The following is a 134,268-nucleotide window of genomic DNA, read 5'->3' on the forward strand; positions in this document are numbered from 1 at the left end:
AACTCAGCTTGCAACTCCATCATACAAAGGCTTTTCCTCAAGATTGAGACTATATTTCAATATGCAGCAAGACAGGATGCTTAAATTGTAATCCAGCATGCCCTTCTCTGACTAGTCGCATTCTGTTGTTTTTTGGGTAATTGTCTCACTGCCTCTGTAAGCTCTGTGACTGCAGACCCCATGGTCTTTTTCTCCCTTGTAACCTCCATATTATTCAGTAGTCATTACTGAATGAGTATATTCTATCTTTCCGAATAGACCAATGGTAAGCACATTGAAATAGGGATTCTATGCTATTCTTTGAATCACCAACACCTAAGACAGGGTGTTGGGCCCAACAAAGCACAACTGCAGTTCTTTATGACACTAAAGTTTATTAGGTACATTATATTAGGAGAGCCAGTAATAATGCCAGCAGTAATGAATCTTTATTTTCTTTCAATATCTATTGTAGAGGAGCTGAGTATGGTTGCAGATTGGCAGAAGCACGCACACACACGCACACATGCACACACATGCGCGCACCCACACACCCATTAGAGATTCCTACTCAAGAAAGAGAACTTTATAGGAACAACGTGGTCCCACAGAGCAGGGTTGGATGCAGGATGTCAGTATGCATTTCCTCCCACCATGGGGTATGTTGGTGACACTGAACTCTGCACATATCAACTGGAAGAAAGTCATCACCCATTTATTCTCAGCTTTATGTCATCATTCTGGAAAATTATGCTCACACAATCTATTTGCTCTCACTACATGTAATGAATGCTTACAACCACTAGGATCTTCTAGTTCTAGAAACCAATAGTATCAACAAGGCCATCCTCTACCTGGGGCAAAAACAGAATCAGTGTCCAGGGGTCACTGAAAATCTTCATGTCTCAGCTTCCCAAGGTCCCAGAAATACCCCACCCTCACCAAGAAATCAACAGAAAACATTTGCTTTTAGAATTAAGCACGTTGGTGAGAAATGTATAATGTGAGACACAGATATAGTTTAAATTCTGTGAACCCACATGATAGAGAGGGTTAGCTCCTATACACTGTTTGGGACAGCAATTATTTATTTATTTATTTATTTATTTATTTAAAATTTTTTAATGTTTATTTATTTTTGCAAGAGATAGAGACAGAGCACAAACAGGAGAGGGATGGTAAGAAAGGGAGACACAGAATCCAAAGCAGGCTCCAGGCTCCAAGCTGTCAGCACAGAGCCTAACATGGGGCTCGAACTCACGAACCGCGAGATCATGACCTGAGCCAAAGTCCGACGCTTAACCGACTGAGCCACCCAGGAGCCCTGGGACAGCAATTACTTTTAAAGAACCAAGTTTTTGTTAACATTGCTCTTGCTCCTGAGCCCACTGACAAGCTAATGTCATCAGTTTTCCCTCTATTTTGTAAATCACAAATTTAAATATAATCCAATTGCGAGTGTCAAATTTACACTACACTCTAGTCAACTGAGTTATAGATAGAGAGAGAGACAGAGAGAGAGATATGTTATACTCAATAGTGTCTTCAGGATGAGTAGGTAAGCCACATCAAATTATCCTTAAAAAACAGCCATGAGCTACTACACTATTGCCAAGAACACATTCTGACATTAATGCTTTCTTCTTTCTGAAAGACTAGTGTCACCTCTTACATTCTCTTTTTATAGCAGCTTTATTGAAATACATAAACCCCACACCATAAAATCCACCTTTGAAAGTGTACAATTTGGTGGGTTTTAGTATATTTATAGAATCATGCAACCATCGACACTAACTTTAGAACATTTTTAACAACCATAAAGAGACCCTGTACCCATTAGCAGTCACCCTCTATCCCCACCTCTGCCAGCCCCTGGCAACCACTCATCTACTTTCCATGGATTTGCCTGTTTGGGGTATTTCATACAAACAAGTTCATATACTATGTGGCCTTTTTTGTCTGGCTTCTTTCAATTAGCACAACATTTTCAGGTATGTTATAGCATGTATCAATCCTTCAGTTCTTTTTCATAGCCAAAAAATATTCCACTATAGAGATATGCCACATTTTGTTCATCCATTCATTAGCTGATGAGCATTTACGTGTTTCCATTTTTTGACCATTATAAATAATGCCTCTGTGGACATTGCGTACAAGTTTTTATGTGAACACGTTCTCAATTCCTTTGGGATTTATCTATGAGTGGATTAAAAAACACTTTAAGGATTGAGTCAATGCAGGGATGAAAATAAGTCAAAAGGTTTTTTTTCACAGATCTGTCAAGCTCCCGAGACTAAAGGGACATTAGAAGGGAAAAATGAGTTATTAAATAACAAAGGCAAAGTCAGAATAATAGGTAATAATAGCCTAAAGAAACATTTATCTTGTCCTGGTCAGTTTAAATTAATTTTAATATTACATAATTAACTTGGAAAGACATTCAAAAACACTAAGAACAATTATAAATCTGTCTTGCTTTTTTAAGATATAAATTTCTAGGTTCTTTTAGAATAGAAAATATTAGTATTTAACAAGGATACTTTTGGTTTAGTGATTTATGATTTCAATACTAAGCCTACTGCTGTGTTCGGATACCCACCTGCTATTAAAGATTCTAAACTGTATTTCAAAAATTCTAAGTCACCTAAAATGAAGAGTACTACAGGGCTTAAAGTCGTTTGAGAACAGAGATATACTTCATAAAACTGGAGAATAAGGGGGTTATTCTTGAAATAAAAGGCTAGAATCTTGAACACTAGCAGACAACTTGCTGCTTTCATCTGAGGAAAAAGAACTAATGTCATCTGAGAAAATTATGGTTAAAAATCATTTCTATATCTTTTAATGTAATGAAAGAACATTGAGAGTTAAAATAATCAGGCAGGACTTCAGGTTTGAAAAAAAACCCAAAACTGTCAAATCCTTTGGGTTTTTCTACTTTCAAGTTCAGACATACAGTAAATTACAGATATGGGGGACAAAATAACATTCCCTGTATGGTGAACATTTCGATAGTCTAGTTGAATCTATTTTCAGTATCCATTTGGTACTAATTTCCCCAAGTTTCAAAGCATAAAAGTAGTAAATGAAATTGTAAAGCTCATATGCAGGGTACCAGAAAAAATAACAGCCATTATATGATGGCTGTCACTTTTTAAAGCCTGGTTCTGCCTGAAGAATTACTGCAATAGCAATGAAAGAGGCATGCTTTCCCACCCATGATGTAATTTGCCTAGTTATGCTTGCCTAGTATTCTATAAAGATAGAATCTTTGGAAAAAAGAAACAAGGCCAAACTTTGTGCAACCTATGGCTTTTACTTTTTATTACCAACACACAAAGTAAATGAAAAAAATATCAATTGTTTCTCTTTAACTCTCGGCTTCCTATTTCCAGATGCTTTAAATAGGATAGAAAAAGCAAGGCAACAAAACAAATTCCATCCACTACATGAAGGTTGACCTATCAATGTTTCATTTGCAAAGAGTCAATAATAAAGTCATAACTATAAAAAGAAGGAAAACAATTATCGCTTAAGTGCCTCCTTAGTTCCTGAATTTTTTCCAGAAAGAAAAATATGAGCCATATATTAGCACAGCAAAAAAAGTTACTTTTTCCTTTTCATAAATTTTTTTGCTTCTTTCAAAAGCTCTTCCATATCTTCCTTCTCTTGGTCTTCCTGCCCTGGTTCCCAGTCAGAATCTTCATCTGTTGGCTCATATTCTTCTTCCTCATCATCTAGAAAACGGTCATTGAGGTCATACTCATTGGATTGCCCAACATTATCACTATCTTCATCTGATATGCTCCTCACTGGAAAAAAAAAAAATTTTTTTTTCGGTACACAACAGATCAATCACCACTCAAACCTGAGAGTAGAGATATCTAACTATAAAATGTCTTTCTCTGACAAGAAGTATTGTTACTTAAGACATTGCTAACCACCACAAATTTCTAGAAAGAGGGCTAAAATTATTCTTTGTTAGAATTCTAACATTTTAAAAAACATTTGTTTAATTCTAACTCTTCCTACCAAGAGGATCCTGAAACTAAAATGTCCTGTGAGGGCACCTGGGTGACTCAGTCAGTTGAGCGTCCGACTTTGGCTCAGGTCATGATCTCACAGTTCGTGGGTTCAAGCTCCACCTTGGGCTCTGTGATGACAGCTCAGAGCCTGGAGGCTGCTTCAGATTCTATGTCTCCCTCTTTCTCTGCCCCTTCCCCACTTGCACTCTCACTCTCTCAATAAACATTAAAAAATTAAAAAATAAATTAAAAAAATTTTAAATGTCCTGTGAGATTCCTAATAATGGTTCCTTAATAATATAATCAAGCGTGCCTGGGTGACTCAGTCGGTTACGTGTCTGACTCTTGATTTCAGCTCAGGTCATGATCTTATGGTTCGTGAGTTCAAACCTTGCACTGGGCTCCATGCTGACAGCACAAGCCTACCTGGGATTCTCTCTCATTCTCTCTGCCTTTCCCCTACTCTCTCTCTCTCAAAATAAATAAGTAAATAAAATAATAATATGATAATCATATTTATGTTCTCCTACCCTCCGGGGCGGTAGAATGTATTTTTGTCCCAGTTATTTACTATCCGTCCCTGTCATATGATTATATTTAACCACCCCACTGACATCAGACTTGGCCAAAGAAAAGTAGGTGGAAATGGTGTGTGTCACTTCCAAGGAGAAGCTTTAAGAGCCTTTCTGTAGTTTCTGCTGCAGCCATTTTCCCTCTGCCACAGTCTCCCTCATCCTAGATACAGGCTGATCCTTTAGTTCGGCTTCCAGGATGAGAACACACATGGGACACACGAAGGAGAAATACACCTATTTATTGTTGTGAGGCGCTGAAATTTGGGGACTGTTATCACAGTAAAGCTGGCACAATCTGTGATCAAATAAGAAAATATGAGTCTACACATTTTGTAAAGTTTAGTTTTATAGATCTTCCAGTTCATGTTTCAGTGACTGGGATTATTGAAAATATCAGGATGACTATGGTAACACCATTAGAATTTATAGGTTTCTAAATAATACTAGAATTATAATAGAATTTTTCCATCTCGAAATCCATTTCTTCCCTCATCCCACTTTTTTATTTTCATTACAAGCCAACAGGCTTATTTTAAGATAAGCTCCCTAGGATGATGTGGAGCATTTAAGAAACAAGTAGGAAGATTCTCTCTGGAAATCTATGAATGGCAGAGGACAATCCCTGCGTGAACACCAAATGTAGGAGTTAAAAATATTATTGTTTGTACTTCTGTATATGCTTTACTTCACCTCTTCCTAAAATGTTCACATGCAATAGACAGTTAAAAAACACAAAAAAAACACAAAAAAGTAAGGTAATTTATCTGTCCTCTTAATTGCCATAGTCCGGACATTTACATTTTTCTTAATATCGCTATTCATTTCCAGAGAGGATTTGAGCCAGCTTATATTAATGAGGTCATAAAAAATACAAAGGAAAGTAGAAACTAAGAACATAAAAACCAGAATGTAAACATGTCAACCTTCATTTTTAACATAATTATTATAAATTGAGCATCAGGTTTCTCCCCAAGTTTCTTGGTAGCCAAGGCTAAAAAGGCTACATAATGATTTGCACAGTGCTCATTAGCATAAGAAGCACACTAGTCCCTTAAGGGAAATGTAGCACTGTATTTATTTGTATACATTTCTCATCTCCTGTAAGTATCCTGAGGGCATGTTTTACATCTAGCTAATCTCAACTCCCCATATAACTTTTATGACAGAAAACATTTAAAAAACATTTAGAGGGCAGTTTGCAGATGGCAAAAGGAGGGAGGGAGGAGGGAAGAACATCAATATTCTTCTTGGCCATTCTGCTTTGGAAGTATTTCATATACATAACTAGTGACATCTCAGCAAAGCATTTCCTTTCAGATTCAGAAATTACCCTGAAGATTTATAAGAGAAACATACATAAAGCTGAAACAACTTCAAGTTCTCCTCCTGCTTTATTGGCTGTTCCACTTCTCTAACATACTCCAGTCTTATATCCTAAATTCCCAAATGTATATCCTAAGCCCTGACCAACACCTGAATTCCAGACTCCTTTATCTCACTGCCTATATACTCTCTCTACTTGCATAACTAACAGGCATCCGAAACATATTCCCAGAACACAACTCTTGAGGTGCTTCACCCAAAACCTTTCTCTTATCAGTCTTAGTATATGACTTCTCCAACCTTGACCTTCTCCAAGAAATCTTGGAGTCATCCTTGAATATCCCCCACTGAAAATCCAATATCCAATATCCAATATGTCAAGAGATCCTGTTGACTCTGCCATCAAAATCTATCTGCCACTTCTCACTACATCTACTCCATACTCTGGTCCCCATACCATCATCTTCTTTTTTCAACCAGTTCCAATGTTCACCCAACTGGTTTCTGGCTTCCACTCTTGTCTATTCTCCACAGAGGAGCCAGAAAACCTTCCAATAGCTTTCTATCTCACTCTGAATTAAAACCGAAGTCCTTACTTATAGGTCCTGGCCTCTATTGCTTCTTGGCCTTTTGACTAAGATCAAGTGTATAGGTCCTGGCCTTAAGACCCTACCCAACTGGCCCACAGCTAGCTTTTCTGATCTCATCTGCCACTCTTCACTTACTCGCTTTGTTTGAGTTCTACCCTTTCTCTACTGCTCCTTGAATAGTACAAGCAGGATCATCTCCAGGGCTTTTGGAGTCACTCTTCCCCTTGACTAGCATGCTCTTCCCCGAGATAATCACCTCTCTTACTCTCTCCTCCAAGTCTCTGCTCTAATATCAAATTTTCAGAGTCTGTTTACCATCCTACCCAAAATGGCACCTGCCTCCCACCACACATACCCTTGTCATTCTGTCTGTCCTCTTACATAACTTTTCTTCTTAGCAGTTTTCACTACGTGACATCATATAGTTATTTACATGTACATTGCCCACCTTTGTAAAATTCTACAAGAGCAAGACTTTGCCTCTATTGTATCCTCAGCTCTTGTAACAGTGCCTAACATATAGAAGACACTTAATATGTATATTTGTTGAATATATGAATGAACAAATCAACTGCTGAACACCTTTAGTTTTACAGAAATCCTTCATATTATAACCTACACTTTTATCACTAACCTGTCTATACAGTGAATTACAATAAAGACTTTTATTTAAATCCTGCTAATTGAAGGGGCTTTAAGCTTCAATGAACCCTGGAAATCTTTAGCAACTTATTCGGCAGGCTCATTTCTTGAGCAATAGGCCATATTATTTGTTTCCTCAAAAAATTGTTTACATCTATCAAATTGTCATTTACATAAACATTACACTCATATTCTTTTAATAGGAGGTTCAGAATCTAAAAAAAAAAAAAAAAAAAAAATCTATAACAGAACTCCAAGTAGCTGGTAGTCAAATTTCATCCATTTTACTTCACATGAACAGGTATTTTGTGCTTTAAGTAAAAGCACCTGAAGAGTCAAACTCAGCTCTAGAATCCAGCTCTATGTCCTTTGTTAGTAGTGTCATGTCCATACTTCTTAACAGGGTTTTAAATGCTGACATGTGATTATCTTTCTGGAATCAATTATAATGGACCCTCCTTAGCCAATTAATGCATGACTTTAAATATTCCATAGTGTAGGGGCACCTGGGTGGCTCAGTTGGTTAAGTGTCTGACTCTTGATTTCAGCTCAGGTCATGATCTCATGGTTTGTGACACAGCCCTGCATCAGGCTCCATACTGACAGCTCAGAGCCTGCTTAGGGTTCTCTATCTCTCCCCTCTCTGCCTCACCACCCCCTCCACTTGCACACATGCTCTCTCTCCCTTTCTCTCAAAATAAATAGACATCTAAAAAACAAATAAAAATAAATATTCTACAGTGTAAATGCCATCTAGATGGGCACCTACTTTTTTTTTTTTTTTAATTGCTGAAGGTGTTTTTAGAAAACGTACAGTTTCTGCCTTTTGATGTAACCATGCAGATAGTGAAACTTTACTTATTTGGAAAATGCTCTGAATCAGCACACCTATTGATGTGAATTATTATATGATTTCCTGAATCATGGAAACAATCTCAACAAGCCCGGTTCTTAACTAAACATGGCTACCACCTAACCTAGGAATAAAATGCCTATCTTTACCACACAATTAGTAAGTTTTTATACAAAAGGGATATGAAGAACACTGAAATCAAGGCGGGAAAAAAATCCCATGCATGTACTCTCTAACTGGGCAAGCTGAAACACAGTATAGTATCTGGATATCTGGATTTAAAGTGATGCAAGTAGTCACATTCACATAAACCTTGCTAGTAGCACTGTTTGCTATACAGAAATTTCAAAGAAAGCTTCTCATACAAGGAAGCTTGTTACTAGAGAACCAAGCAACATTCGATGAGGAATCCCATCACAGAAGATCCCAAGCCAAGACTCCAGTATTGTCCAGAGAATGCCGTGGTTGGTGAAAAGCTTATTAACATGCTAAACTAAACTAAACTAACAGGAGATACAGCAGTAGCTGTTTAACTGTTTACTCTACAACAAAACATAATTATTTGTAGTGTTATTTTTTGTAGTTAAATTTCCACAGAATTAAATAGCATAATGCCATTTTTGAAAAAATAAGTGCCTATATGTAGCATTTTCTTGTATTACAACTACCTGATTTGAAATATAATTCTTGAGTGTGTCTGAGAAATCAGAAGTGAGCTTGTTTAGGGGCTCCTGGGTGGCTCAGTCAGTTAAGCGTCCGACTTCAGCTCAGGTTATGATCTCATCTCATGGCTTGCGGGTTCGAGCTCCGCGTCGGGCTCTGTGCTGACAGCTCAGAGCCTGGAGCCTGCTTCGGATTCTGTGTCTCTGGCTCTCTCTGTCCCTCCCTACTCACGCTCTGTCTCTCTGTCTCTCCAAAACAAATAAATATTTAAAAAAAAAAAAAAAAAAAAAAAAAAAAGAAGTGAGGTTGTTTCTTCCAAATCAAGGCGAACTCAGAAGTCATTTTTTCCCCTACCTTCACTTAGAAGCTTCTTGCTGCTAGTTTTCTGTTTTTATGTGATAGGCCATCCCCTTCATTCAACAAAAAGTCTCTTTAAAAAGCAGCATGGTAAGAGAAAGAGGCTAGACAGATGGGAGGGTAGAAGTCCAAAGATCTGGGTCATCAACAAGCCCATAAAAAATGAACAAGTCATTTAACTTAATGGCTTAATGGAATTTATGTTTTTATCTGTGAGTCAATGGATGTTGATTAAATTACTTCAAAAATCCTTTCTGAATTCTGATTTTAAAACTGAAGTTCTAATTTTAAGGCCAAAGTAGAAATCTTCATTTTCTCTATAGATCAGTGAGTAATATGAAATGTAGGAATGGACTGACAGCTTGACTGCACGAAGCAGTACAAGAGAAATAGGCTGCCACTTATTTTTAAAAATTGATGGGTAACATCAGACTTCCATGATGGAAAATAACCACCGTTAGGGAAGAAACAAACTCTTAACACGTTTAAAACAACTTGGTATTAACTGGTTGGAATTAGGCTACAGCAATTTCTGACTTTTCTATTTATGCAGAGGAATGTGTGATATGAAAATGACAATTCCTAAATTTGTATCTAATCTTTCTTTTACAGTTTAAAATTTCATTGTCAACTCTTACCCCAAGAACATAAGTCTGAAGAGCTAGTGAAGAGTACAGTGTCAAATACATGTTGGAAGAAATGCTGGTTTTACAGAAAGAAAAGATTGTTCCAAACTGCTGATTTTTGCACACAGATTTCGGGTGTTAGGATCTAAGATGCCAGATGCCTCATAGCAGATTTACAGCTTAACGTCAATAATTCTTCAGATTTTATTTTCCTTTACCATTCTGATCTACTTTATTATATATGAATTTCTTTTTTTAAATATCATTGCACTAGCCTTTTTCATATCCCCAAATCTCTCAGCTTTCCCCACACTAAGCAGCAGTTTATATAATCTCATTTAAGTTCCATTAATTTTCACAATAGCTTTTAGAGCTTTTGGGTTCTACTTCTGGGGAAAAAAGCATATATAAGCAAATGTGCGCATACAGTGGCAGAACTAGAGAAATATTAAAATAGCTATCAGTAGAAAATTCTAAATTTCCAGGCATGAATGGTACTGACAGCACGGAATAATGCATATCACATAACGATAAAAGCCAGAATGACTTCAATAATCAGATGACAAAATGCTAATGATAATTTCTTTTAAATATCTCAACAGGTAAGTTAACTAAGAAAGTATAAAATAAAATTTTCCTGGCACTGATTACTCTTGCATTCAGTATCTTGTGCCAAAACCCCAGCACTTTAAAAAAGTGTGGGAAGTTAGTGAAATTTTAAGCCAATTAGATATGTAAGAAGTTTAACACATGGTTGCATCAAACCTACAGAAAACAAAATGCACTACATAAATTGTTACGTGTGTGGAAGAACTCTGCAGACAGAAATGTTCTAGGAGTGCTACAAATCAGAAGTTAAATAGTAAGAGTTCAACGCAGTTATTTTAATAGTGGTACTATATTAAATTTTATTGTCTTATTGTGTAGTTATGATACCCCCACCTCAAATTCAACATGCTTAAACTTGAAAAAAAGGAGACGGGGTGCCTGGGTGGCTCAGTGGGTTAAGTGTCCGACTCTTGATTTCAGTTCAGGTCATGACCTCACGATTGTTTGATGTTCTCTTTCTCTCTCACTCTGCCCTTCTTTTTTTCTCTCTCAAAAAAAAAAAAAAAAAAAAAAACACACAAACAAAAAACAAAACAAAACAAAACTACCTGGTTCTTCCTCCTGATCTCTACGATATGTAAATGTCATCCCCAGTCACCTGATAAACTGTATCATAATTCTGAGTCATCATTATTTCCTTTATGTCATCCCAGCCCCCACACCATAACCAATTAGTTGGCAGATCTGATTTTTCCTTCAAACTCTCACTTGTATCCAATTCTATTTTTCCATTCTCATGGTGGCCACTCTAGTTCTGGCCCTTTATTCAATTGCCTAATTAACACCCAGAAGACTTCTCCCACTCTAATTCAGACTGTTCATTCTCAGAAGCTTGATTTGGATAAAATACTGCCTCACCATTATTTGCCAATGCACCCACACCTTTGGTCTAACTTTCAAGAGCTTCTATAATCTGGCTTTGATATATCTTTTCATTATCATACACAGTAACTACAGAGACTCTCCACATTAGTTAAACTGATCCACTTACTAACTCCACACACAACTTACCATTTCTACCTAGATGTCCTTGATTGATCTATTATTAACTTTGACTGGGATGTCCTATACCTACCAACCACAAAGTTAAGAGATAAAGATGATTTAAATACAACCAAGACCAATTTCAAGAACAACTTAGCATAAATTCCCACATCATGGTCTGCCCTGATAAGTCCCACTAGAAAGTGCTCCTGCCCTTTCCTTGGAGATTTTAGACCATCTCATCACAAGCATATAGAGCCAGAACTGGTTCTCATGGATGTCTGTAACTCTGCTCACTTGGAAGACATAATAAATGAATAAGTAAGTGTACAACAAATTAGTATACAAACACGATTAAGAACTTGGGCGATGTTAAACTTTAAAGATTTGGGAGATGAGAAAAACAAGGATGTTAGAATTCAGTGTTAAATATCTCTAAGTTAAGAAATACAATGAGACCCCCCAACATTCAATTTGTATTTGAAATACTCCAGACAACCTAATTTGTAAGTTTTAGAACAGGAAGAATGTTCTGACTACATTGCCATGTAACAACCCTTGAAAGTAGATTAAAAATAAAACTATCTATACTTTTAAAAAAAACTGTCTTTCCAATGAAAAGTTTTTCTTATAGCTGTTGCAAAAATATGCCTTCCTCCAGAAGATTCTCTAATAATAATTCAAAGAGACTTTTCAAAGAAAATTCAGATATTTTTAACTATGCCATCTGATGCATATTGATAACTTTTAGGAAAATGGTTCCTATTTCTATAAAAATACAGATGTGTCAAAAGCCTTTTCATGGGACAGTGTTAAACTTTGTCAGTGAAATATAGCTCTAATTGCTATACATTACATGACTCCTGGAAGGAAAGTTCATTTAACCACCATACATGCTATATCACTAGATATAGCCCCAGTAAAAAAAAAGTGTAACATATAACCTCTATACCCTATTAGCTCAGATAAAATGAGTTATTTGTGTCTGGAGTACTAAAGCATGAAAGTGTGTTTCAATGAGAAATTTCAAGTGGAATTCTCTTATGGCGAAATTCATTATTTTCATCACTTGGTTACAAGGTGGTTATGTTTACACACACACAAGTGCATGGGGTCATAGCCTGTATAGTATGCATTTTATTCTCTCACTCTGTGGGCAGAAATACTGTATGCTGAATTGGCCTCTGCACTATATAAATGATATGAAGAAGCCAGAATCTGTTAAAGGTAAAAAATATTAGGGTTTGGAAGCAGGGGAAAGAGAAGGTAAAATAGAACTGCTGTACCTAGGACTGAAGGACACTTGATCATTGTTTCTCTGGTATCTGTCCTCCCTCCCTCTCCTTCTTCCAAAACTTTAGTTTCTGTTGGGGATCCCTGCAGTGACCCTACCTTGGTTCCAGGGATGGTACAAACTAATCAGTGGTCATAGTGATTGGTCCAAGAGTAAGAATGTGATCTAAACCAGTAAAAAAAGCGAATTTCCTGATTCTTCGTAGGAACAGTGAGAGCTAAAGTTATTCATCCTCTCTCTCTCCTTACATATAAACATGGGTGCTGAATAAGGATGCACATAGTTCCTTCGTTGGGACAGGAGCCAGTCTTAGGATAATAAGGACGCCTCTCAAGACAGAATGATGAAAGGATATTGGGTCACTGGTGACAATATTGACATTACTAATGAGTCAAAGCAGTAAATCTTATCTAAATCCATCTCTACTTCTGGATTTTTCACTTAAAGAAGTCAGTAAGTTCTCATTACCATTTAGGCTAGTTTGAGATCATGTTTTCAGGTACTGGCAAACATAAGAATCAAAACAGATACAAGGATACCTATACATTGTTATGCAGTGATTGTAGAAAACCTCTGCTACATAAAAAATTTATCACTATTTTTCATCTAAGAAAAATCATTAAAATCAGCAAATTCATGGAGGCAGAGATAAAAAAAAATCACATAAGTGGAAACTACATCTAGGTTCAACAAGAGAATCATTTGACAGTTTCATTTTGAGTTTACTCAAGTAAAATTACTTACCTGGATGTGTACTATGTCTATATTCTATCTTGTGCTGGGGATTCTTCCTAAAACAAAACAAAAAAAAAAAAGGCAAATATAAGATTTTTCCAATCACTAAATATTAGTAAAGACTATTTAAATTAAACTAGAACACTCACTAACCTACAAATAAAAATTAGGTCCCAATAAGTGTCTTATTGAAAAGCATTTGCTTTTTTGTTATTGTTGTTAACTATAGTCACTATGTTGTATGAAGCATCTGCTTTTTAATTACAACATTTAATAAGTGCCTACTACATGCTGGGCATATTTCTGGGGAAATATCTTCTGGGCAGATATCCTGGTGAACCAAAATTTTTACCTCAAGACTTACTAGAGAAAAACAGTATAAGACAAATAAAATACAACATATCATATTCCCAAAATACAACACTGTATTTCTAAAATGTCAATGCCATATATCATATATAAAAATACAATGTGGGGGCGCCTGGGTGGCTCGGTCGGTTAAGCGTCCGACTTCGGCTCAGGTCATGATCTCGCGGTCCGTGAGTTCCAGCCCCGCGTCGGGCTCTGGGCTGACAGCTCAGAGCCTGGAGCCTGTTTCAGATTCTGTGTCTCCCTCTCTCTCTGACCCTCCCCCGTTCATGCTCTGTCTCTCCCTGTCTCAAAAATAAATAAACATTAAAAAATAAAAAAATAAAAAAAAATAAAAAAATATATATATATATAATGTAAAGTAGTGTATAAAACATAGAACACAAAGTATCAAATATGTGTGTCTATGTGTGTATGCATGTAATGTCTAAGAGGATACTTTTAAGGCTCTTCTTGAATCCAAAGACCAAAGCACTTAAGTCATATCTCTAAAGATTGCCAGTTGTTATGAGGATACAGAAAAGTTAATTTGCATTGAGAAATTCATATGACATATTCCAAAGTCAAACGGAAACTACTGTTCGGATATCTATTTTTTATTATACATACTCATGATCTCTTCTATTATTTTATTAGCTAAACGTGAATAAAATAGCATTTAGCTAATAAACTGCCCAGGCAGCACAAAATCCAAAGCAGTAACTGGTCCATCATTACCAGCTTGATGAGTACCTCTCTATGGTGGGCTAATGTGGGAGAGCTGGGGGACACTGACAATAGGTATGTGCTGAGGTGCACCGCTCATACGAAGCTGTTGTGAGAATTCATGAAGAATACGGAGCAAGTCCTTAGTCTAAGGACGCAATAAGTTGTAAGTAATTAATGTTAGCCATTGACACATCCATCACTGGTTCCAGAAATAGTCATGGGGCACTAATTGCATGTCAGTCTCTGTGTCAAGTGTCAGTGACATTGCTTATTGCTAATATCTCTTCTTTTTAGGATAGCATTTAATACAGTATAAGATTGCAACCACATGGTTAATTAGGGCCATAACTCAACAGTTTTGAAAAGTGGAAAAAAGATTCTACAAAAGATTGTGTATTTGGGATAATTAACCCAAATGTGACCTTTTAATGGAAAAGAAACTTCAAAGTTGAGAGAAATAAACTGGACAACTTAAATGCGGCGAAGAGAAGTGCAAATGAACAAAGCTGCTGTGATGATTTGTGGGAAGACCTTTCCTTACTGACGTGTTTAATTCAGCCTGAATTAAAATTCAATTAATGCTGGACAAGTCAGGGGAGGAAGAACAGACACATGAGGGACATTAATACCAAAATTATTCTTCATCAATAATCTAGAAAAAGACCGTTGGTCATCTGAGATTATTTTGGGTAACCTTTTAAGAACTCTGTGTGTGTGTGTGTGTGTGTGTGTGTGTGCACGCGCGTGTGTGTGTGTGTTAAAATTAAACACACTGGTAGCTTTTTGTTTTGAAAAAAAATATCAAACATACTAAAAAGTAGCAAGATTAGTACCCTGAAATTCCATATACCTTCATCGAGATTCTTCAAATGTTAACCCTCTACACAGATGCTCCATTGTTGTTGTTGTTGTTGTTGTTGTTGTTGTTACTACTTATGGTCTTTTGAGATTTAAAACTTTTTCTTTTTTTAAAAAATTTTTTAAAAGTTTATTTATTTATTTTGAGAGAGACAGTGCAAGTAGGGGAGGGGCAGAGAGACAGAGGAGACAGTGAATCCCAAGCAGGCTCCATGCCATCAGTGCAGAGATTGACACAGGGCTTGAACCCACAAAACTGCAAGATCATAACCCAAGCCGAAACCAAGAGTCAGACACAACCAACTGAGCCACCCAAGAACTCCTCTCCTTCTTTTTAAAATGTATTTTTTTTTCAGGTCTTAAGCAGTCCTGTCTTTTCCCACTTTGCCTTTAATAATTAAGAAAAGAAATATTAAAAAGTTAAATACAGTCTTAATTGTTTGCCACCAGAGCCTCTTCCAAAACGGTATGGAGGTTCATCAAAAAATTAAAAGTAGAAATACCATATGATCCAATAATTCCACTACTGGGTATTTACCCAAAGAAAGAAAAACACTAATTCCAAAGGATATATGCACCATATGTTTACTGCAGCATTCTTTACAATAGCCAAGATATGGAAGCAACCTAAGAGTCCATCGATAGACAGATGGATAAGGAAGATGTAGTGTGTGTGTGTATATATACATATATGTGTGTGTGTGTGTGTGTGTGTGTGTGCGTATATATACGTATATATGTATATATATATATGTATATATATATGTATATATGTATATATATATACACGTATATATACGCACATACACACACACACACACACGCACACACACACACACACACACACAACCAGAATATTACACAGCCATAAAAATGGATGAAATTGTGCCATTTGCAATAAATAACATGTATGGCCCTAGAGGCTATTATGCTAAGTGAAATAAGACAGAGAAAGACAAATACTATATGATTTCACTCTCACGTGGAATAAAAAAAAACCAAATGAATAAACAAACAAAATCAGAATCAGACCTATAAATACCAGGAACAAACTGACAGTTACCAGAGGGGAGGGAACTGGGGGATGGACAAAAATGGGTGAAGGAGAGCTTCCAGTTATAGAATGAACAAGTCATGTGAATAAATGGCACAAAATAAGGAATATAATCAATGATACTGTAAGAGTGATGGTGACAGATGGTGACTACACTGTGGTCAGCATATATAAACTTGTTAAATCACTAGGTTGTATACCTGAAACTAATGTAACATTGTGTGTCAATTACACTCAAATAAAAAAAGTACAGAAATGAAACCAAGGACTTAACACAGACTCAAGTACAGTTTACGCACCAAATACCAGTGAAAAGACTGCTGATAACAGTTGTCAATGCCAGATAGACTGAAAGTGAAAACAACATTTTTAAAAGGCAGATGTGGGTGGGGAGCAGGTAGTGATTCAACCTCAAGTTTGCAGAAGGTGGTTCCCCTTCTCTATTATCTTTTTTATTTAAGTTTATTTTATTTATTTTGAGAGAGAGAGAGTGAGCGCATAAGCAGGGGAGGGGCAGAGAGAGGGAGAGAGAGAGAACCCCAAGCAGGCTCTGCGCCATCAGCATGGAGCCCAATGCAGGGCTCGATCCCATAAACCATGAGATCACGACCTGAGCCAAAATCAAGAGTTGGACACTCAATCCCCTGAACCACTCAGGCGCCCCCTGTCTTCTCTATTATCCTGAAACACATCCATAATTGCACTCATATACCCAATCTACATAATCTAACCTTACATACTACCTAGGCAAACCATTTCAGAATGAAAGATTTCTGAAAAAAAAAAAAAAAAAAAAAAAAGCTTAATATTTATATATTCCAAAAAGAGCAGAAAAATGTATTATGAAACTTTGTACTCAGAAAACAAAAAAAAGATTTTCAGCTCCATGGACAGATTTTCATCTGCCTTAGAGAGAGAAATGTTTCTTTGAGGCTCTGATAATAGTTTCCACCCTCTCACAGAACTTGCTATTTTAAGACAAGTGTAAGACTGCAATGGAGGCCAGAAGCAACTAGTTGATTTGGTACTCTTCCACATTTAGAGGCCAAACTCTATCTTGAAAACAAAGAAACTATCCTCTGTGATAAGTTCAAAAGTTTCCTGTTTAGGAACTTTAGGATATATTTCCAAATATATTTTCTTCGTTGATGATAAATATAACTCTCAGAATAGACATACTTCAGGAGGAAAATGAGCCGAGAAAGAAAAGATAGTATATCACCTGCAAAAGTACATACTCAAAATAAAAACAAATTTTAGACATGTTTTGTTTATGTAGCAATTTAAATGTTAAAAAAAATAAGTATTCTGAATGTTAAACTCTTAAATTCTCTTCTTCTTCAAGGTGCCCCATAATCCCAGTCCCAACCTTTATCTGCAGCTCAACCCTTCCTTCATTTCTACTCTGGGGAAGTAGTTTTTGATTCTTTGCCATTGATAGATACTTGCTCCCAGCCTTTTTGCCAAGAATATTCTAAGTATACATTACCTAAGTTAAAATCACCTCCCTCAGAAAGGCAATGCCGATAATCACTGGGACACAGCCCTAGAATATGTCGTCTATATCTACTGTTTGGTACTCACTACATAATTTCTTATGTTGTCATCTAAATTTTCAACACAAATGTGTGCGTGCATGTGTATGTTTTATCTCTATCATCCATCAAATCAGTCACTGGAAGCCACAGAGTTTTTCTTATACCTTTTAATACCTTTTATAGCACCTTCTACAAGGTGGCATTCAACGGTAATCTTAACAAATTTATCTACTAGAATATAATCAACTCTTTTCTTTGAAAAAAGTTTTTTAATTAAGCTTTTACATGAGTTCCCAAAATGATGGAATATTTTATATTTTTCTATTTTATAAGAAAAAAAGAAACTTGTTTTTGCTAGCTTTACTATTATTTCTTAAGAAAATAATTGTTGAGGGGTGCCAGGGTGGCTCAGTCAGTTGAGTGTCCGACTGTTGATTTTGGCTGTGATTATGATCTCACGGTTCATGGCTTGGAGCCCCGTTCGGGCTCTTCACTCACTTAAGGTGCAGAGCCTACTTGGGATTCTCTCTCTCTTCCTGTCTCTCTCTGCCCCTCCCCCACTGATGCGCATGTACGCACATGCTCTCTCTCTCAAAATAAATAAACTTAAAAATTATTTTAAGACAATAATTGTTGAAAAGAATGTGAAAGAATCATTTGCAATACAAATCGAAGTTTAAAATTCTAATTGGTTGGAATACAAAAAGCAGTTTCTAGCAATTTCTAAACTGATAAGTTTTTTCAGTTCATGTTCATACTTAATTTTTTTTTAAATAAATCCTAATCGATGGATCCTGATGTTTTCAGACCTCAGTTTTGAAAGGCAGTTTTTCTACTGTAAAGATCCCAGAGAATGCCTATTCTATTAGGTTGGAAACAGTGTCAATGTGCTGAAACTGCTTTACATTCACACAAAGTTAACAATCCAAGTACTCACTGAACCTTTTTGTACAAACCTAAGCCTACAATGTGTTAGAATTTCCTGCCATTAACAATTCATATTACTTCCCCAGGAAACAATGAAAATCTAACAATCATATTAAGCAGACTCCACTATAATCAGTTTCCTGAGATACCGACTGCTCAGCATAAGACACTTAGCTCTGGTCAATCAACTGTGCAAGGAACACAGGAACACAGAGTCACAAATGCTTAAGAAATGAATGCCATGTGTCTTGGACCTGTTCTGACCTGGCTTGTTAAACGCTGGATCACTGGCATTGCTATGAAAGGGGTTCAGGTTTCAGGATCAAAAGAGCTGATTTTGAATTTGAACTATATCTTTTACTGGTTATGTGATTCAGGACAAGTCCTATAAACCAAGCCATCATTTACTCATCTGTAAAGCAGGGATAATACTGCTTACCTCACACGGGTTTGTTCCAAGGGTTAAATATGTATATATATGTATAAACACTTGTAGGCTATTAAGCATATTCCAGGTGTCAGCTATTTTTATAGAAATAGAAATTAATGGGGCGCCTGGGTGATTATTCGACCTTTCTGGCTCAGGTCATGATCTCACAGTTTGTGAGTTCAAGCCCCACACTGAGCCCACTGCTGTGAGTGCAAAGACTGCTTTGGATCCTCTGTCTCCCTCCCTCTGCCCCTCCCCCATTCATTCTCTCTCTCTCTCTCTCTCTCTCTCTCAAAAATAAACATTTTTTAAAAATTAAAAACAAGAAATAGAAATTACTTTTGCTTTTAGATAGCCAACAATGTTTGGAAACTCTATGTGTTAGTAAAAGTAATTGACAATTAATACTAAATACCTGATTTGGCTTTCAATAATACATATTATTATGATTGAATATTTTCCCCATACTTCTCACACTTATATAATATTTTCTAACACTTACCTATGCATATCTCATTTTCAAAAATCAGTCATTTCATAACAAAGCAGAATGTCTTTTTCATACAACCCTGGGTTGAGGCTAAGTGGCAATTCTGTGCAGCTCCATGGGGACATATTGAGCATCTGAAATAACTTTCAAGAATAATGCCAAGCTCCACTAGGACTTTTTCCTAATAATGAATGGAAATACTTAGAGTTCATTCATAAAAGATTTACATGCATCTTATTCACAAATGGCATTTTCTGTAACTTAGCAGGCCTCAAAATCCTGAGGCTCTGAGTTGGTTTTTTTTCATTATTATTAATTATTAATGGTAATCTTTATTTTTTTTTTTCAACGTTTATTTTTTATTTTTGGGACAGAGAGAGACAGAGCATGAACGGGGGAGGGACAGAGAGAGAGGGAGACACAGAATCGGAAACAGGCTCCAGGCTCCGAGCCATCAGCCCAGAGCCTGATGCGGGGCTCGAACTCACAGACCGTGAGATCGTGACCTGGCTGAAGTCGGACGCTTAACCGACTGCGCCACCCAGGCGCCCCTTTTTTCTTTTTTTTTTTTTTTTTCAACGTTTATTTTTTATTTTTGGGACAGAGAGAGACAGAGCATGAACGGGGGAGGGACAGAGAGTTAATGGTAATCTTTAATTTCTACACCTAAAACTATAGACCCATAACCACACTGGGTTTAAGGAGCTGTTATATTTTAAAATACACATTTTCGAAAAAAAATTTTGCTTTTTATGATATTGGTATTTGATACATATCGGAAGGAAGAACACTCTAGGAAGAGGAAATAGAAAATGCCTGTAAATTTGCTAAGGCCCTGAGGTAGGAAACAAGCTAGGATATCTGGAAAAACACACAGATTTGTGTAGCTCAAAGAGAATGGGTGAGAAAGAAAACAGCAGGAAATGAAGTCAGAGAAGGGCTTGTAAGCTATTATAAAGAGTTTTGTGGGAAAGTATTGGGAGATTTTGAGTACGAAAACATGACAGGACTTAATTTTAGAGAATTACTCTGGTTGCTTGGAAAATGAACTATTGGAGGTCAGGAGGAGAAACAGGGGTATCTGTTAAGAAGCTATTGCAGTAGTTCAGGTAAGAGATGATGGTGGTTATGACTCAAATAGTAGAGGTAGGGGAAGTAAGAAATGGTCACGGTCTTAATATGTTTTCAAGGCTGAAATGGCAAAAACCACTGATGGACTGAATGAGTCATGTGAAGGAAAGAGAAGCATCAAGGCTGCTTTTAGGTTTGAGGCCTAAATACTGTGTGAATGGTGAAGTCATTTACACAGGTGAACACTTGGGGAAGAGTTGTTTACTAATGATAAAAATCAACAGTTCTGTTTCAGATGTAGTAAGTTTGAATTACCAAAGTGTGAGTCTGGTGTCATTAAATTGAATTAGATCTTCTCAGGAGTAAGAACAGAATACAGAAGGGCTGCAATCAGAGAACCGAGCCCTGTGGCCCTGTGGCCCTGTGATAATTACAGGTAGGGAAAAGAAGAGACAGCAAAGAAGGTTAAGGAAGAGCAGCCAGGAATATAACTGGTCTGGCTTTATGAATATGAATAAATTGCTCTGTGTTCTGGATAACCCCACTACTGAGTGCCGGACCCCAGAATACAAATGATCCAACCTCTGTGTTTTCCATGTTTTCATGAGGAGTTGAAGCCCAGGAAAATCAAATGACATGCAAAGTTATGCCACAGAGTTAGCATAACCATCTACAACCTAAGTCTGCCGACTTAAAAACCCATTATCTCTCCACTGTATGCAATACCTAAAGATTAACTAGGCAACAGTAACAAAAACAGAATAATACTGTTTATTTTTGTTTACTTCCAAAGATTTGGTAACTTAATACCAAAAATTTTAAATGAACCTGAAGTACTATTTTACATCAGCTTCTACAATAGTGACTAGTACATCGGATGCTCAATATTTGCTCAATAAGTGATCATACTATTATTTTTGTTTTCATTACAAAATAATTTATCTTGCATTTTTGAAAGCCACCATCTATTTTAAAACCTAAAGCAAAAACATGAATCCTATGTTACCAAATATCTAAGTCTCAAAATTTAGGGAAAAAAAAGTTACCAAATACAGTCTTCATTAAACAAAAAAAGAGAGTAACCAGCATGAGATAATAGATAGTAGCCAATTTGTTAATTGAATATCATTACAATTTACTATCTGTGCCAAAAGAACTCTGAAATTCTTATATATGTGCAATTAACACTAAACATAACAAAGGTAATCAAACTTCTTATTATGAAAATAGATGCATATTCAAATAAAGGACCAAGAAAAACAAAGTCACAGAAGACGTTCCAGTACATTTTTTCAAGGCTACATAGATATAATTGATGTGGTTACTGCTACTTCTAAATGAAGTTTAAAAAAAAGTATAGCCATGTCTTATGTAACACTGCACAGCTAAGCAGTGTATTTAGTCTAAGATACTTTCTTCTAAGATTATATTCTTACACATGATTAATGAACTGCAAGCATCACAAACAATAACAGGTTACTCCCTCTGTGTGCAGATCCTATAAAAGTGGATAAGACACTATCAACTTTGATTATTAACTAAAAATGATTGACGGGTCTCACATGATTGATTCTGGAAATCTCAACTACCAGACAACTGAGTTTTTCCTTATTAAAACCTATTCATTTTGCTTCAAATAAAATAATAATGGATTTACACTAAACACACATTCCTAATTTTTATGAAGCAACTCCCCAAAATCAGTATCTCCTAGTTTGAAGCATACGTTTGCATACATGATCAATTAAGATAATATTGCAATAACTTGGGACACTTTTCAAAAACAGGAGATAGAATGAAATTTTAGAGCATACCTATAAATTTGGATTAGCAAATAACAAAAGATAATGAATTTACTATCAAATATACTTTTTTTTTTTTAACGTTTATTTGTTTTTGAGGGACAGAGACAGACTGTGAGTGGGGGAGGGGCAGAGAGAGAGAGAGAGAGACACAGAATCCAAAGCAGGCACCAGGCTCCAACCTGTCAGCACAGGCCCCGACGTGGGGCTTGAACTCATGAACTGTGAGATCATGACATGAGCCGAAGTCGGATGCTCAACCGACTGAACCACCCAGGCACCCCTCAAATATACTTTTTTAACAATGATTTATGCTTGTTGCAAAACACTGTGTTCTTTCAATTATAGAGATCATGTTGTAGATTCATTACAACGAGAACACTTATAGTTGATAACTAATACACTTCCTTACATCATCCCTCTTAGAAGGTATTATAATTTTAAAAATTAGAAGTAGGTCATTGGCTTCCAAAAAACAACAAGGCACCGGCTTTTTCATTTGCATAATACATACCTGCCTTAAGTTTTGTAAATCTAAGTTAATGTATGTGAGTTTGACTTTACATTTTTGTACTAAACTGACTGAAGATGGACTCTATTCATTTGTGTGTGTGTGTGTGTGTGTGTGTGTGTGTGTGTACACACACACTAGGGTTAGTGCTTAATTTAACAAACGAGAACAGGAATAATGCACTGCATTAAATCCTATTACACACCAGAGGAAATGAATGTGTCAGAGGCAGACGCAGCAATCACTAGGTTATATTAGATATTAAGTATCTAATGTTCTAATTCAGACAAGTACCTTAACCTAATCAAAAACATTAAACTGAGCAAGTCTTCTGACAGACTGTAGTAAACAGCTCAAAAGGAATAAATCAGATTAAATGGGCAAGATACTTAAAACAACATCAACTAGTTCTTTTTGTGAGGTTTAAAAAAGTAGAATGTCAAACAAAATTTTAGTAATGCCTGTTGTCTAGAAAAGAGTAAAATTTAATAATTAAGTATCTTTTTAAATTATCTATTTATTAAAGTGTATTTATTTTGAGAGAGAGCGAGCAAGAGAGAGCACACCAGTGGGGAAGGGGCAGAGAGAGAGGGAGAGAAAGAGAATCCCAAGCAGGCTCTGTACTATCTAAAGCCTGATGCAGGGCCTCAACTCACGAACCATGAGCTCATGACCTGAGCCCAAATCAAAAGGCGAACACTTAACTGAGCCACCCAGGGGCCCCTATATCTTTTTTTAAACATCAACCTCTTATATAGGCTTTAGGAATCTTTATTTTTACTGTAGTATGCATTTAATATGTGATTCATACTGGTTTTTCTGTTTTACTCATGGGATAGAAATGGTTGAAAATGACATATACCCATATATGTACATTTTGGTGTTTTCATATTTGCTCTATCATGATAAAAACTTTGGCTGCAGACAACAATACTTAGAAATACAATACAATACCATATAACTTTAGGTAGCTGACATAATATTATAAGACTAATATTATTTAGTCTTATACACTAAGATTATTTAGTGTATTGTATGCAGTTGAATATCAGAAAGAGAAACTGACTTGCACACATTCAAGGAATGAGAAGGAAAAACTAGAAAGCAAAAAGAAAAAAAAAAATCAACCTAGTATTTCACTTGAGAGACTGATTGTTTTTACTTGAGGATAACTCTTATCCTGTTTTGTGAAGGCAAATTTTCAAAGATTGAAAAGCAAACAAAGATGTTTCAGCTTGTAAATTTCATCTCCCAAATGTAGGCTTATCACAGCTCTACTTTCAGAAAACATACATATATAATTTTCTAAATGTAATAATTTCTGGCTGATTTTTGTGGGTTATTTTATGATCTGTGAGACTTCAATATTTTTCTTCTGTGGCTCTAGGAAAAAATCTAGCACGCATTTACATAAAAACTTGCTTTCAAGCAAACTAAATTAGAACATTTTATCATTCTGATACAGTAGGCTTCTATTCCAGCATTGTAAAAGTAAGGAGCCCTGAGACGGTGCCGCTCCTGCCTGAGGTATCACGTCAGCAAAACAACATTTAGATAATGCTCATGTCTCTATAAATGCTCTGCTTGACCACAAACACAATATATCCAGTCTGCCAATCCCCAAATGCCATACCAACTCTGTCTGGGCTCTATACTTATTTCCTTGTTTCTTCTTACCTCAAATAAGGTTGACTAAGTGGCCCCAGCCAATCAGATATTTTCAATTTTTCTCTTCCTTGTTCTTTATTCTTTATCCTCTAAAAGCTTCCCACCTTCCAACCCATTTTGCAGTTCTCTGAATGGAGACCATCTGCTTCATGAAGTGTTAAATAAAATTTGTTTGTATTACCTAATTGTCTTCTTTAATCATTTTTAATAGCACTAAATGGTATACAGCTTAATAATGATACACTCCTGAAAATCAAGACTGTTAAAGAGTAAATTGCAAAACTAAAGTGATGTTATATTATGATAAATGACATATTTACTACATCGTGTTTTTTGCCTAATAGTAATAATGTGACCAGAAAAAGTATATAAATATATATCATGCTTCAGTAACTAGGCGTGATCCAAAAAATTTTCGTTGATCCAACAAACTTACAATTTCTTCAAAGTACCTTATCTGGAGTTTTTTTTTTTTCCAAGTCCAAAATAATACTTTGCCATTTGAATAAAACATAACCACTACTGGGGCTCCTGGGTGGCTCAACTGGTTAAGCGTTCGACTCTTGGTCTCAGCTCAGGTCTTGATCTCAGGGTTGTGAGTTCAAGTCGTGTGCTGGGTGTGGAGTCTACTTAAAACTTTAGAAAGCTATGCATTACAATGGTGGAGTCAGGCCATGCCAAGAGAAATGCTGGAGCAGAGGAGAGAAGAAAGAAACTTGGTTTTGATCTCACTGGCTTTGGAGTCTTAGGTAACTCACTTAACCTTTCTTAGTTCCCATTCCCTTATTTGTAAAATAGTAGTCAGAGTAAGCAATCAGATCTAACATTCTCCAAGAGTCTCTCTGTACTGTAATTAAAATTAACAAGGGAAAAAAAAAATCTTCAGATTTTATCTCTAAGTTAAATCAAGACACCAAGCAGCTCAACAGATGAAAAAAATACACTCTGTGAATATATAAATATATTTAGACATAGATCTGGAAGTTTCTATTAGCATATGTGGATCACTGGCATTGGAGTATTTTCTCTTGACTACTCTCTCCTCTGACCTCTCTTAAAGAGACCGATGACATGAAGGTAGCAATTTTTGACACTATTTTTGACAGTATTTGACATTTGATTATTCTTAAGAAGGTTTTGTATTTTATGTTCATTCTTCTCAAGAATAGGCACATTTGGATTTTGAGAAGGATATAGAACATCATCACAGGCCAATACTCTTAAGAAGTAGGAAAAAACTGACAAACTATAAAAATTATTTTTATGAGGGAACTGTGGGAACAATGAGAATTTTGGACTATTTAAATTCCACAGAGAAAAAACCCTTCCAAGGTTATCTGACAATCACTGGCTGTTTTATTCCCTAGAGGTCTTTACCAATTCTTAGTGTGGGCTGAATAATAAGATTTGAGTCACCTGGAGGCACTCTAGTTGAGAGAAGATAAACGAGTAGAGCTTTTCATGGCCTCACAGGGTTGTCATGACACCTTGAAAACTAAAAGAACCCCAAACACAAGGCTGATTCTTTCTTTAAAAAAAAAAAAAAAAAAAAAAAGAATCATTTATTCTTTAAATAATAAATAAACATTTTTTTTTTTTTTTTTTTTGAGAGACACAGAGAGACAGAGCACAAGCTGGGGAGGGGCAGAGAGAGAAGGAGACACAGAATCTGAAGCAGCCTCTGGGCTGTCAGCACAGAGCCTGACGCAGGGCTCGAACTCACAGAGTGTGAGATCATGATCTGAGCCAAAGTCGGACGCTTAACCGAAGGAGCCACCCAGGCGCCCCAAGGCTGATTCTTCCTAAGAAACATTTTCTAAGTTCCTGGGAAGTATGAGAGGTTTAAGGTCTGTGTCTGAAACTTCAAAAAGGCAGAATGAAATCTCTAATTCATGTTGTGCTTCACAGATAAAGTCCCACTAGGGAGAAGGGATTGGCAACAAACACATAACTAGTCTCCCCTCAAGAAACATGTCAGAATTTAGGATGCATGGGGTGGTGGTAGCCTAATTGGCTAAGCTCAAAATCTCCAAAGGGAAGTTTCAGAGCTGAGAAGACAGAAACCTGCTTTTCCATCAAAAGTCTAGAAAAGTTATGCCAAAGGAACAGGGACAAACCAAAGGCAGACTGAGTTTTATTAAAATATCAACCTAGGTATTACTTATCTAAATCTCTAACTGGACAGAGATGACTAGCTCCTACCCAAACAGAGGGGGGCCCTCACTGATGAAAGATAACATGCACAAAATGCAATATCTGCAATTATGAACTTTTTGGATAGGTTTATTAGCAGACTAGACACAAAAGAAGAGAGAATTACTAAACTCTAAGACAATCAATAGCAAATATCCAATCTGAAGCACAGAAGTGTAAAAAAAAAAAAAGAATGGAAATAATAAAACAATGTATAAGAGACATATGGGGCATGCTTAATTAGAGTAGAAGAATGAGACAGGACAGAGAATGGGGCAGAGTAATATCTGAGAAACTAGGTAACAGCTAAGCAATCTCCTCAAACTAACGAAGACATCAACCTTCAAAAAAGTTCAGTGAACCCCAAATAGGATAAATGTAAAAAAAAATCATATCTAGAAACACATTATTAAACTGTTGAAAGTAAAAGCAATGAAGGGAACCTGGGTGGCTCAGTCAGTAGAACATGTGACTCTTGATCAACTTCTAACAGAATCTATGGATGCAAGAGTCAATGGAACAACATCTTCAAAGTGCTGAAAGAAAACAGAACCGTCAAGTCAAATTCTACACCCAGTGAAGAGTCATCAATCAAACAATCAATCAATCAGGACATTTTCAGACCCATCAAAGCTGAAAGAATCTTCTTCCATAAGATTTTCACTAAAGAAATATGAAAAGAAGTTCCTACAACTAAGAAAATTGTCCCAGATAAAAGGATAAAACTTCAGAAATAAATGAAGACTACCCAAAATGACAAATACGTCAATAAATGGAAGTGAATGCTAATGCTTAAAACTTAAGAAAATAATAGCAATGCCTTACAAGTTGACACATGTAAAGGTGGAAATATATGACAGCAATATTTTTTCAAAAAGGGCAAAAGAGAAAGTAAATGAATTTAAATTGACTCGTAGGATTACTGTTCTCTTTGGGAAGTGGTAAAAGAACCAACTGTATAGTAGACTGTAATAAGTCAATGATGCCTATTAAAATCAAATGTAAGTAATAAAGAAAGAAAAAAAGAATATATAACTAAAAAGTTAATGGAGGAAAAAAATGGAATGAAAAACACTTGATCAATCCAAAAGAGGTCAGGAAAAGAATAAAGGAACAAGGAACATGTGGGACAAGTAGAAAACAAATAGTGAAATGATAAAATTAAACTTAAAAATATCTATAATTAGGGGCACCTGGATGGCTCAGTCAGTTAAGCGTCTGAGTCTTGATTTGGGCTCAGGTCATGATCTCACTGTTGTGTGACTGAGCCATGTGTTGGGCTCTGCCCTGGGTGAGGAGCCTGCTTGAGTCTCTGTCTCCCTCCCCCTCTGCCCCTCCCCTGTTTGCGTGTTCTCTCCCTCTCAAAACACACACACACACACACACACACACACACACACACAGCAACTGTATTCAATGTAATTGGACAAGCAATCCACTGAAAAAGCAGACTGTCAGACTGGATTAAAAATAAAACCAGTGAACCAATTATATGTCATTTGCAAGAGACAGGCTTTAAATATAAGGACAGAGGGGGGCACCTGGGTGGCTCAGTTGGTTAGGTGTCCGACTTTGGCTCAGGTCATGATCTCACAGTTCGTGAGTTCAAGCCCCGTGTTGGGCTCTGTGCTGACAGCTCAGAGCCTGGAGCCTGTTTCTGATTCTGTGTCTCCCTCTCTCTCTGCCCCTTCTCTGCACGTGCTCTGTCTCTCTCTGTCTCTCAAAAATAAATAAACATTAAAAATTTTGTAAAAAATAAAATAAAAAGTAAATAAACATAAGGACACATGTTGAAAGTAGAAGGATGACAAATGACATCACACAAACACTAAGCAATGAAAGCTGGAGTGGCTATATTATATTACACAAAATAGAAGTTCTACTTCTGGTAATGACAGAGGAGATCATATCAGACTAAACCTCCCGCAGGTAACAATTATACTCTGTTAAAAATATAAAAACAATAATCTTGGGGTGCCTGGGTGGTTTGGTTAATTAAGTGTCCGACTCTTAATTCAGTTCAGGTCATGATCTCAGGGTTCATGGGTTCGAGCCCCATGTCGGGCTCTGTGCTGACAGCATGGAGTCTGCTTGGAATTCTCTTTTTCCCCCTCTCTCTTCCTTTCCCTCACTTGCTCGTGCTCTCTCTCTTTCTGTCTCTCTCTCCAAAATTAAATAAATAACCTTAAAAAAAAAACAAAAAAACAAACCATAATCTTAAGCCAATGGAAAGCTACCAAAAGCAGAGGGGAGTCAATACATGGAAAAAGGGAGCAGCTTGAGTGAGTTTCCCATTTTTATGGCTTTTCCACTGAGGACAGACCACAGGTGGTACATTAATTAAAACTGACAGAATTAAGAGAAGAAGTAGACAAACCCACAATTACAGTGGAGATTCTCACATCCTTTTCTCAGTAACTGATAGAACAACTACAGAAAAAAATCAGCAAAGATAATAAATACATGAACAACACTATAACTACCTGTCCAAATTGACACTTACAGAACCTTATTCCCCCAAATCACAGCATATATAAGTGCACATAATATGTTCAACAAAAACAGACCATATGCTGAGCCAAAACCAAATTTCAATACATTATAAATTCTAAAAAATGTATGACCACAACAAAACTAAATTATAAATTAATAATAATAGTATATCAAGAGCAACCCCTAAACATTTGTAAGTATTAGACAAAGGAGACTTTATAGCAAGAAGCATTTTAGAGACTAAGAGGGACATGATATTCATAGGACCAGGCAACTTTTACAATTTTTAGAACTGATATCTGATCAAGTCTCTAGCTCTAAATACCAATTATTAGGAAATACAGGAAAACATAATAAATGACAATTTGGTAATGCAGTCAGCAAAATCCAGACAATCAGACACTCCTAAGAAAAAAATGGTTAGCTTTCTTCAACAAATACATTCAAGGAAAAAAAAGGAAGAGGAACGTATTGATTAAATAACTTAAGAAACACGGCTGCCTTTCGCCATATATGGACCTTAACTAGCTCCTAAATCAAAGAAGAAAAAAAGAGAGAGAGAGAGAGAGTGAGACAGACTATAAGAGAACTGGGATACCTGATAGGATCTAAATGATATTTATTTAATAATGGTGTTGTAGTACATTTTTATAAAGTCTTTATCTTTTAGTGATATACCCTAAGATACCTATGAATAAAATGGGATGAAAAGATACAACATCAAGGATTAACTTCAAAATAATCTAGGGGTAGGGATAGCAGGTAGAGGAGAGGGAAGTATAGAGGCAACAATATTGGCGAATACTTGAAAATAAATTATGGCTTCATTGGAACTTGTTCTACATTTCCCCCACTTATGGATATGAATAAAATTCTATATTACAAAAGTTCCCTAAAATATTCCCTAAAGTTCCCTAAAAAGGAAAAGGAATATCACCATGGCACCATGAGCTGTGAAAGGTATTTTATTCTAAAGATAGACAGATAGATAGTCAGACAGACAGACACACATTTCTTCTACAAGTCATCTCACTCAACATTGTTTCATCAGTACTTGGCATTTAATGATTCTTTGGGAAATATCTGTTGAATGAATAAAAGGGAGCAAGGAATTAGTTACTTCAAGGGTGTGTGTGTGTGTCTGTGTGTGCATGTATGCACATGTATGTACATGCTTGTGTGAAATTTCCCTAATTAATAATGATACTGAGTACTTTTTCATAAGTTTATTCACTATTTGGATTTCCTTTTGGACAAAAAGCCTGTACATGTCACTAAGAGAAAAACAGTAGCAATTGGTTAAGTCCTCTTTCTGTACTCTGGATATACACCAACTATCAATTATGTGGTTGCAATTTTTTTTTTCTCATTTTGTAGCTTATCTTCACTTAATAGTGTCTACTGATGTATAAAAAAAAATCTTAATTTTAATGTAGTCAAATAATTAAATGTCTTCCATTTTAGTTATTGCTTTTTTATCTTGTTCTAGAAAACAATTCCTAGTCTGGGACTATGAAATAATGTTCTTACACATATCTTTAAAGCTTTATTGTTTTTTTCTTTCACGTTTTAGTTCTATGATCCATCTGGAATCCAGTTTTTGACTATGGTGTGAATTAGGATTCCAATTTTCTCTCTCTAAATAGATACCCTTATCGCAATAAAATTAATTTTAAACTGTCATACTTTTATCAATGCCTGCAATGCCCCTCTTCATAAATATGTCACCTGCATATGCAGAGGTCTGCAAGATGTTCTGCTGGAATGAAACAAAGCAATTTTCAAATAATAAGGCATAAGCTTTCTGATTTTTCTTTCTAGCCTCAGAGGATTATCCTGCATTCCAACTGAAAACCACAATCATAGAAACAGTAACAACTTCAAATAGAACTGTAGGTTCTGTAAACTGTTCCAAATTTATCTAAGAAAGATAGCTGTTTGGAATTAAAGCTCTCTAATTCACTACTACTACTCACTACTACTTTCTTTGGTAGTTTGATTTATTTCTAGTTCATTCATTCATTAAACAAAGTTGCAGACACAAGGATAAAATAGTCCTTGCCGTTGAGAAACTTATTGTCTGGAGGAGATGCCATTCCAGTAAAGAAACAAATGCAATCTCATAAGGTAAATTCTACTGTGCATGACACAGACAGGCAAAAGATGCTATGAAAGGAAAGAGAAGAAGGCACTCTTCTATGAGGATCGAGTTTCCTGTGTTGGCAAGAATGGTGGAGTGGCAGGAGTTGAGGAAGGCAGAGATAACATCCTGAATTGATTTATGTCACACTAAGGAGTCTGGATAGAGTGTACAATGGGGTAGCATCGACAGCTTTTCAAATACCTGATTTGCGTTTTGGAAAGTTAGAAATGAGGAACAAATTCAGGCACTTACTAGGTTAATAACTTCAACAATTTATGTTTATCTAAAAGAAACATTATAATCCTACTTTTGAACAAAATGAAAAGCTGCTATCTATGGACGTTTAAAGAGTAAAAGGCTTGAAGTGAGAAGTTGCCTGCAATTGCTTCTGAACATAGAACAGAGATTAAGGAGAAAAGGAATACAGCTAACATTTCAAGTGTACATACCTATAGCAAGATGCTCCATAGGGACATTCAGGCCGCTCATCAGCCTCATCTTGACACGTGACTTGTATGCCTCCATAATCACTATCTCCAGGGTGACTGAAGTGTTGAAAATGGACAGGATTCTTCCTAGGAGGGTGGCAAATATACAGAAAAAATAATTAATAGGGTGTACTAGAGTTCTAGATATACTACAAAAAATAATTTGTAAGATATGGCAGGAAACCAAGCAATACACATCTAATTATTCCAGAAATTGAATCAATGAGCTACATTGTTAAAAACAAAACTCATGGGGCGCCTGGGTGGCGCAGTCGGTTAAGCGTCCGACTTCAGCCAGGTCACGATCTCACGGTCCGTGAGTTCGAGCCCCGCGTCAGGCTCTGGGCTGATGGCTCAGAGCCTGGAGCCTGTTTCCGATTCTGTGTCTCCCTCTCTCTCTGTCCCTCCCCCGTTCATGCTCTGTCTCTCTCTGTCCCAAAAATAAATAAACGTTGAAAAAAAAAAAAAAAAATTAAAAAAAAAAAAAAATGAGGAAGGTTCTCCATTAGACTCCCTTATTAAAAAAAAAAAAAAAAAAAAAAAAAAAAAACAAAACTCATGACATCTACTCGGTACAGAGCTCTCCTGGTCCCAAAACAAAGTATCATGGTGATTCACAAACACAAGTAGAAAAATATAAAGAAAAAAGCACCAGCAGAATGCCTTAAACACAACTTACAATTCTCTTGATAGTTACATTATATACTACAACTGTTTATGAAGTCATCTTTCTAATATCTAAATAAGACATTACATAAGCAAGTGTTTAGGTCTGGGTGATTAAATTCTCAAGTCTGGACAGCCTAGTTCATGTCCTTGCATTAATCAGCATGTCTACATAGGAAACATTTAATTCCCTCACAGTATCTTGAAAGTCTCTAGCAGGATTTGCAGGAATGAATACTGAGACAGTGCAAACCAGTAGAAACATGATAAAGCTCCTAACCTTTAGGCCAATGTATTTTATTGGGCTTTTAACACACATGTACCACATAGCTACATGCTATGGAAACAACAGAATTTCGTGCTACCTGTAATTTCATTTTACCTGTAGCAGTTTGCCCCATACATACAGGATGTCCTCTTGATCTTGTTTTCTTCAGAACCTTGTGGAACTGAATCAGTTGCCTTTGCATGCAAAGTTTCAGGATTGGAGAGATCAGAACTGGACTCAGGAGGAGATCCTTGAGACTCCTCGTGGAAGGACTTGTCCTGGGCAGTCAAGTAACCCTCAGAACTTGCCTTCTTTATCTTGCCTTCTTTATCTCGTGTTCCTTTCATAATAATCTTATGTTCAGGAACCTTACCACGTTCCTCTATTGGGATTTCACTTCTTTGTGTATTAGCCTTCTTATTATTTACTTCTGCATTATTTAATATGATTGCAGAAGATGACTGCGGCATTTCCTACAAGGTAAATCAGAAAGAAGATACTAGAAATAAATGAAACGTACTTTAAAAGAAATATGTAAACTTAATAAAAGGCATGAAATTGCAAGATTCATTCAATATTATATTTTTTAAACTTCAAGATTCACATTTTAAAATTATTTAAAATGCTGTTTTCCATGTCTCTAATTTGGTAGCTTTAAAACAATCTACAGTTATTTGAAAAGGAATATACAGCTGTATCAAACCTTTACAATTATGTCAAACATTCACTGAAAAATAACCAGAAAAATACAAATGAAACATAAGAAAATACAACTTTGCTTCCAATTGAACATAATCTTTCCCCCCAAAACTACTAGTCTTTTAAATTCCCCATTCAGGGCAGAAAACATGAATAGACACTTCTCTAAAGAAGACATCCGGATGGCCAACAGGCACATGAAAAGATGTTCAACGTCGCTCCTTACCAGGGAAATACAAATCAAAACCACACTCAGATACCACCTCACGCCAGTCAGAGTGGCCAAAATGAAGAAATCAGGAGACTATAGATGCTGGAGAGGATGTGGAGAAACAGGAACCCTCTTGCACTGTTGGTGGGAATGCAAATTGGTGCAGCCGCTCTGGAAAGCAGTGTGGAGGTTCCTCAGAAAATTAAAAATAGATCTACCCTATGACCCAGCAATAGCACTGCTAGGAATTTATCCAAGGGATACAGGAGTACTGATGCATAGGGGCACCTGTACCCCAATGTTTATAGCGGCACTCTCAACAATAGCCAAATTATGGAAAGAGCCTAAATGTCCATCAACTGATGAATGGATAAAGAAATTGTGGTTTATATACACAATGGAATACTACGTGGCAATGAGAAAAAATGAAATATGGCCTTTTGTAGCAACATGGATGGAACTGGAGAGTGTGATGCTAAGTGAAATAAGCCATACAGAGAAAGACAGATACCATATGGTTTCACTCTTATGTGGATCCTGAGAAACATAACAGAAACCCATGGGGGAGGGGAAGGAAAAAAAAAAAAGAAAAAAAAAAAAAAAAAAAAAGAGGTTAGAGTGGGAGAGAGCCAAAGCATAAGAGACTGTTAAAAACTGAGAACAAACTGAGGGTTGATGGGGGGTGGGAGGGAGGGCAGGGTGGGAGGGAGGGGAGGGTGGGTGATGGGTATTGAGGAGGGCACCTTTTGGGATGAGCACTGGGTGTTGTATGGAAACCAATTTGACAGTAAATTTCATATATTAAAAAATAAAAAAAATATAAAAAAAATAAAAAAAAAATAATTCTTAATTTCAAAAAAAATAAAAATAAAAAAAAATAAAAAATAAATTCCCCATTCAATAATGTGTCATGCTCTTAACTTGAACTGTCTTTATAATTTCTAAGTTATTGCAATACTTTATTTCTGCCCTCTAAATATAATCATGACTTTTTTCCTTTAGCTAAAATAAAACTGCTCCTCCCTCACAGAAAAATTGGTATGAAGGTGTGTCATGAAAGACTCAGAAAATAAATATGACTCCCTTGAAGTGGTCTGAACAAAAGTTTCAGTTTAACCAAAGGGTGTTTTGAACCAAGTAAATATTCTCATTAGCACTGCAGAACCTTTTTAATCTGTACTTACCACCAGGAACATTAAACCTAGTCATATCCTATTAAAAACAACTTTTTAATTACTTATACATCCTGTGGAGTGGAAACATTGTCAGATAAACTTCGGTCTTGCTGGTAACCACTTCTAGGATGTGATGACAACATAACAGGTATATATGAAGGTTCACACCAATTTATAACCAAGGACTCATGTATGCTGGCCTGCCATCTGGAGAAAGCTGGTTTTAATATTACTTAATAGCCAATGGCTCAAATTTCCTGAGAAGATACTAATTAGCATGACTTTTTTGGGACTAATTACTTAAATGTTTTGATAGTCTTTTCTTTTTTAAGAAACATAGTATGTAACTTTAAAATGCAATCCAAACTGACTAAAGACCTTGCAAAAGGAACCTAGTTCTTATGTTTCTTGTATAATAATAAACAACCCATGGGAAAGGCAATTGTTTGGGTACCTCTTGGAGCTGACCCTCAGCTGGTGGCATTCATGCCACACCTGTCTATAACACACACTCTTTTCTCCCAAGCTGCTCAGTTACAACCCAATCTCCTCTCCCTCCAGTACAGGACCAACTGACAAATGCCAGAGACTAGAACTCTGGGGTGGGAATGGGGCAATCCTGCCCCACCTCCCCACTTGGCAGTTCCCCACTGGGTCAACTCACCAATTTTCTTTCTCCCCGTTTAAGTAGAAGCAGGGCAGGTTAGCAGATGTTCAATAAAATGCCAGTCTCTTATTCCCTGTTGGCATCTCTAAATTCCACAATGAATTCTCCTGCACTTTGGGTTTTCAAAAGAGAGAACATAACGTCTCCCTACAAACACAGCACTCCCTAAATCTTAAAATTTTCTGGCCTCTCAGTTCTGTTTGTATAAAGCCTGGGGGTTGGGTAGTGGACACTTCTCAAATCTTTCAATAAGCTTCACAAGGAAAGGCCTGGCTACCACTGCTGGGGGCTCCTTTCAAACATGAGATACCTACACTTAGTACTTTTGTCCCCAGCTCTGGGCCTCAGCAGCAGTTCTCAGATGATAGAGGGGAAAAAATCCCACTCAACATCCTGTCAGTCATGATAGGGAAAAAAAAGGACACAACTGGGGAAGTAGTTAAATAAATTAGAATCCATTTTTACCATGAAACACCGTGCAGAGGTGGAAAATGAATAGATCTCTCTATATATGTATCTAAGGATTTTTAAATTAAAAATTAAATATATGTACACACACACACACACACACACACATATATATATATATATATATATATATATATATATATATATATGTTATGATTCCATTTAGCTTTAAAAAAAAACCCTATATACCTATGTGTATACTTACTTGTACAAATCCAAATAAAAGGTTTAGAAGGATACAAACCAAAATATTAGTAAGGCCAATGGGACTGAAGGATAAGGCAAATCAAGATTTTCACTTTATACTCCACATGCTCTGACATTCTATTTTTTGACAATAGCATGTATTTTTTGCCATTTAAAAAATAAAAAACAAACCAAAGAAAATGAAATATAAGATATGAAATGTTTAACATTATTTCAACTGTCCCCACTGTTTCTTAAATCTTCACAAAGAATAAGTTTAACATGATAATTTATTCTAAAAGAAAAAGGAGTGATAAAGACACAGATATCAATACTATGGATCAGGTGTTCTCAAATATATTTGAAGAGGCACAAAAGCTGGAATTCATAATGTTCTTTATGGAACTTCATGAAATATTGATAGTAGACTTTTGGCATTCAAGAATTTAACATTCATGATTTCAATTATTTATAAATGATCCCCAAAATCCATTACATGCAGTAATTTGTAAGTTTGCTGAGACACAAATTCAACCTGTGCCAGTTACAGAGCTCAGGAGCCAGAGTCACTGAACTGGCGGGGGAGGGGATAGGAAAGATGGAAGGTACTCTGTACTTGGAAGAAGCAGAAGAAAGGCAGAGAGGTCCATGTGTTATAAGAACCCACACTGCTTATTTCTTAGATTTGATGAAAATATGAAGAATGAAATGTGGGAGGCTGAAGATTCATGATAGAGAACCCAGGTTCCCTTTGCTATAAAAATATACGCTAGAGGCCTCAGGGATCAAGGAGCATGGAGTTAGTGTAAGGTGATCTTGGACTGGGAGGTGGTTGGAATGTACTATTAAGGCTATTAAAATAGTCTTGTTAATCCAGCATGCCCTCCCTTGCCCCTAAACCATCTGAAGTTTTAATGTACCAGAAGAGACAGGATAAAGAACTTCTTACCAATTCAAGTTCATTGAGGTAATTTGCTACCCTTGGAAAGAATGTCTGTATTAAGCTGCCTTAAAAGTCCTGCATTAGTCTTATTAGCACCCACATACTAAGGATTCAAAAATCCCAGCCTCCAGCGGCACCTGGGTGGCTCAATCGGTTAAGCATCTAACTCTTTATTTCAGCTCAGGTTATGATCTCACACTTCATGAGTTTGAGTGCTACAGTGGGCTCTGTGCTGACAGTGCAGAGCCTGCTTGGGATTCTCTCTTTCTCTTTCTCTTTCTCTCTCTCTCTCTCTCCCCCTCCGCCCTCCCCCCCCCACCCCCGCTCCTCCCCTGCTCATTCTGTGTCTCAAAAAAAAAAAAAAAAAAAGTCCCAATCTCCAGTCCCAAATTCATTCTTGAACTTCAAACTTATACTCAACCACTAGCTAGACATTGCTTCCTCAATATCCTTCCTACATACTTTGAACTCAAAATGTCAAAACTGAAATCCTTCCCTGAATTCTGTACCCAAGATTCTGCCAACAAGACTTCTCCATCTATTCTAGCCAGAAACTTGGAAGTCTGTCTTTCACTCCTTTCCCTCACTCTGCCCAGATCCAAGCAACAAGTCCTGCAGTTTTGTTTCTTAAAGATTTCTCTAACCCAACGACTTTGTGTCATCCTTAATGCTACTAACCTCGGTCACATTCTCTTAATTTCTTGACTGAGATGTCCTGATCTCCTCCCTCATCCCCCTGTCTTTTATTTTGTTCTCTTTCCATCTCTCCTCTAAAGAGCTGCCAGGATTATCTTCGTGGCCAAAAACATTTCAAGGTCTTCCCTCTGCAACTGGTCCCCAGTGCCAGCTCCAACCTCATCTCACATTGTTGCCCAGCTTTACACTGAGAATTCTAAGAACAACAGTTCCCAGCATACTATTTGTACCCTCTTTGCTCCTGTACCTGCTACCCATCTACTTGGATGGAGTCCTACCTCTACCTCTTCTGCACCTGGTTCATGCCTACTCCTCTTCTGTTAAGATTCAACTCAGATCACTTATGCGAGGATCCCTTCCCTAGAAGTTGGCTTAGGCAGTCCACAAGGCCCCCAGAAAAATCAATGTGGTGTCACGTTATTTCATGATTTTGAAGTATGTCCCCCACAAGACTATGAACTACTTATCAGCTATCTTACTCACTTTTTATCCTACATTCCTTGCATATAACAGAAAGACTGCTGGTGTAATGATTATTAGAAAGGTCTTTGAAGTAAAAAATCATATTTTGATTATCAGTTTAGCCATTTCTTAACTTTTGAATATGAACAAGTTGATTTAAATTCTCAGAGTCTTGGAGCACGTGAGTGGCTCAGTCAGTTGAGTGTCCAACTTCAGCTCAGGTCATGATCTCGCGGTTCAGGAGTTCGAGCCCCATGTTGGGCTCCGCGCTGACAGCTCAGAACCTGGAGCCTGCTTTGGATTCTGTGTCTCCGTCTCTCTCTGCCCCTCCCCTGCTCACACTCAGTCTCTCTCAAAAATAAATAAAAACATTAAAAAAATACAGTAAAATAAACTCTCAGAGTTTCAGGTCTCTTGATCTGTATACTGGGGATATTATCAATCAACTTTCCAGGATTTTCTAAAAATTAAATGAAATAAGTATATCTTAATGGTGGGTCTAGCCCATAATTAGGGCCCAATAAATGCTTGTGTGTATGTGTGTGTGTAAGTTGTTTTTATCAATGCCATTATCAATGCCATTATATTACCACTATTTGTTTAATGAATGCTTACTGAATAAATGAATGAATAAAAAGATGTTTCTGCGGGGCTCATCAGAGCCATGCCATAAATGGCATTATATGGCTAGTCAGAAGCAAAGGATGTAGGATTCTTTGATGTACTAAACCAGTATCAAGGAGCTCTGGGGCATATAGCCTTACTTAAGAGATGGCTGCACAATAAGAGTTACATTCTTCGTCTCCCCTGCTATTTTCGTAAAGAAATAGGAGTAAGACTCCACAGCAGGCATCTATATACAGAGAAATGAAATACCTAACAGCCAGCATACTCACGTCAGCAATTATTAGCACAGGGGAAGCTGCATATACATACAGAACAGGCAGTGAAACCAGAAATGGCTCTCACTGCCAAAGCCTCCACCTCCATATATTCCTATACTCTAAATGCTCTGTTTCCAAGTCTGCTTCCAAATAACACAGATATAACAGAACTCTCTCCTTAGTGCTGATTTTTACCTCCTCCGTGAGACAGACTTTCATTTCAGTCTATTAGACAGCTTTCAGAGATATGCTACCACTGCCTCACTGCAAGCAGCTACTCCCTTCCCTCCCCCAACTGTCAAACCTACTCCTCTGTTGTGTTGAGAACATTTTCAATACCTTCTCCTCGATATGCCGTTAAGTCACTGGTTCTGTTAGTTCTCTCTCCAAAATGTGTCTCCTATCCCTCACTCCTTTCTAGTCCCAATGCCACCATTCTAGCTCAGGCCTTCATTCCCTATGGCCTCCCATGGCAGATTCTTAGGAGGTTCCCACCTCCATCTTACATACCGTTGCTATAGCCATCTTCCTGACCATCTTACTCTCCTTCTCAAAGTCTCTGAAGCCATACGATACAGTCCTGATTTCTATTCAGTCTGGTGTCAAGCGCCATCCTGATTTGTTCCCCAGTCTACTGCAGTGGCTTCCTCCCCTTATCCCGCCCACCCACATCCACACACACGTCCATGCAAGCATGCAGGTGACACTCCAGTGTACATGTACACTAACGGGCCGCACACGCTTCCCTCCCTCCGTGCCTCTGCTCACACTGTGCCGTTCACTGACACTTCTTGCTGTCATGCCCACTTGCTAGCATGCCAGCCATCTTTCAACACCTAATACAAAATCTCCTTCAAAGAGATTAAATAAGCATCTTTCTCCTCCCCCCAAACATACACCTCCCCCAAACAAACTATAATATAAGCAGCCAAGCCAACGTATCTAATGTGCTCAAGACAAATGAAGATAGTTTCAAAATACCACCCCACCCCCCCAACCAGCTTTCAAGAATAAACAACCTATTTTTGGTAATGCCTTAAAGACTTTATTGAATACTTGGACCTTTCGATATTCTGGATGACTTTTTAAAAAATTCTTTCTGAATAACCCTGACTGCAGTCTTCAAGTTGGCAGGAAAAATGATACATCCAAACTACCAATAGGCCTACATTACACTCTATGATCAGTTGTTCAGATTCACACTTTCTGAGATAAACACTTGTCAAATTGTTGGTTTTGCCAAATAAATCACTAAAGCATCCTGATAGGGCAGAATAGCCTTCATCTTCAGGATGCTCTAAATTGGGTATTTTTGTTCTCTTTATATCTCTTTAATATCTTACCGCCTGAATGGACTTCTGGGATGCTCAGGGTTAACTGGCGAAGACTCCCACTGTGACTTAGGAACTTGTGACCCCTGTAGCTAGACTGAGAGGTCAATATCATTCCACCTGCTGTATCACCTATTACTATCAGTCCCAAGGCTCAAATAAGGGCATATTACTAGAAGTACTCAAAGATTTAAAGGTGAAAGTTAGATTTGGGTCAGACAAATATGGTTGGGGAGGGGGTGGAAATGGAGGTAAGATTACATTATTGTAAATTGTTAGCTTAATATGCCACATTCTACGATGTCTAGTCAAGCCTATCAAACAGAAAAGGAGATGGGATTCAATGTGGGAGCCCTAACTCAGATTAAAAGGAATAGACAGCAGTTGGGTGGAGTGCACTCAGACCTCTTGGTCTTTCTGGAACTCATGTGAAACAGCAGTCAGTAGAGCAAGGTGCAGACTGAGGAGTCTGGCTCTAGGCCAAAACTCTATATGTGATCTTTCAAGTGCAAGTTTAGACAATCACAAGGCTTTGACTGGCAGGCCTCATGGGGGAAGCTGCCCTCCCCACATCAGACATGGTACACAGCCAGTATGCTACAGTTTCCTGGAAGGTGCTGTAAGCAGGGACTCAAGCCGTGCTGGACCAGCCATACTTATGGGACATTCCTTGCCCAGGTGCCTCCATCCAGAGGTCTCTTTGGAGAGGTGTGGGGGGAAAGGGGGTGATTGGCTAAGGCCCTTCTCTGGGATCTCCACTGAGATCTCCCTATGGGGGGCCTTGGCTGAGGCACAGGCACTTTTCTCTACTTTGACTCTGTACCTTTCCACTCCTAGCTCTTCCTCTTCTTCCTGCTGGTCTAGAAAGAAGCAGAAGCCTCTGGTTCAGGGCTCCTCAGCAGTTAGAAGATTCTCCATACCTTCTTCTACCTGACCCTTGCCAAGTGCCATTCCTTGGGACAAAATGGAACACTGGAAAGCTGACAACTCATTTCCCCCTTTGCTTGCATCGTCGCACTAAGTGAAGAAAGGCTTGAGTCACTTTCAGTTCGGCTCTTTGTCCTAATTGACCACCTTGACACCTGACTGCTCAATAGAGGCCAAGTCAAAACAAGAGAATCCCCTCTAGATACACTGAAATTCTGAAAGCCCTTTCTTCCTCACATCTGCTCTTTCACCTTATGGTATAACCCAAGTGTTCCCAACTGTTCCAAATCTCATTTGTTAGGCTGATCTCGACCAACTTAAAAACTACCAGTTTTCCTCCTCTCTGAATTTATCCAGATCTAACTATAGTATCCCCCCCGCAAAAAAAAAATACAATGCCTAGTATTTATTTCTTTCTCAACCCCCTTTCCTCCATCTGTCTGATAATGAGTGCATATATGACTCAGAAAGGGGTAATTAAACTACTTCATCTCCCCAACCACTATGAAGGACCTAAGTGGAGATTTCATGATCCAAGTCCCTAGAACTTAACACAGAAGAAACCACAGAGAAACTCTCATTTTTCCTCTTCAGCTAAACAACTAGACGACACGAGCCTGGAGCTACCAGTGACCATGTCGTACTCCAGGTGAAACAAGCCTGCTGACAACAGTGAAGAACGATTCAAGAGGTAAAGATGGGAAAACCACAGACCAACATGATTGTGATCAAGCCCCTTGTCCCAGCTGGTCTTTATGATCCATAGTTCTTGGTATTTTCCTTTCCATTCTGGAAACTGAGTTATTCCTCATCTTTGTGTGACAGTCATCAAAGATGACTGCCAACATTTCCTTCCATCCTTTTATCCATTAAGCAGAGGAGTCCTTATCCCCTCCCCTTGAATCTAGGCTGGTGGTAACTTGCTCTGACCAAAATAATGCAGCAGAAATGACACTGCACCAGTTCCAAATGTAGGCCTTAAGAGAAGGATGCTTCTACTTTCACTCCCTTGGAAACCAGCCATAAGGTAAAGATGCTCAGCCTAGATTACTTAATCATTAAATGGAGAAAGGGAGGCCCAGCTAGGAGCCAGTCATTCAGTCAACCATTGTGGAAGCACTATTCATGCAAGTAGAGCCATTTTGGATGTTCCAGCCACTGCTAAGTTCCCAGCTGAAAGCAGCCCAGCTCAACACCAAAAAGGTGTCACAAAAGAATTGCCTAGTTGAGCCCAGTCAACCCACAGAATTATCAGAAATAATAAAACACCGTTAAGTCACTAAGTATTAGGGTAGCTTGCTTACCAGGAACAGACAACACGCTTTATAATACTATTTGCTTAAGTTGTTTCAGTTAGGCTTCCTTCTGTTTTTTGTAACACAGCCCTAATTAGATTATGTAAATCATGTAGATTATTTCTTTAACGTTAGTAGATTCAAGCACCCTCATGTTCACTCCCAAATTGGACAATTACATAACCCGTAAGGAGCTGCAGAAAGATGTAAGAGAATTAATGAGAAATATGGACAATTTCAGAGCAATTATCTTCATGACCAGACATTGAGTCACAAAGCCTGTAGACAGTCTAATTTGTGTGGTAGAGAAATCCATTATACCCCAAATGGAAAGACTTACATTTGAGTCCCGAGATCTCTAGCAATATGACCTTGATCCACAGTTTCCTCTAAGGTGTTGAATGATGGTACATCAGTAGCTCTCACCTTTCAGTGCCATTAAAATTGTGGGAGTTTATTTACCATAATACTGTTGCACAGGCCCTGCAGATCAACTGAATCAGAATCTCAGGAATAGGGCCCAAGAGGGTGAAGGTGATTTCTGCCCCTTCTTTCCACTTCCTTTCTCACCAATTCTCCCCAAGAGAATGTGATTCTTTCTAAGTAAATTGACCTACGTCTACTCTATAGTCCTGGTCAAACCGTTCTTAGTCTCTTGTAACTGGTAATCTCCTGCCATTAGACTAACTAGGTGGGCCCAGCCTCTTGTTTTCTCTCACTTTTAACTTTTTCCCTCCCCTGCTCCACGCTATAGAAACCCCTCAGGGTCAGCTGCCAACCAGTGTTAAAACTGAAACTGGACAGGGACAGAGCATAGAGTTTGGAAAGGCTCTGCTTGGCTTTTTAGTCTAAGTCACTTTTTCTGGCCCCACTTTACCAGAGAGCCCTGTGTAAAGTGTTATGAAAAGGTTATGGAAGATTGAGGCTTATTTCTCCTGTACTAGGGGAGATGAAGCTCTCTCAGAAACCCTAAGGAAGGAGAAGTAACGCTCCGGCATTCCTGGGACCTGGCTCCCCAGCAACAGTTAACACACCTTATAATACCACCTGCTTAAGTTGTTTCAGGTAGGCTTCCTTCTGTTTATAACAGAGCCCTAATTAGATTATGTGAATTAGGTAGATTATTTCTTTAAAGTTAGATTCAAGCACCCTCATGTTCACTCCCAAAATGGACAATTATATAACCCGTAAGGAGCTGCAGGAAGATGTAAGAACTAATGAGAAATATGGACAATTTCAGAGCAATTATCTTCATGACCAGACATTATTAGAGTCACAAAACTCGCAGACAGTCTAATTTGTGTGTCTTCAAAATCTCACAAATACCTCAAATATCTCGGATCTGTTTACTGCTCACTACTCTCTGCAATCTATCAATTAAGAAAGTGTTCTTAAGTTTTACTTGTAATTACCAAGCTTGGATAATGGGTTGAGATAAACATAGCAAAATATGTATACTACAAATTTTCTTCTGAAAAAAGTAATTTTTCTTCTTGGAAACAAAAGGCAGTCACATTAATATGTTCAGAGAATAGAGCATATTAGGGCTCAAAGTAAACAAGTTTTATCTTAATAGCTTTTTATGGTCAATACATGTGAGTTAGAAAACATTTTGTTTTCATTTATTAAAACTCACTCCATAAGTAAGCAAAGGAGTTGAGCCCATGGGGATTAGACCTCACTTCCCTAGCTGGAAGAAAGGATCCAGTGAGAAGCCAGATCTTTTCTAACGGGAGAGGAGGCAGGAGTGAGGTGAGTACTATAAAAGGCCTGACCCTCTGGAAGACCTGATTGCATTTCAATCATCCCAGCATACACTATTCTAAAACCAATCCTACTCCTTTGGCTCCTGCTAAGACTAAAAAGATGGACACCCACAGGGCTTAGCCACAGAACTACAGATCACGAGAACTGTTACCTAAAGCCACCCTTTTCTGAAGAGGAAAAATACCTGAACTTTCTGCCTTGCTCGCTCACTCATGCTTTCTCTCTTTCTCTAATTCTCTCATTTTAAATGCATCCAATAATAGGTCCCATTTTCATTAAGTACCCAGTGTTAAAGAATGCTTAAGTCAGCCAAACCATTATAATGAGTTAGCAAAAACTGAAAGAGGAAAGAGAAGGTTTCTAAATATTGTAAATTAGCCCAGAAATAATCCTGCAACAGACTATTAAGAACTAGCCTATCAGTTGTTCTTCACAGGTATCAAGAAAAAAGTGGCTACATATGCAGTCTGAGGATGACCAATGAAATAGAAGAAACTGGGTTTTCAGAACGGAGGTGCCAATTACGACCAGAGTCTAGTGGTCTCCACTTTCTTTCCAGTCTGAAAATTTCTAAATTAAATAGATATGTTTTCTACAAAGCAAGTACGAATTTAGTTTTTGTAAGCCAAAAAAAATCTGGGCTAGTTTTTATCTTCATAAACTCAGTAATAAATAGCAGTTTGGGTTTTTCCTTGCTGCATACAACATATAATTAATTCTTACCTAGAACACTTGATAAAGAAAACAAATGATCAAATAATAAATTCTTTTAAAGATTTTATTTTTAAGTAATTTCTACACCCATATTGGGGCTCAAACCTACAACGCCATGATCAAGAGTCACACACTCTAGGGGCACCTGGGTGGCTCAGTCAGTTAAGCATCCGACTTCGGCTCAGGTCATGATCTCGGTTCATGACTTCAAGCCCTACGTCACGATCTGTGCTGACAGCTCAGAGCCTGGAGCCTGCTTTGGACTATGACTCCCTATCTCTCTGCCCCTCCCCCGTTCACCCTCTGTCTCTGTCTCTCAAAAAATAAACAAATGTTTTAAAAAATTTTTTAAAAAAGAGTCACACATTCTACCAAATGAGACAGCAAGGCGCCCCCAAATAATAAATTTTTTAAAAAATCACCTTGGATGAAATGATAGACTCTTCCTGATGAGCATTTTTGCACTTTTTCCCTGTGTCTTGCTCTGCTGATGTACTTTTTGAACTTCCTGATGAATTTAATCGCTTTCTGCAGATTCCTTCTTTTCCACTTCCCTGGATTATATTACCTTAAACATATACAGAAGGAAAAAGAAAAAATTATCTTTTATCTTCAAATGTCAATCAGAAAGAAAGAAAGAAAGAAAGAAAGAAAGAAAGAAAGAGGATAAAAGGGCAATTAAAAGTAAAAGTCCATTTATATTAATGCCAACTTGAAAACACTTATTTGCAAACCTCAAAAAAGTATTAAGCAGCACTTTGGCCAGGAGCTCCAGCCCTGGAGACAGTCAGGCCAAGATGCTAATATGAACAGGTGCTATCCTTGAACTGCTTCACCTTGCCTCTCTGAACGCTGGTTTTACCACCCCAAAAAAGGGAATTATAATAATAACTCATAGAGTTACTACGAGTAAATGAGGTTTGATATATAAACTATGTATCACAGTACTTGAGATGTGTTATTTATTTTTTATTTTAGCATTGAATTTCCTAACAGATAATTTAACATATAGTCAGCCAATGAATTTTACATATAATTATTGAGCCCCTAACATCCACAGTGAGAAATTAAACTTAATAACAGATTAAGAACCCAAAATTACCCAAAAGGGAGAGTGACCTCTACAAACTTCACCAATATAGAAAATAAGTCTCAATAACAATGGACACTGTATCCCATATAATACTTAGCCAAGGTGCAACATATTTGGCAAACCTAAGTCGGTATCATATTTTGTTAATAAATCCATGAGCCCTCTATTCAGAAAAAATAAAAAATCTGCTCTTTTTAAGAGGACAATCTTCATGCTTAATTATCTGTCTCCCCTACACTCAAATGGCAACTTCATGAGGGCAGGAACTTTATGTGCTTTGTTCACTGTTCCCTCCTTTTGTCTCCAGCACCTAGAAATGTGCCTAGCATAAAACTGGTGCTTGGTAAATGTTTGACTAAATGAATTGTGAACATAAACAGAATTGGCAACAATCACCAAACTAAAAGGCAACCGACAAAATGGGAGAAGGTATTTGCAAACGACATATCAGATAAAGGGTTAGTATCTAAAATCTATAAAGAACTTATCAAACTCAGCGCCCAAAAAAAAATCCAGTGAAGAAATGGGCAAAAGACATGAATAGACACTTCTCCAAAGAAGACATCCAGATGGCCAACCGACACATGAAAACATGCTCAACATCACTCACGATCAGGAAAATACAAATCAAAACCACAATGAGATACCATCTTACACCTGTCAGAATGGCTAACATTAACAACTCAAGCAATAACAGATGTTGGCGAGGATGCAGAGAAAGAGGATCCCTTTTGCACTGCTGGTGGGAATGCAAGCTGGTGCAGCCACTCTGGAAAACAGAATGGAGGTTCCTCAAAAAATTAAAAATAGAACTACCATACAACCCAGAAATTGCACTACTAGGTATTTATCCAAGGGATACAGGGATGCTGTTTTGAAGGGGCACATGCACCCCAATGTTTACAGCAGCACTATCAACAATAGCCAAAGTATGGAAAGACCCCAAATGCCCACTGATGGATGAATGGATAAAGAAGATGTGGTATATATATATATACAACGGAGTATTACTTGGCAATCAAAAAGAATGAAATCTTGCCATTTGCAACTAAGTGGATGGAACTAGAGGGTATTATGCTAAGAGAAATTAGTCAGAGAAAGACCAGTATCATATGACTTCACTCATATGAGGACTTTAAGAGACAAAACAGATGAACATAAGGAAAGGGAAGCAAAAATAATATAAAAACAGGGAGGGGGACAAAACATAAGAGACTCTTAAATATGGAGAACACACAGAGGGTTACTGGGGGGTTGTGGGAGGGGGGGATGGGCTAAATGGGTAAGGGGCATTAAGGAATCTATTCCTGAAATCATTGTTGCACTATAAGCTAACTAAGTTGGATGTAAATTAAAAAAAGAAATATAAAAAAAAAAGAATAATGATATGGGAACATAACTGCAAATGTAGTGAACATAGACTATGAGGTAATGATTTTTCAGTCAGTGTGGCATAACGATTTTATGTTCATGATGACATTAGTTAGGAATCCATTGTTCCCACTGGAAGACATGTGAAGCAAAAATGTCACCTTTCTTCAGCAGTCCCCCTCTAAGTGTATTCGTCAATGTTCCATTCATGCAGTTATTCTCGGCTTCAAATCACTCTTTCTAGAAATAGGCAGGTTTAGGCACACTCTTCAAGGTGATAACACGTTTTTTTTGTTGTTGTTGTTGTTGTTTTAACGCACACATATCTTTAAGCATTCCAGTCTCTGGGATTTAAAAAATAAAGTATTTTGCTCTCCATTTCCACAACTAAAGTATCTTCACTTCAACACCTGTTCAGTTTTCTTTGTAACAAATCTGTGAATGTGTGTCTATGCTACTACAAAATTGTACTCACCATGTGATTGATACATTTTAATAAATTATTTTCTGAGAATTAAAAGAAAAAAAAAAAAAAGACAGAATTGACCCAAAGGTTCCCTTGAGAGCCTGAAGAGAGGTTTTGTAACGCAATCCACAGTGACTATTCTAATGTTCTAAAGCACGGTTTAGCAAATTTTTCTACAAAAAGCCAGACATAAATATTTTAAGTTCCATTGACCATATAGTGTCTGTCACAACTACCAGCCTCTGTCTTTAGAATGCAAATCAGCCACAGACAAAACACACATGGATGAGCATGGCTGTATTCCAGTAAAACTTTATTGACAAAAACAGGCAGCATGCCAGATTTGGCTCGTGGGTTGTAGTTTGCTCAGATCTGAACTAAAGGATATTCAAGTGGTCTGAAATAACACTCCTTCATTAAGTAAGGAAAGAAACACTGTCCATATTATTTAACAGGAAAATCAATTGAACCAATATAAATATAATGTATTTATATAAGAAATTTATGAATAAACTTTTCAATAACTGAACTGCCTAAATTACTTAAATATTTGCTTTGAATCTAAATTAGGAAGATTTCATATCATTTTAGAAACTGTGAGGAATAAGACTAAATAAGACTACACAGCTTCATGCAGCAAATGTCTAAATGCTACAAGAGATAAGAATTAGTCAAATCAAGAGAAATAATCAACTAATGGTACTGCTTACTATGCTAAGAACCAAAAATGTAAATTAAGCAAGACACAACATCTGCCCAAATGGCAGTTTACCACATTCCAAGTGTCACACATGTACATAAAATCCTAAACTTAAAAAATATATATTTAAAATATTCTTCAAAATTCCAAATTTTCTACTACAAATATTCTTCTAAGGACCAGAGCTAATTTCTTTTTGCATAGGAAGAAGCCACTTTGATACTGCTGTAAAAATGCTCTTTACAAAGAGTATATAAAATAAACAGCTTAATTAGCTCATAATAATCATAATATCTGGCATAGCAAATACTTTTCTACATCCCAAATGGGTACAGTTAAATGATCACAATCTAAAAGAAAATAACTTAAAACAAATTATTCTTAATATTACTAGTTTCATTTACTTGTATGAGCTGTTATACTAACAGCTATATGCAGATGTCATTAAAATTACAACCATCCAACTTTATCCTCCAAAAGAACCACTGTAACAGTTACATTAACAATTTGAAGTGTATCCTTCCCAACTTCCTAAGGTTAACCAAATATACAAATACATATGTGCAAACACACACATGACTAAAATAATAAATGCAATCATTTTTGTGGGATAAAGACACAGAATTGGAATTTCCGGATCCAAGAGTGTTGTATACTTAAATATGTAAGAGATACTGCCAAAGTAGTCATATATTTGTTGCCTAACAATTCTTCTGTAGTATGCCCCAAATTTCTGAGTTTTACCTTCTTTTTTGTTACTAAATAATTATTTAAAACCTTCTACCTTTTATAAGTGTGACAGATAATATCTGCCAGTAGGTTTGCCACTTTGCTATTTCCCTTTAAGTTTGTTTATAAGTGTCTTATGCACACGAATTTTTTTTTTTTTTTAATTTAATCTAAATGTACCTGTCAATTTTTCCCTGATGGTTCTGGGCTCCCTACCATCTTAAGAAAGCTCCCCAGAAGTAATAAAAATATTGTCCCCATATATTCTTCAAATGCCTTAATAGTTAATTTTTACATTAAGATTATTAACTCAATAAAAATTTATTTAAGTACATGGTATGAGGTAGTGCTCTAATATTGTTGTCTTCCAAATAGAAAGCTAATTTTCCCAACATTATTTATAATAACAATGCATCATTTCCCGAGCAATTTGATCTAATAATTTTGAATATGTTAACTGTATGTTATTTTGGTCTGTTTCTCAGTGTTCTGTTCATTTTTTACTGGTCTAACTTATCTATTCCTACTCTGGAATTATCAGCTACTTAAAATAGAAACCAGACCCAGATTGTGACGTAAAAAGGTTCTCTAAAGGAATAGGTATTTCTGTTATTCAAACTGTCCTTGAGCATACATGGAAAAATCTCCTAATTCATTTTGTACAACACTGACATAGCTCAACGCTAAAATCTGACATAGATGGCACACAAGGAGAAAAATACTAATCACACTTAGGAATATAGATACAAATGTCCTAAACTAAGCAACTCTAACCTAACACAACTTAAAAATAATAAGCCATCATGATAAATTAAACTTATTCTAGGAAACCAAGCATGGCACATTAGGAAATCTACCAACATCAGTAACTACACTGACACAAGAAAATGCAGGACTATTTCTTTTTGTTTTTTCTTTTTTGTTTATAGCCCTGCCCTGACCCCACTGCTCACCTATGCCCTCCCCTTTCTCTGTCCCCACCCACCCCTTGACAGGACTATTTCTATACCAAAAAAATTGTCAAAGAATTCAACAGTTATTCCTGAAAGAAAAATAAAGAAATAAAACATCCTAAAAATGACAAAGTATCAGAACTGAATTCCAATCATTTTAAAGCTGATACACTAATAGAATTCCTATTAAAATCGGGAATAAGATAGAGATGCCAATTTTATCCACTTTATTCAAAATTTATAGGGTCTAGTTCATTAACTAAAAATGTTTTAAAGGCAGTAGAGCAGAAGAGCCAGAACTGTCATAATTTTGTAGGTATGACTATACAGCTAGATAATCTGAGAGACTTACAAAACTACTAGAGTTAATTAGATAATTTAGCAGGGCTGTTGGAAATAAAGTAAACAATAACTAGCACTTTAAGTAAATTTTAAACTATAGTCGAATTAATAGAATGTCAGTCCAGCATTTACAGTCTGCATTGAGCAGTCATGTGGAAAATATTCAGAGTACAAAATTAAATGCAAACCAGATGATTTGGGGACTACTTCAATCTTTTTCAGCATGTGCCACCTTTCATGACTCCATGTTGGAGGGTTAGAAGACGGGAGAAGAAGGGTACTGCAGAGTAGCAGACACCAGTGAAACTATAAAAGCTCCTTTTTCAATCTAGCAAGAATACCCTAGCCCAGGAATTGTGACTACTCCTAGAGCCTAGAAGGCTGAGGGAACAGAGATGACTGGCAGTCAGGAGAGGGCAGGCTCTGACAGCCATGCCCAAATCTATTCACTTGCCAATTACCAAGGGACACAGAAAAAATTTTAACCCAGGCCTGAGAAACTCATGATAATTTCCAAGGGCTAATATCTGGGAACCCAGAAAATAATCTAGAACTATTCTGGCCAAAAAACAATAGGACAGCCTGAACACAGCAAACATTCAGGTACATTTAAGGATTAAACCAAGAGTTAAACTGAGAAAAGATCTAGGAGAGGATGCAAGAGCACATTAAAAAAGAAAAGAATAAAAACACCAGAACACAGGGAGGGTAAATTTGTGGGGCAGTATAGTGACACTGCTCAGAGCTTGGGCTTTAAAGCTCTCAGCCAGGGGCGCCTGGGTGGCGCAGTCGGTTAAGTGTCCGACTTCAGCCAGGTCACGATCTCGCGGTCCGTGAGTTCAAGCCCCGTGTCAGGCTCTGGGCTGATGGCTCGGAGCCTGGAGCCTGTTTCCGATTCTGTGTCTCCCTCTCTCTCTGCCCCTCCCCCGTTCATGCTCTGTCTCTCTCTGTCCCAAAAATAAATAAAAAATGTAAAAAAAAAAAACAAAAAAAACTCTCAGCCAGAGCTAGGTCTCAATTACGGCTCTGGGATTCATTACGTGATCTTGGAGAAGTCATTTAACATCAGTTTACATCATCTGTTCTGTACCTAATGACACAAAAGGCTCTAAAACATCACGTTAATCAGACCATCTAAAGAGATATGAATGAACAAAGTACAGTACTAAACCTGCAAAAGACTTAGGAAAGTAACCGACATCTAAATGAGTCCAAAATGCATCCTAGAAATTGATTTTTTTAAATCTCTAGCATTGATACATTGACCTGGATGATTTATTACTTAAACAAATAAAACAACAACAATAATGATAATTATAAACTACACAGCAGAGAAAGTCAAATTATTTTGATTTTTAATTAGCTGGATTCAAGTACTAAACTGTCCTACAGGTACTTCTAAATCTTCGTGTCTCTGAAGGAAACAAGTAACCTAACTTTGTTCTTACAACTACCCCCAAAGTCTGTTTACAAGAAAGAATTCATGTCAGAATCCAAACACTTTTCTATCTTATTTTGAAGCTTTAGCATTTTAAGAACACTGTGTATTATATAATACTCCTATCCAAATCAATGTCAAATTGTTTTCCTTTGCATGTTTAAGGTGAAGTACTCAGAAAGGTGCTTCAGATTTTACATGGTACATCTAGCTAGTGAAAGTTAATAGCTATTTTTAATTTGCAGCCAACTATATTTTGGACTATTAAAGGCAATATAATAGTGGCAGCACAAAAGCAGGCACCATGCAAAACAACTCTGAAAGAAAAGGACTTGCTTGCAGGGAGGCAGTTCACATCGGTCCAAATTTTGGTCAAGTAAAGTTATTCTTTCTATATTAGAGAAATTGTTCTACTGAAAGAAAGTACCTGCCCCCTCTCCAGTACCATTCCCCACTCCCCATTTCCTTCCTGCCAACTGAGGAATGACCACGCCTAATGAGAAATGTTACTGATAAAAACATATTACATATGTAATGATGGGTCTTGGAGATTGAAAACCACTATAAAACTCTTACCAGGAAATCTTAGGTTTAGATATGAAAATTCTCCAGATCACTTCTCCCACAATACATAATATATAACCTACTTTTCCCATGAAGTCACTCTAATCCTACTAGATCTAGTTTTAATCATCTTGATTCAATGGAAATGCCCAGCAGGTGACATAAATCATTGTGGTATCTGCCATGACAGTGAACTGTGCCAGGGCAGAGGTGCCCTCTTCTTTGAATTTTCCTGCTCATAATATTGTGTGCTCGGCAGTTTTTTATTTAATTAAATTAATTTAGAAAGCTCTTACTGTACTGGCCTTTTATGTCCTGTCATGGTTGACACAACAACAACAGGTATGTTTGAAAATCTATATTAACATAAGTCTAGCACATAAGATAAATAGCACTTGTTAAATCAAATGGTAATTAGCAGGATGGTATATGATAGATATGATAAATGGCATAAAATAATAATTTATGTTTTAAATTAGACTTCATGTACGCGTCTAAAAACGTTAGGCTAAGTTATATACTAACATAACCACTAGTCTATCTCCATGAGTTCAGAAAAAGTTCCAAATTCTGCTTACTGTTTTCTAAACAAAACCTACCCCCACTGCTGGCTGGTGCTGAAAGGTCTTGGTCACTTCGATTGTCTGTTAACATCCATGCTGGCAGGATTCTTCTCCTCTGGGCAGGGTTTGACTGTTGCTTACTGATGTCTCTACCTTCACCTAGGAAACACTAAAAAGGCATCTATATATTAGTTACTAAAAATAATCATTCAGCCTTAGTGAAACTGTAAGATTATTTACTTTGCAGAAAACTACCATTAAAAAAAACCTATCTGCAACCGTGGACTGAATTAGTCAAATTTCACAAAGAAAGAAATTCATTATCTCTATTAGTTGATGTGTTAGACTAAGCTCTATTCTGAGCTATTCTATTTAGCTTAACCTAAAAATGGCAATGCCAGTAATATTGTCATGACATGGCTAATTTCAGGTGTCTTTTCTCTTCTTGAAGTAAGGAATATGTTACAAATGGATGGGGTCTTAAATTTCTCACCTCACTATTTGCAGTGGCAGTTTGGGTCTTAACTATTTCTGTGCTTCTTTCCAGCTGTGGGTTACCAGTTCTCTCATCAGGCGAATTAACCGAGGATGATTTTGGTGTTTCATTTAGAATATTATCTTCATCAAGCATCTGACTATTTCTATAAAAATAAAATAAAAGTCATTTAAAACACTTCTATTATACCACATCATTATAAATGTGATTCTCCCAAGGACATCTAACTAATGAATTGTGTTCCTTTTCTTGGCCTTAGCAAGACAAAAAAGCAGACCATAGTATACTAGAATAAAATATATAGATGAAAATATGTTCTTCATCTTCTGCCCACTGTATCAGCATAAAATGCATTTATCTTTCTGAATCATGGGCCTAGTAGCACAGCTATTTATGAAGATGGGTAGTGGCCATCTCTCTTGAAGCTTAAGAGCTATTTACTTAGTATTTGTCAGATAGCCCATAAAAGTTAAGATCAGCACCCAGCATCCAAAGACAAAATGCAAACTGCAAAAATATGAGCTAAGCTAGTTTGGCTTTGGAGAAAAAAATAAATAAAATCCTAATGTCATGTTCACACATGGCTACTACTGGAGTTCTGGACAGGACAGCCACTTGTAAAATCTCCCCAAACCTGTAGTCCAACTAGAAGCTAAATGTTCTGACACAGGAGCATCTACAGTCATATGTGGAACATACTTAGCAGAACCAACTACCTCGCGCTTGCTGCAAAGTGCACGAAGATCATCCAAAGCTGATGGGTCATTATTCATTAAATATGCTTAGAGACAATCCAACAAACGTATTTTTTGAAAATTTGAAAGTATAGATGGAAATACTACTCAGAAATAAAAAGGAAACTGATATACAACAACATGGATGAATCTCAAAGGCATTTTGCTAAGTCAAAGAAGCTGACACAAAAGGCTACATATCATGTAACTCCATTCATATGACATTCTGAAGAGGTAAAGCTACAGGGACAGAAGTCAGATCTGGATGCCCAGGCCCAGCATGGGGTGAGGGGAATGACTACAGAGTGGCATGAGGGCGCTTTCGGGGGAAATGGAAATGTTCTCTATCTCACTCACTGTGGTAGAACTTCCATAACCACATACATTTATCAGAGTACACTGAATTATACATTTAAAAGGGATGGATTTCACTGCGTATAAAAACAGAAGATAGAAGATTTCAGAAATGTGTCTAGCTGAGAAGATAACAGTTAATGGCTTGTTTTGTTCGAGTATTTCTTATACGGGAATAATCTCTTTCAAAGGCAGACTTGAATTTCAATGGCAGAAATCAGCCAAAAGAGAAAAACTTAGAGTAAATCACTGTGCAACATGACAGTATTTGTTCATTCAATAAATATTGCTTAAGTTCTTTTGACTATAGTTGACACACAATGTTACATTAGTTTCAGATGTACAACATAGTGATTCAACTTTTCCAAATTGCTATGCTCATCCCAAGCGTAGCTACCATCTGTCTGTCACCATACAATGCTATTATAATATCATTGACTGTATTCCCTATGCTGTGCCTTTTCAATCAATATTTTAAAAACACTTATGGTGTGTCAGGTACTGTGCCAGATGCTGGAGATAAAGACTGAAAATGTATGATTATCCCATCTATGATACCTCACTCCCCTTCTAATATCCAGATCCATTTTACTCAGAGGACACAGGTGTGCTTCCAAACAACGATTTTTCCCCAAATTTTCTTCATATTTAATCTGAAAAATACTAAGAAAAATTCACTAGCGCAATAGCTTTTCACAATTTATAGTTGTGACACTCTGTGTCAGATGATTGAAGTTGTCTGATGCAATTGGAGCTGGCTATAGCAAGAAAGTCTAACCTATTCCAGTGTTCTCCTCCATGAGACCAACTGTTATACAGACTTAAACAGTGAGGGGGGGAGGGGGGAAGAAAGAAAGAAATTAAGCAACAATATCCATTCCATTTCATTTATTTTCTATTGTGGCATAAATTCAAGACTAACATAAACACACCCTATGGATCACAGATAATTTTTTCTTAATATTTACCAAGAATAAATGTGACAACAAAAAAATCCAATCCCAGAACAAAATTGTAATTAACATTTAGTTCCAAATAGGTCAAAGTACAAATTATTTTATTACACTTTTATTTAAATATCAAACACTGTCACTGTGATATAACTGGTGATATAACTGTATTTTTATTTTATCTTCAAAGACTTCTACAAGCAATCAACTATCACAGGATTTATAATGCAGGGTTACCAGAGTTTGCTACATGCAAAAATTAAAACTTGGAAACTTATCTAAATACAGTATAATAAAGGTAACTGAGTTATCTTTTTAAATAGCTTTATTGAGACATAATTCACATAACAATAAAATTCATCCTGTTAAAGCATACATAAAATTTAGTGGTTTTTAGGATATTTACAAAGTTAATCTGTAATGCAGCCATCATTAGTATCTAATTTTGGAACATATTCATCACCTCATAAAGAAATCCTGTGTGTATGAGTAGTCACCTCCCATTCCCTTTCCCTCCAGCCCCTGGCAACCACTAGACTACCTTCTGTCTCTATGAATCTACATTTTCTGCACATTTCATATAAGTGGAACTATACAAGTTTTTGTGTAGACAGATGTTTTCTGTCCCATGTATGGACAGAGTGGAATTGCTGGACCACATGTAATTATATATTTAAAATTTTGAGGAACTGTCAGAATATGTTCCGAAGAGGCTGTATCCATTTTACAAACCCACAAGCAGTGCATAAGCATTTCAATTTCTCTACATCCTTGCCCACACTTGTTATTATCTTTTTAAGTATAGTCATCCTAGTGGACGTGAAGTAATACCTCATTGTGATTTTGATTTGCATTTCCCTAATGACCAATCATGTTGAATATCTTCCCATGAGTTTGGATATTGGCCATTTGGATATTTTCTTTGGAGAAATGTCTACTCAAATCCTTTATGTATTTTTTAATTGGTTTATTTGCCTTTTTACAGTTGAATTGCAAGAGTTCTTTATATATTCTGGATATAAATTCCTTATCCGACATATGATTAGCAAATATTTTCTCTCATTCTGTGAGTTGTCTTTCTACAATCTTAATGGTGTCTTAGAAGATAGGAAGCTTTTAATTGTGATGAAGTGCAGTTGATCTACGTTTGCTTTGCTTGTGCTTTTGGTATTGTATCTAAAAAATCACTGCCTAATCCAAAGTCACAAAGATTTACACCTGTGTTTTTTCCTAAGGATTTCATAATTTTAGCTCTAATATTTAGGTCTCTGATCCATTTTAAGTCCATTTTTATATGGTGTGAGGTAGGAGTCTAACTTCATTCTTTTGCATGTGGATATCCAGTTGTCCCAACACCATTTGTTGAGAAGACTATTCTTTTCCCCATTTAATTGTCTTAACAATCTTGTCAAAAATCAGTTGGCCATAATATAAGGACTTATTTCTGGACCCTCAATTCTATTTCACTGATCTACATGTGTTTTTTCAAGCTACTATCATACTGTCTTCATTACTGTAACTTTGTAGTAGGTTTTGAAATTGGGAAGTGTGAATCCTCCAACTTTTTTTCTTCCAACTTTTAGGAACTGTTTATTTTCCATTAACCTTATTTCCATTTTGTTTGCCTTTGTGGAAGAGTAGCTTAAGACCACTTGGTGGTTGTTCCTACCCATTGAGTCACCTGAGCAGTGGGAGCGGCAGACTAGTCTTCAGGGGAGGGCTGAATGGCCCAGTCTTCAGTACGGAACTGCTGAATAGGCACTTGCATACCTTTAGACCAGTCTGCAACTTCAGATTGAGTGGCAGTGAACTTAGGAGCTGAAGCAGTCCATTCACCCTGAAATTCCTCCTTGGTCATAGCCTTTTCAGCAGTGGCCTGCTCTTCCTTTTCAATCTCTTCAGGATCTCTGTAGAAGCACAGATCAGGCATAACCTCCCAATGCTGTTCATGGGAAATGGTTCCAGGCATGCACAGAACTTCCCATCCCCCACATCTGACCCACTGAGTGAGCGCCCTTGTTGTTTCAAGAGATGGCAATGTCAACACAGTGCAGAGGAGAGTCTGTCTTACACACAGCAACGGTAAGCAGGTTAACTTAAGACCCCTCTGTGAAAGGCTGGTGGTCAGCCTTGGGATCAGTAAACACCAGAAGTCTCAGCTCCCAGAAGGCTGCCTGGGTCTGGTTAGGAAGACAGGAGTGAAACGGCCACAACAGGAGTGGCTCCAGCAACAGCAGCAAACTTCAGCACAGCTCACTGCGCAGTATTCCTGGATGATATGACATATCAGCCAGGTTTTCAATGGCAACAATGGCACAAGCCGCCAGCAGAAGCTTCTCCTAGGTTCTCTTCAGATTTATGATGCAGATACCATTACTTTTCCTTTTGTAAATACACTGTTCCATCTGGAAGTCAAGATTGGTGCCACCAAAGTGGATCCTGCTACAAGGAATTTGAGAATATCCTTCTTCTTCATTTGTAGGACATCAAGGGCTCCAGATATTGTGAAAGCTTCCCTTTAAATAATGACAGGAATCCCCCACTCCAGCAGGAAGCTTGTTCCGGTGGCTTTGGGGGATGCTGGGGACCCCAAAGGGCATTCTTGCAGAACAACGCTGTATGAACCCCTCCTTGGGTAGCACAAAAAGCTCTATTCTTCTTTTTTTTTCTTTATTATTATTTTTTTAATGCTTATTTTTGAGAGCATGAACAGGGGAGGGGCAGAGAGAGAGGGAGTCACAGAATCTGAAGCAAGCTCCAGGCTCTGAGCTGTCAGCACAGAGCCTGATGCGGGGCTTGAACTCATAAGCTGTGAGATCATGACCTGAGCTGAAGTTGGATGCTCAATCAACTGAGTCACCCAGGTGCCCCTATTCTTCTTTTTAAAGCCTGTTTTAGCAATTTATTCTTAAATCTTAAAAATAAACTCCAAATTAGAGTTAAATATAAACCATGTATTTTTCATCTTTAATATAAAATATGCTACTAACATAAATGAGCTGGATTTAGAAATAAGTTTTAAAAACCACAGGGGCACCTGGGTGGCTCAGTTGGTTGAGCATCCAATTCTTGATTCATGATCCCAGCATTGTGTGATGGAGCCCTGTGTCACGCTCTGCACGGAGTGTGGAGCCTGCTTAAGATTCTCTCTCCCCCTCTGTCCCTCTCCCCCATCTCCCACCCTCTCTCCCTAAAATAAAAAAAGAAATCATATACGAATTGTAAACATCATAAAAAACACTAAAAATGACGATTACACATCAGAAATCCAATGAATTATGGAAGTACCTGAAAACTCTAAATCATAAACTGGAAAAAGCTAAAAGTGAAAACACCCTGAAAGGAATTTTGCACTAGTAAGCTAAAAGCAGAACATTTAATTTTCAAATATAAAATAACACAATTAATTTGGTTACCCTAACCTAGGCACACGATTACCAAAGCATACACAAAATACTTATTACCTCTTTCAACACATAGCTTGATACCAACAGTACACCAGATACTACTACTCATAATAAATAGCCTACAAAAAGTACTGTGCTGCTAAAGTGGGTTGTATTCTTAACTTTTATCAATACTACAGACACTCAAAGTTTTTTTTATTTGTTTTTAATGCTTGTCTATTTTTGAGAGAAAGAGAGAGAGAGCGCGAGTGAGCACGAGTGCAGGAAGGGCAGAGAGAGAGGGAGACACAGAATCTGAAGCAGGCTTCGGGCTCCGAGCCGTCAGCACAGAGCCCAGATGTGGGGTTCACACCTACGAACTGTGAGATCATGACCCAAGCCGAAGTCAAACGCTTAACCAACTGAGCCACCCAGGCGCCCCACAACAAACATTCAAAATTCACTCTTCCCACAATCTGATTTATCTGAGTTACAGCACTGGTCTTTCACGTTAAGGGGACAAGCCTGTTTGAATGGATATATATATAAAATTAAAGTTGACATATAATACTTTAAGTATGAGGCAATGACTGTATTTTGTTTTACACAGATGTGCAATATTTTCCAGATTTTTAAAAAAGTATATAGGGGCATTTGAGTGGCTCAGTCGGCTGAGTGTCTGACTCTTGATTTTGGCTCAGGTCATGATCCCAGGGTAGTGAAATGGAACCCCACATCAAGCTCTGTGCTGAGCATGGAGTCTGCTTAAGATTCTCTCCCTCTCTCTCTCTCTCTCTCTCTCTCTCTTTCTCTGCCCCTCTCCCTCCTTGCACTCTCTCTAAAATAAAAATAAATAAAATAAATTATTTTAAAAAGCATATAATTCTACTGTGGAAATTTACTGTAACAAAAAAATTAGTTCTTTATATTTCTCTGGTCAACAGCTGGTTAAAAATAATGTTCTTTCTACATGTGTGATAAGAGAAAAAGAATAGGAAGATATGTAAAGTGGCAAGCAAAGGTTACTGAATTTAACAAATCAAAAAACATTTCCTCACATAATTTCTTTTCATTCACTAGTTTAAGAATTGTAGATGTAATTTATATTTACTGAAATGCACAGATCTGAAGTGCACAATTTGGTCATTTTTGACAAATGCATACATCCATGTAACCTAAACTCTTATTGAGACACAGAATATGTTCATCACCAAAAAGTTTGCCTGTGCCTCTGGAAATAACCACTACCATCATAGTTTAGTTTATTATAGAACGTAATATAAATGTAATCATACAGCAGGTACTGTTTCGCTTCTTAGAGTAGATACCTCAGCATTTTCTAAATCCACAATCATGTCATCTGTAAATAAAGACAATTTTTTTTATACAAAGAAGTTTCCTTCTTTTTCTGTTTTTTTTTTTTTTAAATCATGAACAGGTGTTGAATTCTGTCAAAGCTATTTTTAAGCATCAATTGAAATGACAATTCTTCAATCTGCCGCAGTGAAATGCATTGATTTTTATATGATAAATCCACCTTGTGGTCTTCAAATTCCACTTGGTTATGGTATATTACCATTTCTACAAATTGCTGGATTTGACTTCTCTATATTTTTATGAGGAATATTGGTCTAGTTTTCTTGTAATGTGATTGTCTGATTTTGGTATCAGGATTATGGAAGCTTCCTAAAATGAGTGAGAATGTATACCCTCCTCTATTTGGAGGAGAAGAGTATAGTATTGGTATTACTTTCTTGAAAGTTCATAGAACTCACTAGTGAAGGTCCTTGTGGCAAATTCTTAAATTGTAAATTCAATTTCTTTAATAAATATAAAATTCATTAGATTTTCTATATCTTCCTGTATTAATTTTGGTAAATTATGTTTTCCCAGGAATGCATTCATTCATTTAGGCTGTCAAATTCACTGGCATAAAGTTTTAAATAATATTTCTTCATTATTTTTTTAAGGCCTGTAAAATCACTAGTGATACATTTATTCTATTTCTGATATTGATAATTTGTATTTTTTCATTTTGCTCATTTTTTTTCTTGGGAAGCCTAAGTTTACCAATTTTATTAATCTTTTCAAAGAACCAACTTTTGGTTTTGTTTTCTTTGTTATTTGTCTATTTTTATTTCACTGACTCCTAGTCTTACTCTTATTTCCTTTTTTCTATTTGCTTTGGCATTAATTTGCTCCTGTCTGCCTATCTTCTTAAAGGAGAAGCACACATCATCGGTTTTATAACTTTCTTCTCTTCTAATACAGGCATTTAATATAAATTTCCCTCTACTTCACCTCACAAATTTTTATGCTGTTTTCAGTATTTGTTCAATATCTTTTCTTTTTTTATTTTTTAAGTTTATTTATTTTTGAGAAAGAGTGTGTGTGTGCATATGCAGGGGAGGGGCAGGAAGAGAGGGAGACAGAGAATCCCAAACAGGGTCCATCTGCACTGTCAGCTAGGAGCCCAGCACGGGGCTCAAACTCACGAACCATGAGATCATGAGCTGAGCCAAAACCAAGAGTCGGATGCTTAACTGACTGAGCCACCCAGGTGCCCCAAAATGTTTTCTAATTTTCTTTGTGATTTCTCTTACACATGTAAGTTATTCAGAAGTATGCTCTTTAATTTTAAGTTTGGGGAGATTTTTCTATTTTATTGTTATTGATTTTTTTTAATTTTTAAGTTTATTTACTTATTTTAAGAGAGAGACAGTGGGGGAGGGACAGAGAGAGACAGAGAGAGAGAATCCCAAGCAGGCTCCACACTGTTAGCATGAAGCCTGACTCAGGGCCTGAACTCACAAACAGTGAGATCATGCCTGACCTGAGCTGAAATCAAGAGTCAGACGCTTTAACCAACTGAGCCACGCAGACGCCCCTGTATTGTTATTGACTTTTAATTTAATTCTACTATGATCACAACACACACTCTATACTTCTGTCCATTTACTTCTATAAGTCCAGTTTATGTACTCTATAAAAGCTGAAACAGCAGTAAATAATCTGCTAATGACTGCCTGAACAAAAGTAGTGCATTAATTTTAACTTTACATCAGATGTTTATTGTAATACCTCATTTCCTCAGTTTCTCCATTCTATATTTTCTGGGGTTTTTTTTCTTTTTTTAGAGAGAGAGTGAGAGAAAGAGCTGGGAGAGGGGCAGAGGGACAGAGAGAGAGAATCTTTTCTCTTTTAAAATTTATTTACTTAGAGAGAGAGAAAGAGAGACAGAGAGAGAGCACAAGCGGGGGAGAAGCAGAAAAAAAGGGAGAGAAACAATCCCAAGCAGACCCTGCACTCTCAGCTGTCAGCATGGTGCCCTACTTCGGGCTTGAACTCACAAACCGTGAGATCATGATCTGAACCAAAATCAAGAATCAGATGCTTAACCGACTGAGCCACCCAGACCCCCTGAGAGGGAGAAATAATCTTAAGCAGGCTCCATGCACAGCATGGAGCCCAATGCGGGGCTTGATTCCACAACCCTGGGATCATGACCTGAGACCAAATCAAGAGTCAGATGCTCAAACAACTGAGCACCCAGGCACCCCATTTTTCTGTTATTTTTATAAGAAAGAGGAGTTATATGAGTGTAGTCTAAGCCAGAGGTTAATTCGTTAATAAAATTTAAAAAGCTAAAAGAAAAGATTAAGAAAATGTAGTTGGTTTCAAATTAACTATCCTAGTTACTATTAAATGGAAAATACATTCTGAACACATTGGCAAAAGACACACTGCATGTGAGCAATCACTATTGAGACCTAAGTTTCCAGTGTCAAATGTTTTCTAGAGAAATACACACACACACACACACACAAACACACACACACCATGTAACTCCTATATTGCCAATATAGTTTAACCCTAATATGGTTTCTACTGAAGCATTTGTGGATGGCTGAGGAATTAGATTACAAATACCATTACTTAATTTCATCAGGCATTCTTACCTTAAAGTACATTCCATTTCTGTTTCAGAGTGTGTAGAGAAAACACAAAAAATGTATTTGTCGACCAGCAAAGAAAAACTGTCTCCAGGATTCAACCAGCGCCATAGATTTCTCTTCAATGGTAAGAGCTGGCTCTTCTCAGAAGACTGATAAAAACATGGATTTGTGTGTATCTAACAAATAAAAAAGAATATAGTGAAATAACTCTAAATTATGAGAAAAATACAGCTAAATACAAACTGGTCCAAAATTTCAGTATCAAAACAATTTCGGTACAAACTTAGACTTAAAAGTCTAATAAATTTGGCACTTGTAAGTACCATAATCATTATCTATACATAAAAAAGGGAAGAGAACTAAAATATACCTCCCATTTCCCTAGGAATCAAAGAAAGAAGCAAAGTTATCAATTACCTGGTGAAAAACTACTTCTGCTTTGCTTAAGAGGCGCACTCAGACATTGGAAAGAGAAACATGAAAAATAATTCTCAGTATGGAAACTGAGTCCCCTAACTTTCATATCTGTAATTCACTAATCTCTTGGAAATGGCTAGCTTCTTTTATACTTATTTTCTCCTAGTAATTTCTTACTATGATTAAAAAGTGAGCTACTATGAAAAGAGAGACTTTGATCAAGTCTCTCAAGCAAACAACATAGCTTGTTTTGATTGGTTTTGCTCCTCACTGAGGAGTTTTCTAACATAGATTAATACAGAAAAAGAAGCATTAAGACAAAAGGTCCAAAAACAAATAAATAAATAAATAAGCATTGTTGCCTACATGCCCAAATTAAAACAAACACACAACAACAAAAAAAACTTTGAAAGCTAGAATGAATATAATTTATCTAGTTCTGGCAATTTAATTTCATGAGGATGTGGCCATAAGACCTTCCTATATGTATCTGCAATTGAAAAGATTTCTATTTCTTTTAAATCTGTTAAAAGAATGCCGTGAAATAAAACGTGGAGATAAAAATTAGAGGTAGAAATTAAACACAGAGACTATACAAATTTGGTAGGCAATTATTTTATAGGTCAGAGTTATTTTACAAACTATATACAAGACTTCATAAGAATGGACATGCAATGTAACACCTATTTATGCAACACCATATCGCTAAAAAGAGTTGTGAATGCTTCATTTTTAAAAAATCAAGTTATAATTTAAACTATGTTTAGAAATCTTTCATTACAGTACCAACCACCCCTAACTTATCTCTCAAAGTGGCTCTGGCTCATGGCTAGGGTTTTTGAGCGAGGACAAGCCACCAGATTCTGAGCTTGTACATACTGCTGGGCTTGGAAATTCTTCCCTGTTACTCCTCAGACTTTTAAATGAATCTTCCCCTTCCTTGAGTATACCATGATCACCAGAGTCAGGGATGTTAAGTAGCAAGGACAAGAATCAGGATAGAAATATCAATAGCTTCTGCCTGAACCCCAAATATTCTATAAACGAGGTTTGCTTCTAATAGGCTAAGATAAGACCATGCTCTTATTCATTAGTATCTTAAACATTCAAGTGAATCTCTAAACATTAAATAACATAGTTCTAAATAAATAACATAGTTTAAATAACATAGTTCTAAATTTTCAAAGGCTAAGATGTTAAATACAAAGGCATAATATTCTAAAAGTAGAAAAAGTAAAATACTTTTGGAAAAAGAAACTAATTACATTCCTTTAATAAGACATCACAAGCCCAAAGTCAAAACAAACATTCATTTTTCAGTATTTTTTACTCAGTTGAATGCAGTTAACATTTTTTAAAATTTTATTTAAAGTTTGTTTGTTTTTAATCTAAATATGAGATAGTTAACATGTAGTATAATAATGGTTTCAAGAGTAGAATTTAGTGATTCATCACTTACATATAACACCCAGTGCTCATCCCAGCAAGTGCCCTCCTTATTCCCCCAACCAACACCCCACCAACAACCCTCAGTTTGTTCTCTGTATTTAAGAGTTACTTATGGTTTGCCTCCCTCCCTGTTTTTATCTTATTATTCCTTCCCTTCCCCTATATTCATCTGTTTTGTTTCTTAAATTCTACATGAGTGAAATCCTATATTTATCTTTCTCTGACTTACTTCACTTAGCATAACACATTCTAGTTCTATCCACATTGTTGTAAATAGCAAGACTCCATTCTTTTTGATCTTCAAGTAATATTCCAATGCATATATGTATCATATCTTCTTTATCCATTCATCAGTTGATGGACATTTGAGCTCTTTCCATAATTTGGCTATTGTTGATATGCACTTAACATTTAAATTTCAAGTGGTCAAATATCAGGTATTTAACAAATCCAGTCATAGAGAAAGTGGATCAATGTATGTGGCCTATGATCATCTTTTTCTTTTCCTAAAATTGTTCATACAGGGGATTCCAGAACCAAGAGCAAAAACGACATTCCAAGAAATCTAATATTTGGTCCTACAAATTAAACCTAAATAAATATTACTTATTGAATAAATTTTTAAACAGCTTTGAGAGAGAGAGAAAGGGAGTGTGCCCATGAGCCAGGCAGAGGGAGAGAGAATCTTAAGCAGGCTCTATGCTCAGCATGGAGCCCAATGCAGGGCTTGATCCCACAACCCTGGGATCATGACCTGAGCCAAAATCAAGAGTCAGACCCTCAGCTGCCTCGGTGGCTCAGTTGGTTAAGCAGTCGACTTCGGCTCAGGTCATGATCTCACAGTTCGAAGGCTCATGAGTTCAAGCCCTACATAGGGCTCTGTGCTGACAGCTCAGAGCCTGGAGCCTGCTTTGGATTCTGTGTCTCCCCCTCTTTCTGCTCCTCTCCTGCTTACACTTGCTCTCTCTCTCTCTCTCTCTCTCTCTCTCAAAAATAAGTAAACATTTAAAAAAAATTTTTTTTAAAGAATCAGACACTCAACTGACTAAACCACCCAGGTGACCCAGGTTTTTAAAATCTATGTCAAATTACATATGCTTCAACTAAAAAGCTACACAGACATGAAGTCCAAAACAAACAGTAGTTTTTTAAAAGTTATAAAGTAGACAAAAATCTAGCAGTATTAAGAAACAAAAAGGGAGAAGATACACATATACACACACACCACACACACATACATTTTGGAATGAAAAGAATGACATTAAATACACACAAAACTTAGTAGAATACTGCAAATACTTCATGCCAATATATTCGTAAAGAAGGCCAAAACTGACAGTCATCTTAGAGTATACACCAATTGACTAAAAAAAAAAAAAAAAACAAGCACGCACGTGTGTGTGTTTCTTTTGGATTAGACCTATAATGTTTTAACAATATAATCAGTAATTAAAAATCTTTCTAATCTCTCCCTAAACAAGATCCAAATGGATTTAAATATTTTCTGAATATTCAAAGTCTTCCCGAGACCGGAAAAAGATGGAAAGCTCTCCAATTCCTTTAATAAGATTAAGTTTACTTTGATTCTAAAAGTGGATAAGGGCAGGCGAAATACCGGCAAACCCAAACTCACAGTAAATAAAAGATATGAGCTACCTATATGAGAAGCATATTTTTGGTAAGTGCCTTTTAAAATATCCATGGGAGTATAAGTGCAAACTTAAATATATTATGCTATAATTTTAGAAGTGGTGCAAAGGATGCATTATCCCTGAAGAAATGGAACTAAACAAAATACAAAGCAGTTTTCTACAGCTTTCTCTTGAAATTATCATAAACATTAAAGAAAGATTAATGTGTACACCCAAAAAAAAAGTTCCTCTCATTTTCAATTTTTTTTTTTAATTTGGGAAGCCTTGTTTTTCTTTTCTTTCCTTCTTTTTTTTTTTTTTTTTGTTTACAAAATGAGCTGTGGAAAAGCTATTGTAGTATTTTATAGCTTTTTTCCAACTACACTCATAATTTCATAGGAGGAAAAACAATCACAGCTCAGGAATTTTATTGCACAAAAGAAAAAACACAGTCACCTAAAGATGGATATTTTAAGGATTAATACCAAACGGCAAAAAAATATATTCTTCTGCAATTTATATGTACTTTTAGAACTACTCCCTCAGTCATCCAAGAACCAAAAAGAGTACGATTTTATTAAAATGAAATAAAAGCATTGACAGCTATGAATTTACCCAGAGGACATATCTAACTACTGGTGATATAGTCATTTACAGAGAACATTGTCGTTTTGCCTTTATAATACATTTTCTCCCTGCTGATACCAGACTGGAGATTAAATTTAAATGACTCACAAATAAGCTAACATCATCTCCTATGAGCTAACATTATCTCCTCATGCACTATTTCCAAGAACTGCTGAGAGCTAGAGTCTTTTTTAAAAGGAAATATAAAAGGGGGGAAAAAAAAGACAAATTCATCCAATTTAAAAATACAAATTAGTAATTGCACTAATTGCATTCATTCATCATTGTCAAAGTTATGTTTCTATTTGATTGGATTTCTAATTTGAAGGAAAGTAGAAAAAAATTTAATCACTTAAACATAATTTGGAGTATAGAGCATACAGAAAGGATCATAATAAAACATTTGTTATAATTCATTTACACAATTTTACAAAAAACTTTTAAACCATGGCTTCTCTTTCAAAATTTTATTTCAGTTGTACATATAACCTGCTTTAATAGATCAATTTGTGATTGACTACAGAACAGAAGGTAAATGATATTTAGCACATGTTAAGATTAAATGAATGAATTAGAAGTTACTTGTCTATCTCTTTATTTTCAAGACCTTAACATTTCTATTAACAACTATGGTCAGTTTAGAATTTCTCTAAATTTCCCTAAATCACACCTTGATGGTGCAGCTACATTAAGCAGGTGAATAAACAAATACACCTATTTCAAGGAGATAGGCATTTTGTTGCAACTACATTAACATAAACAAGAAATCAAGCATTATATAAAGCAAAGGACCTACATGTATATCACCAAGTCTAAGAAGCAACTTTCCTTCGAATGGTATGGTGTAAATAATTCTCAGAATAAAATTCAAAACCCAATTAAATACTATTCTAAAAAATCAAATTCAAGTACTAGAGTTGTACATTTCCTTAAAAATAAATACATTTTTTTCATGTCCTTTCATGTTTAGTAGTTTGGCATTACAAAAGTAGCTGCATCACATTGTACTATTATTCACTACACCTTTTTCATGTCATAAGTGTTCCATAATAATTTTTAAAGACATAATACATGTTAGATATTATGTGTGGATCCACCACCCAGTTTCAGAAAAAGAATATTAACTTTTTAAAAAAAATTTTTTTAATGTTTATTTATTTTTGAGAGAGACAGAGACAGAATGCGAGTGGGTAAGGGGCAGAGAGAGAGGGAAACACAGAAGCAGAAGCAGACTCCAGGCTCTGAGCTGTCAGCACAGAGCCCAACGCAGGGCTCGAACTCGTGAGCTGTGAGGTCATGACCTGAGCTGAAGTTGGATGCTCAACCGACTGAGCCACCCAGGCGCTCCAAGAATATTAACTTTTGATGTCCCTTTTGAGTCATCCCCTATCCCATTCTCTTCTTAGTTCACTCAAAGGTAATTATTATACTGACTGTTGTATCTATCACTTACCTAATGTTCTTTATTATTTTGGCACTCAAGTTGATGATCATGAATATACTGTTTATTTTTGTAGAATTTTTAATCTTATATAAATGAAACTATACTGTATATATTCTTTCAATGTTGCTTTTATCAATGTCATGCTCCTGATTCTAATCTATATTTTTCATGCTTTCACTGTAATTTATCTTCACTGTTGTAGTGTATTTCATTAAATGAATATATCACAATATATTTATCAATTCCATTGTTGATAGAAATTTATGTTGTGTCTAGTTTCTTGCTATTATATAAATAACTTTGCTTTTCAGGTTCTTGTACACATCTATGCGTGTATGAGATCTGGCTTGTAGGAAATGCACGCCTTCATCTTTAGGAAATTAACGTCAAGCTATTTTTCAAAGTGGCTACAACATTTAAGCTCCCACCGAAAGTTTATAACTGTTCTACTTGTTTACATCCTCATCAATACTTGAAATTGTTAGACTTTTCATTTTTGTCAATCTGTTGGGTGTGCAATGGTATCTCACTGCAGTTTCCTTATATTTTTCTGCTTAATAAGAAGGCTGAGTACCTTTCTCATGTTTACTAAACAGTCAGGTTTCCAATTCTATAATGTGCCACTCAAGTAAGTCTTTAGCCCATACTTTGATTGGATTGTTTATCTTTTCTCATTGATTGAAGGCATTTGCTATATATTTTGGATATCATTCCTTTGTCAACTATTTGTGTTTTAAATAACTTTTCCCTGCTATGTTTTTCATTTTCATTATAGTGTTTTGATAAGCAAAGTTTCTTAATTTTAATGTAATCAAATTTTTTTAATCTTTCTTTTTATAGCCATTTTAAAACTTCCCTACTCTAATGTCACAAAGGTTTTTTCCTATGTAATCTAACAGTTCTACCGTCTGACTTTCACATTTAAGCCACCAAAAACTGATTTGTGTGTATGGTTTGAGGCAGGGGGTCTAATTTTTTTCCCCTAAACAAATAACAAACTATCCCAGTACCATTTATTGATGAAAACTCCCCCTCTCCACTGATAGCAGTGCCAGCTCTGGCCCAAATCAAATTCCCACATACATAAGACTGGATCTAAGGGGGCTTTCAGTTGTAAACTTCTATTCAACTGAAGGAACCAAATCATCTTGTGAAGAAAACTCACCAGTTAGTCTTACCTTCAAGAAATTTTTTAAAGAAGAGAATATCAAACGGCAAAGGAATCCTGACTTGGGAAATATAATGAAAAAATAATAATAATAATAATGCATAGGGTTCAAAGAACCTGAGTTCTAATTCCCACTTAACAACTTGCCGACTTTGTACAATTAGGTATTCTCCAGAGGGCCCTGATATTCTAAATTGTCAAAAACAATCCTGCCAAGGAAAAGGTAAAAAAATATTTATCTTTCTCCCATGTATATAAGGTCATATTTACTAAAAAGTTCATAAATTATACTAATAATATTTGAAAGATAAATAAGAACAAAAGTATAATTTTAAAAAACCTTATTACACCAAATTTTAGTTTTATACCTATAATCTAATGAGGAATTTTTTTCTCTAGTTTCTAATTTTGTATCTATCACAGTTTGGTACTCAAAAGACACTTGTTGACTTCAAACAATTGTTTTACAGGAGTATAATCTAATTAAAGACAAAGTAAAGATGAAGAATGCTTTCTAAAAGATATCTTCTTTTAATGGAAAATTGCTCAACTCCCATGCAGAAATCTGACCCACTTCACAAAAGATAAAGTTTAACTTGGGGCACCTGGGTTGCTCAATCAGTTAAGCATCTGACTTCAGCTCAGATCTTATCTCTCAGTTCTTGAGTTCAAGCCCTGCATCAGGCTGTCTGCTTTCAACACAGAGCCTGCTTCAGATCCTCTATCCCCCACTCTCTGTCTGCCCCTCCCTTGCTCACACACACACTCTCTCTCTCTCTCTCAAACACAAAACAAATATTAAAAAAAGGGGCGGGAGGCACCTCAATGGTTCAGTCAGTTAAGCATCTGACTTTGGCTCAGGTCATGATCACATGGTTTGTGAGAACAGCTGACAGCTTGTAGCCTGCTCAGGATTCTCTCTCTCCCTCTCTCCCAGCTCCTCCCTCACTCATACTCTCTCTTTCTCAAAATAAATAAACATTAAAAAAAAGAAATTCATGGGCATTTGTCAATCTCAATAGCTCAACATAGGATAATAAAAGTACTTCATGTGTAAAAGAAAGCACTGATGATACAAAAGGCAGTTGTACATATAAGATGAAAATACATATAAATTTTAAATGTTATAAATTTATTTTATATTGTTATATATTTTATTATATAATTTATTATATAATATATATTTATTTTTATATATAATATATGACATATAATTTCATGCCATATTAATTTTACTGCCACAGCATGCAGTCCAAAGTAGATGGACTCTCATACACATTTTTTATTCTCCTACACAACTAATTTTTCAAATGAAACATCAGAAACTGATATCCCTACAATATATCAGTACTTAACTATAAAGCAAGCTGTTAAAATTTTAGCCCTCAATAAGAACTTTCAAATTAAAATACAACCCTAAAGAACAAGGTCTAAATTTTAGAAATATTCCACTCTACACACAGATATATAAAAATCTATTAAAATACAATGCTGTAACACTTATTTAAAGGTTATTTACTTATATTGAGAGAAAGAGAGAGAGAGAACAAGCAGGGGAGGGATAAAGAGAGAGGGAGAGGGCTTCAAGCTGCATTACAAAGCTGTAATCATCAAGACAGTATGGTACTGGCACAAGAACAGACACTCAGATCAATGGAACAGAATAGAGAACCTAGAAATGGACCCACAAACGTATGGCCAACTAATCTTTGACAAAGCAGGAAAGAAGATCCAATGGAATAAAGACAGTCTCTTCAGCAAGTGGTGCTGGGAAAAGTGGACAGCGACATGCAAAAAACTGAACCTAGACCCCTTTCTTGCACCATACACAAAAATAAACTCAAAATGGATGAAAGACCTCAATGTAAGACAGGAAGCCATCAAAGTCCTTGAAGAGAAAGCAAGCAAAACCTCTTTGACCTTGGCCACAGCAACTTCTTACTCAACATGTCTCTGGAGGCAAGGGAAACAAAAGCAAAAATGAACTACTTGGACCTCATCAAAATGAAAAGCTTCTGTACAGTGAAGGAAACAATCAGCAAAACTAAAAGACAACTGACAAAATGGGAGAAGATATTTGCAAATGACATATCAGATAAAGGGTTAGTATCCAAAATCTATACAGAACTTCTCAAACTCAACACCCAAAAAACAAATAATCCAGTGAAGAAATGGGCAAAAGACATGAAGAGACAGTTCTCCAAAGAAGACATCCAGATGACCAACTGACACATGAAAAAATGCTCAACATCCGTCACCATCAGGGAAATACAAATGAAAACCGCAATGAAATACCACCTGACACCTGTCAGAATGGCTAACATTACAACTCAGGCAACAACAGATGTTGGTGAGGATGCGGAGAAAGAGGATCCCTTTTGCACTGCTGGTGGCAATGCAAGCTGGTGCAGCCACTCTGGAAAACAGAATGGAGGTTCCTCAAAAAATTAAAAATAGAACTACCCTACAACCCAGAAATTGCACTACTAGGTATTTATCCAAGGGATACAGGGATGCTCTTCCAAAGGGACACATGCACTCCAATGTTTATAGCAGCACTATCAACAATAGCCAAAGAGACCAAATGTCCATCGATGGATGAATGGATAAAGAAAATGTGGCATATACATATATATATGCCACATATGGCATATGTATATGTATATATACATACATACACATACAATGGAATATTACTTGGCAATCAAAAAGAATGAAATCTTGCCATTTGCAACTACACAGATGGAACTAGAGAGTATTATGCTAAGTGAAATTAGAGAAAGACCAATATCATATGACTTCACTCATATGAGGACTTTAAGATACAAAACAGATGAACATAAGGGAAGGGAAGCAGAAATAATAAAAAAACAGGGAGGGGGGCACAAAAACATAAGAGACTCAAATATGGAGAACAGAGGGTTACTGGAGGGGTTGTGGGAGGGGATGGGCTAAACAGGAAGGGGCATTAAGGAATCTACTCCTGAAACCACTGTTGCACTACAGGCTAACTTGGATGTAAATTTAAAAAAATAAATAAAAATTAAAAAAAAAAAAAAAAAAGAGAGAGAGAGTGAGAGAGAGAGGGGAGAGAGAGAATCCCAAGCAGTACAAACTGTCAGCCAGTCTCACAAACCGTGTGATCATGACCTGAGTCAAAATCAAGAGTCAGATGCTTAACCAACTGAGTCATCCTGGCACCCCCAATCCGGTAACATTTAAGTAACTCTGGTCACTACCCCAATCCCCAAAAATAAACCATTACATAGTTAACAGGCTTCCTTATAGGATCTTATTTGTAATATCCAGTTATGAACAAAATCCTAATTTATACATGAACTGGTGGTCATCTTTCACTAAAATTCTAACTATGTAAATGTAGCACTGTCTTATGGGAAAAAAAATACTTTAAATAGTTTAGATCTTTATCTCCCAATTATCCTCTGGAAATAAGAAGGATATATTCTGAAATTGATTCTCTATTTGCATAATCTTAGAAAATAAGCCCTCTAACCAGGAGCTGGAAAAACGTGAGAGACAAAGAGTTAAAATGAGTCATGAATAGGGGCGCCTGGGTGGCTCAGTAGGTTGAGCATCTAGCTTCGGTTCAGGTCATGATCTCCTGAGGTCCATGGGTTCAAGCCCTGCGCTGGGCTCTGTGTTGACACCTCGGAGCCTGGAGCCTGCTTCAGATTCTGTGTCTCCCTCTCTCTCTGCCCCCACCCTCACTCACACTCTGTCTCTCAAAAATGAATAAATGGTAAAAAAAAATTTTTTTTTTAAATGAGTCATGAATAACATATTTACCGGTTTGATTCGAAGCTGGCCACCGACCACCTCAAGAATTGCATGTCTTCTGGACACTCTCTTGTCTGTTATCTACAGGGGGAAAAAAATAAACATTTCTAATGCAGCTACCTCCATAAAAAAAAAACAAAACAGTAACAACAACAACAAAAACCCACAGCAGTGTTTCTGATATTAGTAGGCTACATATGAAATACTCATTCAGCAACTATATATTAAAATGATTGTCCTCATTGAACAGATAACAAAACAACTCAAGAGATTAAGGGACCTGCCCAAGATAACAGGAAGAATAAATAGCAGAGCAGAGACTCAAGCTTGAGATCTAACACATCCCAAAATTTTCATGATGGCTTCCATTCAAGATAGACATTTAATGGAGATTCTCATCAATAAAACTCATAAAATGAGAAAAAAATGTATACAATGTGTACTTATTAGGAAACTTCTCAAGTACAAGAAATATGTAGCATGTTATAATGACAAAGGTTTTAAAGAGCAGCAGTCTGGTAAATATAAAGGTGTGATGACAAGGTTTGGGGTCAGGCCCACCTGCACTGGAGCTCTGGGGCCATCAGAAGTAGTTAAGAGAACAGGAAGGTGGGAGGGGGAGTGGTGTAAACCAAATATTTACAGTGAATAAGAGATTATCATTTATGTGTATGTGTGTGTGTGTATAATACAATACATACACATGTTAATTTTAAAAGGTAAAATACATATATTTGCTTCCCCTTTTGAGTCAACATGCTTTAGTTACACACAAGCACTTCTGCATACCAAAGTTTAGAAATGGCTTGTACTTTAAATCTTGAAATTGCCAACTGAGTCTTCCCTGCAGAACTATAAACATGATGGTTAAGACTGCCTTTGTTATTTGTGGTTGATACATAATGAAAACGTTTCAAGCACCAACTTTACTTAACATCATAATTATGTGGCCCATCTTTTGATTACCTTAGTATCTGTATCACTTCAACTCTGATATTAATCATATCAGTACCAAAATTATCAGTAAAAACAGGGGCGCCTGGGTGGCGCAGTCGGTTAAGTGTCCGACTTCAGCCAGGTCACGATCTCGCGGTCTGTGAGTTCGAGCCCCGCGTCAGGCTCTGGGCTGATGGCTCGGAGCCTGGAGCCTGTTTCCGATTCTGTGTCTCCCTCTCTCTCTGCCCCTCCCCCGTTCATGCTCTGTCTCTTTCTGTCCCAAAAATAAATAAAAAACGTTGAAAAAAAAAATTAAAAAAAAAAAAAAAATTATCAGTAAAAACAGACTACAGCAATGCCCAGTTCAATTAAACTCTTTAGTTATGCAAAAACTTGCAAAAACGTCAAAGTGCCAGGAATCAGTAGTCATCTTTTTTAACCAGAGAGCAGTTTCACATATAAGACTATGACTATATAAAAGTAGTAACATCAAGCATCACAGTGGAATGAATTCCACATATGTGAATTTTTGATCGCTACAGTTGATTTTTAGAACATTTTCTAAAATGAAGTATCTTAAAGGTAGCCCATTTAAAATATATACACTATTAAACTAATAATCTACCAGAGAGGGGAGAAGAAACTCAGAGGTTCTTGTATTCTTTCCCATAATGTGCCTTGTGGACATTATCAGGTGATAACGCACTTTACCATTTATAAAAATGATTTATCATTTGCATAGAACTTTCCCTTGAATCTTAAGATTCACCACAATACTGTCATAGCTATTGTTCACATGTTATGAACTTGGGAATTGAAAGTCTAGAGAATTTAAGTAACTTGTGTAGGCCACTCCTCGAGTAGGTGGCCTACAAATCCATATTCATTAATAAAAATAAATATGTGAGAAAGAGAGTCATATATGACTCTACATCTGCATATAATCAGTCAGAAATAGTTTCAAGAAATGAAAATTACTCTGCATCAGGGAGTAAGAAATTTCTAATTCTAACTTGGGTAGTAAGATCTCATTGTTAACTGCAATAATACAAATCGATTTTCTAACCGACTGAGTAACAGACTGCCAAATATAAAATCATGGCAAGCAATGATGGTTCCTGTAATAGTCTAGCTTGGGTTTCTTTATTTTTCAAACCATATTTTTGCAGGAAGCAATAATGGACTTTTCCTATCCCAGTCTTTCTTTGAAGGAGGCTTTCCAGACCCCAGCATGAAAAAAATGTATAAAAGCATAACATGACCTCTAGTGGACACATGATTCCACAACAGTGTAATTACATGGCAAGCTGTGCATTTCTATAGTATACAAAAAAAAGTGGGGTTTTTATTGTTTTTAAATGTTTATTTATTTATTTTGAGAGATGGGGGGTGGGAGAAGAAAGGGAGGAAGACAGAATCCCAGGCAGGCTCCGCGGTGTCAGTGCATAGCATGACACGTGGCTTGAACCTATCTATGAACCATGAGATCATGACCTGAGCCAAAATCAAGAGTCGGACCCTTAACCAGCTAAGCCACCCAGGCACTCCATGTATTATCTTAAGTCTTCATAAAACCTGAGGAGAAGACATTATTACCTTCATTTTGTAAGTGAGAAAAGTAAGTGCAGAGAGGCTAAGCAACTACTTATAGTTACACAGCCAATAAGCAGCAGGACCAGGACTTGAACCCAAGGAATCTGATTCTAGGGACAGGACACTCTTGCTTTTAACACTGTATTGCCTCCCTCATTATCATTACATAAAATATAATTTTTTAGATTATTTACCATCAGCTTAACTATCTAAACTAGAACATACCAAACAACTGGAAATAAGGTAGAATGACTATTTAACAAGCAAGTAGACATTCTGAGAAAATCAAGCCCTAAATGAAATTCCAGAAGGTCTTCAGGTTTCCATTTATTCATTTATTCTAATGTCATACCCAAATCTAACAAGATGTGTTATATGAATTTGCAATTCTCTATTCACAGCAAACAATAAAGTGGATAGGGTTTAACAGGCAGTGCATTAACACTGGGGGAAAATGATTGCTATTGGTCTGTAAGTAGAAAGAGAAAGGCTATGGAAAAGCAAAGAAACCCAAAGACTCAAGAATGTACTGGCTAGCAGCTACAGAGAATAGGGACAAATGGCATAGCATACTTCAAAAAGTACTACTTACACTTACCAGGGTCTACTTATTGATTACCCTATTTAAACGAAAATTTCATTTGACAGTCAGACATTTCACATCTTAAGAAAGCCATAAAAATAGTTAAAATAGAGGAATTCATATTTCCTAGCAAAAAACTGCAGTCACCTAAATACTAATCATACCATACAAAAAAATCAGAGATCAACAAATAAACACATAAAACCACCTACATTCCACATGTAAAGCACAACTAGGAGGCAGAGATTACCACAAACTTTACATATAGGAGGGGAAAGAAACACCAAGTGCAGATCAAGCTTCAAGGCAAGTGATAACTGGGAGGAAGAGGAATGAGAACCTAGGGGTGGTGGGGCACAGATAGTATCACTCTCAGAAATAGTCACGCCTTGAGTAGGAAATAAAACACATCTCACATCCAGCAGTTCAGTGGTCCAGCAAAACTGGAAACAATTTGGGCATCAATAGGAATAATGGTAACAATGGAATACAAACACTGAATACAAAAATAATCCATGAGTTCACAATGAACTCAAAAAAAGGGCCTGGGGCTAGGGCTGGGAGAAAAAGCCCTTCTTCATAAAAGAATCCCAGCTAATGAAGAAGAAATGATCGAACCAGAAAAATCACTATTTTGCAACTACAAATATAATAATTGACTCAGTAACGGACCAGTGGATGTTAACTTTCAGGTGAATGCTTGATGAGAAAAAGAATATTCCTGAAGTCTCAAAGCATCATTGCACAGATTACTCACAAAGGGAACTGTGTCTTTTTTGGGGAAGTCTGATAGACACCACCTTTCCCAAGTGACCACCCAACATCGCCAACAACAGCACAAACTCCTAGCTGGGCCTTGTGATAAGCTGCTTCAATTTCACATCGAATATGTAATATTCTTGCCCAAAATGTTTAACCTGAATCCTATTATATAGAAACAATCAGACAATCAAAATTGTGGGCCTTCTTTAAAACAACTGGCCTGGACTCCTAAACACATGAATGCCATGAAAGACAGAATAGTTCTAGATTAAAGAAGATAACGTTTGATTGGATCCTAATTTTTTTAAATGCCAAAAATGGACATTATTGGAAAAGTTGTGTAAAATTAAATATAGGACCATTAAAATTTACTGTCCAATTATAAATTTCTCAAGTGTGGTAAGTTTATATGTATGTACATAACAGTTTATATATACTTATGTATGTATATATACATTTTATATAAAAATGTTCTTGCTCTTAGGTGATACATGTTGACATATTTAAGGATGAAGAGCCAAAATCCATACAATGTACCTTCAGAAGGGTTCAGAAAACAATACATATATGAGAAAAAAACAAATATATATATATATGTATATATATATATGTATATATATATATGAGTGTGTATATATGAGAGATAAAGAACATATGGCAAAATGTTACCATTAATCTGCTAAAGACATATTAAGTGTTCATTGTACTATTCTTTCAACTTTTTCTGCAGGTCTGTAATCTTTCAAAATGAAAAGTTGAGGGAAAAATAGTTAAATTTTCAAATATGTTGGTGCCTAAAAGGTTTATTATCAAATTACCTAGAAAATGTAGTATATGATTGCTAAATGACATAAATACACCATCTCAGTAAAATTTATTTACAGTCATCTCAGTAAAATTAATAAGACTCTTTCTATAGTAAATTTTTCTAACTTCTTCGCTTGAGACTGGGTACCACAAACTGGTAGCCGATTGGCTACAAATCATTCAGGCTGGTTTTTTTCTCTCAAGTTTTGAAAAGTGTACGCACCCTCCATCTCACCACAGCGCTCAGCACCCGTACAATCTCCCACCGAACACCTTTCACTCTTTAGTGTATGCCTGGCCTCTGCAGGCATTTGAATTTGCAACTTATGATTTGAGGCACACCTTTTTTAAGATTTCAATTTTTTTTTTTAGATATTATTTTAAGTCATCTCTATACCCAACATGGGGCTCGAAATCATAACCCTGAGATCCAAGAGACGCACGTTCCCCCAGCTAACCAGCTTGGCAGCCCCAAAACTACACCTATGCTTTCAGATGCCAGTTCTTCACATGTGACATCGTATACCAGATGCTACTAGTCGCTTGATCAATAGCTATTCATTTCTTCGTCCATACTAATATCTACTCTCCTTTTGTTTAGGCCAACAAGGTACCCATTTAAAAATATCCAAATGCCCAGAACTCCTCATAGCTATGGATAGCCAAACGACAAGTTCTAGGAAAGGATATGAGAGGGAGTGTGTATTAACGACGTTTTCTAGTTTCCGTATCTGATGTTTTAATATCTGGCACCTTGAACTAAGGAAGGACTACCCCAAGGGTTATCAGGTTCTTAGAGACAGTAAATGACTCACCTGCAAGTATACCTTTCATATGCAAAATAACCAATCTAAAGTCTGTACCTGCAATTATGGCTTTACCTCGCTCTTATGCTGTGCTAATCACCCCAGGACTAGGCATCAGACAACTAGGGACAGCCCATACAGCTCAGAGCTCATAAAATTATTCAAAACTAGACCACCCGACACCTGTTTATCTTGCCTTGCCCATTCATTCCTAAGAAAGTTGTGAGAAAGGCTTTCCTGCAGTTCCCCTAGCTCTCTCTGCCTTCTGCCTCCCACCAATCTCACGTGGCCCTGCACGGCATGGTGTGCCTTTCTTTCTCTTGGGAACTGTGAGTAATAAATTATCTTTTCAGTGGCAATCATCTCATGATCTGTTGGCTTCACCATTCCTGAATGAAACAACAAAATCTCCATTTTAAAACAGTGGAGCTTCTGGAAAGATTATTGTCTTCAAGATAACAAGGAACAGGCTCGATAGGAGTGGACCTTTTTTTGCCCTGTGCCTTTCTCTTTTCTTCCTGCTTAAATGGGACGCTTCAAAGTACAGCAGCCATCTCGACTGCAGGCATGAATCACGTGCAAAGGATGACCAAGGAGGAACACAGAAGAGCCGGTTCCTTGAGTATCTGCAACAGCCCCGGGCTGACTGCCCCTGAGATTCTCTTACAAACGAAAAATCAATTTGGTTTGTCACATCTCGGTTACCTGCAGCCAAAAGCAATTATGATTAATATCCTTTACTTCAACAATACTGGACATCTAATAACAAATTTATTTGTGTTCAGCCAGTCAGAGAAGGAATAGTAGAAAACAGAGAAGCTAACCAAATCTGTGCATTCAAGCACAAGAATTTTTTTTAGTATTAAAAAAACTGCACAGCATACAGCAGGAGCTGAAGCATACGCAGGCTACAGGGTAATGCTGAAATCACTCCTATCCTTTGTTAACAACAGCTGAAATGACAGAAATTCTCCTTCAGACACTACAGAACAAATGTTTTTTACTTGAATTCTTCATATTGTTTCTTGAATGGGGACAGGACTCTGTCTTTTGTATTGATACAATGTGGATCCTTCTCTTTGATTTTCTGGTTCTGAATTGAATGTTTCCTGATAAGGACAAGTCCTTTCGCCTTGTCTTCATGTCTCATTTTTAAGACATGAGGTTTGTGCTAGAGGAAAAGATAAAGACATGAAAACATAAAAGAATTGCTTGTGAGTTGTTTGACAAATACTTATTTTTGACATCTACTGAAGTCACACAGAATGAAGATTTTCTTACGCTACTAGCAGAAATGCTTGGATGTTTTGACTCAAGGTCTCTGACCTATTTGTTTATTATTTCCAAAATTCTAAAAATAAAAAACAAACCTGAATAAAATAAAAGCAGAAAAGTTACTGGACCCTGGAATAGAATAGACTGGTACCTTTCATTTCATTTTTGCCTATATATATTTACTAAACTACCAACAACAGTCCATTTTTCTTAAAATGTTTTCCTACAGAAATTTCTGAATATCACAGGCAAGTATAATGTATCTCGTAAATACAATATCCCCATGTAGCCTGGCTCCTATAAACACAAGAACAGAGAAGAGGCAAGATTTGCTTTTTCCAATATGAATTACAGAAGACACCAAAGGGTAAGGTAATAAAATTTTTCTTGTACAATACTTAATAACTTACAGTGCTTTCACACAAGATTGTCTAGTTTGCTCTATTAACAACAGACAAATAAAAAATAGGCAAATTCAAACTTCCACGGTAGAGAAAAATTAAAAAAAAAAAAAAACCATCTGGTAGGAGATTTGAATCTGCATCATGAGAAAATGCATAAACCTAAAGAAGCATAGGCTCTACTTTAGGCATAGTTTGCATAAAATATCTTCCTCAAACTTTTGTGTGTATATGTGGCAAGTACATAAAACCTAAAATTAAGACGCAAATTAAACAGACTCATTGTTGACAAACCTGTTGATGAAGCATAAAAGTTTCGTATCTAGAGTGCTTCCCAGTTACCAGATCCAAGATCCACTCCCCAGAGCTCAATCTACCTTGAGACTCTGTCAAAACATTAGATAAGTCAATCTTATTCCTCAAAATTGCAAAAGTTAGTTGACACAAGGTGTTTAATGTTACCATACTTGGAATGTACCAAAGTTCATTTTTCTGATATTAACAAAGGGCAAGTTTGAGGAAACAAACATAGGCTCTCTAGAGAGATTCCAGTAAGCTCTCTTTAAAAGGTTATTAAAACACTGGATGTGAAATGGTCTTTGAACTTGTGAAATACTTTCCCATAAGACCAATGGTATAATAGTAGTTAGGCTATCAGGTTACCTCACAACTATCTATTTAATCCACAATACTGATGAAATATGGATCACTTAGATTTTAAAAAGTAAAATGCAATACCTGCTGAGCTCCTAATTCAAGGTTGCTGAATAGCCAGCCAATATGATAAAACTGGGCTGACTTAATGCCACTGAGGTTTCAACTCACCCAACCTGCTTGGCTTGCAATGCTACTTGTGAAGTGAATGCTATACAAACGTAAGAACATTATCCTCACCATTGATATGATAGATGGCATCATAATAGAGACAATATAATGAGTAAAAACATAAGCAGAGCTTAGGAAGACAAAACTGGGTTGAAATCTCCACTTGGGACTTCGATAAATTAAAATTTCTCAATAAAATTCAGTTCAGCAAAAATGTCTTAAAAGACTTATTCTGTGCCAAGCATTCTTAGTGTGTCCAGAAGTGGTTTTCAACTCTGATTTCACAACAGAATCATCTTCAGAGCTTTTAAAAATACAGATACCCAGGGACGCCTGGGTGGCTCAGTCGGTTAAGCATCTGACTTCGGCTCAGGTCATGATCTCATGGTTCGTGAGTTTGAGCCCCTCCATGGGAGCCTGCTTCAGATTCTGCCTCCCTCTCTCTGCCCCTTCCTAGTTCACACTCTGTCTCTCTCTCTCAAAAATAAAAAACATTAAAAAAATAATAATAAGTAAATAAAAATACAGATACCCAAATGCTACCTACAAGAATCAAAATACCAGTGGGAGGAACATAGAGAGAGGTACAAAAGCATGTGAGAAGATGGTATATTCAGGCTGAGTAGTACGTGGGAGATAATTTGGAGAGATTGATTTAGAAATAAATATATGTAAAATATACAGGAATATACATACATATGAAAAGTAATTCACTATGCACCTATTATAATGTCCAAAACCCAAAGCACTGAGAACACCAAATGCTGGTGAAGTTGCGGAACAACAGGAAATCATTCATGGATGGTGGGGATGCAAAATGGTACAGCCACATTGAAAGACAGTTGGCAGCTTTTTACAAAACTAAACACACTCTTAACATATGGTCCAGCAATTGAGCTCCTTGGTATTTACCCAAATGAACTGAAAACTTATGTCTACACAAAAACTTGCACATGGATGGTTGTAACAGCTTTATTCATAACCGCCACAACTTGGAAGTAACCAAGATATCCTTCAGCAGGTAAATGGATAAACTGTGGAACATTCAGATATTGCAATATTACCCATCATTAAAAAGCCATGAGAAGACATGGAGGAACCTTAAATACCATTACTAAGTGAAAGAAGTCAGCCTAAAAAAGTCTATATTTACATACTGTATAATTCCAACTATATGATATGCTGGAAAAGGTAAATTATGGAGACAGTAAAAAGTTCAGTAGGTTGGGAAAGGAAGAAAGAACAGAAAGAGCATAGAGGATTTTTAAGGCAGTGAAACTATTCTGTGTAATACTACAATACCTGATATGTGTCATTACACATTTGTCAAAACCCACACAATGTGCACCAGGAATGAAGCTTAGTGCTAAACCATGGACTTTGAATGATAATGACAAGTCAATATAGGTTCATTGGATATACCAGTGTGGTGCAAGATATCGACAGCGAAGAAAGGTGGGGTGAGGAACAGAGATGAAAACTCTCTGTATTTTGTACTCAATTCTGCCATGAACCTAAGACTGCTGAAAAAAATAAAGCCTATTTTAAAGAAGAAAAATAAATACTGTAAAAGCAAAGTCCATAAAAGTTAAAAGGGGATCAGTGATGTAATGTGATTATCCCACAAGCCTGGTCAGCACTTACCCAATCACCCAATCGGTCATACACTTTCTGTCTTGGACCCGGGAAATCATACATCCACTGAGCCTGAAGGGCCTTTCCTTCTCTACCACCCACTCTCCACCTACCAAACAGCTAACTGTTCTGACACTCCAAAGACAACTCAATGTCACTGAGTCAGGAAGCCTTCCCTAACCCCTCATCTTAACTGTGGGTTCCTTCCTATACCTCTCTGTATCATGTAACATCCTTTTCTGTTTGGCTCATAGTACTGAAACAAAATTTTTAATTAAATGTGACCTTTCAGAAGTTGGAGGTTATATCTAAAAATCCAGATTTCTTACTACTATTTTTTTTTTTCATGTTTCTTACTAATCTTGAAAATAACCATAGGACTTTGTTACCAGGTGGGCATGGGGGTGAGTGGCAGGGACCACATTACAGGTCATTTTCCTTGTGGCCTTCCCAACACTAAGGCAGCTGTCATCTATGACACTGCTGTGATTTATTTACCATCATCCCTGCGCTGTTTTTCCTACACAGTCCCATTTCATTCACTCAGGTGCCTGCCTGGTTCCAGTTCCCATTTGAGGTGCCAAATGCTATTTAGTTACTTGTTTCTCTGACTCTCATACCTAGGAAACTAAGTTTCTTGAGAGTAATGACTTGTTTCTCTTTCATCCTTCCATTCTGACTACAGTATATATTGAACTATTTTCTGAATTCACTAAATGAAAATGAAATAGGAAATGGAATACAAAAAAATGCTAACATTCAATCCATCATGAATGTTGCTCTGAAAGCTTTAGCAGTTGGTAGCACTGCTTCTTTGTTATGCTTAAATTCACTTCAAAATTCTATATCCTTTTCAAACCTAAGTTACAAGTAGGCTCTTTTTGAGGGTTGGAAGAATGAGAAGCAGAGACACAGAAAAGGAAGAGATCATGTCCTTTGAAGGCCTACTATGTGCCAGACACTGTACTAGACTAAAAAGGTGCAGGAGATGGAGGGGATACCCAGCAGCTAGGAGTGCTTGGCACATCCCTAGGGACCAGATAGGACTAGGTTCCAGAAAGGCCAGTGAGATTCTGCAAAAGGCACAAACAATACAGAGTTGCCAGGCCAGGGAGTGGTTACTGGCTACTTTTGTATAAACTTTGTAGGACACTTAATAGCATTCTTAGAAATGGTGAACTGATACCAGGGAAGGTCTATATTAGAGTCCATGACTATCCCCACCCACAACCAAGGGCCTCTTCTCTTTTCAATTAAAGCAGTAGATTCTATTACACCTGCCGTTAAGACTCACTAGATAGCTGGCATTGTCCTTTTTCCTTGGAGGAAACAGATTAGAAACGAATGTGTCATATAATCCCCATCAAAACAGAAAAAGGGAAATTTGAAATTAGAAACGGTGGTTTTCATTTAAGAGTATAATCAGCTTTTTAAAAAGCGTATATAATCAGCTTTAGAGAAAAACTATAAAGCAAATAATTTGGCCTAAAGGTACTCTCGAGATGCTATACTGTAAAACCTTAACTAAAGTTAAATTTTTTACTTAAGATAAATTATAGTTTCACATATAGTTGGAAGATATAATACACAAAGATCTCTTGTACCATATCTCCAGTTTGCCCAGCAGTAACATCTTGTAACACTATAGTCCAGTATCACAACAGGATACTAATATTGATACAGTCAAGATACAGAATATTTCCACCACCACACAAATCCTCATGTTGCTGTGTTATAGCCATACCAGTCTCCTTCTGCTCCCCTCTCCACTTCTTTTAACTCCTGGCAACCACTAATCTGTTCTCCATGTTTACAATTTTGTAATTGCAATAATGTCATGTAAGTGAATTCATACAATATGTAACCTTTGGGATTGGCTGACTTCAGCCAGTATAATTCCATGGAGATTCATCTTGGTGTAAAACCTTTAACTGGTATGGATCATAAAACACAATTACAACCTGGTAAAGTAACCAAGACCTCAGGTTCCCTGATGACTCCCACTAAAGTAAATGTCACAAGAACATTAAATTTCACCGTACTCTGTTATCTATAAGTGGTCTTTATATGTGCTCTCCTGCCACTGTAAAGACAAAGACATTCTCATCAATTTGTTTCACCACCAAGCCCATTTTACACATTGGAATTAAAAACCTTTATGTTTGTGTGGCCATGAACGCTTGTGAAACTTGTCTCCAAAAAAAATAACCTGTTAAATGAGTTCAAAAATCATTATTAATCATTAAATATTAATGATTAATAATCACATTGAGTAATTTACAATGAACATCCTGAGTTTTCCCACTTGAAGTAAGTCTTTGCTCTCTCACACTACAAAAAAAAGCATCACTGGAATAACTGCTGTTTGAAATAGCACCTTCATGTTGAGTTTTAACCACTGCAAAGAAAGAATATCTTTTTTAAAAAACCACAAGCTGATTTGTTCTTCAAATTTTTCCTTTAACACACTTAGGACACTGTTCATAACCACTTCTAATATCTGCCAAACTTGGCAAGAGAATGTCATCACAGAATGATTATTCGAAAAGGAGAAGCAAAATTCTGACCAGACAGACTAACTTTCTACTCCTTACTATTTGAAGACAGGAACCAAGCAGGCTCATCTCACATCAGCAAGCCTATAATACAAAGATCAAGCTACAAGTAATGAAAGAGTCTGCAACCTGTTGCCATGTTTATAAAACACAGGCCTAAAATTCATCGACCCTTAACCAGAAACACAGTACTCTGTATTGGTGATACAATTTGTTAAGCAAATCAAAATTCACTTGTGAACAGACATAAGGTTTCTAGATGAAGCACATACTCTGTTAAATTTCATATGTATATATATGTATACACACACACATATATTTAAATATATATGGAGAAAGGAGGAAGGGAGGGAAGAAGGAAACAAATCTCTCAGGTAGTTCTCTCAAATTCAAATGTTTGTGTAAACTAACAAACTATGGGGGAAAGTAGCAATGTTATTTAAACATTTAAGTAATTATTTGTCCAGTAAAAAAAAATAAATACCAGGTGAACTTCAACTGTCTCAATAACCTTACTATCCATATATGTACACACACACATACACATTGATTAGGACTGACCTCTGCATCAGAACCCCCAAGTACCACTCCTTTTCCTGTGCCAAGAAGGAGCCTAAGGCTAATAATATCAATGGTTCCAGGTAGACACTGGAGGCTAGCCAGGATAACAGTCCACACTCCTCACTGGCTGGCATTAGCTCACTGACACAGGTTTGTCTCCAGAGGCCAAGAGAAAACTCCTAGAGGGCAGAGACCTAGATCTCATTCATCTTTGTAACCCCACAGTGCTACCCTCTGCAAAGGTGCTGCGCAAAGTGGGCACTAAACAAAATATGCTGAATGTTACAAAAAATAATATATCTGTTTTAGGTAGAGATCTATAAAATTTAAGAATGCAACAGGAAAATTTCCTAACTCCTAAACATCCCAAAGAGGGTGGAGAATATATAGCTTAGTGGCACTACATGTCCAAAAGCTTATTTGCACCCTTTAAATAACCGCTCTATGGCTCAATTTTCTCTTCTGAACAATGAAGATAATAAGAGCACCTAATTCCTAGGATTTTGAAGTGATTAAAAAGTTGGGACACGTAAAGTCCTTAGATCAATGTCCGGAACACTACACTCTACTTTAAGGGTTAGCTGCTAATATTACTGAAAAAGACTATTCCATAAAAGTAAGGCCCATACAGTCCCACAAGAGGCCAAAAGCTTAAAAGAAATCATTCTAGGAAAGAGATCAGGGGTTGGCAAACTTTTCCTGTAAAGGGCCAAATTCTACTGTAAATACTGTGGCTTGTCAGGCCAAGAGGCAATATCCTCAACTCTTGGGCCAACTGTTCTTCCTAAAAGGCTAATAGGTTTTTTGTTTGTTTGTTTACATTTCACATTTTAAAACTTAAGAACCATCCTTAGTACATGGCTCCATACAAAAACAGCCTGGATTTGGACCCAGGGCCATAGTTTGCTGACCCCTGGATAAGATTATAATGATCATACAAATCAGTGCTTATTAAGGGCACCACTATAAAACGTTTGTGAGCTGTTTAAAGTTGACTGAAAACCGTGCTGCTCCCTAGCTTCTAAAATCCAGACAGGCAGGGCCGGGTGGTAGGGAAGCCAGAAACGGGGCTTCAGGAGACAGCCAGGATCTCGCACGGCTCTCCGGGTCCGGCCGAGCCCCCTGCCACACTTACTCGCAGCAGCGGCCCGCGGCCGATCACCGTCTCCCCGGGCGCCAGGGCCACCCGGGGGCCGCCGTCCTGCGGTTGCAGCTCGAAGCCCCCGGACATGGCGGCGAAGACTACACCCCTTGGCAAGGAGACGGTCCCCGCAGCCGTTTCCGCCTTCCATGGACACGCACAGGGCCTAGGCAGGCCCTCGGAAAAATGCAGGGGGAGGGGGAGCACAAGCTCCGCTCGGGGGTGTCCAGGCCTGGCACCGCAGGAGCTCTGGCGCCGCAGCAAGAGCCCCGCCTCTCCTCTCCGGCCAGTGACGCGCTCCGGGATTCCTCCAACACTCCGCCTCAAAATTATTTTTTAAAAGCCCCGGCTAACCACCCCACCACCCCGCTTTCTCACCGCCCACCCGTCACAGGGGACGTCGGGCCTTGTAGTCCGTGGCGCCCTCCTTCTCCTCTCTTGCTGAGTTGAGACGCCCAGATAAAACTACCACTCCCAAAAGGCAACGCGCGCTCCTCTCTACGCCTGTGCGAAATCCGTGTCAGCAAGGCGGGACTACAGTGGGCGGAACTGGAGGGACTATGGCGAAGGATTCGAATTCCGGAGGATTTAATTTGCCGGAGAAGCTACCGCGGCCCTGGAGGTAGGGAGTTCCCGCTGACGTCTGGACTACGCAGCCTCAGCTCAGTCCCCTGGAGCTGCGGTGACAGTCAGTGCTGACGGTTGTTATTGTCGCTTTTTTGTCATTGCTCCGTGTTCTTTGGACTCGGGCAGCTGCAGACTGCGCGAGATCCTCAAGGAGGGCACTCAGATGGGATGTGGAGTTACCTGCGGGGTGTGTCTGCGCCGCCTCTCGATCCCTCCCTTCCTGTGACACCTGAAAGGGGGGGCGAGCTCTTCCCTAACTCGAGAGATAATTCAGCAAAGTTTGGTTCATAAAGAAGGGGCAGAAGAGGGATAGTTTTCCAGGTATCCAGGCAAAACTGGCCTTAGAAGAAGATGCCTAGCGGGAATTTAGGAACCTCACCGAGGTACCCCCCAACTGTTAAACTCAAAAATTCGTTTGCCTCCTGGGAAAGAACTGTAACGAGAGGACGCGTTTTATTCCCCAATGAGATTCTGGGAGAAGTAACAAATGTTTAAATGCAACAGTAACGTTCTCCACATTAATGTGAGATTTTTTTTCCCCCAGAAATACAGTAGTTCGGCTTTGGTTTGTATTGATATTGAGAGAGACGAGCTCCTGATAAAAATTTGCTCTTGATTCATGAACTTGTTTCTATCAGTTTGCTTTCTTACTTCCCCAAAACTTCGAGAGGAAGTCCTAATGTCTGTTGAACACAGACATTAAAATTCTTACTATAGCTAATTTGGATCATAAACAATCAAACGAATGGGAGCAATTGTGGCCTTGAGAAGTGCAGAAACATAGGTAAGTAGCATGTTTAGAAAGGGGAATCATTAGCTGAGTTAAAAAGAAGTATTTAGCAAACCCTTCTTCCTGCACTGTAACCCACCCCCCATTATAAAAGGAAGTGCAACATGGAGTAAACTGATTTTGAGTAATCTGAGCTGTCTTTATATGCAAAAATAGCTCATGCTTTCAACTGATTTTGGAGCCTAGACCATGCACTTTAGGTAAATTAGCCGAAACTGGACTTTCAGTCTGTAATTATATGCTATACCTAACTGAATTATAAACATTGTTTATAATTGCTGGTTACTGTTGCTTTATGGCCTCAATACCTAGTGTTCTTCATTCATAATTATGCATGTAGGATACCTTCAAGAGGCCATTTCTAAAACACTGATCTAATAACTGAATTGAAAATGTGAGGCTTTGTGTTGTTATAACCTGGACTTCAACCTCTTTTCCATTGTATCAACTGTGAGCACCTACCCAGTAGGTACAAGTAGATAACAATTATCATATAAACTACAAAAGTCCATCAGGGTTGTGGTTAAGTCACAAACTGTAGATGAAGAACTTAATGACAAGGCATCAATTCCCACAGACAAGTATTTAGGAGTTCAAGAGATTGAACCATACACATTTTCAAAAGTATTTTCAGCAAATGCGTGGAATCAAACGTGTTCCCACAATAGTTATTTCTACTACTAAACTCAAAGTATAGTTTGTGAGGTATCATTTCACTTTTTTAGATAATGTTCTTTGGGAGCAGAAACATAAATGTTTAGAAACAAACCCATTTACCAAAAACATTTAAAAAGAAGAGAAGTAGGGAGCGCCTGCATGGCTCAGTCGGTTAAGCGTACAACTTCGGCTCAGGTCACGATCTCCTGGTTTGTGGGTTCGAGCCCCGCATCGGGCTATATGCTGGCAGCTCAGAGCCTGGAGCCTGCTTCTGATTCTGTGTCTCTCTCTCTCTCTGCCCCTCCCCTGCTCACACTCTGTTTTCTCTCTCTCAAAAATTTTAAAAAAAAAAATTTTTTTTAAAGGGAAGTAACATGTGTTGAGTGTCTCCTATGTGCAATTTAGATGAAGCTAGATGGTTTACACATTATCCCTGTTAATCCTTGTAAGAACACACAGGAAAGGAGCATCATTGGCCCCATTTTACAGATTGAAAACCTCAAGTCATGAAAGTTAAGGTTCTTGTAATCATACGCAGAAAATATCTGGCTCAGAGTAGGTTCTATAGTCTGATCTGAAGAGACTGAGCATGTTTAAACTTTGCCTTTTAGGTTACATATGTGGATAACTTGCTAAAACATCAAGCTATGCAGAAAAGCCTCAAGGGGAACAATAATTCAAGAGTTTCTGGCATAAAATTGAATTCTGTGGATGCTGAGAAGGAAAAGAAAGAGAGTCAAAAGACCTTTGTTGAACTGTTGCCTCCAGAAGTCACTTTTAAAATTTTCAGTCAGCTGGACATTCGGAGTTTGTGCAGGGCTTCCATAACTTGCAGGAGCTGGAATTACACAGTAAGAAACAGTGACTCCTTATGGAAACCTCATTGCTTGACCTTAAGAGCTGTGTGCCAAAGAGAAGTAGACGATGATCTAGAAAGTGGATATTCCTGGAGAGTAAGTTTAGTGTTTGAAGTCTGTGGTGTTCTTGACAATATGGTGATAGGTTTGAGCCAACTCTGCCTTCTGCACAGAGGAGGTAGGATTTCATATACAGAGTGACATACAGAGTGTGTTGGCTTTTGGCCTTGAAGTTGAATTAGTATTTTCCTGCAAACCACATCATTCCATCCATCCTTTTACATTTTTTAAATACTAAATTCAGGCATATTCCTCTGTTAGCTACTTCATTCCACCTTTTCCACAACTCACAGCAAACTCTGTGGCTCACTCTGTGTGTATACACATATACGTACACCCACACCCACACACATATGCTTACCACAAATGTAATAGTAGATGTGTATATCAAAGTAAATATTTAATCTTCTTTTCAGCCCTGTCATTCAGCTTCTCTAGTTTTACAAACTCACCGACCAACCACCTACTCCATTTTTTAACAATGATGATTTACCTCTTTCAGGTAATACTACTGAGGAATTACCAGAAGAGTAAAGTGAAACACGAATGGCTAAGTGGCAGATACAGCAACATATGTTCTCCTCTTAGCCTACCAGAAAAAATCATGTACCCAATGGATGTAGATACATGGGGGGAAATTCTAGAAGCAGAACTGGAAAGATAAGCTGAAAAATTACAAACACATCTTGTAACTTTGAGAGTTTAAAACTAAAATGACTCTTAGGTTTGTTTTTTTGTTCGCCTTTTTAATGTTTAACATTCAAAAGAAAATATTGTAAAAGTCCAGCTTTGTTTTTATTCTGCACTTTCATAAAAATTCTGGCTTTACTGTAATGCAGAAAAATCATGACATGTTATTTATGTAAGAAATACTATACTGATAGAGTGTTTTAAATGTATTGCTTCATGTATTTATATTAGTATATTGCAGTACTCTAATGACAAAGGAGTTTGATTGGTATTTCCTGCTTAATGGTAATTCAAAAATTCAGGAAACCATATGAAGAAACTGATTAGTGATTCATTAAGTAGTAGACATAACCAGGCTTATAACTAGAAGTAGACATAATTAGGAAGACTACCTAAAATGAAATTAATAGTAACATGTTGAAATGTAGAATATAATAAATTTATATTTTGATAACTTTGAAATGTCCATTTCAGTGGCATCAGATTGAATTGTCAAACACTGAGCCCATTTTAAAATGTGCTAAACTTGTGGTTTAGTTTAAAATTAATCTGACTGGAAGGCTGAAACTTGTGAGATCATGATACCCATTACTTGCCTACAGACCTGGAACTGCTCTCAGGGACAGCCATCAGCACCGCCAGTTTTTCTTGGCAAACGCTTTCCAACAGCCTTACAGCACCATCTAGTGTACTACATGTAGATAACCAAGGCAAGGGACTTCGATCCTTTTTGTTTTCCCACATTTAAAAGAAAAGAAAACGTGGGGAAAAAAAAAAAAAAAAAGGAGGAGGAGAAGAACTGTATTATTTTAGAGTACGCTATATACCTGACTTGTTTAAATTTATAGCTTTCCAGGAATCTTTAACTTTTGTTTTTCTTTTTCTTAAAAGTAGATGGTATAGTACTCACTATACCAGATTGTTCATTCTGAATCTGTGGTCAACACCATAGTAAAAAGTGTCTGTGAAACATTTTAGTCAGTGTGGCATTTTCTTCTTAAATTGTGCTCTGTGGCACAAAAAATAAGAATCCGGGAAACCAGTATTTAACAAATAGGCACAATATTGGAAAGATGCCTTACTCTATGCAGATTCCTTGTGTTGGATCAAGCAGGTGAGGATCTGTTGGAAGGAACCTTAAAGACCAGGCATCATTCTCTAGGACTAGTTGACAATCCCTTTTAGAGGAATACCTTTCAGCCACCATTAACTCTCTTCTTGGCAAACTCTTTTGTAAAACTTATTCTCTGGACCTGGAAACCATCCCTAGATTACACCATTCTGGATTAAGTGGCCCTCGTTAAGTAAGGTTCCCATAGTTCTTTGTACATACCATTCTCAAAGCTGTCTACTGCATTAAATTGTCAGTCTTATTTGTCTGTCCCCCTTGCCCCCACTGCCGCTTTGGACTATGAGATTCTTTTTTTTTTTTTTTTCCTAGTTTATTTATTTTGAGAGAGAGAGGTAGAGACACAATCCCAAGCAGGCTCCATGCCGTCAGCTCAAAGCCAAATGCGGGGCCCTATCTCATGAACCGTGAGATCATGACCTGAGCCAAAATCAAGAGTCAGATCCTCAACTGACTGAGCCACCCAGTCACCCCAGGACTGTGAGCTTCTTAAAGGCAGGGACCATTTATTTATTTATGTGTTCTCAAAACCTGGAATATAGTAGTTTTTCCCTAATGATTTGTTAAATTATTCCTATGTTATTTATTTTAATCCTACCCAGAATGTATAATAAAAATAATTTACATTACCGTTAGTGGACAAAACTGTATTGAAATGCAATATAAACCTGTAAGATAGATGGGATGCTTACTATTAATGCTAATATATGAATGATTGTTTTAGTCTTCTCAAAAGCTATAAGGGAAAAATAAGGAAATAGAAATGTTTTGTTTTATGTTTTTGAATAAACACTTGAAAATAAACTTAACCCAAAAATATCACTTAATTGTAATTATTGGGTCACTCCAATGAGTTTTCAGTAATACTTTGTAAGCTATATGAACAATCTAGTTGTTTTTAGTACTGTAACATTAAAATAATTTTTTATATAATAAGCTATAAGCTATGATCACAGTCTACAGAAAGGAAAGTTTGGAAACTTAATGATAACTTTTATGGTATGGTCTTAGAATGAACTGTACATTTATCAGACCGAGCCATTAGCATCTGAGAACATGAGTGGGTGGAGTAGAATGGAGAGAAGACGTACTCTTACTCATAGATAAAATAACATGTTACATATACACAGTTTGTAAAAAAGGCAAGATTAGTGGAATAGAATATTGAGTTTCTAGTGTTGTTTATTATTTAATCAGTTCAAGATCTAATATATATTTTTTTAATTTAGAAATTTTTCTTTAGTTGCTTCTAGTTTATAACACAATCTTACTTAAGCCAGGACATAATCATCAGTAAAAATCTATATGAATATAAACTTCAGATCTTAGAATACTCAAGTATATAAAAGCCTAATTTGAAAAATATACCCTAACCACTTTAATTTCATCTTTGCTTTGACTTCATATAATCTTTCCAAAACTTCAAATACCCTAATAATATTAACAATGAGCAGTAACATCAGGAAGTGGATTGGGAAGAATAGATGGAAGAGCAGAATTAAAAGACCAAAATCATCAAATAGATTAAATTAGATCAACAATGGACAAAGTTGGTGAATTATAATAGGTAACATTTGTTGAGTGCCTACTCTGAACCAAGCACAGTGCTAATGCGGGGGATACTATTACTCTATATCCATTTTATGGATGAGGAAACTGAAAATTGGAGAATGATCTTACCTATCGGTTCATCACCACTCCCCAGCACCTCTATGAGTATGTAACATGTAGTAAGTGCTCAATACATTTTTAATGAATGAATTAAAAACTTATCTGAGAATGAGTAACTCGAATAAAAAAGCCAAGAATGTTCCTCCAACTTTTATTTTTTATTTTTCACTTAAAAAAAATTTTTTTAAGTTAATTTATTTTGAGAGAGACAGAGGCAAGCGGGGTAGGGGAGACATAGAATCCGAAGCAGGCTCTCGGCTCTGAGCTATCAGCACAGAGCCCGAAGTGGGGCTCAAACTCAATGAGCCATCAGATCATGACCCAAGCCGAAGTCAGATGCTTAACCAACTGAGCCTCCAACTTTTTATTTTGAAAAGATTTAAACACACAGAAAAGTAAAAATACATGACAAAAAACTCTTATGTATATACTTCACTTAGACCAGTTGTTAACATTTCCACATTTGTTTTATTTATTACTTATTTTAACTGAAGCATTTGAAACTAAGTTGCAGACATGATAATACTTTACCCCTCAATATTTCAACATGTATCTCTTAAGTACATTCTCCTATGTGCAATACCATTATCACATATAAAATTTTTATATTGATTCAATAATATAATTTGTAATCCCTATTTAAATTTCCTTAATGGCCTCAAAAATATGTGGATTTTTTTTTCCAATTCAGGATCCAAACAGGGTTTCGAATGCATGTCATTTTTTTATGTCCCCTTAATCTCTCTGAACCAGAAGTATCCCTCTGCCCTTGGTTTTCTTTTTCAGGATATTGACTTGTTGGTTTTTTGTTTTTTTTTTTAAGTTTATTTATTTATTTGAGAGAGACAGAGACAGTGCAAGTGGATGGGGGGGCAGGGAGAGAGGGAGAGAGAGAGAATCCCAAGCAGGCTCCATGCTTCCAGCTGCAGAGCCCGACACAGGGCTCAGTCAGACCCACAAATTGTGAGATCATGACCTGAGCCAAAACCAAGAATCGGGAGCTTAACCAACTGAGCCACCCAGGTAACCTGATTTGTTGGATTTTTTAAGAATTCTGGTTGGTTTTCTTACAGAATGTTCTGTAAATGATTTGTCTGATTATCTCTTCATGATTTGATTCAGGTAAAACATATTTAGCAATTATACTACATAGATAAATGTAATATGCTTTTTAATGCACCACATTAAGAGGCACATGTCTGTGTGACCAGGTAAGTCTGATTATTTGATTGAGGTGGTAATCCTCAAATCTCTCCATTCAAAGAATATTTTCTTATAGAATCAAGATTTCTTTTTTCAAGAACCCATTTCTAGAGTATTTCCTGTTGACTAAACCCTATGCTAAATGCTTTATAACATTTTCATATTCCATCTTCATAATTAGACTTTCAAAGAACACAGGAAATCATCTCCAAGTTATTTTCCATATCAACATAAGGAGATGCAAAATCACTATTTAAACCCAATTCTCTTTGATTTCAGAGACCAAGTTTTTAACCACTAGAGTAGAGCACGTTTTATAATTTTGGCAGTCCTTACATTAAGGCAACATAAAGGACTAAGACTAACAAGGAACACCTCCCAATACAAATATCTAGAAAATCAATATCTAGAGGAAATCAGTATTAGATGTATAGAACTTGACATTTATGCTAATAGCAGATCAGGCAATTCTGACAAGTCTTCCTACTTAGGACAACTTGAAAACTTGGGGCAACAAAAATTAATTCCCTGTAGATAGAGCTAACAAATAGTAAAGAAATATTTCACCTTTTGGGATGAGCACTGGGTGTTGTATGGAAACCAATTTGACAATAAACTTCATATATTGAGAAAAAAAAAAATATTGGACCAGTGTCTGGGGAAAGAAAGAGAACCAGAGAGGTAAGTCCATGATTGAGGTTAATCTTGCCATGGAGCATTTGCCAATTTCTGCAAGACCAACTGAGAGATGAATACATTTTTGCCTTGTTCCTTACCTTCATGGGATACTTTCAGTGTTTCTTTATTTCAACATTCTCCAGTGAAAGCATCCCCATGAAAGTAAGGAACAAGGCACAAATGTCCACAATCTTCATCTTCATTACTATTTCACACCATACTGGATGCATTAGTCGCTGTATTCATTCAAGGGGGAAAAAAATAGAGGCATAAGAATTGGAAAAGAAGTAAAATTCCACTTGCAGGTGGTATGATAATATATCTGCAAAACCCAATAGAATCAATGATAACACTAATATGAACAAAATAATTCAGTAGTCAGCAGGCTACAAAATATATATAACTATGTATATAGTTATAGGACAATATATAATAATTATGCAATTTAGATTAGATTAATCACATCAAAGGAATATCCATTAATTTCAATTTTTTTCTAATACTTTTATTAACAATGGATATTGAACTTTATAAAAGGAGTGTTTGGCACCTGCGACTTAAGTTATACACCTAAGAATTTTTAAGAACTTTACAAATATTTTGTTATTATTCTACATGCTGTGACAATAGCTTCTTAGGTTGCTATAACATGTGCATTTTTTCTCACATCCAGAAAACCAACAATATTGAAAATCATATTTTACAACATTGAAAAATTTGATGAACAGGCTAGCTTTCTCCCTTCAAATTGTCTTATAATAATAATAATAGTAATAATAATATCTTCCGATGATTGAGTACATTTTACATGTACTTGAATCATATAGTCTTGAAAGTTAGTTTTTTATCACTAATTTTTTGAAATGCAAAAATTGAGATTCATGGAAGCAAAGTAAGTTGAGTAAGGTCAAGCAGCTTGTACCTGGAGGAAAGGACCCTGACCTCAGGACTGGTTCAGGAAGCTGTTTCTGCTACACCATCCTTGAGACCTAGTAAATGCTAATAAACTGCCAGCAGAGGGAGCAATACTTCTATTGAAACTGACAAGAGCTTGAGTGTGGGAGTTCCACATTTCAGCCATGTTAGCTGATTGGAAAATCTCAGACTGAGTCAGAATTTGTACAAACCCTTTTGTTGTAAATGACAGAACTGAAACTAGTCCTGCCCATCTTCTGGGCCTTTCCAAGAAGAGAAGACTGGATATAACTTAAAAATCACAATCAGCCTTTCTAGCTAGAATGTTAAGATGTCAGGGAATATAACCCTCCAATGAAGAGAATTCTTATCCCACTCTGTCTTTCACTCTTGTCTCCACCACCCAATAGAGTTCTATCTATGTTTCCAAAGGCACAATAAAGAACATATGAATTCAGTTTTGCAGTTTTTTTCCCCAAAAAATATGTCCACATCATTATTCTGTGCAGATGTTTTTACGTGAGGGTATTATTTCATTGTCCACAGGTTTGCTCTCCAAATTTTCAGCTCAGTGTCCATAGATGCTATAGTTCTATGAGGTTGAGCTGTTAGTGTGAGTATATTCTTCTGAAGTAACGGATGTGAGCTCTGAAGTTGACTTCAACAGCTTAGAATTAGACATTTATGGTTAAACAACCTTTAGGTGTCAAGAAATTTCTCACCCTTTTACCAACCTTGTGGGTAAATTCTATGCCCTTATATGAAGAGACTATAAAAAGAATTCACCCAGAGGTGAAGACTTTTCTAGAATTATGTTTTTATTCTTTCCATTTGAAACTCATTTGGGCAGAAAGAATGGGTCAGGGGCCTTGAGGAGTTGAGCAAGGTAATCAAAATTCATGTGCAAGATCCCATTTCACTTAAAAATAAAACTGTCACATGTACATTTTGAAATACATCTCCTGGATTACACATCTTATTATATATACAATATCTACATCTCAAAATGGAAAGGAAAATGTGCTCAAGTACAATGTATATTTTCATATCACTTGTTTTGGATTCTATTTTACTGACCCTGCCTAAAGTATGGTATATTTATGATATTAGAGTCACCACTCAAGATTAATGCCTATGGATAATAATTGCTACCCTAAGGTAAGTGCTTACCATGTACAAGATACCTTTCCAACAACCATTAGGGACAGTCCATTCCTGCATCTTCCCCTTATTAACTGTGTGGGCAAGTTATCAATGCCTTAGTTTTTATCTGTAATATGTTTACAAAAGGATTCATCTCATAGAACTGTTACAAAGATCAGCAGTCATGTTCCATCTCCTCATAGCCTTTTCTCTGCCTCAGCTACTACTTATCAACTTTGTCTCTATAAATTTGCCTATTCTTTTCACTTAAGTTAATTTTTACAAATTTGTGAGGTAGGGCTTCATTCTTCTGCATGTGGCTCTCTACTTGTCCCAGAACTATTTGTTGAAAAAAACTGTTCCTTCCTCATTGAATGGTTTTGGCACCCTTGTTGAAAGTCACTTGACCATAGATGCATGGATTCATTCTGGACTCTGAATTCTATTCCATTGATCTATCTACTTTTAACTCCAGTACCCCTTTGTCTTGATTACTGTAGCTTTGCATTAAGTGCAATTGGGAAGTCTAAGTCCTCTAACTTTGTTCTTTTTTCAAGATTGTTTTGCCTATTCTGAGTCTCAGGAGAATTTTTTTTTTTTTTAACCTTACCTTAACTGGGGGAGTGTTCCATAAGGAGGAGAGCGAAAACTGTCCCAGAAAAAAAAAATACTTCTGGGTGATTGGGCTGTCTTTTCTGCCAATTTCAGCATGGAGTATATCTCTTTTGTAGCTAAAGTAGCAGAAGGCATTTAATAATACATTAATAGTCAAGATATATTGTTCCTCTGGTATTTTCTGTATTATACAGTACAGTATAATAAATAGTATCTAATAAATAATAAATTTGTACAGTAACAAATAGGAACAGAGATAAGGCAATAGAAATATTAATATTGGTTAGTGGTGATGCTCCAGGCTGATTACTTCCTGTTGATGAACAGGCCTGCTGTTGGCATTAAAGAGACACTTGAGAGACTGCAGACCCTGGAAATTCGGGCCATCTCTGCCCTTAAGAAGTTCTGCTGAGGACCCCAACCCCTAGGAGTTACTTTAGCCCAGAGGTCACTCTGAGTTACTCATGTGACTTGTCAGCTTTGTTTCTTTTTAAGTAATGGGAGCTTATTTTTCCAGAACTTCATTCCACAAATACCCTGGGATTTGGAGTTAAATTTAGTAAGGTTTAACATTTTGATTTTGTGCACTTCCCCCTTTAGTCTTTTGTCACCTCTCTATTTTTATTCTCTGTATTTATCCTTCAGCTTATTTATTTTAGCTTCATTTTTACTTTTCACCCTATCTATTCTTGACTTCACAGTGTATATTTTATCCTTTTTCTATTCTTTTTTTTATTTAGCTCTAATATTTATCTGTAATCCTTGTTTCTTTAATTTTTTAGTTATAGCCCTTTTATCCTTTTCTTTTTCTTTTTTAAACCAAATCTCTTACTTTAATTTTCTGAATTATTCTTGGCTCCATCCTGGTTTAAAAAAAAAAAAAAGTCTTACTTTTTAAGGATCCATATAGTGTTTAACCTTCCCCTAAACCCCAAATGGAATAAGGCAAACTCATTCTTCAAAAACCTACTTCTGTGTATTTTTAATTGGATTTGTGTTCATTTTTCATGGAATTACTAAAAGCTCCTTTCAATGTGTGAGTTTAGTGTGTGAATTTTCTTTTCTCTCCTCCCTTTGTGTTCCTTTTAGGGCCAAGGAGTTCCTAAAGAGTCATTTGATTTCTTTAAATACAAAAATACCTAAACTGCAAATGCCTTCAAGGCCCAAGCTGGCAATAAACAGGAATGTAGCAAGCTGAATATAAGAAAAGTCAAGTGAAGAAAGATAACCAAACATGCCTTATTTTTTAAAAATGTTCACTTATTTACATTGAGAGAGAGAGAGCACGTGCTGGGGAGGGGCAGAGAGGGAGACAGAGGATCTGAAGCAGGCTTCTCACTGTCAGCGCAGAGCCTGAAGCTCGTCTCAAATGCACAAACCGTGAGATCATGACCTGAGCTGAGGTCAGGCAGTTCACCAACTGAGCCACCCAGACGCCCCCTAACTTGCCTTATTTTTACAGAACTGTGGCTTAAGCACACAATCTCAAACACATTCATATAATACTGGAGGTTTTATTTTGAAAATGAAATGGAATACAAATTGAAAAATATAAATACTGAATTATCCTGAATATTGTCATAGCTATTCTGATACAACTTGCATACACATAGAAAAGTGTTTTTCCTTTATTTAACTCGTGTACCTGACCAGGTGTCCCTTACAACCTTCCTCCTGCAGCAGAGGAAAGAAGGTTTACCGTTCAATCCATTTCAAGCCTTAGACCAACCCAGTAACATAAAGAATTATTAAATATCAAACTTTTGAGAAAAATGCTCATTATCTTGTGTTTCCATTGCTCTCTGCCCTGTTCTCCTTCAAAATGGTGAAGACACTGGGGGTGGAGGATTCATGTGGTTTTGCACCAGAAGTCATATGACATTTACTCTTCTACCATCATGTGATCTTGTGGCTGCTGAAGCATAGTTGGCTGGTACTGTCCTAGGCTTTCTACTGGCCTCTACTGCTGACTTACATCTATGCACACATGGGCTTTTCTCCACTGTGTCATGCTAACCAGGCCTGCCTTTGGATATTGCCTGGCTGTAGACCTGACCCCCCCCCCAGGTGTCCCATGCAGTCTCACAGCCAAGTAGCTCCCCCTTCAATATCTGCTGTGGGGCAACCTACTCCTACCAATGGCAGGCCTGATGAGAAGCCCCCTGGCTCTCAGTATGGAACCAAGAGAGGCTTTGTGTCTAAGTGAGAGCTGCTCTCTTCCTGGCCACACCCAACAGCTCTCTAGGCTGTGTTGGTTCACCCATATTGGCACGGAGCCTCTACACAGGAGTCTCCTCCAGAATCTTGACCTGAGCGCGGGGAAAGCCACTCTCCCTTCAGTTTATCTGACTTCCCATTCTCTACACCAAGGGCCAAAGATGGACAACCACCACATACTTCTACTTCTCCTGATTCTCTCTCTCTGCCTTCTCCCACAACCCCAGAAGTAGAATGGGCAGGTTTTGACCACCACCATCCCTTTCTGTGCTCTAGCCTCCCCAGCTGGCTGTCCCAGCAGAGTCTCTCCTTTACATAAACAGTATGATCTCAGTTTTCAAAACTTAGAAAAACCTAAGCCCTCTCAGTCTCCCATTAACTGAATTTTAAGCATATTGTCTTTCTGTAAATCCCAAAGAATGCCGAGAAAGGAGTATTACCTTATTCTTGCTCTCACATTGCTTCCGTAACACATCCAAGTCTCCTCCAAGGCTAACCGGGAAAATGGTCATGTACTTGGAAAGGCACAACAATAACTTTTCTTTAAATATCACCACTGTTAAATTACATTTTCCTTTTTTAATTGGTTACTTCTTTTTTTTAATTTTTTTAATGGTTATATTGATTTTTGAGACAGAAAAAGACAGAGCATGAGCGGGGGAGGGGGAGAGAGCAAGGGAGACACAGAATCCAAAGCAGGATCCAGGCTCCGAGCTATCAGCACGGAGCCAGACGCAAGGCCCAAACTCATCAACCATGAGATCATGACCTGAGCTGAGGTCAGACGTTCAACTGACTGAGCCATCCAGGTGCCCCTTAATTGGTTACTTCTTTAATTTGGAACTAAAATATCATGGATTTTCTTCCTCACTAAGCTGTCCTTGTCAGGTTTGCATTTCTTGTTATAGTTTGCAATGCAGAATTTAGCCTTAAATCATTTAGGTAAGAAAAAGATTTATTTTTATTCATAGTGAAATCAACTGATCACAAATATAGGTACTTGCAAATATGGATACAGTCTTTGCACCATGGTTTTTATACCTAGACTTACCATTCTTAAGATACTTGTAAAATTCTGCTCTTGTGAAATCATTTTATTTCTTTTTTTTTTTAATGCTCTTAATGAACTGAATTTGGTAACTTTCCTTTGTAGCAATTTTCCATAGTATCAGTACTCAGTTAGATGGTAAAAATAATAATCTTAGGGGCGCCTGGGTGGCGCAGTCGGTTAAGCGTCCGACTTCAGCCAGGTCACGATCTCGCGGTCTGTGAGTTCGAGCCCCGCGTCAGGCTCTGGGCTGATGGCTCAGAGCCTGGAGCCTGTTTCCGATTCTGTGTCTCCCTCTCTCTCTGTCCCTCCCCCATTCATGCTCTGTCTCTCTCTGTCCCAAAAATAAATAAATAAACGTTGAAAAAAAAAAATAAAAAAAAAAAATAATAATAATCTTAGCTCGTTTTCATAAATTTGAAACCAGAGAACTTTTTGAAATGTAGTTCTTAGCTTCAAAATTACACCTTATACTATGATTTCTATTTTTGGAAACTGACTTCAATGTAGCAAAGTGGGTCAGATTATTTTCCACCAGTTGAATTTCCTCAAGACACTATTTCATGAAGAATGAGTAGATTACATGATACGTTTATGTCACCACCTATGAATGCCCATTCAAGGTTATATTCAGTGTGATGAGTGGAAATGTCAACCAAATGACCAAGTCTTTGATCTGAGCTTGCTGGTTATCTAAGGCAGGGATTTTTTTTATGGCATAAAACAAGTTGGTTGTTTTGTTTCATTGTCACATTTCAAACAATCTCTTCAACATTTTGCAGAACTAACCCATTCAATTGCTGCTACCACATCATGCGGCCAATTTATTAAGCAGAGCATAGGACTGTCTGGGTGTTAAGCAATGGGGCCATATTTAGTTCACAGCAATACATCCATAGTCTTTTCCATATTTGATTTTAAGGACAGAGTATTCTTGATGACTCTTTAATGAATATCTGCATGCATTGTATCCTTGCAAAGTATTTTGCCTTTTAATTTAAGTTTCATAACAAGTTCAGCATTAACACCAACCATACAGGAGCATAATCATTTTGATCATCTTACATTAAAAAATTCAAGACTTCTCACAGCACAGGGTTAACTAGATAAGGAAGAGATCCACGAATTAAGCCCTGAGACACTCCATCATTCAGAGGCTGAAGAGGATGAAAAGGAGCCAGAATCTGAGAAGTGAAGTAGAGGGAAAACTAGGGAGTAAAGTGAAATGCTTTAAGGAGGTTGGGGGATCGATGACATCAGATGCCACTGATAGGTGAAATAATAGGGTGATTGTGACCATTGGTTGGAACTATGTGGAGGTCATCTAAGTATCCAATAGGCTGACAGATGCAATTCATTGCATATATAAATCTAACTGAAGATACTGTTGCTCAGGCATTTAAAAAATGCCAGAGAACTTACAGAACACATTGCATAGAAATTTTTACTCATATGTGGTATTCTCTTAAATGGTCCTATATGACCTGGACTCCGCTGATGCTTTTATCTTACCTTCAGTACCTTTTTCTACCTCCCACTCATACTCTGCTTTTGCCATTCTGGCATCCTTGATGTTCCTCAAGCATACTGCCACCTCAGGACCTTTGCACTTGCTGTTCTAATTGGAATGCTTTCCCTCCAGATATCAATATGGCTTGCCCTCTTCCTTTAGGTCTCTGCTCCAGTGTCATCTTATTGGAGAAGGCTTCCATAACTACCTTCACTAAAAGAGTACTACTAGCCACTGACCCTCAACTCTTTATTCTTATTAGCTGAACCTTTATGCAATAACTATTACCACATTATAATTTATCTATTTTGCAAGAATATAAACTCAATGAGATCAGCAGCTAAAACAGTGCCTGGAACATAGTGGTTAATTAATAAATATTTCTATTGGATGTTAATTAAATAAGTGAAATGAGGGGCACATGGTAGCTCAGTCAGTTGAAAGTCCAATTCTTGATTTCAATTCAGGTCTCTGAATTCAATTCAGGTCTCACCGTAGTGATATCGACCCTGTGACGCTCTCCATGTGAAACGGGCTTGGGATTCCCTCTCTCCCTCTCTCTCTGCCCCTCCCCTACTCTCTCTCTCTCTCTTTCTCTCAAAATAAATAAACATTTTAAAAAAATAATAAAAACAGGGGCAACTTGTTAACTCAGCTTAGTCAGTTAAGCTTCTGACTTTGGCTCAGGTCATGATCTCGTGGTTTGTGAGTTCAAGCCCCACATCAGGCTCTGTGCTGACAGCTCAGAGCCTGAAGACTACTTAGGATCTGTGTCTCCCTCTCTCTCTTCCCCTGCCCCACTCACACTCCATCTCTCTCTCTGTGTCTCTCCCTCTCAAAAATAAATAGTTTTTTAAAAATTTTAAATAATAATGGGGCGCCTGGGTGGCTCAGTCGGTTAAGCGGCCGACTTCGGCTCAGGTCATGATCTCACGGTCTGTGAGTTCGAGCCCCACGTCGGGCTCTGTGCTGACAGCTCAGAGCCTGGTGCCTATTTCAGATTCTGTGTCTCCCTCTCTCTGACCCTCCCCCATTCATGCTCTGTCTCTCTCTGTCCCAAAAATAAATAAACGTTAAAAATTTTTTTTTAATTTTAAATAATAATAATAAAATAAATAAATGAAACGAAATGAATAAAAAACAATTGGTCAGAATATTTTCACAGTAACTAGTTACAGCATAATTATTTACTTCCCAAGAAGGGTGAGAACCCCAACTTTTGTTAAGGGACATATTTTTATAATCTACAAGGCAAATGTCTTACAAATACTCTCACACATATACTTTTATCTAATAAGATATAAATGGCTACATAAGAGCATTCTCTTCAAAGCAGTAGTGTATTCTTTCCTATTCTCTGAGTACCCTTCAGTAACAACTGCTTCTGAAGTTTTTGACTTCACTTTGAATGAGTAAGAAAAATATATACTATAGAAGCTTTTGTTAATAGGAAATCACACAATAATGCCTATATATTACTTTAAATTTACTTCCAGTTTGAATCATTTGCCTAAGTTAACTCTTTAATAAACTGTAATTACTACATTTTCTTTCGAGGCTTCACTTTTTAACTAACCCTTTTATTGACTTTAGAAATTTCAGTTTTGAGGCACCTGGGCAGCTCAGTCGGTTGAACATCTGACTCTTGATTTCAGTTCAGGTCATGATCTCAGGGTTGTGGCATTGCTGAACATAGAGCCTGTTTAAGATTCTCTCTCAATCCCTCTCTCTCTCTCTCTCTCTCTCTCTCTCTCTCTCCCCCCCTGAACCCTCTTCCTTGCTCATGCTCTCTTTCTTTCTCTCTCAAATAAAAATAATTTAAATAATTTCAAAAAATAAAAAGAAATTTCAGTTTTTTAAAAAAACTTCAGGCTTTGTAAGAGAAAGTACACAAGCCATTCAACCAATTAGTATTTGTAACTGACATCCAGGTGTCCAGATGGAGTAGAGGAGATAAATGGATGCCTTCACTTGTGTGCGCTTTGCCATATGCACAGACACCACGGACTTTGGAACAGCATTCCTGGCACCTTTGAAACACAAGAAACAAATCAAGTAAGGGGACATTTGCATCTTTGCTGACTCACCTGACAACAACAAGAAACCAGTCCCCAAAGGCAAATGCACATGAAGAGTGACTATCTAGAGAAGGTGGGAGGGAATCAACTGGAAAGGTATTTTTCCAATTTTTTATAAGACTGGGGGCCCTGAAGTAGCATCCACATAGAGAGAGAGAGAACATTCAGTACTGATGCATGAACGCATAACGATAGCCACACAAATGTGTGCAAAATGTACAGGTAACAGGATAGCATTCCACATATTAATACACGGTTCCTATGTCAAGTTATAGAACATTCCAGCATCCTACAAGATTCTTTCCTGCAGGGGCGCCTGGGTGGCTCAGTCGGTTAAGCGTCCGACTTTGGCTCAGGTCATGATCTCGCGGTCCGTGGGTTCGAGCCCTGAGTCAGGCTCTGTGCTGACAGCTCAGAGCCTGAAGCCTGTTTCAGATTCTGTGTCCCCCTCTTTCTCTGACCCTCCCCTGTTCATGCTCTCTCTCTCTGTCTCAAAAAAATAAACAAACGTTAAAAAAAATTTTTTTAAAGATTCTCTCCTGCAATTTTACACATTTTATACTATGCCCCCAAAAGTGAACGATATATTCTCCCTTTTATAAACATTAATTTTGCCAGGTCTTAAACTCCACATAAATGGAATCATGCAGTATGTAGTCTTTGGGGGCTGGTTTCTTTCATGTGGCATCCATGAGATGAATCTATGCAGGGTAATAATTTGAAATACTATCAGAAGCACTTTTTATTCCTGGTAATTTGTATTGCCCCCTTAGCCTCTTCAGAGGGGTGAACAAAACCCAGCCACCAAAAAAGGAAACAGTGTTCAGATTTTAGTTCCAAACTAAGCTTTGATACTTATTTTAGAGATAATAGTTATGACAATCGATGTTTTAATTAGCAAGTGCTAGGTTTTACTGAGAGAAGAAAGGAATTTTATGTTCACTTGAGCCAAAGCTATAGGACCAGATAGAGTTCATTTGAAAGTTAACTAGACACTAAGGAAATATAAGGGTAAGATATATATAAGAACACTTCCTTAAATACAGGAAAGGCTGTTTTCAAAAAATACATACTAATTCTGCTTGAAGTTAGTGACTCCACTTCTTGCCTGTTGGTCCCAAGACACAAGGAATTCAAATGCCCAGGTGGCAGCAACAACTTGCAGTTTAGTGGGAACTTTGCTGCTCCTTCTAGCAAGAATGTGTTCCCTGGGGATGAGAACCTCTAACCTGCAGAGTCCAGAGTTGCAAGGACCAGTAGCCCAAAGTCATCTGGTGGGTTATTGGGCATGACGGTAAGTAAAGCTACTCCTGCATCTACCCATTGGTTCTCAGACACAGTATCACATAGAGGTCTCTGATTCAGTTGATAACACCACGTCCTTGGTGGTAGTCTCCATCTTTGTGGAGTGTTGCTCTGAACTGTTACTTCAGCTGTGCTTTCAGTAGGCCATTCCAATGTTCTACCATTCTAGAAGTTTTTAGATGGTACCATATGTCATAGGACTAATGGACCCCAGGGTAACAGGTTCATTTCCTCACCTCCCTCATTGTGAAATGAGTCGGCTATTTGGATGCTAAGCTGTATAGGGTCCCATGCCTTAGATCGGGCACTCTATAAACCCTTGGATAGTGATTCTGGCTGAGGACTCTGGACAGTAAAGGAAAATTCACACTCAAAACTGACATCTATTCCTATGAGAATAAATCATTGGCCCTTCCAGGATAGAAGGTGTTCAATGTAGTCAACTTGCCAAATGACTTGTTAGCTTCCTTGAAGAACAGTGCCATACAGAGAGCTCAGAGCATCATGCTCTGTTACTGACAGGTTTCGCATTCCCAGGAGGAAGTAGCTAGATGAGCCTTGGAGAGTGGAAGTCTATACTGTTGGCACTAGGCATAGCCTCCATCTCTGCCACTGTGACCACTCTATTCATGTCCCTGTTCTGCCAGTTCTAGAGTAGACCAGGAACTGGCTAACATCAAATAGCCAACTAATTTTGGGGTGAATGCTTTTTGCGGGGTATTAACAAATGATACAAACACCTTCAGACTTCAGGCCCACTCCCATTATGTCCATATGCCACTACCCCAGACTTTCCTGTCTATGATCTTTTTCTTTTTTTTGTTTTCATTTGAATGAGATTGTATTGATTTTCATATTAGTTTCTGAGCATACAAATGTTCCAAAGATATCCTGCAAATATCACAGTAATATGCGTAATACATTTTAACATGATAGGAGAATATTAAAAAAAGGTGGGTTGAATAATACCATAATTAAAAGGCACACACATATACATACACACATAAACACAAACACCTATGTATGTGTTTTACCAGATAACAATTAATCATATAATGTAGATTTTTAAAAATAAGTCAGGGATATCTAAAAACAATATAGAGCCATGTTCATATGAAGTATAATTCTGTAATAAAATGTAGATAATTGTTCAAATGTTTCTAACTAGTAAGAATTGAGAAAGAAGCAAATCCAAATTTGGGGAAAAAATCACTTTTAATAGCCTTTCAATGTGATATCTAGATTTTAAAGGGCACAGTAGAAACTACCTCACGTAGATAACATTTTTATTGAATTTTTCAACATCTGTGGAATTTCCTCACTTTGAAAAGGTCGTGAAATTATAAGATCAAATTAACATTTATATAATTTCACCAAACTAGAGGTCTATGTTCACTAGCTGGAATTATAGAAGACTACTGTGTGTGTGTGTGGCTGTGTGTGTGTGTGTGTGTGTGTGTGTGTGTGTGGTGTAAGGGGTGTTTGTGTGTGTTTGTGTATACACGTATGCATGTAAATGGTGTCTAAAAAGGCTTTATATCAATGTAAAAAAAATACAATGAGACTTATATGCTACTCTTTAGTAATGCAGTGATCATTGTTGGATTTAATTTAATAAGGTTAAATTATTTATTATTATTGTATTTTTGCTCTGGTATATGTGTCTATACACATACAGAAAGCTCTTAACTTTTTTTCATGCCATGAACCCCTTCAGCAGTCTGGGGAAAGGTGGTGAACCAGCCTTTTTTCACAATATTGGTTTAAAATGTCAAAAATAAAATACATAAGATTACAAAGGATATCAATTATATTGAAATGCAATCATCAAAATATATTAAAAACCGGGGCGCCTGGGTGGCTCAGTCGGTTAAGCGTCCGACTTTGGCTCAGGTCATGATCTCGCGGTCCGTGAGTTCGAGCCCCGCGTCGGGCTCTGGGCTGATGGCTCAGAGCCTGGAGCCTGCTTCCGATTCTGTGTCTCCCGCTCTCTCTGACCCTCCCCCGTTCATGCTCTGTCTCTCTCTGTCTCAAAAATAAATAAACTTAAAAAAAAATTTTTTTTTAAAAACAAAATATATTAAAAACCTAATTTATATGCTTCTTTATTAAAGCATGACATGACGACAGCTAGTGGTGTGCCTAAAAGTTTATGGCAGTGGGAAACATAAATGGTACTTTGAGATACTGGTGACGATTGTGATGCAATATCAAAATATCTGTGACATCTATTGTTCACAATGTCACAGGTAATGCTAATACTGCTGTGAAGTGCTCACTACTTTCAAAGTGAAAAGAAACACTTCATTTCATTTAGCATTCCCTTTAAAAAGGGATTTGTCGATCGTGGAGTCAGTGTAAGGTTAGGTTGTGTATCTGAGACCTTTCTTCCTTCTTTAGAAAGGCCTGGATTGCTATATACTCCCCTCTTATGACCGCCTTTGCTGTGTCCCAGAGGTTTTGAGCTATAGTGTTATCATTTTCATTGGCTTCCATGTACTTTTTAATTTCCTCTTTAACTTCTTGGTTAGCCCATTCATTCTTTAGTAGGGTGTTCTTTAGTCTCCAAGTGTTTGTTATCTTTCCAAATTTTTTCTTGTGGTTGATTTCGAGTTTCATAGCGTTGTGATCTGAAAATATGCATGGTATGATCTTGATCTTTTTGTACTTGTTGAGGGCTGATTTGTGTCCCAGTATGTGATCTGTTCTGGAGAATGTTCCACGTGCACTAAAGAATGTATATTCTGCTGCTTTAGGATGAAATGTTCTGAATATATCTGTTAAGTCCATCTGGTCCAGTGTCATTCAAAGCCACAGTTTGCTTGTTTATTTTCTGTTTAGATGATCTGTCCATTGCTGTAAGTGGGGTGTTAAAGTTCCCTACTATGATGGCATTATTATCAATGAGTTTCTTTGTTTGTGATTAATTGATTTATGTATTTGGGTACTTCACATTTGGAGCATAAATGTTTATAATTGTTAGGTCTTCTTGGTGGATTGACCCCTTAATTATGATATAATGCCCTTCTTCATCTCTTGTTATAGTCTTTATTTAAAGTCTAGATTGTCTGATATAAGTATGGCTACTCCAACTTTCTTTTGTTGACCATTCTCATGATAGATGGTTCTCCATCCCCTTACTTTCAATCTGAAGGTGTCTTTAGGTCTAAAGTGGGTCTCTTGTAAACAGCATAGAGATGGATCTTGTTTTCTTATCCATTCTATTACCTTGTGTCTTTTGATTGGAGCATTGAGTCCATTGACGTTTAGAGTGATTACTGAAAGATATGAATTTATTGCCATTATGTTTCTTGTAGAGTTGGAGTGTCTGCTGGTGTTCTCTGATCCTTTCTAGCCTTTGTTGCTTTTGGTCTTTTTTTTTTTCTTCATCTTTTCTCCCCTCAGAGAGTTCCCCTTAAAATTTCTTGCAGGGCTGGTTTAGTGGTCACAGACTCCTTTAATTTTTGTTTCTCTGGAAAACTTTTACTCTCTCCTTCTATTTTCAATGACAGCCTTGCTGGATAAAGAATTCTTGGCTGCATATGTTTCCGATTCAGCACATTGAATATATCCTGTCACTACTTTCTGGACTGCCAAGTGTCTGTGGATAGGTCTGCTGCAAAGCTCATCTGTCTTCCTTTGTAGGTTAAGGACTTTTTTTTCCCTTGCTGCTTTCATGTTTCTTTCCTTGCCACAAATTTTTTGTGAATTTGACTATGCCTTGTTGATGGTCAGTTTTTGTTGAATCTAATGGGAGTCCTCTGTGCTTCCTGGATTTTGATGTCTTTGTCTTTCCCCAGGTTAGGAAAGTTTTCCACTATGATTTGCTCACATAACCCTTCTACCCCTATTTCTCTGTCTTCATCTTCTGGGACCCTATGATTCTAATGTTGTTCCTTTCTAATGAGTCACTGATTTCTCTAATTCTTAAATAGTGCTCTTTTGCCTTAGTCTCCCTCTTTTTTTCTGCTTCATTATTCCCCATAAGTTTGTCCTCTGTATTGCTGATTGGCTGCTCTGCCTCATCCATCCTTCCCGCCGTAGCACCATTAAAGATTGCAGCTCAGTTATAGCATTTTTAATTTCATCCTGACTAGCTTTTATTTCTTTTATCTCTGCAGAAAGGGATTCTAATCTATTTTTCACCCCAGCTAGTATTCTTAATTCTAAATTCTGGTTCAGACATCTTGCTTGTATCTGTGTTGGTTAAGTCCCTGCCTGTTGTTTGTTCCTGTTCTTTCTTTCAGGGTGAGTTCCTTTATTTTGTCATTTCGAAGAAAGAAAAGGAATTAATGAGGCAAACAATTTTTTAATTAAAAAAATTAAAACTAAAAAATTAAAATTAAAAAATTAAAAACAACACACACACACAAAAATCAAATAAATGATGCTAGTTCCTAGGTGTGTTTTCATCTGGGTGTTGAAAGAGGCCTGATAGATTAGAGAAAAAAAGGGAAAAAGAAAAAAAAAGCGTTTGAAAATTTGAAAAAATGAATACAATGAAATAGAATAAAATGAAATGATGGAAATAAAATAGAATTTGAAGAATTTACAAAAAAGTAAAAAATGTAGTAGAAAAAAATTAAAGAAAAATATTTTTAATAAAAATTGAAAATAAAAATAAAATTTTTCCCTTTCTGTATTCAAGAAAAAGAAAAGAAAAAAAAGAAAATTGAATAGATGGACCAGCAAACAGACTTGAAATACAATTGAAATTACATTGTTTTCTTCTAGAAGTCAAACTATGAAGCACTTTATAGTCCATAAACCAAGCAGGAGGAGAGATTTGCGGTGTTCCTGAAGAGCCAGGTTGGACCAGTTGGTTGGGCTTAGTGTAATGGTTCCATTCTCCACTAGATGGCGCTGCTTAGCTTACTAGGGTGGATTGTTGTGGCGCTTGTAGGTGTGTGTGCGCGTGCATGCGTGGGAGCGGTGAAAAATGGCGTCACCCAGCTCCCAGTCTCTAGTATTGGAACTCCGTTCTCTGCGATCAGCAATTGTGCACCCGTCCTCCGTCTCCGGCTTCCATCCACTTCCCGCTTTTCCCGCTTTTACGCTGTCCGTGACCAAGCCCTCAGGTTGCTAGGCAGCACCTCCCTCCTGAGTTTTATCTCAGATGCGGCTGTTTTCCCCGCCAGGACTTCTGAGGGACTGCGGCTATGACCCGTTCTGCCCCTCTACAGGAAGGTCTCATCGAGCAATGGGCAGGTGCCAGCCACACCCAGGAACGTTTGAGACTGCGCAGCTGCCAATACCCAGAAACTGCGGCTGGCTGCGAGCCCGCCCCAGAAAAAGTTCACACGATCATCAGGCAGCAGTCTTTCAGGGATTATGGAAAATCACAACACACATCTGGCACCAGGATTCACTCATAAAAACCTTGTTCCACCACCAACGACTGTGGTTGTTCTCCAGGATCTGCTGGGACCTTTGCCTGTGAGGAGTACTCCCAGAAGAGGAACCGCTTCTCCCCATGTGGCCCAAAGACCCTGGACTTCACTCTGCTCCTGGGGATTCGCCCTTCTCACCAGAGCACCGCCAGGTATTGAGCTGCAGAGTTTCAGACTCTGTGCTCCCCTGTTTATTTCCTGTATTCTCCCCCACCCCATGCCCCCCTCCTCTCTCTGGATGCAAAAACAGCTCCTTGCCCTCAGAGGCTTCTGTCTCCCCCAGTTCACCTCTCTGCGCCACATACCTGCTGAGTTCTGTGGTTCAGGTTGTGCAGATTGTGGTGTTAATCCTCAAACCAGTTTTCTAGGTGTGCAGGGTGGTTTAGTGTTGATCTGGCTGTATTTCATGGATGCGAGGCACAAAACTTCCATGCTGTCCCGCCATCTGGCTCCTCCCCTGATCTTTTTCTTTATAGGACCCTCACCACACCATCTGCCACTTCATGAGTCCATGTATATTATCATCTTGGGCCACTTCTTCTTCCACACAAAGCTCAAAACACTCTCCATTAGGAGGATTACCCTTTGAGCCTGATAGTCAAGACCACCCCTGTCAGATCTATATCGCAGTCTGAAGGCTTTCTCTGCCCAACTCTGATTCTTTTTTCTTTCATCTTGTATGGGATTACCACCTCCCCTTCTCAGCAAACCTCTTCCACTCCTAATTCTGTCTCAATTTCTGCTTCACAGAAAACCCAGCTGATATATTCTCCCTTTGGATGAGCAGTGTTCAGGGTAATGGAGAAGGAAAAGCTGTGTGCATGTGCAGGATGTGAGGCTATACGTTGACTGTGAACAGTAAGTGCTTAATGTCAGGGGCAGGTAATGAGAACAAGATAGAAGGAAGAGTTCAGAACAAGAAGGGGTGAAAGAATGTAAGTCTTCTCTACCCTTCAGAAGTTTTGGAAACATTGGTGAGGTGGTTAGATTTCTCAGGTATACAGGAACAGAGTCGATTTATTTGGATGCTAAAAGAAAAGGTAACCTTAGAAGGCTGGAGACTTCTTGCTACAGTAGATGTTAAAGGTAGCAAGAGATTTGAATGCCATCCAGAGGAAGTCTGTGAGGAATAAGAGAAAATGTAACATTGATTACAAGTGCAAAATCTGGGTTTGAATCCCATCTCTGCTGTTCTAACTAGTCGCGTAAATTTGTCCAATTTACTTCACCCTTCTGAGCCTCGGTGCCCTTATCTGGGAATAACAGAAGGAACTGCCTCAGAGGGTTAGTGTGAAGTTGGAATAAAACAGTGCTTGCTAAGTACCTAGCACGGTGCTGGGCCCAGGCTACCTATTCTGTAAGTGGTTGTTTTTGTATTAAATCCAAGGAAGCTCCAAAATCACATGTGTCACTCCTCAAGGAATTAATGATAGTGTGCATCTTTCTCCAGAAGAATTGCAAAAATGAGGTTAAAACTGTGCTGCCCAAAGTGTACCAACTTTGCCTTTGCAAACAAATCTACCGTGCATAAAATAATTTCAATCCCCCATTTGTTCCCCAGGAAAGACAAAGGATGCAAAGGATGTTAAAGAAGCAAGACCAGGGTTTTTCATTATTCTCTCATACAAAAATATATTAGTGCTGTAGCTCAAGCACAACCCGTAGTTAGAGGGACTTTCAAAAAGAGGGACACACTTACTCAGTGCATTAGAAGGTATGTACTCCTTCAACCTTACAGGTGCCACATGGCAAATTAAATACCTCATATACCCTTGTATGGCGTTATGCTGAACATGTATCGTAGCATTTCATCAGTGCTTTTGAAAATTTTTTTAAATCTTTATTCATTTTTGAGAGACAGAGAGAGACAGAGCACGAGTGGGGAGTAGCAGAGAGAGAGGGAGACACAGAATCTGAAGCAGGCTCCAGGCTCTGAGCTGTCAGCACAGAGCCTCATGAGGGGCTTGAACTCACTGACTGTGAGATCACGACCTGAGCCGAAGTCAGTCATCCAACAGACTGAGCCACCCAGGTGCCCCCATCAGTGCTTATTTAAATATGTAGGCAAGCTACCATGAGAAAGTGGGAGATCTCCAAATTGTTTAACACCCCCCACCCCCAGCCTCGTCAGGGGCATCATTTATGTATGGGCATACGTTTATTTCCTGGTTTTTATAGTTTTGATTTGCAGCTATTAACTGCAAAAGCAATTTACATTGCCTGTGGACACTAATGGGAAACGGAAACAGAAAGCCCCAAAGTGGAGGAAGCCCCAGGAGAAACCTGTGTTCCATCCCAGGACCTGAAATTTTGCTCTGTTGCTTCTAATTTCCCATACCGAAGTCTTCATGCCTTGTTCCCCTTTGCACAGACCTTGGCTTCCATTCCCTGACCATGTGCCTCACATTAGGCATGTATACTGTCTCGTCAGTCCTCCAGGGTTCTTCTCCTGAACTGTCATGCTGATAAGGATCTTCAAATTAGTTGTTTGTACGGGAAGTGGCCCAAAGCACTTGGCGAACTTTTATATTACATGCATTAAAAGTTTGTTTTGCCTGGTGATTTCTCACCCTAGTACATGTAATAATAACTTTGGGGGCTTTTATTAAAGTATTTGCATAAATTTTTAATGTAATATTTACATTAACCCTATGTAGTATTACTTACATACCTATTTTGCTGATAAAGAAATAGGGGCCAAGTTAAGTAACTGGCTGAAGGTCATCTTATGAAGAAACAAATGCTCTGCTGCTAAACTGCCTCCTGGTGATAACTCCCCGGGAGAGACTAAACTTGCAGGGAGCCTCACAGTCATTACTCAGTTCCTTCTATTATTGAAACAGGCCCTAAGAATGTGGCTGGACATTAGTGCCTTCGTACCTGCCCATAGTTCCACTTCTGAAACAGGTGTACATTCTTTTTTAAAATCAGGAAAACATAAAGATCTATAAAAAGGCAAATGTATTAAATTAATCAATAAGAAAGATCCTCTGACCTTCTGCAGGAACACACCATTCTTATTTTTTAAAATGTTTAACCCTTGAAATCCTCATTCCCTACTGCAGCTCATTACAAATTTTAATACACATAGGACATCACCCAGGGAGCTAATTAAATTGCATGGCCTGACTCAGAGATCTGGGTTGGAGCCCTGGCTTTCTGGAACAGACTGCCAAGGGATGCTGAAACTGTGGTCTGTGGACCCAGCTTTTAGCTGCACTTCCACATTTTTATGCTGCTGCAAACACCCAGCCTTTTGCCTACACCAGGAACCTAACGCCCCAGCCCCGCTCAGTGCTCTAGGGTCTTTCTGTATCCCACACATGCCCTCACTGGGTTATTCCATTCAGGTTCCTTGTTCTTGCCTTAGGGTCATTAAGGACTCTGAGGTCAAGGGCTTTTCTCACTCCATGCTCTCTACTCTCAAATGATTCTCCAAAATGTTATTCCAAACCTCCTCTGTCCTCAGGCTCCAACAGTTCCTCTCACTCAAATCCCCCTGACCAGGGGACTTCATCTCTCACTTCAGAGAGGCATCAGAGGGCATTCAGCCTAAGCCTTGTCTCCTTTCTTCCTTCCACCTCTAAAGGACTCTATTGTTACATGTGCCTTTATTTCCTTTTCTGTATCAGTGGTGTCCCTCCTGCTTTCCATGGAAACCCTCTCTGGGCCAGTGATCGAATCCTTCTCCACCCCCTCCCAAACCCACCTTCCTCATTTTCCTCCTCTCTTCTTCTTTCCAGCATATTCCTGCCCTCAATCTATGCCTTACAAATATACAGCCCTTCACTAGGACAGCACTTGACTCCAACCACTCCTGTGAACTCCACGTCACTTGGATGGCTCAAAATGAGTCCCGTATAAGCACAATGAAACCCCTGATCCCCACCACCATACCACACCCCATATCTGCACCTCCTCCAGTCTTCCCATATCAGGAAATGTTTTTACTGTTTATGTAGTCACTCAGGCCAAAACCTAAGAGTCACCCTATCATCATTTAGCATACCCTATTGGAGATTCTACCACCAAAACATATCCCAAATCTGACCCCTTCTCCCCATTTTCTGGGCTACCTGGCTGGTCTAAGCCATGCTTACCCCTTTGCTGAATTATTCAGCACCTTCTCATTAATGTGTCCAAGCTTGAACTCATGCTTTCTTCTACAATCCATTCTTCACAGAGCAGCCAAAGAGAATTTGATAGTTGTAGATCTGATCATGTCACTCCCCTATTTAAAATCCACCAATGGTGTCTGTTCTCGTAAACATGGAATAAAATTCAAAGTCCTTCCCTGTGTCTCTCTGATGTCTCCTATCACTCTCCCCCTAGTGTATCAAGCACTAGACACACGGTCCTTTGTGTTCCTTGAACATATGGTGCTCATTTCTCTTTCCATAAACAGCTATGTGCTTATTTCATGCCTCATTTTATTTTCATCAATACCACTTTCAATGTCTGAAGTTGTCTTCATTGTTTACAGACTGTCCCTCCACACTAGAATGCAAGTTCCGTAATACTGGGGATCAGGCCCACCTTATTCACCTAGCAGTGAACAAGCACATAGTAGGCTCTAATAAATATGGCCCTAGTAAACAAATAAATGAATGAGTTACCTATTATTCCTGGAAACTACAAACCAGTTCTCTATAATTCACTGTAACAAACTTCTAGAATGAATAGTCTGCAACCACTCCTTCCCCTTTTCACTAGCCCCACCCCATTTTCTCTTTGTGACTTTTCCCTTGGCCTCCTTCTGAAACTGCCCCTTGAAGGTCACCATAGTGCATTAATCACCAAGCCCAACTGCCTTTTTGAGGCCTCAGCCTCCTTAGGCTCTATGCATTTGATACTTTTGACCACTTCCTTTTTCTTGTAGAATTACCCTTCTCCCTAGGCTTCTAACAGTCTTCTATAAACCACACCTTTACCAATCCCTTTACTGGCTCACCTTCCTGCTCCCCATCTCCACCATGGTTCTTCCCAGTTGTTTGACATAAAGCTGTGTCAATTTCCTTTTTTTTTTTTTTTTTTATTTACATCCAACTTAGTTAGCATATATTGCAATAGTGATTTCAGAGGTAGATTCCAGTGAATTATCCCCTATGTATAACACCCAGTTCTCATCCCAACAAGTGTCTTCCTTAATGCCCCTTACCCATTTAGCTCACCCCCCCCCCCACAGCCCCTCTGGCAACTCTCAGTTTGTTCTCTGTATTTAAGAGTCTCTTATGTTTGGTCCCCTCCCTGTTTTTATATTATCTTTGCTTCCCTTCCCTTATGTTCATCTGTTTTGTATCTTAAATTCCACATGAGTGAATTCATGATATTTGTCTTTCTCTGACTGACTTATTTCGCTTAGCATAATACCCTGTAGCTCCATCCACATTGTTGTAAATGGCAATATTTCATTCGTTTTGATTGCCGAGTAATACGTCATTGTATATACATACCACATCTTCTTTTTTTTTTTTTTTTTAATTTACGTCCAAATTAGTTAGCATATAGTGCAACAATGATTTCAGGAGTAGATTCCTTAGTGCCCCTTACCCATTTAGCCCATTCCCCTCCCTGTAATCCTCAGTTTATTCTCCATATTTATGAGTCTCTTCCTTTTTGTCCCCCTCCCTGTTTTTATATTATTTTTGTTTCCCTTCCCTTATGTTCATCTGTTTTGTCTCTTAAAGTCCTCATACGAGTGAAGTCATGATTTTCATCTTTCTCTAATTTCACTTAGCATAATACCTTCCAGTTCCATCAATGTAGTTGCAAATGGCAAGATTTCATTCTTTTTGATTGCCGAGTAATACTCCATTGTATAAACATACCATTTTTCTTTATCCATTCATCCATTGATGGACATTTGGGCTCCTTCCATACTTTGGCTATTGTTGATAGTGCTGCTATAAACATGGGGTGCATGTGTCCCTTTGAAACAGCACACCTGTATCCCGTGGATAAGTGCCTAGTAGTGCAGTTGCTGGGTCGTAGGGTAGTTCTATTTTTAGTTTTTTGAGGAAGCTCCATACTGTTTTCCAGAGTGGCTGCACCAGCTTGCATTCCCACAAACAATGCAAAAGAGATCCTCTTTCTCCGCATCCTCGCCAACATCTGTTGTTGCTTGAGTTGTTAATGTTAGCCATTCTGACAGGTGTTAGGTGGTATTTCATTGTGGTTTTGATTTGTATTTCCCTGATGATGAGGGATGTTGAGCATTTTTTCATGTGTCAGTTGGTCATCTGGATGTCTTCTTTGGAGAACTGTCTCTTCATGTCTTTTGCCCATTTCTTCACTGGATTATTTGTTTTTTGGGTGTTGAGTTTGATAAGTTCTGTATAGATTTTGGATACTAACCCTTTATCTGATATGTCATTTGCAAATATCTTCTCCCATTTTGTCAGTTGTCTTTTAGTTTTGCTGATTGTTTCCTTCACTGTACAGAAGCTTTTCATTTTGATGAGGTCCAAGTAGTTCATTTTTGCTTTTGTTTCCCTTGCCTCTGGAGACGTGTCAAGTAAGAAGTTGCTGCGGCCAAGGTCAAAGAGGTTTTTGCCTGCTTTCTCCTTGAGGATTTTGATGGCTTCCTGTCTTACATTGAGGTCTTTCATCCATTTTGAGTTTATTTTTGTGTATGGTGTAAGAAAGTGGTCCAGATTCATTCTTCTGCATGTCGCTGCCCAGTTTTCCAACACCACTTGCTGAAGAGACTGTCTTTATTCCATTGGATGTTCTTTCCTGCTTTGTCAAAGGTTAGTTAGCCATACGTTTGTGGGTCCATTTCTGGGTTCTCTATTCTGTTCCATTGATCTGAGTGTCTGTTCTTGTGCCAGTACCACACTGTCTTGATGATGACAGCTTTGTAGTATAGCTTGAAGTCTGGGATTGATGCCTCCTGCTCTGGTTTTCTTTTTCAAGGTCGCTTTGGCTATTCAGGGTCTTTTCTGGTTCCATACAAGTTCTAGGATTATTTGTTCTAGCTCAGTAAAGAATGCTGGTGTTACTTTGATAGGGATTGCATTGAATATGTAGATTGCTTTGGGTAGTATCAATATTTTAGCAATATTTGTTCTTCCTATCCAGGAGCATGGAATCTTTTTCCATTTTTTTGCATCTTCTTCAATTTCTTTCATAAGCTTCCTATAATTTTCAGTGTATAGATTTTTCACCTCTTTGGTTAGATTTATTCCTAGGTATTTTATGGTTTTTTGTGCAACTATAAATGGGAGCGATTCCTTGATTTCTCTTTCTGTCGCTTAATTGTTGGTGTATAGGAATGCAACCGATTTCTTTTTTTTTTTTTTTTTTTTTTTAATTTTTTTTTTTTTTAATGTTTATTTATTTTTGAGACAGAGAGATACAGAGCATGAATGGGGGAGGGTCAGAGAGAGGGAGACACAGAATCTGAAACAGGCTCCAGTCTCTGAGCTGTCAGCACAGAGCCCGATGCGGGGCTCGAACTCACGGACCGTGAGATCATGACCTGAGCCGAAGTCAGCCGCTTAACCAACTGAGCCACCCAGGCGCCCCTAGGAATGCAACCGATTTCTATGCATTGATTTTATATCCTGCAACTTTGCTGAATTCATGAATCAATTCTAGCAGTTTTTTGGTGGAATCTTTTGGGTTTTCCATGTAGTGTATCATGTCATCTGCGAAGAGTGAAAGTTTGACCTCCTCCTGGCCGATTTAGATGCCTTTTATTTCTTTGTGTTGCCTGATTGCAGAGGCTAAGACTTCCAATACTATGTTGAATAACAGTGGCGAGAGTGGACATCCCTGTCTTGTTCCTGACCTTAGGGGGAAAGCTGTCAGTTTTTCCCCATTGAGGAAGATATTAGTGTTGGGTCATTCATACATGGCTTTTATGATCTCGAGATATGATCCTTCTATACTTACTTTCTTGAGGGTTTTTATCAAGAAAGGATGCTGTATTTTGTCAAATGCTTTCTCTGCATCTATTGAGAGGATAATATGGTTCTTGTCCTTTCTTTTATTGATGTGATGAACCACATTAGTTGTTTTGCGGATATTGAACCAGCCCTGCATCCCAGGTATAAATCCCACTTAGTCGTGGTGAATAATTTTTTTATTTTTTATTTTTTATTTTTATTTTTATTTATTTATTTTCTTCAATATATGAAATTTATTGTCAAATTGGTTTCCATACAACACCCAGTGCTCATCCCAAAAGGTGCCCTCCTCAATACCCATCAGTGAATAAGTTTTTTAATGTATTGTTGGATCCAGTTGGCTAATATCTTGTTGAGGATTTTTGCATCCATGTTCATCAGGGAAATTGGTCTGTAGTTCTCCTTTTTAGTGGGGTCATGGTCTGATTTTGGAATCAAGGTAATTTTGGCTTCATAGAAAGGGTTTGGAAGTTTTCCTTCCATTTCTATTTTTTGGAACACCTTCAAGAGAATAGGTGTTAACTCTTCCTTAAATGTTTGGTAGAATTCCCCTGGAAAGCCATCTGGCCCTGGACTCTTGTTTTTTGCCAGATTTTTGATTACTAATTCAATTTCCTTACTGGTTATGGGTCTGTTCAAATATTCTATTTCTTCCTGTTTCAGTTTTGGTAGTGTATATGTTTCTAGGAATTTGTCCATTTCTTTCAGATTACCCATTTTATTGGCATATAATTGCTCATAATATTCTCTTATTATTGTTTTTATTTCTGCTGTGTTGGTTGTGATCTCTCCTCTTTCATTCTTGATTTTATTTATTTGGGTCCTTTCCTTTTTCTTTTTGATCCAACTGGCTAGTGGTTTATCAATTTTGTTAATTCTTTCAAAGAACCAGTTTCTGGTTTCATTGATCTGTTCTACTGGGTTTTTGGGTTTCAATAGCATTAATTTCTGCTCTAATCTTTATTATTTCCTGTCTTCTGCTGGTTTTGGGTTTTATTTGCTGTTCTTTTTCCAGCTCCTTAAGGCATAAGGTTAGGTTGTGTATCTGAGATCTTTCTTCCTTCTTTAGGAAGGCCTGGATTGCTATATACTTTCCTCTTATGACCGCCTTTGCTGTGTCCCAGAGGTTTGGGGTTGTGGTGCTATCATTTTCATTGACTTCCATATACTTTTTAATTTCTTCTTTAACTGCTTGGTTAGCCCATTCATTCTTTAGTAGGATGTTCTTCAGTCTCCAAGTATTTGTTACCTTTCTAAATTTTTTCTTGTGGTTGATTTCAAGTTTCATAGCATTGTGGTCTGAAAATATGCATGGTATGATCTCGATCTTTTTGTACTTACTTAGGGCTGATTTGTGTCCCAGTATATGGTCTATTCTGGGGAACGTTCCATGTGCACTGGAGAAGATTGTATATTCCACTGCCTTAGGATGGAATGTTCTGAATATATCTGTTAAGTCCATCTGGTCCAGTGTGTCATTCAAAGCCATTGTTTCTTTGTTGATTTTTTGATTAGATGATCTTTCCATTGCTGTGAGTGGGGTGTTGAAGTCTCCTACTATTATGGTATTACTATCAATGAGTTTCTTTATGTTTGTAATTAATTGATTTATATATTTGGGTACTTCCACATTTGGCACATAAATGTTTACAATTGTTAGGTCTTCTTGGTGGATTGACCCCTTAATTATGATATAATGTCCTTTTGTATCTCTTGATACAGTCTTTATTTTAAAGTCTAGATTGTCTGATATAAGTATGGCTACTCCGGCTTTCTTTTGTCGACCATTAGCATGATAGATGGTTCTCCATCCCCTTACTTTCAATCTGAAGGTGTCTTTAGGTCTAAAGTGGGTCTCTTGTAAACAGCATATAGATGGATCTTGTTTTATTATCCATTCTATTACCTTGTGTCTTTTGATTGGAGCATTGAGTCCATTGACGTTTAGAGTGATTACTGAAAGATATGAATTTATTGCCATTATGATGCTTGTAGAGTTGGAGTGTCTGCTGGTGTTCTCTGGTCCTTTCTAATCTTTGTTGCTTTTGATATATATATATATATATATTTTTTTTTTTTTTCATCTTTTCTCCCCTCAGAGAGTCCCCCTCCCCCTTAAAATTTCTTGCAGGGCTGGTTTAGTGGTCACAAACTCCTTTAATTTTTGTTTGCCTGGGAAACTTTTACTCTCCCCTTCTATTTTGAATGACAGCCTTGCTGGATAAAGAATTCTTGGCTGCATATTTTTCTGATTCAGCACACTGAATATATCCTGCCACTCTTTTCTGGCCTGCCAAGTTTCTGTGGATAGGTCTGCTGCAAAGCTGATCTGTCTTTCTTTGTAGGTTAGGCTTTTTTTCCCTTATTGCTTTCATGATTCTCTCCTTGCCTGAGTATTTTGTGAATTTGACTATGATATGCCTTGTTGATGGTCGGTTTTTGTTGAATCTAATGGGAGTCCTCTGTGCTTCCTGGATTTTGATGTCTGTGTCTTTCCCCAGGTTAGAAAAGTTTTCCACTATGATTTGCTCACATAACCCTTCTACCCCTATTTCTCTCTCTTCCTCTTCTGGGACCCCTATGATTCTGATGTTGTTCCTTTTTAATGAGTCACTGATTTCTCTAATTCTTAAATCATGCTCTTTTGCCTTAGTCTCCCTCTTTTTTTCTGCTTCATTATTCTCTATAAGTTTGTCCTCTATATCGCTGATTCTCTGTTCTGCCTCATCCATCCTAGCCACCGCTGCATCCATCCGTGATTGCAGCTCAGTTATAACATTTTTAATTTCATTCTGGCTATTTTTTATTTCTTTTATCTCTGCAGAAAGGGATTCTAATCTATTTTCGACTCCAGCTAGTATGCTTATTATCATGATTCTAAATTCTGATTCAGACATCTTGCTTGTTGTTGTCCATGTTGGTTAAGTCCCTGGCTGTCGTTTTTTCCTGTTCTTTCTTTTGGGGTGAATTCCTTCATGTCATCATTTTGAAGGGAGAAAAGGAATTAATGAGGTAGAAAAATTAAAATTAAAATAAAATAAAAAATTAAAATTAATAGATCAAATATACACACACAAAAGCGAATAAATGATGCCAGATCCTAGGTGTGTTTTGGTCTGGGTGTTGGAAGAGGCTTGATACATTAGAGAAAAAAAGGAAAAGAAGAAAAAAAAAAGGAAATCATTTGAAAATTTGAAAAAATGAATATACTGAAGTAGACTAAAATGAAATGATGTAAGTAAATTAGAATTTTTTAAATTTACACAAAAGTAAAAAATATAGTAGAAAAAAATTAAAGAAAAATATTTTTAATAAAAATTGAAAATAAAAATGAATTTTTTCTCCTTCTGTATTCAAGAAAAAGAAAAGAAGTGTAAAAGAGAAAAAGAAAAAAAGAAAGAAAGAAAATTGAATAGATGAACCTACTAACAGATTGAAGTAGGACTGAAATTACTTTGTTTTCCTCTAGAAGTCAGTCTATGTAGTGCTTTATAGTCCATAAACTAAGCTGGTGGTGAGACTTGTGTTCTTGCAGAGCGATGTTGGCCCATTTGGGCAGGGCTCAGTGTAACAGCTCCGCTCTCCACTAGATGGCGCTGCTAGCCTACTGGGGTGGATTGTTGCGGTGCTCGTAGGTGCACCTACGTATGCATGTGCGCAGGAGCGTGAAAATGGCACCACCCAGCTACCCAGTCTGTTCTCCCAGGTCAGCAATCGTGCACCCGTCCTCTGTCTTCAGCTTTCGTCCACTCCCCGCTTTTTCACTCTCCGTGACCAGGCCCCAGGCAGTACCTCTCTCCCGAGTTTTGTGTCAGAGGCGGCTGTTTTCCCCGGCCCCCCAGCCCCTTACTTCTGAAGGACTGCAGCTTTGACCCGTTCCACCCCTCTGTGGGAGGGTCTCACCGAGCAATGGCCAAATGTCGGCTGCACCCAGGAACGCTTGTTGGACCCTGCTGCTCCCGGTGCCCCGAGACTGTGGCCAGGTGCCAGCCCACCCCAGAAAAAGTTCTTGAGATAGTGTAGTAGCAGTGCTTCAGGGATTATGGCAAATCACATCACACATCTGGCAACAGGCTTCACCCTTAACAACCTTGTTCCAGCACCAGCAAATGTGGCCATTTTCTGGGCTCTGCTGGGACCAGGTGGCTTTAACAGTCTCTACCAAATGTCCTTCCAGCAGTGGAACCGCTTTTCCCTGTGTGGCCCGAGAACCTCCCGGACCCCACTCTGTTCCTGAGGATTCGCCCTTCCCACCAGAGCACCGCCAGGTATCGAGCTGCGGAATTGCAGACACTGTGCTCCCCTTATTTACAGGCTTAATGGAATTTAAACCCTCTCCGTTCTCCTATCTCCCTTTTTAGTTTAGTCCCTGCGGCTGTTTCCAATTTTCCACTTTCTCTCCAGCTGCTTTTGGGGAAGGGTGCTTTTCCCGTATTCTCCCCCCTTCCCCAGTCTCCGTCCTCTCTCCACCCACAAAAGCGGTTCCCTACCCTCCGCGGCTTCTCACTCCCCAAAATTCACCCCTCTGTGCCACGTACCTGCTGAATTCTCTGGTTCAGGTTGTGCAGATTGTTGTGTTAATCCTCCAATCAGTTTTCTAGGTGTGTAGAATGGTTTAGTGTTGGTCTGGCTGTATTTCATGGAAGCGAGACACACAAAAAACTTCCATGCTGTTCTGCCATCTTGGCTCCTCCTATATATACCACATCTTCTTTATCCATTCATCCATCAATGGACATTGGGCTCTTTCCATACTTTGGCTATTGTTGATAGCACTGCTATAAAAACTGGGCTGTATGTGCCCCTTCAAAACAACAAAACTGTGTCGATTTCTCAATTCTACATATTCTCCTTGGAGAAGGTACAGGAATATCTCCTTAGCTCTTACTTCTTTGCTCATGAGTCTAAGCAGATCTTTGCCTCTCCCCTCTCTCCTTATCTTCAAACTCATATCCCAAACCCACCTCACTCTATGACCTTCTTTTTTCTGTTAAGGAACTACTCTCCTCAGAGGATCAAGACACTAAAGTCCTTCCTGAGTACCTCTTAATGCTCACCATCTTATTCAGTTGGTACGATCTGTGGATTCTTCCTTTGAAATAGTTGTGTTCATCCTTATCTCTACTACCTACCTACTATTACCTCCCATAAAGGCAAACTACAATAGTCCCCAACTGATTCCCCTGTCCTTTGAGTCACTGTCCTACAAGATCCCTCTGTGCAGGCCCCCTTTAATAAATGGATCCCATTGCCTACAAGGAAAAAGAGAAAGCTCAAATTCTTTAGTTGTTCATTTGACACAAACAGAGCCTTAATTCAATTTTCTAGACTTTCCTCAATGTTTCCACTTTCTTATTTTTTAAGAGATTTTCTACAAATGGAAGTATAATCTCATCACAGTGATCATCTATGCAGTCCACAGGCATTAATCTTTATAAACAGTAAGTCCCAGAGGGCATGATCAGGTCTTGACTTTTCTGTGCCTGCATAACACCTCAGGAGATAGTCGATTAAAATTTGTTTAATCAATTTCTTTTGAAGCATGAGTCTTCTAGATTCATTATTTGCAGTGCAGAACAATCAGATAATGAGAGAAGTGAACGGTTACATTAATAAATATGATTAAACCTCTGCAAACTTTAATAATATTAATAGATATGTGTACAATAAACTTTTAGCTCATTAACAAAAAGCTTTTTTCCAAATGTAGGTAAAATTCAACTACATTTTCAATTCCAGAAAGTCTTTCTCATCCTTTAAAAGTGTTCTCTTGGTTTCCTATCCTATCTAGTTATCAGCTATTGATCACTTTCCCTAAACAATAAAAAGTTTCTTGAAAGAAGAGTCTACACTCCTACATTTTTTAAAAGTACATATCTATCTAAGTTGATCTCACATTTCTTCACTTACCACATAGTGGACTCTCAGTAAATACTGAATGTATGAGTTAATGAATACATAGACTCTTGTTCTCCCTGGGCATTTTCACCCATTATTAGAATTTCAAATACCCACAGACAAGCTCTTGACTCTGAAATCTAAAAGTTTTGACCTTTCTTCTTTGCTCCAGTACTATAGATCTCTAACCACTAATGGGCAGTCATTCCTAGATTCCTAACTAGAACTCTAAACTCATTATTTTTTTTAATCTAAATGCATCCTTTTTTCACATTACTAGGCTGTTCTTCTTTTATTCCTTACACTCATCAATGAAGTGACCATCTTCCAGGTGCTAAGTCATAAATGGGAAATCGTCTGAGATTCTTTCTTCTTCTTGATTCTTCCCCCTAAGTATCTTTCAAATCTTTCTCCTACCCTTTTTCCCTGGCAAATCCTATTCATCCTTCAAGACTTCATTCAGTTATCACCATATCTAGGAAGGCTTCACAAAATAGCCCATTTCCCTTTCTTTATCTGCACATCATAGCATTCAGCACTCACTGGATGTTGAAATCATCATCTTAAGAGCTCTTTGAGGACAGAGAGTAAAACTTAGCTACCTCTTATCCAGGCACAGTTTCTGATATATGATGCACCTTCTGTAAATATTTGTTCGACTGATGATTGAAATGAACTCTTACCAGCCTCACTCTCACTGGTGTGATTCTGTCATCTCTTCCCTGGATTATGACAGCAGGTTTGACTGCCACTGTTCTCCTAGCGATGTCCAATTCTATATGCCTTTCACACTGTCATCAGAATATGTTTGTAAAACCCTAATGTGAATACTTCATAGAGAGGCCCAGGGAGCAAGAGAAACAGGAAGGGAGGCTTAACTGAAAGAGTGGGCTGTTTATCCAAGGATCACTGTGACAGGAAGGAAATGACCAAACTGGGGCATGAGTCTTCTGGCCTTATGTTGACCTCATTTACAAAGGCAAGACAATCAGAAAGCTATCTTCGTTGTGTGTCAAGACACGAAAAAAAAAAAAAAAAAATCCAGGGCACCTGAATGGCTCAGGCGATTAAGTGTCTGACTCTTGATTTTGGCTCAGGTCATGATCTCACAGTTCATGAGTTTGAGCTCCCCATCAGGCTCTGTGCTGACAGTGTGGATCCTCCTTAAAATCCCCTCTCCCCCACTCTCTCTGGCCCTGCCCCACTCTTGCATACTCTTTCTCTCTCAGAATAAATAATTTTTTTAAAAAAATACTCTAAAAAAAAAAGAAAGAAAAGAAAAAAATCTACACAGTGATATCGGATTTGCCTTTCTCCTTCTGAATTACTCCTAGACCAGAGTCCATCTAAAAGGATAAGGAAAATTTTAAAAGATTCTGATATTTCTGGTTGTCGGTTGTGGAGATGAGGAGTCTAAAGAAGGAAAATAGATATTCGTGGAGGTTTCAGAGAATAGAATATTCAGGAGGTTCACTTCTGCTGCCTTTCCTTTTCCATGTTGACCCAATCAGAATAGTGAGGACATTAATACTACAAACAATCCCAAACCCCAGTGGCTTAAAATAGCAAACATTTATTTCTTGCTCACATTATAGATCCATTATGAATTGACTGTAGGATCTGCTCCGTGTTTTTGACATCTTCACTTTAGGAAGCATCCAGACTGATAGAAGAACTACTATCTGGAACCACATTATCCATAAATACATAATGCAAGCCACAAACGTGTGCCATGTGTACAATTTTAAATTTTCTAATAGCCATATTTTAAACAGTAAAAAGAAACACCATGAGTGCTTGATCATGGGTCAGTGAGAACTTGAGCTCCTGTGCCAGAGACTAGGGAGCTGGGTGAAGCCATTTCCACCTCTCCCCGCCCACATGCACCACACTGATCCACGCCAGTAGCTAAGCAGTGCCACCTAGTGGTCAGTGGAACTGCACCAAGCCCCACCCAGCTGCACCCTCCAAGCACATCCCCTAAAAAATCAGCACAAGTCTTTGCCCCTGCTGAGTGGATGGACTATAGAAGACTTCATAGTTTGAGTTCTAGGGGAAACTAGATGTAACTCCATTCAGGTTTCATTCTGTTTGCTGGTTCATTATTTCAGTTTTTTTGCTTCTGTTTTTGTTTCAATTGTTTTTGTTGTCTTTTTCTTTCTTTTTCTTGGATACAGAAAGAGAAAAATAAATTTTTATTTTCATTTAATTAAAATTTTTAAGGGGCGCCTGGGTGGCTTGGTTGGTTAAGCATCCGCCTTCGGCTCAGGTCATGGTCTCGCGGTCTGTGAGTTCGAGCCCCGCATCGGGCTCTGTGCTGACAGCTCAGAGCCTGGAGCCTGTTTTGGATTCTGTGTCTCCCTCTCTCTCTGCCCCTCCCCTGTTCATGCTCTGTCTCTCTCTGTCTCAAAAATAAATAAACGGTAAAAAAAAAAAATTAAAAAAAATTATTTTTACTTTATTTTTTAATTTTTTTAAATTTTCTATTCTATTTTATTACATAAATTTTTCTAATTTTTAAATTTTTTCTTACCTTTTTCCTTTCTTTTCTTTCCCTTTCTTCTCTATCAAGCTTCTTTCAGCAAGCAGATGAAAACACATCTAGGATCTAGCTTCCTTTATTTGATTTTTGTCTTGTTTTTAATTATTTAATTTTAATTTTTTATTTTATTAATTTTTTCTTCCTCCAAAATGACAAAATGAAGGAATTCACTCCAAAAGAAAGAACAGGAAGAAATGACAGTCAGGATCTTAATCAACACAGATATAAGCAAGATCTCTGAACTAGAATTTAGAACCATGATAATAAGAATAGTAGCTGGGTTGAAAAAAAGCATAGAATCACTTTTTGTGGAGACAAAAGAAGTAAAATCTAGTCAGGATGAAATTAAAAATGCTATCACTGAGATTCAATCTTGAATGGATGGCACAATGGCAAGGATGGACAAAGCAGAGCAGTGAATCAGTTTCCAGGCATAATCTACCACCAGCCTCTGGGCTACACAGATTCCATCAGATACAAGTCAAGGTCAGAATCTTCTTGAAGCCCTTTACAGTCTGATTGGGATAAAGGGTACTTCCCACATCACCCCCATGGAGCAGAAAGGAAAATTCCATTGCACTACAACTGCTTTCCCCAAAGAAACAATCTCCCTGATATCCAACAGATCTCTTCAACTCTTTTAGATCTTCCAGATGGGAGAAGAGTAAACAGCAAAAGAACTGGCTGTTGGCCACATGCCTTTGCAAATTTTTTTTCCTATGCATGCACCCAATGCTGTCAGTAGAGTTAGGTTTTAAAAGTTTTAAGTACATATACAAGTACACAAGTGTATAAAAATCACATACACCCATGGGGTGCCTGGGTGGCTCAGCTGGTTACACATCCAACTTTGGCTCAGGTCATGATCTCAGGGTTCATGAGTTTGGGCCCTGCATCAGGCTCTCTACTATCAACATAGAGCCTGCTTCAGATCTTCTGTCCCCCTCTCTCTCTGCCCCTTCCCCTACTACCTCTGTCTCTCTCTCTCAAAAATAAATATTTAAAAAAGTCATATATGCATAGGCATATATATACATATACGTGTTAGAGAATAAAATCTTTATGAACCTCAAAACCAATATATCAGTAGGGCAGAGATATTTCCATTGTTGTATCTGACCATGGAGGTTTTCCTTTATACAAAGAAAAGCCTAGAGCCCAGTTTTGTGGTTGGCTGTGGCATGACAGGAAATGTTACTGCAGCTGACAGAGCATGGGTGGTGGGTGCAGTAAGCAGGGTGTTCCTGTGAAAATTAGATAGATAACCAAAAAGTGGTAAGAAACAAATATATCCTCAGTAACAGAGCAGAATGCTTAAGTAGACAGATTCAAATTCAGACCTGGATTTGAATCTTATTAGACCACTAGCCCAGGGGTCTTGGGTAACTTAATCAAACTTTTTTCCTTTATTTGCAAAATGGGGATGAAACTGCCTTCCATCACTGCTGTATAAACGGTGTACAAAAGTGTACAAACACATTTTTTTAAAGAGGAAAAAAATGTGTGTTATGTAGCAAAGTTCCTGACACTCATAGTTAGCACTAATTAAATTCCATCTCTTATTACGAAGAGGAAGTTTTAAGTGGGGGCTGAGCTTAAAACTCTGGGGCCAGCCAAACTGGGCTAGAACCCCCACTCTGACAATTCTTAGCTATGTGACCTTGGACAAGTTACTTTACCTGTCTGTGCCACAATTTCTTCTTCCATTAAATGGGAATAATATAGGGGCACCTGGGTGGCTCAGTTGGTTAAGTGGCAACTCTTGATTTCAGCTCAGGTCATGATCTCATACTTCATGAGATCAAGCTCCACGTCGGGCCCTGCACTGACAGCTCAGAGCCTGTTTGGGATTTTCTCTCCCCTTCTTTCTCTGCTCCTCCCCCACTCATAGTCTCTGTCTCTTTCTCAAAATAAATAAATAAACTTTAAAGGAGAATAATATGGTATAAATTTCCTAGGGTTGTTATGAACATTAACCAAGTTCCTATTTGCAAAGTACTTAGAATGGTGGATGATAGCAGACCAGAAGTATTTGCTGTCATAGCTGCAGTGATCTTCCTAAGCTCAAGTCAGTGTATAAGGAGGCTCCTGACTGTGACTAACAATTATTACATTCACTAGCCAGCTGTTTATAGAGTACCTTTAAATACAGGCACTGAACTAGGTTTTAGGAGGACCTGAAAAAATTGTAAAACACAAACACTTTTCTGACCCCAAAGACCACAAACCCTAAAACAGGAAGGATGGTTAATGACTTCAACCAACATCGTCCATGACCATTGCTAAATGCCTGGTATGAATAGATGGGAGAGAAATTCAGAGGCATAAGGTCTACTAGGAAGTGGAAGGAAGTGCGAAGAGAGAGGGACTAGCTAAAACATTATGTTGGATCTTTAAGGAAGAATAAGAATTATAGAACCAAAGAGATAGGGAACAGAACACACTAGGCCTTGGAAATGTGTGAACAAGAGGAGGTCAGCCATGCAATGGTCTTCCCAAGGACCAGTGACAGGGAAGTATGTCTGGAATGAAAGGCAGACAAAGGAAAACTCTGTTAGGGAATAGGTGAGGGCGAATTTGTGAAGGACCTTCATGCTAAGTTAGTGCTTCAATGTCTAAATAGGCAGTGGGGGATTCAGATAGTTTATTGGTAGTTTTTAACTTTAATGTTGACAAAAATTACCCATATATTTTATTTAAAAAAAAAAGTAGAAGTTCAAACATATAGCCCCCTCTGCACATGAATCAGAATATGCTCTGCATATGTAATCAGAATCCCTGAAGCTGACGCTCAGGCACATGTTCAGCGAGAGAATTCCATCGGCCATTGTGACAGAGACCAAAATTTGAAACCCACTACTAAAGAGCCCTTAAAAGCTGGATGACGAGGACACCTGGATGGTTCAGTCGGTTAAGTTCCGACTCTTGATTTTGACTCAGGTCATGATCTCACAGTTCATGGTTCAAGACCCGTGTCAGGCTCCATACTGACAGTACAGAGCCTGCTTGGGATTCTCTCTATCTCCCTCTCTCTCTCTGCCCCTCTCTCACTCATGCTCCCTTTCTCTCTCTCTCTCTCTCAAAATAAAATTAAGTAAATAAAACCTGGATCATCATGAATAGCTTCAAGGGCAGAGGGCTCAGAAGAAAGGAAATTAAGATTTGTTGAGTGCTCACACATGCCAGGTGTCTTACAGTTATTTTTCCATTTAGTCCCAAGAACAATCCTGAAAGAAGGACATCATTATTCTCATCTTCAGTCTTAAAAGGCCAATATTTATGTTGCAAATGCAGTAAGACACAGACTGGACATTCAAACACAAGCCCCAGGCTCCAGGACCACTGTGTTTCCCACAGTATCACATAAACCTCCCAATAAACACTCGTGCATTTTCCCCTTGATACTTAACAGCTCAAATTAAGTCAAGTAGCAAATGTGGTATCATAAACACTGCTCCCATCCTCATTGCTCTCCTCCAGTGGTGTCTAAATTTTATCTTCCCTGTGTCCTGAAACTGAGCCCAAACCACTGGGGCTATCATTTCAAGCTGAGTTTATTTTTTACAAAACAAGCTTCTCCTAACTTTCTCTTTCTCCCACCCTTTTCTCTCCAATGTCCCCTAATCCACGCTACAGAGTTTTGAAACTCTTCATTCAGAGTAGAACACAAAAATGGAACCTGAAATCTTAAATAATTCCATTTGTGGTTTTCTTTTACCCTAACGCTGACGTAAAATGGCAACAGGGGGGTATTGTCCACAGTAAGCTTCACACAAAATCCAAAGGAAATGAGGTCTATATTCTGTTTAGCTTTTTCTTTTTCTTTTCTTTTCTTTTTTTTTTTTTTCTGTTTAGCTTTTTCTAATGTCTACCACCAACACTGGGAAACTATTCATTATTTTAATCTAAACAAGTTCCTCATTCTGCTTTTGAAAGCTAGCCTCTGCTGGTAGAATTTTAGTCACTGTATGTGTTTATGTGTCCATATGCATCTACAAAAGACACTTAACATCTTAAATTGGTACTGTATTGTCTACCTTCATGTAAAACTCTCACCTTACAATGCTTCTTTCTATTTTTTTCCCAAAAGGGTGTTTGATTTTTCAGATTGAATGCTTTATTTTACTGACCTGCTGTCACTCACATGATGCAAGAAGATATTTCCTCTCTTTATATGCTTTCTTAATTCTTCCACAATTGATTATTTTACAGTTTATTTTTCTCCCACTGTAAATTGGAATCCTGGGTAAATGCTGAGCAGCCTTTCTTTCCAACTTTAAATGTTCTCTAAATGGAATTGACAGTTGGTACATTCCTTCATCCACATCACTAAAGGAAATGTCTGTCAGTCTGGGGCTCAGATGCATGAAGATTTTCCTATTACTATGCCTAAAAGGACCTGAGCATGATTTCTTAACCAAACAGGTTCAGATGTAAATCTATGCCTATCCTCTAAATATCACTTTGGCAAGTGGCTCTTTCATTTCACCAGGAAGAATCACCCATGTTAGGAAGCCATAATGACACTTTGAATTCTCTACATACCACTGGATACAAATCTGCAGATTGTGTAATGGAAATCCAAGGAGTGACAGTCACCTAAACTGCAATGTGAATAGTGTCTTCTGGAGTTGAGTAGTGCACATCCCACTCAGCCATACGGAGCAGCCCTTCAATGGGAAACTTCTTTTCCCCTAATGAAAATAGACTTCCTTAATAGTTAATGGCCACTTAGAGACTCTTTTGCTTGCCTGACTATTATAATCAGGTCTTATAAATTAAAAATTAGTGATACTTAGTCTTCATTTTCCCCATATTTGAATTATTTCCTGGAATAGACTTACTTTGGTTTTATTTTTTTTTAATTTTTTTACATTTTATTTATTTTTGAGAGACAGAGCACGAATGGGGGAGGGGCAGAGAGAGAAGGGTACACAGAATCTGAAGCAGGTTCCAGGCCCTGAGCAAGCTGTCAGCACAGAGAAAAAGGCAGCGCTCAAACCCACCAATGGTGAGATAAAGACCTGAGCTGAATTCGGACGTTCAACTGACTGAGCCACCCAGGTGCCCCAGACTTAATTTGTTTTTCAAAAAATGTTCTGGGTGCACCTGGGTGGCCCAGTCAGTTGAATGTTTGACTTCGGCTCAGGTCATGATCTCACAGTTTGTGGGCTGGAGCCCTGCATCAAGCTCTGCACTGACAGCTCAGAGCTTAGAGCCTGCTTCAGGTTCTGTGTCTCCCTCTCTCACTGCCCCTCCTCATCTGTGCGCTCTCTCTCTCTCTCTCAAAAATAAATAACTAGGGGCGCCTGAGTGGCTCAGTCGGTTAAGCATCTGACTTCATCTCAGGTCATGATCTCGCGGTCCGTGAGTTCGAGCCCCGCGTCAGGCTCTGTGCTGACAGCTCAGAGCCTGGAGCCTGCTTCAGATTCTGTGTTTCCCTCTCTCTCTGACCCTCCCCCATTCATG

The 134,268-nt window shown here is 37.6% G+C and overlaps 2 protein-coding genes and 1 non-coding gene across 5 annotated transcripts; 2 read left to right on the forward strand and 1 right to left on the reverse strand.

Annotated features, from left to right (window-relative positions):
- Positions 1-1,062: 1,062 nt before the first annotated feature.
- On the reverse strand, positions 1,063-88,214 carry APLF (aprataxin and PNKP like factor). Of its 2 annotated transcripts, XM_060659616.3 has the most exons (10): positions 87,861-88,213; positions 73,996-74,067; positions 63,456-63,628; positions 54,070-54,217; positions 53,613-53,745; positions 45,780-45,925; positions 33,047-33,405; positions 31,960-32,085; positions 13,265-13,311; positions 1,063-3,791 (listed from the first exon to the last, which is right to left on the reverse strand). In XM_060659616.3, exons 1-10 carry the CDS (start codon positions 87,954-87,956, stop codon positions 3,586-3,588), a joined length of 1,506 nt encoding a protein of 501 aa, XP_060515599.1. In that variant the 5' UTR covers positions 87,957-88,213; the 3' UTR covers positions 1,063-3,585. The 2 variants fall into 2 exon arrangements, with proteins under 2 accessions (XP_060515599.1, XP_060515608.1); XM_060659625.3 differs by lacking the exon at positions 73,996-74,067 and having other exon boundaries at positions 87,861-88,214.
- Positions 55,867-55,990, forward strand: LOC132672746 (small nucleolar RNA SNORA28). Its single transcript, XR_009607670.1, has one exon. It is a non-coding gene; the product is annotated as a small nucleolar RNA SNORA28 (small nucleolar RNA).
- A 166-nt stretch (positions 88,215-88,380) lies between the features above and the next one.
- Positions 88,381-93,495, forward strand: FBXO48 (F-box protein 48). Of its 2 annotated transcripts, XM_060659644.3 has the most exons (4): positions 88,381-88,488; positions 89,038-89,277; positions 90,552-90,893; positions 91,360-93,495. In XM_060659644.3, the coding sequence occupies exons 3-4, from the start codon at positions 90,588-90,590 to the stop codon at positions 91,519-91,521; spliced, it is 468 nt and encodes a 155-aa protein (XP_060515627.1). In that variant the 5' UTR covers positions 88,381-88,488; positions 89,038-89,277; positions 90,552-90,587; the 3' UTR covers positions 91,522-93,495. The 2 variants fall into 2 exon arrangements, with proteins under 2 accessions (XP_060515627.1, XP_078300700.1); XM_078444574.2 differs by lacking the exon at positions 89,038-89,277.
- Positions 93,496-134,268: the final 40,773 nt, after the last annotated feature.

Source organism: Panthera onca, chromosome A3 (genome assembly GCF_046562875.1).
Source record: "Panthera onca isolate mPanOnc1 chromosome A3, mPanOnc1 haplotype 2, whole genome shotgun sequence".
NCBI lineage: Eukaryota > Metazoa > Chordata > Mammalia > Carnivora > Felidae > Panthera > Panthera onca.

Excerpts from the sequence above, each read along its gene's own strand:
- APLF (XM_060659616.3), bottom strand. The coding sequence starts at position 87,956 with ATGTCCGGGGGCTTCGAGCTGCAACCGCAGGACGGCGGCCCCCGGGTG. Across the intron at positions 32,086-33,046 it reads TATGGGGCAAACTGCTACAG|GAAGAATCCTGTCCATTTTC; the intron begins GTAAAATGAAAT and ends CCACCCTCCTAG. Across the intron at positions 3,792-13,264 it reads TAGACATAGTACACATCCAG|TGAGGAGCATATCAGATGAA; the intron begins GTAAGTAATTTT and ends TTTTTTTTCCAG.
- FBXO48 (XM_060659644.3), top strand. The coding sequence starts at position 90,588 with ATGCAGAAAAGCCTCAAGGGGAACAATAATTCAAGAGTTTCTGGCATA. Across the intron at positions 90,894-91,359 it reads AAAGTGGATATTCCTGGAGA|GTAATACTACTGAGGAATTA; the intron begins GTAAGTTTAGTG and ends TACCTCTTTCAG.